This window comes from Myxocyprinus asiaticus, chromosome 6, assembly GCF_019703515.2.
Source record: "Myxocyprinus asiaticus isolate MX2 ecotype Aquarium Trade chromosome 6, UBuf_Myxa_2, whole genome shotgun sequence".
NCBI classification, from domain to species: Eukaryota; Metazoa; Chordata; class Actinopteri; order Cypriniformes; family Catostomidae; genus Myxocyprinus; species Myxocyprinus asiaticus.
In genome coordinates, this window is record NC_059349.1 from 50,017,745 (window position 1) to 50,161,923 (window position 144,179).

At 39.5% G+C, this 144,179-nt stretch overlaps 3 protein-coding genes and 2 pseudogenes across 9 annotated transcripts in view; 2 read left to right on the forward strand and 3 right to left on the reverse strand.

Annotated features, from left to right (window-relative positions):
• Window positions 1-215: 215 nt before the first annotated feature.
• LOC127443170 (chemokine XC receptor 1-like) lies at window positions 216-27,986 on the reverse strand. 3 transcript variants are annotated; one of them, XM_051701746.1, is made up of 4 exons: window positions 27,821-27,986; window positions 24,066-27,613; window positions 22,615-22,838; window positions 216-1,476 (listed from the first exon to the last, which is right to left on the reverse strand). In XM_051701746.1, the coding sequence occupies exon 2, from the start codon at window positions 27,595-27,597 to the stop codon at window positions 26,551-26,553; it is 1,047 nt and encodes a 348-aa protein (XP_051557706.1). In that variant the 5' UTR covers window positions 27,598-27,613; window positions 27,821-27,986; the 3' UTR covers window positions 216-1,476; window positions 22,615-22,838; window positions 24,066-26,550. The 3 variants fall into 3 exon arrangements, with proteins under 3 accessions (XP_051557706.1, XP_051557708.1, XP_051557707.1); XM_051701748.1 differs by lacking the exons at window positions 216-1,476; window positions 27,821-27,986 and adding an exon at window positions 20,871-22,245 and having other exon boundaries at window positions 22,615-22,934; window positions 24,066-26,553; XM_051701747.1 differs by lacking the exons at window positions 216-1,476; window positions 27,821-27,986 and having other exon boundaries at window positions 20,871-22,934; window positions 24,066-26,553.
• Window positions 27,987-35,667: 7,681 nt separating this feature from the next.
• On the reverse strand, window positions 35,668-38,525 carry LOC127442755 (chemokine XC receptor 1-like; annotated as a pseudogene).
• A 2,369-nt stretch (window positions 38,526-40,894) lies between these two features.
• On the forward strand, window positions 40,895-72,219 carry fyco1b (FYVE and coiled-coil domain autophagy adaptor 1b). 2 transcript variants are annotated; one of them, XM_051701672.1, is made up of 18 exons: window positions 40,895-40,995; window positions 41,555-41,655; window positions 42,144-42,250; window positions 44,083-44,208; window positions 46,305-46,411; window positions 49,840-49,983; window positions 50,276-50,369; window positions 51,254-53,452; window positions 53,543-53,635; window positions 56,457-56,575; window positions 56,686-56,853; window positions 57,196-57,339; window positions 63,587-63,786; window positions 64,167-64,293; window positions 64,645-64,740; window positions 69,471-69,681; window positions 70,507-70,616; window positions 70,916-72,219. In XM_051701672.1, exons 2-18 carry the CDS (start codon window positions 41,604-41,606, stop codon window positions 70,974-70,976), a joined length of 4,158 nt encoding a protein of 1,385 aa, XP_051557632.1. In that variant the 5' UTR covers window positions 40,895-40,995; window positions 41,555-41,603; the 3' UTR covers window positions 70,977-72,219. The 2 variants fall into 2 exon arrangements, with proteins under 2 accessions (XP_051557632.1, XP_051557633.1); XM_051701673.1 differs by having other exon boundaries at window positions 51,257-53,452.
• Window positions 72,220-93,936: 21,717 nt separating this feature from the next.
• LOC127442756 (uncharacterized) lies at window positions 93,937-97,132 on the reverse strand (annotated as a pseudogene).
• A 14,524-nt stretch (window positions 97,133-111,656) lies between these two features.
• Window positions 111,657-144,179, forward strand: part of adcyap1r1a (adenylate cyclase activating polypeptide 1a (pituitary) receptor type I) — a 62,081-nt gene continuing 29,558 nt past the window's right edge. For all 4 annotated transcript variants that reach the window (XM_051701707.1, XM_051701708.1, XM_051701709.1 and 1 more), the window contains exons 1-7: window positions 111,657-111,844; window positions 119,583-119,681; window positions 124,207-124,312; window positions 133,825-133,932; window positions 137,118-137,221; window positions 137,349-137,446; window positions 143,638-143,770. In XM_051701707.1, the coding sequence (XP_051557667.1) occupies window positions 119,625-119,681; window positions 124,207-124,312; window positions 133,825-133,932; window positions 137,118-137,221; window positions 137,349-137,446; window positions 143,638-143,770 (606 nt within the window). In that variant the 5' untranslated portion in view covers window positions 111,657-111,844; window positions 119,583-119,624. The remainder of the gene's footprint in view (window positions 111,845-119,582; window positions 119,682-124,206; window positions 124,313-133,824; window positions 133,933-137,117; window positions 137,222-137,348; window positions 137,447-143,637; window positions 143,771-144,179) is intronic.

A 144,179-nucleotide genomic window follows, 5' to 3' on the forward strand; every position in this document is an offset into this window, starting at 1 on the left:
ATCAAATCTACTGCAGTCTACTAGTCTAGGCCCACAGAGAAGAACATACACCTCTAATTATTAGTAGTGTTTGCCAACGCAAACATCACAATTACTATTGCTCATACTTAAGAGATTTGAACAAAAAAGTATTGCACTTTGGTGCGCAATTCGTCCCGTATTGTTTTGTGCTGTGGACATTGATATCAAATAATCTCAAATCATGTACTTGTTGAGGACAAATGGGTTATTACTGTATTTTTCTAAGTGATTGAACTTGCGATTTTTGCCTGGTGAATGTTAAAATAGGCATTGAGATTCCCAGACATTGAAGGAGAGACCTGAACCATATCTAGAGACCAAAATATAATAGAGACTTTTAATTATTAACAAAGTCTTCCTAGGATGTCAGTCCAATGTCGGTCTTTGGAAAGCTCTCGAGTTGCTATTTCCATTCATGACAGTGCACCTGCTCTCTGCATGAATGGGGAAACAACGAAATCTCATAAACGGTTGGTCAAGATTATGATCAAAGAAACTATTTTTCAAATCAGCAATAAAATCTGACAACACTGGAATCATAAAATGTCCTTCTTTACCTCAGATTACGCTAAAAAATACAAATAAATTCCCGGCTTGCATAACTAATGCACATGTGCATTCTCGAGCTGATTGAAAGGTGATATCTATATCTAAAAGATGATTGGCTCTTTTACCTGTAAGGCGGGACTTCCTTTCTACATCCGTTGACCTTTGGGCATTCCAATTTCTCCATTAATTTTAATAGAAGTGGCCCGTCTCTGCTAAATAGTCTCTGCTAGTAAGCAACCACCTAGCAACACACCAGAACAACCTATCCACCAACTAGCAACATGTTAAAATATTCAGAACACCTCAGCAACTGCATAACAATGCCATGGCAACTACCCACAACACACTAGCATCATGGCTGCCAGTTTTAGACCGGCAAGAACAACTCACATTTTCTTCTGAAAATGTAAAAATACCTCTAAATAGTGTGCTAGAGTTTAAAGAGGAGTCGATGTGGTCCAGTGTCTTTGTCACGAAAACACGAATCTGTTTAATTATTTATGCATTTTTAATGGCCTCTTTGTGCTTTGCAAACAAACTTATAGGCTAATGGAAGCATGGGCATATGGTTTACAGGAGCGAGTCATCTACATGCATAAAATACCAATCACATTTGCACATAAGAGTGCCCATCCATGCACATATGTGGCAGTGGTAATGTATAGATAGTTTGATGATCATGATAGTGGCGGTTGATCGGCACACAGCTCAGAGAGCGCTGCTATCCTCGGGCACCGCTGCCAAGCTGCCAGTCGGTACCGTCACACCTTACTGCTTTTAAAGATTGCCCTGCAGAGACAGCAGAGAACGTCGAACAGCCGGGCAGCCCTGGAGAGTTACGAGGTGGGAGCCATGCCAAGATGTGCCCACCAGAGAAAGGGGGGTGAGGGAGGCATCCATCCACAGCTATCATGAAGAACAGAGAGAGTGGGGATTTCAACAGAATCAACACGGATCTTACATGTTCCTGCACAGCCAATCAATTCTCAGCGTCTTTACGACAATGCTGCGTGAGATATATGCGCAAACATGCAGGCCTGCACCGCTGTAATCCACAGAAATGGCAATATAAGACAGAATGTAAATGAGGCTGTTATTACACTCTCGCGTTCATCAAACTGAGCTGGAGAGACTTCAATGGCCTTGATGAATATGCATGCAAATTTGTTAATTAAGTTAATTATTCCGCTGAAAATTCATTTGTCTTACCAAGGACATTTCTGCAATGATTTTAACATGTTTCTACCATTAGTCATGCACTGTGCAGTTTAAAATCACTTTGTCCACTCTATTTATTTATTTATTGTAAAACTTTTGCTCCCAGTAGGGGAGGTGGGCAAGGGTTATGCATATCTGTTTATGTATTTACAAAAATAGATAGGTGATAGCAAACATTTAAGAGGTCACGGTACGGCCACTGTAATTTTGAAACAAGTGTCAGAGAGAGAAAGTTGTACAAGTATCTACAAATAAGTTAGGCAACAAGTAGAAAATCTTGGCAAAAAAAGTCTAACATATACAGTGGCAAGAAAAAGTATGTGAACCCTTTGTAATTAGCTGGTTTTCTGCATTAATTGGTCATAAATTCTCATCAATTCTCACAAAATCTTCATCAAAGTCACAAGTATAGTCAGACATAATGTGCTTAAGCTAACAGTACACGAACAATAATAATCTTTGATGTCTTTATTGAACACATCCCATTAAACATTCACAGTAATGTGGAAAAAGTAAGTGAACCCTTGGATTTAATATCTGGTCTATCCACCTTTGACAGCAATAACCTCAACCAAGCATTTCCGGTAGCTGCGGAAAAGACCTGCACAACTTTCAGAAAGAATTTTGGACCATTCTTCCTTACAGAACTGCTTCTGCTCGGCCATATTGTTAGGATGTCTTGTGTGAACGGCTCTCTTGAGATCATTCCACAGCATCTCTATTGGGTTGAGGTCTGGGCTCTGACTGGTCCACTACACAAGGTGGATTTTCTTTTTTTGAAGCCATTCTGTAGTGGATTTACTTCAATGTTTAGGGTCATTGTCTTGTTGCATCACCCAACTTCTACTGAGCTTCAGCTGGCACACAGCCACCCTGACATTATCCTGTAGGATATCTTGATATCTTGGGAATTCATTTTTCCCTCAATGATGGCAAGCGGTCCAGACCCCGAAGCAGCAAAGCAGCCCCAAATTATGATGCTCCCTCCACCGTACTTCACCGTTGGGATGATGTTTTCATGTTGGTATGCAGTGCCCTTTTTACGCTATACGTTGTGCTACATGTTCTTCCCAAACAATTCAGCCTTAGTTTCATCAGTCCACAAAATATTTTCCCAGTAGCATTGTGGAGTGTCAAGGTGATCTTTTGCAAACTTCTGGTGTGCAGAAGCGGCTTCCTTCATGGTATCCTCAAAATGTCACCATGCCTGTTTAATATTTTCCGTATAGTAGACTCATGAACAGAGATGTTAATGAGTTTCAATAATTCCTTCAAGTCTTTAGCTGTCACTCCAGGGTTCTTTTTTACCTTTTCATTTTTCTTTAATTTTCTGTAATCGAAGTGGGGTGACACTATCAAGAGTGCTAAAGAGGACTGTATTCATATTTTCTGTTATTACATTTTTGGCTTACTGAGTATGTGAGACAAATCTGGAAGTTTATTAGTGAAGCTATCTTTAGTGGTCGAAAGAACAGTTCTACCTGAACAATAGTGTGGTGTAGGGTGAGTAACATTAGCTGATTTCAGTATACAAGAGATGAGGTAATGATCTAAGATGTCATCGCTCTGCGGCAGAATTTCTATAGTATCAACATCAAATCCATATGACAGAATTTAAATCTATCGTATGATTATGGTGATGAGTCGGTCCTGTCACATTTTGTCTGACTCCAAGAGAGTTGAGAATATCAATAAATGCTAATCCCATTGTGTCATTTTCATTATCTATGTGAATGTTGAAGTCACCAACAATTAAAGCTCTATCCACAGGAACTACTAGATCTGATAGAATATTTGCAAATTCACCAAGGAAATCAGAATACAGCCCAGGTGATCTGTATACTGTAGCAAGGGCAAAAGGTGACAGAGATTTTTTATTTATATCTGACGGTGTCACGTTAAGCATTATTAGTTCAAAAGACTTAAACTTATATCCTGTCCTCTGAGTAACACCAAAAACTTCACTGTAAATTGTAGCAACACCTCCTCCTCAACCCTTCAGATGAGGCTCATGTTTATAACAATAACCTGGAGGAGTAGACTCATTTACACTAATATTTTCATCCGGTTTAAGCCAGGTTTTAGTCAAACAGAGTGCATCCAAACTATGATCTGCAATAATTTCATTTACAATTAGTGCTTTGGTTGGAAGAGATCCAAATTATCCCTACCTTTATATTATATTTATCGTCATTTTTTTTAACACTTTTTTTAAAAAATGATTTAGTGAGGGGTTTGTGTTTGGTAGTTCGGGGAACAGACACAGTCTCTATGTGATATCTAGGTGATACAGTCTCTATCTGTTGTAGTTTATGTGATCTGTGTGATGTCTCAAGACAGCTAGCAGACGTTCGGGTTAGTCAGTTTGTCTGCTTCCTGACCTGGGCCCCAGTTAGTCAAATACTATCACTATTAAGACAATGAGACAAATTACTAGAGAGGAGAGCGGCATCTTCCCTGGAGGGATGGAGACCGTCTCTCTTTATCAGGTCAGATCTAGCCCAAAAACTCTTCCAATTGTCTATACGTCCTATGCTATTCTCCAGACACCACTCAGACATCCAGTCATTCAGTGACACTAATCTACTATAAACCTTGTCACCACGATAAGCAAGGAGGGGGCCAGAGCCTATTATAGTGTCTGACATCATTTTTTCAAGTTCACACACCTCTTTAACATTATCTCTAGTGCTCTCTGACTTGCGAAGCCGGACATCATTAGTGCCGACATGAATAACAATTTTAGAACATCTACTGTACATTTAGTATTAGCCAGCACTTGTAAATTTGATCTGATGTCAGATGCCCGAGCCCCCGAAATGCATTTAACAATGGTGGCTAGAGTCTCTATTTCCACATTCCTTACAATAGAATCAGGGCGCTTTCAACATGATTCTCAGTGGGTGCATCACTGAGTGGGGAGAATCGATTGGAAACCCTAACAGGAATGGGAGAGTGGTGTTGTTTTGCTGAATGAGTATGCCGCCAAGACGTCACCCAAACGCCCTGCTGCCGGGTCTCTACAGCTGGAACCAAAGTCTGTGTGTTGCTCACTGTTCTTCCTGCATCTGAAACAGTATTGACCAGCTTCTCTTTCTCACTTACTTCCACTAGCATTCGGATGCGTGCCTTTAACTCATGAACCCTCTCCATCAGTCTGACTAATTCCTTTGTCACATGTGAATCCCTCACTGCTGATGGAAGAAGCTATAGTAAACATGTGGCATGCAATGCATGAATTGATAATATGAGCGGATGCCATAACTTACCCCAATTGTTTGTTGTTGTTGTTGTTGTTATGGTTGTTCCCTATCTGTCACTCACTCGACATTGTGTCGATGTAGTGACACTAGGGGTCACTCTTTGGAGCCCAAACACATCTGTTTTTTTGAAAAAGGCCAATGAGAATTGGCGAGTGGAATTTGCATGCCACTCCCCCGGACATACGGGTATAAAAGGAGCTGGTATGCAACCACTCATTCAGATTTTCTCTTTGGAGCCAAGTGGTTCTATTCGTTGAAGCTGAATTCATCCGCAAAGTTCATTCACCTCATCTTCTGGATTCTACGGTGCATTTCAGCAGCTTCTCCCCCTTTGCACACATGGAGTGCAGAGAACGCCCCTGGGCGCTTCGGCAGAACAACTAAAAGAGTATATTCTAAAAAGAGTATATTTTCTTTCTAAAAGAGCAGCACACACGGAACGTCTTTTTTTAAGATGCCTTTCCATTTGTGTGTTATTCCTGGTTGCAGTCGTTATCTCTCCACTTCTGACAGCCACGATCGCTGTCTTACGTGTCTGGGCGCTGCCCACGCGGAGACATCATTCGTGGATGGGTCTTGTCCTCATTGCGAGAACATGACCATGGCAATGTTGTGGTCATGGCTTGCATTCATAAGAAAGCAAGCCACCCCAGCGGCTCCCTGAGCTCGGTCCTTCTACCTATGGGTATGAGGCCGTGCCGGTTAGCTCTGGGGGTGATTTGGGGACATCAATGGGACCACCTCCACAGGGTATCCCCCCACGGACCTCCCATTCCCCAGCACGCTCGTTTTCCCCGGTCGGGCACTCAGACAAGATCGCCGGCTCGTCTCAGGGCGAGTTCGACCTCTCGTTCGGAGCCCGGGAAGAAGACGAATTATCGAGCTCAGCATCGGAGAGCGGGCACGTCCAGTCGGACACAGAGGCTTTGACTGGACTTCCTCCTTTGGGAATGTTACCCAGTCCCAGGCCGAAGTGGAAATGACAGACATGCTTTCAGGGGCGGCCACGAGCATCGGGCTAGAGTGGAACCCTCCACTCTCCCCTGAACCCTCGCGGCTCGATGATTGGTTCCTGGGCTCGGGGCACCACCCATGGCCACGCCCCGCCCCCATTCCTTTCTACCCGGAAGTGCATGAGGAGCTGACAAGATCGTAGGAGGCACCTTTTACTGCCCGGTCCCGGTCTTTCAGCTCTCCCGCTCTCGCTACCCTCAATGGTGGAATGGCCAGGGGGTATTCGGTGATCCCTCAGGTGGATAAGGCGCTCGCAGTGCACTTGTGTCCGCAGAGTGCCGCCACCTGATGTGGGCGCCCGAAGCTCCTGTCCAGGTCCTGTAGGTTTACATCATCCCTGATGGCTAAGGCCTACACTGCCGCTGGACAAGCTGCCTCCACCCTGCATGCCATGGCTCTCCTGCAAGTACACCAAGCCAAGGTGCTAAAAGAACTGCACGAGGGTATTTCTGACCCGGAACTGATGCAGGATCTGCGCTCGGTGACCAACCTCGCTCTCCGGGCGACGAAGGTCACGGCGCGGTCTCTCGGGCAGGCGATGTCCACCCTGGTGGTCCAGGAGCGCCACCTTTGGCTCAACTTGGTTGAGATGCGAGAGGCTAACAAGGCACGGTTCCTTGGTGCCCCCATCTCCCAGGTTGGCCTATTCGGCGACACCGTCGAGGACTTTGCCCAGCAGTTCTCGGTGGTGAAGCAGCAGAGGGAGGCCATACAACACATCCTGCCCTGGTGTGGCTCAAGACCTCACACCCCATCTGCTCGTCGCCAAGGGTGTCCTCCTGCAACAACAACACTGGCTCCGCCGCAGCCCAGCCCCGGCGTGGAGCCCAACACAGGAATCGGACACCACCTGTCTCACGGCCGGACGCTAAGAACCCGAGGAAGGCTTTGAAGCGCCACTGAGACGGGCGACCCAGGGGCAAGGAGACCTGCTTCTCTGGAGCTGGTGAGCAGACCACTCCATCCCCCAGAGGAGAATCTTTTGTTTTGTTTCGTTTTCATTTAATTTTGGCACATGTCCAAGAGGCTGCGGTACCCAAAAATTCAACAAAAGAGCATTTTTTTTGTTCCCTGGGTCACATGTCCGGTGCGCACGGCCGTCATCTCAACCACCGTCCACAGTCCCATCTTTGCAGGTATGGCGCTCCAGCGGTGGTCCCCCTGCCCCTGTGCGCCCAGCTGTGGCACAAACACGCCCACAGCGGATTGGGTCCGTGGACTACGGGGATAAGACTCCTCCTCCTCCCTCCTCGGCCAATCTTATGGTGGGCAGCAGGAGCCAGGTAAGTGCTTCGATGTCCCTGGACTCAGCACGGCCACAGGGCTCAAATCTCCTTGATGTGGCACCTCGAGCTCCACCCCACTGTGAGGCCCCACCCGCCGGTAAGTCCGACATGATCATTCCCTTTGTGCCCCTCGCCCGGAGTTTGGGTGCGTGGTTTGCGCTTTCCAACCCGTCGTGATAGCTGACCCGGACCGTCCGACTCGGCTACACGATTCAGTTCGCCAGGCACCCGCCCAGGTTCAGCGGCATCCGCTTCACCTCGGTGAAGGGTGAGAACGCCGCTACCTTGCATGCAGATATCGCTACCCTTCTGCGCAAGGGTGAGATAGAGTCTGTCCCTCCAGGCGAGATGAAGAAAGGGTTCTACAGCCCTTACTTCATTGTTCCGAAGAAAGGTGGTGAGTCCCTTCGAAGGTTTGCCTTCAAAGGCCAGGCGTACCAGTACAAGGTCCACCCCTTCGGCCTGTCCTTGTCCCCTCACGTCTTCATGAAGGTCGCAGCGGCAGCCCTTTCCCCGTTAAGGGAAGTGGGCATCCACATCCTAAACTATCTCGACGACTGGCTAATCCTAGCTCACTCTTGAGAGTTGCTGTGCGCACACAGGGACCTCGTGCTCCGGTACCTCAGCCGACTGGGGCTTTGGGTCAACTGGGAAAAGAGCAAGCTCTCCCCGGTTCAGAGCATTTCTTTTCTCGGTTTGGAGTTGGACTCAGTCTCATGAACGAGCACGCACAGTTGGTGCTGAGCTGTCTGAATACATTCAGATGGAGGCCAGCGTTTCCACTGAAGCTTTTTCAGAGGCTTCTGGGGCATTTGGCATCCTCAGTGGCAGCCACACCGCTCGGATTGATGCATATGAGACAGCTTCAGCACTGGCTTCAGACTCGAATTCTGAGATGGGCATGGCACTGCAGGACACATCGTGTGACAATCACGCCGATCTGTAGCTGCCTCTTCAGCCCTTGGACCGACCTTGCATTTCTACGGGCAGGGGTTCCCTTAGAGCAGGTCTCCAGGCGATTCGTGGTTACAACAGATGCCTCCAAGATGGGCTGGGGCACCGTATGTAATGGGCACTCAGCCGCCAGCTCCTGGACTGGCCCGCGGCTGCGTTGGCACATCAACTGCCTAGAGTTGTTGGCAGTACTGCTCGCCCTGCGGAGGTTTCGGCCGTTGATCCAGGGCAAGCACGTGTTGGTCTGGATGGACAACACAGCGATGGTAGCGTACATCAACCATCAAGGCGGTCTACACTCCCGTTGCATGTCACAAAAACCATCTCCTCCTCTGGAGTCAGCAGTGCCTCAAGTCGCTACAAGCCACTCACATCCCAGGCGACCTCAACACCGCAGCGGACATGCTGTCACATCAGGTTACCCTCAGGGAAAGTGGAGACTCCAACCTCAGGTGATCCAGCTGATTTGGAGTCGATTTGGTCGAGCACAGGTAGACCTATTTGCTTCCCGGGAATCCTCCCACTGCCCAATTTTGGAACGCCCTGACCGAGGCACCCCAACTGCATCGGCTCATCATGATGCAGTAGATGGTAAGTACTTGGGGAAGCACAAGTTGATCATCAGGTTCCTGAGAGGTGCTAGGAGGTTGAATCCCTCCAGACCGCGCCTCGTCCCCTCATGGGACCTCTCTGTAGTCCTTCGGGGTCTACAGGGAGCTCCCTTTGAGCCCTTGGAGTCAGCTGAGCTTAAGGCACTCTCTTTGAAGACTGCCCTCCTGACTGCGCTCACTTCCATCAAAAGGGTGGGGACCTGCAGGCGTTCTCTGTCAGCAAATCATGCCTGGAGTTCGGTCCGGGTTACTCTCACGTGATCCTGAGACCCCGACCGGGCTATGTCCCCAAGGTTCCCACGACCCCTTTTAGGGATCAGATGGTGAGCCTGCAAGTGCTGCCCCAGGAGCAGCAGAAAGGAAGCGCTGTCTCCAAACAGAGGATCACCCACTGAGTCATTGACACCATCGCAATGGCATATCAGGCTCAGGATGTGCCACCCCCTGCGAGGTTACAAGCCCACTCCACCAGGAGTGTGGCAGCCTCCTAGGCCCTGGCCAGTGGTTCCTCTTTGGCAGACAACTGCAGAGCAGCAGGCTGGGCAACACCCAACACCTTTGTGAGGTTCTACAATCTCCGGGTTGAGCCGGTCTCATCCCGTGTATTGACAGGCACGAGCAGGTAAGTTCCGGGACAACTGGTCGGGTGTACCGCATGCGCATAGCGCCTTTCCCCTCCCTCGTGTTCACAGACTGTGATCCCTGGATGACTTTCCTCCTTAGCCCTCTGGCAGTTGAGTTTGCAGAGAAACTTGCTGACCGGCCCAGTACGTGCGCTAATGAGCCCCTGTACTGAGGAAGGTGCTCCACATGTGCTGGTTCCCCCGAAGGCGACCCCATGTGATATCTTCCGCAAAATCGTTTCCCTGTCGGCAAACTGCGTCTTCCTTGGGCAGAGGCCCCTCTGCCCCTGGTCGCCATGCTCTGTAGAAACTCCTCCCCCTTCAGGTAGGACCTACCATGGGACCTCTCCACATGACATACTTCCGACAAGACTCGGTAAGTCCATGTGACGTATTCCACTCAAAATACCCCCCCCTCCCCTTTTTGGGCAGGGTGTGGTCTTCGCGGTGTCTTCCCCTTGGGAGGGACACCCCCCGATGCAGACACTTATGGCTCTCAGTCAGTTAACAAATTCCACTCTTTTTTGGGGAGAAAAGAGAGGGAAAGAGGCCTCGGCTGGTCTAGCCTGTCCCTGTAGTTGGGCAGTCGACTTGTTCCTGATGGACCGTTCGACGCTCATAAAAGCGTTGGGGGAGGTTATGTGATGGCCTGTTGTGCTGGCTACGAGGCACACAGCGCTCTGCCCGTCACACACCGCCAGTTCACGTAACACAGTTCAGCTAGTTGTGCCATTTTGTATAGGGACCCCTAGTGTCACTACATTGACACAATGTCGAGTGAGTGACAGATAGGGAACGTCCTGGTTACTTTCAAAACCTCTGTTCCCTGATGGAGGGAATGAGATGTTGTGTCCCTCTTGCCACAATGCTGAACTACCCACTGAAATGGCCGGGACCTTGTCTCAGCTCCTCAGCACAAAACCTGAATGAGTGGTTGCATACCAGCTCCTTTTATACCCGTATGTCCGGGGGAGTGGCATGCAAATTCCACTCGCCAATTCTCATTGGCCTTTTTTGAAAAAGCAGAGGTGTTTGGGGCTCCCAAGAGAGACCCCTAGTGTCACTACATCGACACAATGTCTCATTCCCTCCATCAGGGAATGGAGGTTATGAAAGTAACCAGGACGTTTTGAGTGACGAGGGTTTGAGATCAATGTGAATCCCTCACATAATTGTTTGCTGTTGTTGTGTTGGTTCCTTGAGATTTATGCAATAATAACTCTAACAGGAACAGGAGAGTGGTGTCGCTTTGCTGAATTGAGTATGCTGCCAAGACGTCACCCAAACACCCTGCTGCCAGGACTCTACAGCCAGTACCAAAGTGTGTGTGTTGCACGCTGTTCTACCCACATCCGAAACAGTATTGACCAGCTTCTCTTTCTCACTGACCTCCACTAGCATTCGGATGCATGCCTCTAACCCATTAACTCTCTCCGTCAGCCTGACTAATTCCTTTATCACATGTGAATCCCTCACTGCTGATGGAAGAATCTATAGTAAACGTGGCATGCAATGCATGAAGCGACAATATGAGCGATGCCATGGCTTGTTGTTTTTGTTGTTGTTGTTGTTATGGTTGTTCTTGAGCGGCGAGGGTTTGAGATCAATGTGAATCCCTCACACAATTGTTTGCTGTTGTTGTGGTGGTTCCTTGAGATTGATGCAATAATCAGTTTAAAACACAGAGGAGAAAACGAATGCATGCGGTTGAAATGCGAAGTGTAGACAAGCAAGAAAAAAGAATGAAAAAGAAAAAAGGGTGCACGTGATAATATACAGTACATGCAGTTGATATGGTATAAAAACTAAGCACGCAGTAAAATGGCAAAGGATAAAACGATGAAGGTAGAGGAATAAGCTATTCCAATCAGGCTAGCAAGCTACAAACAAACACAGACTCGTGCAGTATGCCTGCAGGAACAGGAATCGGAAGCGAGCAGGCTGGATGGCCACTTCTAGGGAGGGTAGCCACAGTACTAAATATTTTGTCTAACAATTTGTCTAACTATGGACAGATGAATATCTAAGCTCTTCGAGATAAATTTGTAACCCTTTGCAACCCTTTTTTAATGGTTTGGGCCACTGCCTCTTAAAAGGTCTGTGCACGGTTTGGGTACCTCCTTCAAAGTAAACCTTTTTTCCCCCTGTTTTATTGTCTGCCAGTCAAAAGTCAGATCAAGTAAAAAATCAATAGAATTTGATTTAAGATATCATTCATGTTTGTAGCACAAATGGTGCAGTACGAGTTACGTGCCAATGTGTTAGGGATTTGTTTGAAACCCTAAGTTTGAGCAAAAGTAGTAGTGATGCTTGCATTAGCAAACACCACAAATAAAGCAGGCAGTCTAAACCTGAGGATTGCTCCTCTTCTATAATGAAGAGGAGATTAGGATTAAAATTCTTGATAGAACAGATGTCTATCGGCTTTAATCAATGCCACACCTGGTTATTAAAATGCATAATTTCATACAGCAGGACCTTTGAGTGAGCAGAGAATAATTCCTTTGATATTTAGAAGAGAAGACTCTTTGTTTTAGAATGATGAGGCAAGTTGAAATCACGTAAATAAGTCATTACTATTGTAGAACATCAGGTGTATAGGAAGTACAATGACAGGGTGAGAATGGATGGACTTTCCTATGAAAACATTAAAGGGATAGTTCAACCCAAAAATGAAAATTCTCTCATTATTTACCCACCCTCATGTCATCCCAGATACAGGTGCATCTCAATAAATTAGAATGTCATGGAAAAGTTCATTTATTTCAGTAATTCAACTCAAATTGTGAAACTCATGTATTAAATAAATTCAATGCACACAGACTGAAGTAGTTTAAGTCTTTGGTTCTTTTAATTGTGATGATTTTGGCTCACATTTAACAAAAACCCACCAATTCACTATCTCAAAAAATTAGAATATGGTGACATGCCAATCAGCTAATCAACTCAAAACACCTGCAAAGATTTCCTGAGCCTTCAAAATGGTCTCTCAGTTTGGTTCACTAGGCTACACAGTCATGGGGAAGACTGCTGATCTGACAGTTGTCCAGAAGACAATCATTGACACCCTTCACAAGGAGGGTAAGCCACAAACATTCATTGCCAAAGAAACTGGCTGTTCACAGAGTGCTGTATCCAAGCATGTTAACAGAAAGTTGAGTGGAAGGAAAAAGTGTGGAAGGAAAAAGATGCACAACCAACCGAGAGAACCGCAGCCTTATGAGGATTGTCAAGCAAAATCGATTCAAGAATTTGGGTGAACTTCACAAGGAATGGACTGAGGCTGGGGTCAAGGCATCAACCACACACAGACATGTCAAGGAATTTGGCTACAGTTGTTGTATTCCTCTTGTTAAGCCACTCCTGAACCACAGACAACATCAGAGGCGTCTTACCTGGGCTAAGGAGAAGAAGAACTGGACTGTTGCCCAGTGGTCCAAAGTCCTCTTTTCAGATAAGAGCAAGTTTTGTATTTCATTTGGAAACCAAGGTCCTAGAGTCTGGAGGAAGGGTGGAGAAGCTCATAGCCCAAGTTGCTTGAAGTCCAGTGTTAAGTTTCCACAGTCTGTGATGATTTGGGGTGCAATGTCATCTGCTGGTGTTGGTCCATTGTGTTTTTTGAAAACCAAAGTCACTGCACCCGTTTACCAAGAAATGTTGGAGCACTTCAGGCTTCCTTCTGCTGACCAGCTTTTTAAAGATGCTGATTTCATTTTCCAGCAGGAATTGGCACCTGCCCACACTGCCAAAAGCACCAAAAGTTGGTTAAATGACCATGGTGTTGGTGTGCTTGACTGGCCAGCAAACTCACCAGACCTGAACCCCATAGAGAATCTATGGGGTATTGTCAAGAGGAAAATGAGAAACAAGAGACCAAAAAATGCAGATGAGCTGAAGGCCACTGTCAAAGAAACCTGGGCTTCCATACCACCTCGGCAGTGCCACAAACTGATCACCTCCATGCCACGCCAACTGAGGCAGTAATTAAAGCAAAAGGAGCCCCTACCAAGTATTGAGTACATATACAGTAAATGAACATACTTTCCAGAAGGCCAACAATTCACTAAAAATGTTTTTCTTATGATGTATTCTAATTTTTTGAGATAGTGAATTGGTGGGTTTTTGTTAAATGTGAGCCAAAATCATCACAATTAAAAGAACCAAAGACTTAAACTACTTCAGTCTATGTGCATTGAATTTATTTAATACACGAGTTTCACAATTTGAGTTGAATTACTGAAATAAATGAACTTTTCCACGACATTCTAATTTATTGAGATGCACCTGTATGTATGACTTATTTTCTTCTTCTGAATACAAAGATTTTAAGAAGAATATCTCAGCTCTGTAGGTCTAAACAATGTATGTGAGCGATGGCTGGAAAATCTAAGCTCTAAAAAACACATAAAGGCAGCAAAAAAGTAATCCATAAGACTCCAGTGGGTTGATCCATATCTTCAGAAGTGATACGACAGATGTGGGTGAGAAACAAATCAATATTTATGTCCTTTTTTTTTTTTTTTACTATAAATCTCCACTTTCACCAGCCCTCTTATGCGCATTTAAGAGAGGACAAGTTCTTCTTCTGTTTTTAGTGACTCTCATTCTTTGTGTTTATCACCACCTACTGGGCAGGGAGGAGAAAGATAAAAAGGGTGGGATAAAGCCAAGGAAATGAAGAAATAAATCATAGTTGCACAACAGCCTAGTGGTTGGCAGTATGCACAAAGAATGCGACTCGGCAAAACACTGAAGAAGAACTCCCGTGAACGTGCATAGGAGGGCTGTTTGAAAGTAGATTTATAGTAAAAAACATTACATAAGTATTGATCTGTTTCTCACCCACACCTATCATATCGCTTCAGAAGAGCTGGCATGGTGTAAAATCACGAACTAATGTAACGTATGCTGGAACTGCTGACAATGATGACGATGACATGAAGATGAAGAACCCAAGTGCAGTTTATTTACAGAACGTGAACTCCAATAACCCTGACTACAAAACAAAACATGGACTTGACAAACACATACCATCACATACAATACTCGACCAATGCAAACATGAGGGCTTAAATACAAGACATGGGAGAACATAAACCAATGAACAAACAGAACTGATAACAAGATAATTAAACAATAAACCAATGAAAACATGACACATGAACATGGTGGGAAAACAGAAATCACATGACTAGGGAAACAGGAACACATGACATGAAACAGGAACTAGAATTTCAAAATAAGACATGAATCAACAGAATACACCTGACATATCCCTCCCACTAAGGGGTGGCTCCTGACACCCCAACACATAAACAAAACACGTAATACATGACATAATTCAAAGTTCTGTAGGGAGCGGGGGGGTGGGGGTGTCTTGAGGCGTGGGGCGTGGCGTGGCGAGAAAGGGCGAGGGGCATGGGACCAGGGCAAAGTCCGTGGGAGGTGAAGCCATGAGAGGCTTGAGGGGCGGAGCCATGGAAGGTGGAGCCATGAGAGGCTCGAGGGGCGGAGCCATGGAAGGTGGAGCCATGAGAGGCTCGAGGGGCGGAGCCATGGAACGTGGTGCCCGGAGAGTAGCCGAAGACTCGAAGGGCCAGGGTGGAGCCGATGGCAGGGAGGAACAAGGCGATGCTAGAGGCTCGGAGAGCCAAAGCGGAGCCAGGTGACTGACAGACCAAGGAGGAGCCAGAGGGATGAGAGACCCCGGCACAGCCGACAGGCTGAAGGACCGTAGTGGAGCCGAGGGAACCGAGCTGAGGCAATGTCGAGGGACCGACAGGCCAAAGCGAAGTCCAGGGCTCAGAGGGTCCAGGCGGGATCGGAGGACCGAAAGTTCCCCTTGCCTGCTCAGGAGAACTAAAGGTGGGTATAAGGGTGGGAACCATCTCCAGGTCCCACTGCTCAGGTGTGGCTGTGACATGGCATGGAGCAGGCTGAGGCGTCGCTGTGACGTGGCATGGAGCAGGCCGAGGCGTCGCTGTGACGTGGCATGGAGCAGGCCGAGGCGTCGCTGTGACGTGGCATGGAGCAGGCCGAGGCGTCGCTGTGACGTGGCATGGAGCAGGCCTCTGGCCTCTGGCTCGACGGCGGCCATGTCGTGGAACTCTGGCTTGGCGGCGGCCATGTCGTGGAACTCTGGCTTGGGATCCGCCTCCCCCACAGTGAACGGGGAACCGATGAATCGAAGGGCGAGGTCGATATATTGAGCCAGGCTGAGGGAACTGCGATCGCCAGGCATCAAAAAAGAAATGGACTCATTTAGTCCAAATCTAAAACAACCCTTGAGGGCAACCTCACTGAAGTCTACCTGGCTGGCTAGACCACAGAAGTCCTCAACATAGTCCTCCAGAGGACGATTCCCCTGACGTAAGTGCAGAAGTAAAACTGCTGGGTCCATGGGTGGTCGAGTATTCTGTAACGTATGCTGGAACTGCTGACAATGATGACGATGATGAGGACGTGAAGATGAAGAACCCAAGTGCAGTTTATTTACAGAACGTGAACTCCAATAACCCTGACTACAAAACAAAACATGGACTTGACTTGACTTGACTTGACAAACACATACCATCACATACAATACTCGACCAATGCAAACATGAGAGCTTAAATACAAGACATGGGAGAACATAAACCAATGAACAAACAGAACTGATAACAAGATAATTAAACAGTAAACCAATGAAAACATGACACATGAACATGGAGGGAAAACAGAAATCACATGACTAGGGAAACAGGAACACATGACATGAAACAGGAACTAGAATTTCAAAATAAGACATGAGTCAACAGAATACACCTGACAACTAACTAACTAACTAACTAACTAACTAACTAACGCTTCAGAAGAAATGGATTTAACCAGTGGAGTCATATAGATTACTTTTATGCTGCCTTTATGTGCTTTTTGAAAGTTCTGGCCACTTCAAAGTTCTGGCCACCATTCACTTGCATTGTATGAACCTACAGAGCTGAGATATTCTTCTAAAAATCTTTGTTTGTGTTCAGCAGAAGAAAAAAAGTCATATACATCTGGGATGGCATGAGAGTGAGTAAATGATAAGAGATTTTTCAATTTTGTGTGAACTATTCCTTTAACATAGTTTGAAACCAACATAATTTTGATAATTCCATGATTCCATAAACCTTTGACTCTGTAAAGAAGCAGCTGTACAGTGTGACTTTTGTTTTTGGTTTGATAAAGGATGATTTGAACACTTTGTTTCTCTACAGTCTGCTCTTAATTAACCCGGATGTCCTCAGAGGTTTGCCTGAGGCATACTTAACTCTTTCCCTTATTTTCAATGATCACTTTGTATCTGAAAATAGTTGGGTACTTTGTCACACTATACAGAGTTGTCATAAATGAAATATGAAAATGTTATAAAGTTACGAATCTTGCACAACAAAGTATATTTTTCTAAAATGTATTAAAGTTTAAGGTTTCAGTCAATATAAACAGTTAAACAATTTTTAAACACACACACAAAAAAAATAAATAAATAAATAAATAAAATAAAATAATTGTATTGGATAGCAGATTTGAATTGAAAAACATATAAACATATAAAAAACACGTGACAACTTGCCTCATTTACCCACATTAAGGAAAAAATACACTTGTCCTGAAAACACACTTGAACCTTTCTGTTAAAATCTACCTTCATTATACAGTAACATACAATAAAATGATGCCATTGCAATTTTAATTATGAAGATTCACAAAGCATTTATGCAATTTTTTTAGTTACTGAGATAAAGCCCATGTGACAACTAGCCCCTATAGCTATATAAAGTATAAGAAGAGTAAAGATTATTCCCATGTGTCAAACTTAAGATCTCCTTTCATATATTATACTTTTGCATGATTTAATATATATATAACAGTTCAAAAGGGTGGATACATGTCAAAGAAGATACTTTAGGAAATCAGGACGTTGTTTTTTTTACTTAAGATACCACCGATTTTCAGAAAACAAGGACAGCAAAAGAAAAGAAAAAACAGACCACGTTAAATAAAGACAGAAGGAAAGCAGGTAAGATCAGGAAGGTCTAATGAGACTCCATTGAGCAGAAAACAACATCTGTTTGGCTCCTGGCAATAATCTGAGCACACAGAAGAAGTACAGTACAGTATGGTAAAGGACCATGTCTTTCAAGAAACTTGTAGACAGATGCAGTGAGCAAGTTTGTCTGAGCTCAACTTTTCCAATAGAAATTTGTTACCACTCAAAGCTGAACAGATTTCAAAGGTTTTTTGAAGGAAATAACATTATTTTGCACTCTGGATTGGTGACATTGCAGATGTAAACTGATTTCCGTTCTATTTCTGATTCTCCGTTTTATCTGGGTGGAATTGCAGAGCATGATCAAGGACATTTAGAGAAGCATGAGAAGCATTTTAACACTGCATGTTAAAAACTGAATGTATACATCTTGTCTCATGAGATTCACAAACTTTATGGATTACGGTTGATGTTTAGCGTTCTGAGCGCAGATAATTTACATTAAGACACCATTTGTTGAAGGAAAAATATATTTTTTATTTTTTATGTTTTAACACATTATACAGTGACAGCAGTGGACATTTAAAGGGATAGTTCCCCATGTAAATAAAATTCTGGCAGGGGCATAGATTTCAGGGGGGATGTGGGGGAGGTAACCCCTCCAATAATCAAAACAAGCAAGTACAATCCCCCAAATATTTATACCATGATCAATGGAAACATGTAAATGCTTCACGTTGCAAAAATATAAAAGGAAATGTCCAAAAATATCAAGACATTTTTGGTCCAACACATATTGTAAATGTATAATATTTAAAACATGCATATTTGCTCTCACACGCAAAACCTTAAGAATGACCTTGACTTAAGAATCAAAACCTTAGAGTTACAGAGATTTTGCCATTGTGACAACTAATATTTTGTTGATGTTCTTGTTTTGCTACACATGATAAATCTCTGAAAGCCCTATTGATGCATGCTCTGTAAGAGAGATATAATTATTTTGTAATTGCATTTAATTTAATTTAATTTTTAGTATTTTGGAAAAGAAATGTGGGCATGTCTGCTCAAAGATAATACTTTTTGTTTAATATTATTTGAATAATTTATTATATTATTTTATAACCTGTCAGATGATCAATGCATCAATATGGATTTGGAAGCGTTTGATGCTCTTAGTTGGTTATGGTTTGTGATCAATTGTGAATCAGTTATGGAAAAAAGAATGAATTTCTCGTGAGCCCAAGAATTAATGTCTTGTGGTCTTGGCATCCAAACATAATTTCATACAAGTGAAATATACAGAATTTAATTCAAAGAGACAAAGGTGACACATTCCTCACTTTTTGAGCACTACTGCCACCTGCTGGATAGAAACATAAACTGGAACTTTCCATGAATACAGTCAGAGACTTTGATACAGTACACTTTAGTGTCTGGTGATTTTTGTTTTAAAACATTAGAGGCACAAATCCCTTTCGTGTGTGTGTGTGTGTGTGTGTGTGTGTGTGTGTGTATGTTGTTAGAACTATTAGATATGTGAAATCTAACATAAAACAGAAAGTAACCATTCATTTGGGCCCTTCAACAGCATTGTGGGAAGGCAAGTACATCATCTTTTTTTTTTTTTTTTTTCTCAGTTTTTACATTTTATTTTTATTTTACACTGCACAGCAGAAAATCTTTCACATCATTTTGTTAATACACCCTTAGTTTTCCATCTGTCTTTTTTTTAAACTCAGTTCCTCTTTCATAAATGTTGTGTCATCAGTTGCATGGATAAATACTTCTCCAAAATCTCCACAAACCAACACAAAAATATTGTTCACCCAATACATTATACAGTATTTACAAACACTACCAGTGAAAAGTTGACTGTGTTTATCTTTTTCTTGTTCATAAAATTCTTTTTAACTAAAGGCTTATTCTTAGATCCTTGAAATTAGTTTTGCAGAAAAATAGAAGTATGGATTGCTTTAAAAAAACTAAAATGTATTAATTTATAATACAGTATATATTGTATGGGTCATTGACAAATAAGGTTGTCCGGGGTGATAAAAATTAGAAATATTTAAAAAATCTAGTTTATAACACATGTGTCAAGATCATAGACATTTAATCTTTTTACAATTTAAAAAAAAAAAAACCTTTATAGTATTTTCTAGAATGATTTAACCCTTAAGTTGTGTTCCGGTCATTTTTTTTTTTGTTTTTGTTTTTTTTGCTTTATCTAATTACAATTAAATTCCTTGACTTTTTTCACATATGGTATCTGAAAACACACACACACACACACACACACACACAAAATTACCTTTTTTTGTATTTTTTTTTTTTTGTTTTTTGTTTTTTTACATTTTATTGGTTTTATATTCCACTTTATTTTTTATTTCACCTGTTGTGTTCCTGGTCAAAAATGACTGGCCATTGGAAGCGAATGACTACAAAATACAGAAATATTAAATGTTCAGGAAAATCCCGAGCTCATATGTGGATGTGTGTTTGACTTTGCACACACAAAGTCCTCTGACGTGCACACACACACACACACACACACACACACACACACACACACACACACAAGTGTGTTGAGTGCCCTTTTGTGCAACGTCATTCCACGTACCCTCTTTGAGGAATGTTTTATTATGTATACTTATCATAGTATGTTATGTTTGGGCTTGTTTGAATCGGGATAGTCTGCTGTAATTTACGGTATGTCATTGTCTATGTTATATGTATGTTTCAAGAAGTAATTAGGAAAAACGTTACAAAAAGTCACTCCTGTTTATTACATTTATTTGTGTCAGTGGGAATTTGATACTGCAGTTTGGCCTCTGAGTGAAACAATTTTTCTCATTACATTTTACTAATTGAGACCTTTCCAACGATATATAACACATGGCTATCTCATCTTTCTTTATATTTTTACCAACTCTGAATATAATTGTTGTGATGACAAATTAGCAAATTATGTTAACAGTTCTAATTTGTAAGCAAATTAAAAAGCAGTGTTTAAGATATATGCATAAATAATGCTATAAGCATATAAACAGCTACATGCATTGTAAAGTCCAGATTATAAGCTTTAAAATGGCACCTATTTTATTTAGATCAAGCAAGTGGTTATTCATTTATTACATAATTATTTTTATTTTTATTTTTTTCAGCAGGGAGTGCCCCCCACTAGCCCGGTATAATCTCAAATTCAATGAATCCTTCTATCCATAAAAATAATTTTATTTATTTATTTTTTTTTATTTTTTTTTAATATGTCATAATTACTCAAAAAGAAGTTGACAAAAAGATCTAATGCAATATCTTGGGATAATATATGCAATATGAGAGATTTATTGACAATCTTAGTGGGCCGGTCATTTTTGACCGGTAACACAAAAGGTGTCAGCACAAACAAACACAATACAAGGGTTAAAGACTTTAAAAATGTAATGTGGATTAACCATCAACTAAAAGGTATTAAAATAGTTTCCTTGCAGCTTGAAAACATGAGAGTGTACGCAAATGAATCATTAATTAAAAAAAAAAAATTCAAACATATGTTTCAAGGTGAATTTATATATATATATCATGAATTTTTAAGAATTTTAAGAAGTTTTCTCATGGTTACACCAGATGACCTGAACCAAATGTGCCTTTTCATACAAATGTCAAAATACTGATATTTAATGATATGACAAAATAATGATTTGTTTTTAAAACTTCACACACAGTCTTGCTGGTCTAAAGAAGTCTTCTCTGTTTTATGAGTTTTGTCACATGACAACAAAATTGCTACCTACATGTTGGTTTCACCACATGACTTTGATTTGGTGAACAAATGTTTTTCAAATATGAATCATATTTTAAACTAAAATGGTTTCACTGCTTATTTTCTTAAGACATAATAATTAAAGATTATTCAGAACAACTCATACCAACATTTATTTTTTCACGAATTTCAGCTTTAAATTAGACTTCTTTTTTTTTCCTTTTTTTTCTTTTTTTACAGTCTCAGGACAGTTACACCACACGACATTGACTTTGAACTCAGTAATTTATTAGACATAGACAAAAAAACTGAGTGACACGGTATTGACACATTTATAATATATATTATACACTGGAGTTCTACAGTTTAAAAGAGTTTGATATTTTAGTCATTACATAATTCCTGTACTTTGATTTTTAATGATATTTCTATTATTCTAACATGTGGAAAAATAGTAATAATAAAGAATTAGTAGGTGTGTACAAACTTTTGACAGGTAGTGTATTCTTTTCTCATTGCACTTTCATGCTAGACTTGAATGTTGATCAGTTAAAATTTAGATCCCAAAAGGTTATTATGATCAGAGATGAGTCTGCCCTGAGAAGCTGCTCTGGTTGCTAAAAGTATAACTGCTGTACCTCCGTGAGAACCGAGTGAAGCTTCTTAACCAGGTGAGATAGTTCCTGAACTTCCTCCCTCCAAAGATTTGTATGAGTGGGTTCAGACAGCAGTGTGAGTAAGCTAGAACATGAGTGACACAGTAAATGTTCTCATCCCACTCTGTCTGATTTAACACAGTGACACCTAAAATCCTCAAGGAGATGTGGAAGAGGAAGATGTTATAAGGTGCCCAGCAGATGAAGAAGCATGTGGCGATGCAGAAGATATTAAACACGGCGTGATGGTGGTTCCTGCTTGTGATGCGGCTCTGGTGGATGATGAATGCCATGCGGGTGTAGCAGAATGCAATAACCAGGAATGGCAGCAGAAAAAAGAGAATTATCTGAGTGAAATAGCCAAGCAACGTTAACACTGAGTTATAGACGAAAACACACACGACACCATAATGACTGTCCTCAAGTTCAGAAAAGAACAATTCCGGCAAACTGCAGCCTACGGAGATCAGCCACACCACAGCAGACAAGACCTGTGCATACAGTCTGCTACGATTCCATACAGACAATGCAAAAACTGGATACACAACAGCTACGTATCGATGAACTGTCATGACTGTGAGGAACATCATGTAGCTGTATAGTCCCAGGAAGAGACCCCAGGTGAACAGCTTGCAGCCTACCTGCCCAAAGATCCAGCCCTGGATCTGGTTGATGGTCCAGGGGACCAACGTTAAGGTGAAGATCAGGTCAGATGCTGTAAGATGAAGGAGGAAGCAGTCTGCAGAGCTGCTCAAACCCACTTGCTTCAAGAGCACCCAGAGCAGGAAAGTGTTTCCTGGTAGACTGATGCAGATGATGATGCTGTAGCATACAGCGATAATCACCCCAGCAGAATTCCCATCTTCTAATGTAATCAAAGGACAATCCACATATGTGTAGTTTATGTCATAATCATTGCTGAAATTAAAGTTCCCTTGTAAAGTTTCTTGATACATCATACCTGTACAACAACAACAACACAAGTTTATCTATGTACAGCAATATAATTAAGTGAACAAAAAATCATAAATTAGTTTGTTGTTAATCAGTTATGTCATTATTTCCATTCTAAACCCATATGCTGTTATTTTTTCTATGATTTATAAAAGGGGACATTTTTGGCAATCTTTATGCAACTTTTTTCCATACAACTTCATTTCAGAGTGACCGTTCCTGTTAAGCTCCAGAAAGGACACACACACTCACACACACACACACACACACACACACACACACACACACACACACACACACACACACACACACACATACATGTTGGTGCAGCTATCATTATGAGGACTCTCTATAGACATAATGATTTTTATACTGTACAAACTATAGATTCTGTCCCCTAACCCCAACCCTACCCCTAAACCTTACCCTCACAGAAACCTTTCTGCATTTGTACATTTTCAATAAAACATCGTTTAGTAAGTTTTTTAAGCGATTTGAATTATGGGGACACTAGAAATGTCCTCATGAACCACATTTATAGCATAATACCCTTGTAATAACCAGTTTGTAACCTAAAAAAAAGTCCTTGTAAACCATTTAAACCTGCCCACACAAACACACACACACACACACACACACACACACACAAACACACACACACACACACACACACACACACACACACATACACACAAACACAAACACCTTAAAAGTAGTCAGACACAGTATACTCCAAGTCAGATGTTAAATCATAGTTTCAACGAATTACAACAGAAATTTTGGCATGCTCCTCACACAAAGCTATTGTATTACTTCTGAAGATTTTGAATATATCGCTTAAGTCATATGGAGTAATTTTATGGTGCTATAATGGCATTTTTGTCCTTTTTGGAGCTTGACAGGCGTGGTCACTAACTGTTAGATTCTTAAGATTCTTAAAAAAATATATATTTGTGTTCAACAGAAGAAGAAAAGAATGCAAGAAACAATCAAAGAAACAAAAAGAAAGCAAGAAACAAACAAAACAGAAAGAAAAGAAAGAAACAAAGTAAAACAAAGAAAAAAGAAAGAAAGAAAGAAAGAAAAAAGAAAGAAAAGTTGTGAAAGTGAGAGAAAATTTATGTTGGACGATAAATACCTTGGTTATGGTGGTTTTTTCTTAAAATATCCGTCCTCTCTCGTACAGAGAAACTGAAATCAACCTTGATCTGCAAGTCTTCAGTCACATAAATGCCCAGCCCACTCACATCCCAATTTACCAGATGCCAATCAAATGGACTTCAAAGTTATATACACAACTCATATTTTTTTTTTTTTTTTTTTAATACACACACTCTTATCTTAAAGTAAATCTTTGAACACAGCAAGAACACAAATATTTTCTACTAAATACTTAATACAGAGAAAAACTATACTGTACATTACCAGCTGTCTGATCATAACCCATAGCAAAGAAAAAACAACAAGAAATAAGTTATCTTTAATATCTTAATTGTCTCTCGTAGACAACAATGAGATTAAAGGGATAGTTTCCCAAAAAATTGAAATTCTCTCATTATTTACTCACACTCATGCCATCCCGGATGTGAATGACTTTCTTTCTTCTGCAGAACACAAATGAAGATTTTTAGAAGAATATCTCTGCTCTTTAGATCCATACAATGCAAGTAAATTGGGTCCAAAACTTTGAAGCTCCAAAAGGGACATAAAGGCAGCACAAAAGTAATCCATAAAATCCAAAAAAATTCCACTGGTTTAATCCATGTCTTCTGAAGTGATCCAATTGGTTTTGGGTGAGAAACAGATCAACATATAACTCATTTTTCACTATAAATCTTGACATCAGCATTCTCCTTGGTGATCATGATTTCAAGCTTGATTACACCTCCTAGCGCAGTCTAGTGTGCTGTGCATGTGTCAAGCACTAGGAGGTGTAATCGAGCTAGAAATCATGATCGCCAACGAGAAGATTTTTACTGAAAAAGAAGTTACATTTTTGGTCTGTTCTCACCGAAACCCGATTGGATCGCTTCAGACGACAAGGATTTATCCACTGGAGTCTTATGGATTACTTTTATGCTTTTTGGAGCTTGAAAGTGTTGAACACCTATTCACTTGCATTGTAAAATCTTTGTGTTCAGCAGAAGAAAGAAAGTCATACACATCTGGGATGGCATGAGGGTGAGTAAATGATGAGAGAATTTTCATATTTGGGTGAACTATCCTTTTGAATGTAAATCAGTTGCAGACTTCTTTGGCTGAATCCTCCTGAGAAAAAGACCAACTCACATATGTCTCCTCTAGAGTTTATGAGATTTCAACACTGTCTTGAGCTGTGCTCCCATCAAAAGTCACAGTTCTCAATTGATTGAAATTCTTCCAATACCAAATGATCTAAACTCAATGGTACTCAACAGGTGGCCCACAAACCATCTTTTTGTGGCCCACATGATGTCATCACATAAAGTTTTTGAATGTGTAATAATTTAAGGTGTCAATTTTCTAGAGCCTTTACGGTAATTCTCAGTATGGATAAACTGCTGAACCGCTAGAGAGGAAAAGAAAAGGCAAACGGATAAAAATAATGAATTAAACAACAAATCTGCAAATATAAATCTGATTATAAGCCAGTTTATATAACATGCGTGCGGCATCAGTCTGTGCAACAGTTTGTGCGCGCTCTTGGTCACCTTAAAAATGCACGCGCTGAGTCTAAAAAAATATCAACATTTCTCAAAATTTACATTTTAATTGTACATTGTAATTTTTTAGAGTTGTGCATTCTACTGCAGTATATGGTCTACTTGTAAAAGTGCAGATCTTTAAAAAAACACATTGTCCTATATATGACCATTATAATAATAATATATCACAATTTTTTTTTTTTAAAGAACCACATTTTTACAAGAAATTTGCTATATATCCATATGTAATGTTTTATTTTACATATGTTAATTACATGTGTCCATGATGTATTAAATAGCATATAGCGTAGTCTGCTCACCTTATTATTATTAAATAGTAATTAAAATATGTTTTAATAAATAAATACATAAGAGTGCAGCCCTCAAGGCTAAAGGGATCCTGCTTTCTGGCCCCCTGGCTTTCTGAAGTTGAGTACCCCTGATCTAAACTATGCTCTCTACATTAATTTTATAGCTTGAAATTCTTACTAGATGCCAACAATTGTGTCATTGGTGTCTCATTTTTATGTGTCCTATGGAATTTTATGGGGATATTTTTTCTCTAATCCCAGCTTAATATGCAGAGACAACTACTGTTAAAGCAAAGGCTGATTTCACCGAAAAGTAAGACGAAAAGTAAAATGTGGCATTTTCAAAACATTACTTTGTTGGTTTGAGCAGCCCGACACAGCAGCATTTTCTCAACCAATGGTGTAAGTTTAAGGGAGGACTATCTGTTTTCATCCAATGGAAGACCGAGGGAGTGTTCGGGAAACCTGTTTGAAAACAGTCATGGTTTTTGCAATTCCATTTGTTGAATTTTGCGATTCCATTAAAGTCTCATGTGTTATGAAAGCGCAACCTTTGAGCAATAAAATTTCCTTTGGGAATAAATAAATTCAAATTAAAGTTTAAAATCACAGACATTTCATAAAGCTTTTACATTGAGTTCAGCTCTGTGGCATTTGTTTGTCCCACACCACCATTTTCCAGAACCCTTTCAGTCATGTACGGATGAATCCGGGAGTCGCTTGGATCCGTGCCTCCTCTGTACCGTCCCGAATGCCTGAGTTCAGGAGAGCAAAATAGCAAGCTGGACACAAGCCTTCTGAACTTTCCTCTGAGAAAATACATTGCTGGATTCATGCAGCAGTGTGAAAATGCCAGAATCCTGCAGAAGACAAACGCACCGTGCAACTGATAATGTTCACAGGGATCATAGATGGACAGCAACACTATGACAATATGATATGGTCCCCAGCATACAAAGAAAGCTATAACAATGCACAACACCAATATTACAGTCCTGTATTTTTGCCTAGTGGACATTGACATGAGCGTTAACAGGATTTTGGTATAGCAGAAAACAATAACCACAAACGGTACGAGGAAAAGCAGAATGAACTGCGTATAATATCCCACATTATCATCATCCGTAGGGGTGCTTTTACACGTGTAGGTGTCGATATGCTCGTTCTCTGCCTTCGAGGCCATCGAATCTCTCAGACAAGCCAACAAACTGATGATCCACGCACCAGCACAGGCAGCTCGTGAACATATGAGCCTTCGACCCCGTGTTAGCCAGTCACTTCTTACCACCACGACAATGAAACGATCAAGCGTCATGGCCGTCAGAAGAATGAGACTTCCGTAAATGCCTACAAAGTAGGACCCAGTCATGACCTTGCAGGCAATGTCGCCAAAGACCCAATGATTGAGAAGCTCCACACACCAAAAAGGCAATGTCAGGGTGAAGAGTAGATCAAACAGAGACAAGCAGAACATGAACAGGTTGGTGGCCCTCTTCAGGTCTTCATAGCACGTGAGGGCACACAGGAGGAGACCATTACCAAGTATGCTGAGGCAGAAGATAGTGGCGTAGCACACGGCTGTGATTTCTTTATAGTCATCAGTTTCACACATTGGAATTAATATATCATTGTATTCATAATAGGAGTCATTTTCAAAGCTGCTGTTGAGTATCATCTCTGTTTTTGCGTCTCTAGAAGAAACAAACATGGTTGGGACAGAGAAGTGTTGGTATTTTTTAACACTTTGCAAATGCTGATATTTGGCAATCAAGCTATATCATGTTGCAAACCAATGTCTAATTCAATACAACTTTTACAATCATGCTTAATCAGAATTTATGCCAGTTTCTTTAATCTATAGTTAATGAATAGTGTAAGAACATGAAATTTAAGCCTACCTCAATGTCTGTCGGACCGAAATGTGAATCTGCTGAAGAATAATTGTGTAAGTGACAATTGATGTTGCACTTTGGTCAATGTCATTTCCTTTTGCTAATGTTTGCAGTTTCACAATGAATAAACCAATGTTGCTTGGCAGTGTTTGTGTTGTGTACTGGGAAGACTATGCCGATGACTTGGTGCCTGCAGTAACAATTGTGAAAATATACAATTGTCATCTTAAAATGCTACAACAGTTCTGACCTTAGTAAAGTTACTTTTGTGGTGTCAACTGATGTAGTCAGGTTTATTCAACCATATTAAGTAGTTTTTTTTTAGATATTTTTATTGAACTAAGGAAGGTTTAATTACTCAGAGGTTGCTCTGGAGTTCACTGTTATGTTTATGTTTAAACTTATGATTTTTTTTATGAGTGGTTCTAATTTGTTTTGGCCACGCCTCTTTTGAAACTAGAAAAATTTTAGTGCCTCCTCACCCCCCATCCCATAATCTGATTTAAAAAACAATGTTTAATGATTTTCTTTAAAAAAATAAAAAAAATATATATATATATATATATATATATATATATATATATATATATATATATATACACTATATTGCCAAAAGTATTCGCTCATCTGCCTTCCAAAATCTCTTGGTATGCTGAAGCATTCAGAGTTCCTTTCACTGGAACTAAGGGGCCAAGCCCAGCTCCTGAAAAACAACCCCACACCATAATCCCCCCTCCACCAAACTTCACAGTTGGCACAATGCAGTCAGACAAGTACCGTTCTCCTGGCAACCGCCAAACCCAGACTCGTCCATCAGATTGCCAGATGGAGAAGCGTGATTCGTCTCTCCAGAGAACGCGTCTCCACTGCTCTAGAGTCCAGTGGCGGTGTGCTTTACACCACTGCATCCGACGCTTTGCATTGCACTTGGTGATGTATGGCTTGGATGCAGCTGCTCGGCCATGGAAACCCATTCCATGAAGCTCTCTACGCACTGTTCTTGAGCTAATCTGAAGGCCACATGAACTTTGGAGGTCTGTAGCGATTGACTCTGCAGAAAGTTGGTGACCTCTGCGCACTATGCGCCTCAGCATCCGCTGACCTCGCTCTGTCATATTACGTGGCCTACCACTTCATGGCTGAGTTGCTGTCATTCCCAATCGCTTCCACTTTGTTATAATACCACTGACAGTTGACTGTGGAATATTTAGTAGCGAGGAAATTTCACGACTGGACTTGTTGCACAGGTGGCATCCTATCACAGTACCACGCTGGAATTCACTGAGCTCCTGAGAGCGGCCCATTCTTTCACATATGTTTGTAGAAGCAGTCTGCATGCCTAGGTGCTTCATTTTATACACCTGTGGCCATGGAAGTGATTGGAACACCTGAATTCAATTATTTGGATGGGTGAGCGAATACTTTTGGCAAAATAGTGTATATATATATATATATATATATATATATATATATATATATATATATATATATATATATATATATAATTAAAGGGATAGTTCACCAACAAATTAAAATTCACTCATAATTTACTCACCCCATTGTTGTTATAAACCCATATGACTTTCTTTGTTTTCTTAACACAAAGGGAGAAATTCTGAAGTGACGTCATACAATGGCAGTGTATGGTGACCACCTCTTAAAGCATCAAAAGGATGCAAAAGTATAATTCAGAAGTCTAATGAATTATTGTGACTTATGCATTGTTCTGAAGGCATACAATAAGGTTTGGTGAGAGACAAACAGAAGCCTAATTTACTATTTAGTGAAAATCTTCACCGACCGTTGATTTCCTTTGTGCGTTAATGAGAGTGCACGAGAGCAGCAATTCACGCATCCCTTGCTCATGAGATGGGGGCGTTCAAGCAAAAAAAGCTTTTTTTTGGTATAACTGGACCACCAGAGATAATAAAAAAAGAGAACACAACACAGCTGCATACAAACCGAAGAGTTTGAAGTCGAAGGGCAGAGGAAATATCCTTACCCAGCATTATTTTTATGATCCGGAGGACTCTGAAATCAAACCGAGATAGATGGAGGAGGCTGTTAGCCAGGCGCAACATGGCACGTGATTAAAGTTATCTTTTTTTGTTAATCTGAGTTTTGTCCTACAGCTGTGACAAGCAACGAGATATTCTGTTGATCGTTTGTTTTTCTATTTGCAGTGACACGTTGGGTAGCTCCATCCTTTGAACTGGCACCAGTCCAAAATCATTCTGTTATAATTATATTGAAGCCAGCATCTCACTAGCCGGTTAAAAACGACTTTTGTTTTTTTTTTTTGGCTGAGAATGTTACACCTACTGACCATTTCGCTGAGGTCTTGCTCTCTTCAGTCGGAGTTTTGTCACACACATACACTGGTTCAGAATGGAGAACATGTGACAGACATTCCCGCTCTCTCCGCCTTTCTCTTTGGTTCTTCCAGTTCAGTTTGGGTAAGCGAAACATCCAAAACCTCCAAAACACTGCCATCTTCTGTACTCTCTGCCTGACTGTAGCTTCTGAATGTGTATGTGTGGCTGTATTAACCTTCTCCATCTCTCTGTTTTATTTCCGAATACTCCGGTTCATACAAATATCGCTGGGCATAGAAATGTGTCTGTTCTTTGACTTCAAACTCTTCAGACATGTTTTGTGAGTTCAATTCTCTCTCTCTCTCTCTCTCTCTCTCTCTCTCTCTCTCTCTCTCTCTCTCTCTCTCTCTATATATATATATATATATATATATATATATATATATATTATATTTTGATATTTTATTTCTCTGCCTTCAGAGAACAACATAGTGTTTAATCATTACATCTAAGGTAATATGAATCGCTTATATAGCTACCTCTTGTTGTTATTGTAAATTGTAGATTGTACTCGATAGCGCCGAGTATGGCTGCTGCGTTGCGAGCTCCGACACAACATAGCAATGTTTTGTTTGTTTTGTTCACAATTCTTATGTTTTTTGTCTTGGATGTTGTCTGCCTTATTGTCTACGACAGACAAACGCTTTTGGACATTGGTTCAGCGATCTCACACCGAAAACCGGACTTCACATTCCTCAATGCCAACCCGCTGTTTACAAACACGCAAGCAGAGCCCTTTGTCTGGGCAGCACGGCCGCGGAAACGCAGGAGGAAAAGGGGAAACAGAGCCGGCGTTCTCATCAGAGTAAGACGCCGCGCAAATCGACCCCCGCTACCCACTATTCTACTGGCAAATTTTCAGTCTCTGGATAACAAGCTTTGCGAGCTGAAAGCGTGGATCTCTTTCCAACGAGAGACTGCTGCATTATCTGCCTAACAGAAACTTGGATGTCTGCGGAGATTCCAGACTCAGCCATTGAACCCGCGGGGTTCTCCGTGCACCGAGCGGACAGAGCGAAAGACCTCTCAGGTAAAACTAGAGGAGGTGGTGTATGTTTTATGATCAACAAATCCTGGTGTGATCAGAGCTACCAGAGTACATTCCATCAAGTCTTTCTGTTCTCCTGATCTGGAATTTCTTATGCTTCTGTGTCGACCATTCTGGCTACCGAGGGATTTCACAGCGGTCTTTATCACAGCTGTGTACATTCCCCCACAAGCCGACACAGACCGGGCACTCAAGGATCTGTATGGGAGTATAAGTGAGCAGGAAACCGCGCACCCTGAGGCCGCGTTCATTGTGACCGGGGACTTTAATAAAGCCAGTTTAAAATCAGTTGCACCAAAATATCACCAGCACATTAGTTTCAACACACGAGGGGACCGGGTTTTGGATCATTGCTACTCTCCGTTCCGGGATGGCTACAAATCCCTCCCCCGCCCACCATTTGGCAAATTGGACCACTCTTCCATTCTGCTTCTGCCCACTTACAGGCAGAAATTGAAACAGGAAGCACCCACCCTCAGAACGATCCAGTGCTGGTCGGACCAATCAGACTCTATGCTACAAGACTGTTTTGATCACACGGACTGGGAGATGTTCCGGTCCGCCTCTGATGACGACATCGAGCTTTACGCTGATAGCGTAATGTGTTTCATCAGAACGTGCGTAGAGGAAGTGATTCCGACCAGAACTGTACGAATCTATCCGAATCAGAAGCCATGGATCAATAGCGATGTTCGCTCGGCACTTAATGTGCAGACCTCCGCTTTTAATTCCGAGAACACGGAGGAGCATAAACAAGCCAGTTGTGCCCTCCGAAAAACTATCAAAACAGCAAAACGCCAGTACAGGAGCAAGATTGAAGGACAGTTTAACACCACCAACTCTAGAAGCATGTGGCAGGGAATTAACATCATCACGGACTTTAAAGGGAATAAAAACTCCGCCATGAACACCGCTGCCTCTCTACCGGATGAGCTAAATACTTTTTATGCTCCTTTCGAGGGAAATAACACCGCCGTCGCGGAGAGAGCTCTCGCAGCTGAAGCTACAGAGGTTAGTTCACTCTCCGTCTCTGTAGCGGATGTAACCCGATCCTTCCGACGGGTGAATATCCGCAAAGCCGCGGGCCCAGACGGCATTCTGGGCCGCGTCATCAGAGCGTGCGCGAACCAGCTGGCTGGTGTTTTTACGGACATTTTCAACCTTTCCCTCTCTTTGTCTGTAGTCTCCACATGCTTTAAAACATCCACCATTGTGCCTGTACCAAAACAATCAAAAATAACTTGTTTAAATGACTGGCGTCCTGTTGCTCTGACCCCCATCATCAGCAAATGTTTTGAGAGACTAATCAGAGATTACATCTGCTCTGTGTTGCCACTCAGTCTTGACCCGCTGCAGTTTGCTTACCGCAACAACCGCTCCACTGATGATGCCATTGCATCTACAATACACACTGCTCTCTCCCACCTGGAAAAAAAGAACACTTATGTGAGAATGCTGTTTGTAGACTACAGCTCAGCATTCAACACCATAGTGCCCTCCAAGCTAGATGAGAAACTCCGGGCTCTGGGTTTAAACAGCTCGCTGTGCAGCTGGATCCTGGACTTCCTGTCAAGCAGACGCCAGGTGGTTAGAATAGGCAGCAACATCTCCTCATCACTAACCCTCAACACTGGAGCCCCGCAGGGCTGTGTTCTCAGCCCACTACTGTATTCCTTGTACACACATGACTGTGTGGCAACACATAGCTCCAATGCCATCATTAAGTTTGCTGATGATACGACGGTGGTAGGTCTGATCACTGACAATGATGAAACAGCCTACAGAGAGGAGGTGCACACTCTGACACACTGGTGTCAGGAGCACAACCTCTCCCTCAACGTCAGTAAGACAAAGGAGCTTGTGGTGGACTTCAGAAGAAAAGACAGAGAACACAGTCCAATCACCATCAATGGAGCACCAGTGGAGAGAGTCAGCAGCTTCAAGTTCCTGGGTGTCCACATCACTGAGGAACTCACATGGTCCGTCCACACTGAAGTTGTTGTGAAGAAGGCTCATCAGCGCCTCTTCTTCCTGAGACGGCTGAGGAAGTTTGGAATGAACCGCCACATCCTCACACGGTTCTACACCTGCACTGTGGAGAGCATCCTAACTGGCTGTATCTCCGCCTGGTACGGCAATAGCACCGCCCACAACCGCAAAGCACTGCAAAGGGTGGTGCGAACTGCCAGACACATCATCGGAGGTGACCTTCCCTCCCTCCAGGAAATATATACAAGGCGGTGTGTGAAAAAAGCTCGGAGGATCATCAGAGACTCCAGCCACCCGAGCCATGGGCTGTTCTCACTGCTACCATCAGGCAGGCGATATCGCAGCATCGGGACCCGCACCAGCCGACTCCATGACAGCTTCTTCCCCCAAGCAATCAGACTTTTGAACTCTTGATCTCCCACGATCAAAATACATCAGCACTGCACTTTATTACCCTTACTCTTATATCTCACACCGGACTGTCATAAATTATATTATTATTATTATATTATGTTCTCTCTTAACAACTGACTATCAACCGACAGCCTGAATGTCAATACAGTACAATACTGTACATTCTATATATATATAAAAAAAATTAAAAAAAAGCGTATTGAATACTGCACAGTGTATGTTATTATTTGCATATTGTTGAGTGTAATTATGTGTATAACAGATGTTTAAATTGTGTTGTGTTAATTTGATGTTATTGTAAATTGGTATATGTCTCATCACTGTCACAACTGCTATGTTGATCGGAACTGCACCCAAGAATTTCACACACCATTGCACTTGTGTACATGGCTGTGTGACAATAAAGTGATTTGATTTGATTTGATTTGAAATAAATGAAATAATACAGACCTATGGCTGACTGAAACAACAGCCGCCTTTACCTGTTTTGTAAGTGTGTGTTGCATGTCTTGGCTGTTTGATAATATTTATTATATTTATTATAATTATATTTCACTTTCTCTTGTACATTTGTACTAGTGCTGAATGAAAATATTGTGAACTTCAAATGTACAATACATATTCTTTTCCTAATTTTTTACATTACCAGTCTGGATTGCTTGAGTTAGCATGCCATCTCGCTTTTTAATATTTTTATCAAAATTCTGGATAGTCTAACCTCATGTGTATTACATATGTAGACTACTGATGATTTGTCAGTGTCTTATATATTATGTTTATTTTCAGGCAGACCACGTACCTTCATGATAATATAAATCTAGGTTCCATCTATATACTTTAGAGAAGTGTTCTGTAACATGTGCATTTGCATTGTACCCCTTACTAAAATTAGACAGCAGTATTCCATTATAGTTTCTTTTGTTTTGCATGTAATGCATGCATGAACAGTGTTGGGAGGGTTATTTTTGAAATGTATTCCACTACAGATTACAGAATACATGCTGTAAAATGTAATTTGTAAAGTATTCTGTAACGTATTCTGTTCGATTACTCAAGGTCAGTAACATATTCTAAATACTTTGGATTACTTCTTCAGCACTGGTAGATTTTTTCACTTGTTTTGACTATAAAAACTCTGCCAGTACAGTAAGACAAAATACACATGTTAAAAATACATTCTCTGAAAAACCTAAATATCTTATGTGACAAAAGCCAGCACATTTTTTGTTTCTATTTATAAATCTTGAAAGTGTTACTGCTGTTTACTTACCAAAGCCAACATTAAAAAAAAAAAAAAAAAAAAATTATTAAAGATTTATCTTTCAGGTGACATGGCTTAATTTCACCCAAGTCAAGCAGCGATGAAGGGGGAGAACAATAATAATAATAATAATAAAGCACTATAATGTCAATTTACAGTATATTTTTACATGTATATACTAATGTTGGTCAATAAACAACACATAAATTTATAAAGCACAGACTTTATTCACACCGCCAGACTACAATGTAAACATTAGTCTTAAACTCTGCCTCGGTTGCTTTCGCTTTCCGTGTGTTCTTCATGAGTTAAAAGCAGCTCTTACATTCATACAGATGTGATCATTACAGATGTTTTGTATTTTAATCAGACCACAAAACAACACAAAAACATTCTGAATGAGAGATTCAGTTCTAAAAAGAGAAGTTTCACTTTCACATCCTAAATTGAAAGTGGAGATTTAGAGTTAAAAAGGACTTAAATTTTGATCTGTTTCTCACCCACATTTATCATATTGTTTTGTGAAGATATGGATTAACCACTGGAGTCATTTGGATTACTTTTAAGTTTCCTTTATGTGATTTTTTGGAGCTACAAAGGTCTGATCACTATTTACTTGCATTGGACATACAGAGCTGATATATTCTTCTAAAAATCTTAATTTGTGTTCTGCTGAATAAAGAAAGTTATGTCCTTCACATTTGGGATTGCATGAGGGTGAGTAAATGATGAGAGAATTTTCATTTTTTTAGTGAACTAACAACACCACAATGCCTGCTCGAATCTTGACCTGTTTGGCAGACATCTCGGCCTGGATGAAGGAAAACCACCTGCAACTTAACCCAGTGAAGACTGAGCTCCTCGACACAACATCACCGTTCAGCTGGGTTCAACTACAATAACGCTTTCAAAAACTGTCAGAAATCTAGGGGTAACCATCGATAACCAACTCAGTTTCACAGACCACATCTCAAAGACCGCAAGATCATGTAGATTTACACTCTACAATATCAGGAAGATAAGACGCTTCCTCTCTGAACATGCCACACAACTTCTTGTTCAGTCACTTGTCATAACTAGACTGGACTACTGTAACGCTCTCATTGCAGGCTTCCCTGCAATTAGACCCCTGCAAATGATCCAGAATGCAGCAGCACGTCTCGTCTTCAACAAACCAAAGAGAGCACATGTTACACCACTCCTTGTCTCTCTTCACTGGCTGCCATTTAATGCACGTATAAAATTCAAGGCTCTGATGTTGGCATTCAGAACAGTTACTGGGTCTGCTCCAGTGTACCTATAATAATTTCAGCAGAGCTGTGCCTTGTTGTACCAACACAAAGAGGCACCAAAACACTTTCCCGGACTTTCGGTTTCACTGTCCCTCGTTGGTGGATTTACCTTCCCAACTCCACCCATGAAGCAGACTCACTCTTCAAAAAATGGCTAAAAACACATCTTTTCCATGAGCACTTAACCAGTCACTCATAAAAAATAAAAAAAATAACAAAAATAATAATGCTATTAATAATAATATATATTCTTGTTGCACTCTAATCTGTCTTGGATACTGCTATTCTGATGCTAGTGAAACTTTTGTAATGCAGCACTTTTTGTACGGCTGTCTCCTTAAGATGAATCGCTTATGATGTATTGTTCCTTTGGATAAAAGCGTCTGCCAAATGAATAAATGTAAATGTAACTATCCCTTTACAGTTAGAGTACAGTTACAAAATTAATATGGGCAAAGTAGAGAAACAAATGAGGTATTAAAAAATCTCATTTATTGGATGATTTTCTTTCTTACATCTAGAGTTATTAATCTGCATTCTGTGCATGCATGGTTCTACCAGAAACACAAATTAACAATGCTGATTGATCTAAGTTTTTCCATATTCGATCATATGCATTTATAGTCTCATGAGATTCAAAAGGCTGCACTCATTTGCAGTCATTGTTTATTCTGTTTTATGTGACCTTGTAGAACCAGTAACTAAAGGATGCTGAATCAGCTAACCACTCATGATTGCAAAGATGTGGTGAACTGCAGTATAACATAGACCACAGAACTGCTGTAGAGAAATTTGCAGTGATGAATATTTTTATTGTTTGTGGTTGATCTATGACAGAAGTGACAAAAACAACGCCTAGACATATTTTGCAGTGACATAAATCATGCACATATTTTCAAAAAGTATTGTTCACCTTATTACAAGCTATTATATTGTTATTACATTGTTCACATATGACAAATGTAAGCTATATTACAAATACAGTATGTACAGGTAAATATATTATGTTGATCAAATTTCACAAATAAAGATGCATGCAGAAAATGCACAGAAATGCATGAAACAAAGCAAATGTATAAAGCAAATAAAATTTACAAAATATGATGCCTATATAATAATGCAAACAAAAGTCATTCACATTTTACTTTAAAAAAGCATGCTTGAATTTGATTTTAAAAACTTTTTTTAAACATGCACTTTCAAAATAATCAGCTGGAGCATTTCTGAAGTTCTTTACATTAATTGTTGCAGAGAGGAGATATTACATGCAATATTTTAAAGCTATTGTTGATTGTTTCTTAGTTCTGTGATAAAATGTTTCAAGCACGGGGAGCTAATACATGGATATTTCTTCACCATTCAAGTAAATAATCCTGCTGTGTCAATTCTGAGTCTCTCTGCCCTTCTTACAGACACTCCATAACATTTTCTTCAGGTGGTTTCTGAATTTGATCCCTACAAAGACGTAAAACATGGGATTCAGGCAGCAGTGAGAGAAAGCCACCATCCGGGAGATGTACATCAAATAGTCTACAGAGATACTGACATTGCATTCATAGAAAGGATACATTTTCCATGAGATCAGAGAGTCCAGAAATATGGCCACATTGTACAGTCCCCATCCAAGGAAAAAAAACACCACAATGCAGAAGATTAACTGTACGGTCTTGTTGTGAGTGCGAGATGTCGGCCGAAGCAGTCATCCTAGGATCTCAGAGCAGCAAAAAGTAATGATAGCAAATGCGACAATGAAAAGGAATTTTGCAAGTATGTACCCATGAGCTTCCAATTAATATTGTCATTGAAATCACAGAGCTGGAATACAACCGTACTGTTGTGTTGGCTTTGCATTATTTTGTCATTGGAGTTGGAAACAACTGTGTTAAACTTGGCTTGTGGCATGGCAGCACAAAGACTGATGATCCAGATGACAGCAGATGTTACATAAGAGTGGTCCTTGATATGACCACTGACATGGGGTAAACCACGGCCACGTAGCGGTGCACAGTTAAAACCATCAGGAAGATGATGCTGCTGTAATATCCCGTGTAGAACACGAAGTTAACCACGTTCCAAATGTCCAGCCGTACATATAGTAGTAGGCCCAAAAGGGCAGGCCAAAGGTGAAGATCAAATCGAAGAGAGTCAGGTTAAACAGATATGTGTTGGTCAGGGATTTGAGATTTTCGTATTTCACAAGGACCCATAAGACCAATGTGTTCCCCACACAGCTGAACACGATGACTATGGTGAAAACGACTGGAGTGACAGCTGCGGCAAACTGGACCACATTTGTCTTGTTACAAACGTCGTCTGGATAGTCAATGGATTTTCAATGGTAGACATTGTCTGCTCACTTTCATTCATCAAATGTGTAAATGACGTGGTGATGGACTCTTCGGAAAGGTTGCAAAATGTGCACCTGAGGAACAAAAAATCTTTTATTTTTGTATTTCTTATGATATTAAAATCAGTGTACAGACTATTTGCAATAAGTGCAAATGTTAATGCAAATATAGATATTCTTACCTTTTTTTTCTAAAGTGCTCCGAAGAAAACGTTAATGGAATCAGATAAGAGTGTTGACGAACAACTGAAACCTTCCTCATGTGAGATTGTTCCTATGAGAGTGCAAACCTCCCAATAAATGATGCTCAGATCCCCCATTTTCAAACACAAAACCCATTACAGGCCCATTTTTGGTTTTCTGTTTCCTCATAACATCAATTTGTGTGCAAGATCAGGAGAGGCCTTTGCATTTGACAAAGCACTTGAAACAGAAAAGATACAACAGTCACATTTTGTGCATCATTCATATGCCAACTTTTGTTTAATCATATATGCACTCATTTAGCACTTTATTATGAACACCCGTACACCTACTCATTAATGCGATTATCGAATCAGCCAATCGTGTGACAGCAGTGCAATGCATAAAATCAGCAGATAGGAGGTCAGGAGCTTCAGTAAATGTTCACATCAACCATCAGAATGGGGAAAAATGTGATCTCAGTGATTTCAACCGTGGCATGATTGTTGGTGCCAGATGGGCTGGTTTGAGTATTTCCGTAACTTTCAGTGTATTTCCGAGTTTACTCAGAATGGTGCCAGAAACAAAATAACATCCAGTGAGTGGCAGTTCTGCAGATGGAAACGCCTTGTTGATGAGAGAGGTCAACGGAGAATGGCCAGACTGGTTCAAGCTGACAAAGTCTACAATAACTCAGATAACCACTCTGTACAATTGTGGTGAGCAGAATAACATCTCGGAATGCACAACATGTCGAACCTTGAGGTGGATGGGCTACAACAGCAGAAGACCACGTCGAGCACTTTATTATAAAATGCTCAGTGAGTGTATAATGCATCATATAATAGGGTACAATGGGGCTAAAGGCCCTGTGGGGTTAAAGGCACTTTTGATTTTATTTTCTCACAAAAACACTAAACAGCAACAAAAACAACCAAAGTACTTTCCTTAACACCTGTTTGTCACCGTACACTGCAAAATTTTCCTGATGTAGTTTGATGTAATATTTAATCATTTTTAAAATGTTGTACATTTATTTATCTAATGAGAATCTCTGAAATTATCACATTTATTTTTAGACAAAATATTTATATTTATAATTTTCAGTTTTGTTCAAGGTGAGTAAATCAAAAGTGTTTTTAATAACTGTCCAATAAGTGAAATTATAGTATTTTGGGTAAAAAGCCCCCTGTTGCAGAGGCTAAAGGCCCCTATAAAACACATCAAGTGCGCTGAAAAATTCGTAACCTGCAACTGTTACCTCACAGATCTACTTTTCCTTTAAAAAACTTTTGTTGGTGTAATTGAATTTGTTAGGTTGATTTATTCAGATTAATAGACAAATTTTTTTTTTTAATTTTTTTTTTTTACAGTGCATGGGGCAAATAGATTTGTTATGAAAAATGTTTAAAGTGGGCTCACATTGACTGATCCAGTTACAGTGGAGATTCATTTGTTTATAGAATACTTGAGATGTTATAAAATGTCAAATGCGACTGAAATGAACAGAAAATGGTAGTTATTTTGAACAAGCATACCCTAATCTTAATTTGCCACTCAGAAAAAGCATCTTTCTGTCTTAAAAGTATTTGCATGAGTTGAAAACTGTTATCCTATAACTATTATCCCTGTTTTTACACACACACACACACACGCACACGCACACGCACACGCACACACACACACACACACACACACACACACACACACACACACACAAAATAATTTAAATCAAAACAACCGTCTGTTAATATTTATTTTCACACAAATTATGTTGGTCCATAAAATATCTATTAAAAGGAAAAGTTTTTTTAAATTTTTTTTTTTTTTAATCTTGATACATTTATTGACTGTAAAAAAAGGACATAAGTGTCTCTTTCATAGAATACTATATTACATTATCAATAAATAAAATGCACAAAAATAATGCAACTGTTCGTTGAAGCCCCTCTAAATGTTAATGGTTACACGCAAACAAGGTTATTTATTATATTATTTGTATGTTATTTATTGTACATGTATGTTAACAGCTGTAATCTGTTTGTAATATAGCGTTCATACTGTTCACGTGATACTTTTGTTTGTTTACTGCGTTCTTACCGCGCAACCAAACTAGCTGCACCCCCGAACCAATCAGCCATCGCGTTCAACATCTGCCGCTTCTGATTGGGCCAGCATGCTGTCAGTCAAAGTTAGTAACCGCCCACCAAAATGGCAGCAGGGTTGTATTTACTGTAAATAATCGATGTGGAAGATCTTCTTTCTTAACGAAGTATGTATTTATTTACATATATTAATCACGATTTACACGACTTTATCTTGAATGCATTAATTGTTCCTGTTGAGAAGTTGATTTGGCTGAAATATGATGTTGATTTGTTTTGCTCCTCTAAAGTTGTGAAGTTCAGCAGGTGCTTACGTTTCCTCTCTCTGAGGCTCATTTAAATATTTATAGATTAAAAATATGTTTTTTAGTTTTAGTCGTTTTTGAGACAATTTATTCGTACTAAGTTAATCATTATATAAACATGTTTTTTTCTTTCACAGAATTTCCCAGCGTTAAAAAACAAACGAAAACTCTCTTATGTAATCGCTTTCATCAATAAATCCCATCAAAACTTAAGATTTAAACATTATTTTATTTGTTTTCTGTGGTTTTATGACATAAATAAGTTCAGAGTTAAATTCTAAAAGTAGGGGATTTTTTTTAATGATATCATAGATCAAAGAATAGTCTGAGTTGTCTTATTTTTCTGGTTTATTTACGTTTTTTTATTTATTTTTTTTTTTTATTCTTATATTACTTCTTGTTTATTCCTTTGATTCTACAGACTCATTGTTGACTTTATGAATCATCTCCACTAATATATTCATCCCACCATGAGTACAGTTGGAGAAAATCAGCTGCAGAGAATAATCAGAGATCTGCATGGTACAAATCTCCCTCTCTCTCTCTCTCTCTCTCTCTCTCTCTCTATATGTCTGTATATATATATATATATATATATATATATATATACAGCGATCAGCCTCAACATTAAAACCACCTGCCAGATGTTGTGTAGGTCCCTCTCGTGCCGCCAAAACTGTGCCAACCCACATCTCAGAATAACATTCTGAGATGCTATACTTCTCACCATAATTGTACAGAGATGCGGGTTCGCACTGTTTTGGCGGCACGAGGGGGACCTACACAATATTAGGCAAGTGGTTTTAATGTTGTGGCTGATTGGTGTAATATATATGTGGTATATACATATATCAGTTCTGGAGTTATTATGACCATGAGCGTATGATACTTAGTCATACAGCTCCAGCATATCTGAGTAATTCATTTTTACGGCATCCATTTTAACTATTGTAAACCAAAAAGGTTGAAACACTTTGCTTAGACTCAGATCCACATGTTTCTTTGTACAGATGCTGTTTCTGAGTTGAGCAAAGAACATTGTGAAACAGGAGAGCCCATCACAGATGACAGCTCCAGCCTTCACAAGTTCTGTTACAAACTGGAGTACCTACTGCAAGTACGACACAATCCTTAAAATCCCAAGAAGGGTATAGCTGCAGGCATTGCTCCAAAAAGAGGCGTGAGCTCCAAATTGCCATTAAAGATATAGGAAGCCCCTAACCTTAACTGTGAGTGGAAGTGACGCCCCCTTTTGGAGTTGGCACAACCCCATTTTGGAGTAACCCCCAACTTTTAGTGTGACCCTGCCCTGTTTTGGAGATCTCCGGTCTGCTGCTATACCAACTTGAAAATCCTTTTACCTTTAAAGGGATAGTTCACAATGTTTTTTTTTTTTTTAAACATTTACTCACCCACATGTTGTTCCAAACCTGTCAGGGTTTCTTTCTTATGCTATTCTTTTATTATGAAATATTCCTTTAATTATGTTTTATGCTTGCACTCAGCTCTGGTTCAGAAATGGTAAAATATTTAATAAATTTTCCCCTACAATAATACTACAATTATGAAAAAAGTGTGCAGATTTTGTGTGGCTCTGTTTTAACTTCACCAAAATTTCAATGTCTAGGCTCCACATAGTTATGGAAAACCTGTAAATATCAGGGATTTCAAACATTTTGATTTTCAGGCCTGGAAAAATAATAAAAAGAAATTGCTCTTTTTTTTAGTTCAGTGTCTTAATTATTTTTAAGCAGAAAAGTCATGGAAATTAATTGGTCAAAAAGCATGGGAAACCCTGAATGTCATGTGAAATCATATCACTTTATTGTCACGTCATTATGCAAGTGTAATGATGAGGGCTTAGTTGTTAGAACTAGTGCTGTCAGTCGATTACAATTTTTGTGCTTAAATTTGATACTATATATACTTCTTTTCCTGTCAAAATGCATTTATTTCCATTTTAGATATTATATTAGAAAAAGAAAATATGTAACAATATAATGCTTTATTAACATTTTCCAAACAAAGCCTACGACAGTATAAAGATAGAAGTGCACTAAAATAGCACCAATTCAAGTAACATTAATCGTTTTCCAAAGTCTAAGTGGGAGTTTGACTAATTGAAAGAACTAGTCTCTCCATAGGTTGCATATTCATTGCAACGGGCATTAAATCTCTTAAACTCTCATTCTTCACAATATTACTCAGCCGATAGTCTGTGGCTGTCTGCGTCATTCAAGTCAGGGTGTCAACGCCAGCTACAAATGCTGCTTTGAACTCCACATGAAAAGCGCTTGCATGCAAAAAAGTCTCATTCTGCATTTTGGTGATAGTAAAGACTTGACATGCTTCTGTGGTAATTAAATTGAGTCTTACATAGGCAGAAAAATACTTGATTTCAAGTCCCATCTGGGCTTGTTTTGTACATCAAATAACGTTAAGAGGACCTTTCCCCATCACTTTATCACTGACACGGAAGCGCTGTTGTGTGTGTGCTCTGAAGTGTGCATCAGTGTCATGTCAAGTCAAGTCATTTTTATTTGTGTAGCGCCTTTCACAACGCACACAATTTCAAAGTGGCTTTACAGAAAGTCATGCATTAACAGAAAATGAAACTGTAATATCTATAATATGTGCAATGACTCTGGGCGGACACATCGCAAAGGTTCCGCCCTTCCAACAAATGTTTATGCTTGTTTATGCTGTATTAACGGTAAATTGTTGTATCGTGATTAAGAAAAATGTACGCATTAAACTTTTTTAATTAATTGCATGCGTTAACCTGTTATTTCTGACAGCTCTAGTTATAACTAGTTGTTTGTTGGTCTTCAACATCATATTCTATGGTGACCTGGATGATTGTGAATCTCCACAGTCATATTTATCTAAAAGTCATGTTCATACAGAGTTGTTGTGCTGTGAGATTTAACTGTTGACTGTTTTGTCCAGTTTGACCAGAAAGAGAAGACCACATTTCTGGGCAGCAGGAAAGACTACTGGGATTATTTCTGTGACTGCTTGGCCAAGATTAAAGGAGCTAATGACGGCATTCGCTTTGTCAAATCAATCCCTGAGGTAATCCACCACACAAGCCCAAAACTCTGCGGGAAAACAGTCTCTTCAGCCAGTCCGTGAATGGCTCTGGCATACCTTCTCATTTCTCTTTTGCAGTTTTATGTCACTGGTTTTCTGACATTTTGATATCCGTTTTTTGTTGTACTCCTCTCCGGAGGGTTTGAAGCAGGAAATCAGAGTGCCGCTCAGCCTCAGGTTGGTCATGTGTAGTTAGACTAGCCATAGAGTCTCTCTCAAATAATATTTTACACTTCATAGACAAAAGACTTGTACATACTACACATACACATTTTATTCCTTTACCAAGACAGGTGATTTTTATATTTTGCTCTCTCACACTACTTCCAGCACCATTTTTTGAGACTATAACAAACTTTTGGTTTGTGTAGGAGAGATCGGGGGCAACTGGAAAACTAGTTGGAAATCTAGATTTCAGTTAAAAGTAAACATGAATGACATATGCTGTCACTGGCAGCTACCATACATTATATTATGTCTGTGAGTTTGGTTGCGGTTTTAACACTTATGCCATCCCGGATGTGTATGTCTTTCTTTCGTCTGCTGAACACAAACAAATATTTTTAGAAGAATATCTCAGCTCTGTAGGTCAATACAATGCAAGTGAATGGTGGTCAGATCTTTGAAGGTCCAAAAAGCACATAAAAGACTATAAAAGTAATCCATATGACTCCAGTGATTTAATCCATGTCTTCAGAAGTGATATGATAGGTGTGGGAGAGAAACAGATCGATATTTGTCATTTTTTCCTATAAATTCACCTCCCTGCCTAGTAGGTGGCGAAAAAGTGTGCGAATCACCAAAAACAAAAGAAGAAGAATGTGAAAGTGGAGATTTATAGTAAAAATTTATTTAAATATTGGATCTGTTTCTCAACCACACCTATCATATCACTTCTGAAGAAATGGATTTAACCACTGGAGACTTATGGATTACTTTTGTGCTGCCTTTATGTGCTTTTTTGAGCTTCAAAGTTTTAGTCACCATTAACTGGCATTGTATGGACCTACAGCGCTGAAATATTTTTCTAAAAATCTTCGATTGTGTTCAGCTGAAGAAAGAAAGTCATACACATCTGGGATGGCATGAGGGTGAGTAAATGATGAGAGTATTTTCATTATTGGGTGAATTATCCTTTTAAGAGATGCAATACTCTTACTGCAACTGGCTGATTGGAATTTCAACAAAATTCCTTTTATACACAAATGCATAGTTTTGAAAGAGACTTGACTCAAGAGCAAATCCAGAATTCCAGCATCAGCTGTAGTGTAACGTTTCCATCTGGTGTCCTTATGTTCTTTGGTCACCCACTATAATCCTCCATCTGCTCTCCTGACAATAGTGTACCAGAGACAGACGTGTGTTCAGAATAGCATACTACCATACTACTCATACTGTTGTTGTAGTACTACATGTTCATTGTGTATGGAATACCTACCTAGATGTGCTACTACATTTGCCAAAATGTGCAATATACAAGCAAAGCACACTGTTTGGAGTATTGTATCTCATAAAACACTGCACTCTTGAGTCTTGACTTTCTATTTACAGTGTGATGAATGTACCTGTTATACATTTTTTGACTGGTCTGCCAAAAGTGAAGGAATTATTACACAATACTGCATAAAAAAAAATTCCATATGTATTGCCAAAAGAATAACTGGAATAGAGAAGAGAATAACTTTCTGAATTAAACATGAAAACGACAGAAAAACTTTACAGCTCAATGAATACACAAGGTTTAACAGAATAATTAATGTATGTGCTTCTATAGAGTTATAAGCTTCACATTTCTGCCTTTAAACTCTCCAAACATTGGCCCCATTCACTTCCATTGTAAGTGCCAAACCTCTGTTTTTACCTTTTTTTAAAGTTTAAATGTTTTTTTTAGTTTTTTTTTTGGGGTGGTAATCAAAATAATGCCATAAATGCTTTATGATTGAGCTTAGCTTATTGATTGAGATTCCGTATTGAACCCGGAACATTCCTTGAACATGTCATTCTCAACTCTCGTTTGAAACATGCATATCTTGTTTATTCAGTGCCAGGCCTTTTTGTGTTTACTTTGTGTGGTTTAGCTGAAGACGTCATTAGGGAAGGGACGAGCATTCATTCGCTACTGTCTGGTGCACCAAAGACTGGCAGACACTCTTCAGCAATGCCTTATGAACTCCAAGATCACATGGTAATGTACTTACTGGATAGACCTGATATATTTATTTTATATATAAATAAAATCAGTAGTACATCATGTGATTTAAGTACAACAGAGACCTGCAATCAAACATGTAAACAACCACTTTTGTGAAAACCACAACCACTTCTAGTCTTTCAATTTCCAAAGTACGGTCAGAAATTCACATGAAAACAGATAATTAAAAGAGAAGTTGTCTCTACTAATAAATGTGAAATGTTTAGACTTTACATTTTAGTCTGTCATACAATAAAAAAATTATATGGATTTTCTTTTAGTGTATGACATAACATAGTCAATTGAATGTAGATTTTTAATACATTAGTGCATAAATTAATGCATGAATACATTCATAGTTGCCACTAAAATGGCAATGTTTTTTATAACTGCTGTTACGAAAGGTTACAAAAATGCTGAATCAGAGAGGACTGGTCCACTGGACCATTCATTTCTCTTCCTTAGCGTGTTTTCACTTCTCTTGAAACAAGAGATTTCACAATTAAGTTCCTTCCTCTTTCAAATTAAGCATGAAGATATGTAATGTCAGCTATTTTTTTTTTTTAATATTATAATAGTAACAACTAATCATAATAGTGACAGCACAGCTGTGACAAGCCGTCCAAAGGCCAGTGTTTTTCATAGTTACAACAAACAAATCAAATCAAATCAAATCCCTCTATTGTCACTCAACCATATACACATGTGCAACAGTGAGTGAAAGTCTTGGGTGCAGTTCCAAGGAACATAGCAGTATGACAATTACAATAAACATCTGATTTACACATAACACAGTTTACACATCATGTTACACAACACAATATACACCTAATAATATACAATACACAGTATACACAAAATAAGAAGACTGTATACAATAAAAATTCACTGTACCTGTGCTTTTCTTTATTATTTGGTCCAAGTCATCAATTTCAAAAGCGTATTTTTTTTTTTTTTTTTATTAAATTTTAATTTTATAATGAAATAAATAAATATGTTGGCACAATTACAGGTGCATCTCAATAAATTAGAATGTCGTGGAAAAGTTCATTTATTTCAGTAATTCAACTCAAATTGTGAAACTTGTGTATTAAATAAATTCAATGCACACAGACTGAAGTAGTTTAAGTCTTTGCTTCTTTTAATTGTGATGATTTTGGCTCACATTTAACAAAAACCCACCAATTCACTATCTCAAAAAATTTGAATATGGTGACATGCCAATCAGCTAATCAACTCAAAACACCTGCAAAGGTTTCCTGAGCCTTCAAAATAGTCTCTCAGTTTGGTTCACTAGGCTACACAATCATGGGGAAGACTGCTGATCTGACAGTTGTCCAGAAGACAATCATTGACACCCTTCACAAGGAGGGTAAGCCACAAACATTCATTGCCAAAGAAGCTGGCTGTTCACAGAGTGCTGTATCCAAGCATGTTAACAGAAAGTTGAGTGGAAGGAAAAAGTGTGGAAGAAAAAGATGCACAACCAACCGAGAGAACCGCAGCCTTATGATTGTCAAGCAAAATCGATTCAAGAATTTGGGTGAACTTCACAAGGAATGGACTGAGGCTGGGGTCAAGGCATCAAGAGCCACCACACACAGACGTGTCAAGGAATTTGGCTGCAGTTGTCGTATTCCTCTTGTTAAGCCACTCCTGAACCACAGACAACGTCAGAGGCGTCTTACCTGGGCTAAGGAGAAGAAGAACTGGACTGTTGCCCAGTGGTCCAAAGTCCTCTTTTCAGATGAGAGCAAGTTTTGTATTTCATTTGGAAACCAAGGTCCTAGAGTCTGGAGGAAGGGTGGAGAAGCTCATAGCCCAAGTTGCTTGAAGTCCAGTGTTAAGTTTCCACAGTCTGTGATGATTTGGGGTGCAATGTCATCTGCTGGTGTTGGTCCATTGTGTTTTTTGAAAACCAAAGTCACTGCACCCATTTACCAAGAAATTTTGGAGCACTTCATGCTTCCTTCTGCTGACCAGCTTTTAAAAGATGCTGATTTCATTTTCCAGCAGGATTTGGCACCTGCCCACACTGCCAAAAGCACCAAAAGTTGGTTAAATGACCATGGTGTTGGTGTGCTTGACTGGCCAGCAAACTCACCAGACCTGAACCCCATAGAGAATCTATGGGGTATTGTCAAGAGGAAAATGAGAAACAAGAGACCAAAAAATGCAGATGAGCTGAAGGCCACTGTCAAAGAAACCTGGGCTTCCATACCACCTCAGCAGTGCCACAAACTGATCACCTCCATGCCACGCCAAATTGAGGCAGTAATTAAAGCAAAAGGAGCCCCTACCAAGTATTGAGTACATACACAGTAAATGAACATACTTTCCGGAAGGCCAACAATTCACTAAAAATGTTTTTTTATTGGTCTTATGATGTATTCTAATTTTTTGAGATAGTGAATTGGTGGGTTTTTGTTAAATGTGAGCCAAAATCATCACAATTAAAAGAACCAAAGACTTAAACTACTTCAGTCTGTGTGCATTGAATTTATTTAATACACGAGTTTCACAATTTGAGTTGAATTACTGAAATAAATGAACTTTTCCACGACATTCTAATTTATTGAGATGCACCTGTATATTTTTGTCTACAAAACTAATTTCAAACATTTAATCTGATGCCTTCAGATCAAAAGATTTTTAAGATCATGAGAAACATTTCAGTCAAGTGTTTCAAAACTTTTGACCGGTAGTGTATGTATCGTGAGTGATCAAGAGTTCAAAAGTCTGATTGTTTGGGGGAAGAAGCTGTCATGAAGTCGGCTGGTGCGGGTCCTGATGCTGCGATACACCTGCCTGATGGTAGCAGTGAGAGCAGCCCATGGCTCGGGTGGCTGGAGTCTCTGATGATCCTCCGAGCTTTTTTCACACACCTGGAGGGAGGGAAGCTCATCTCGAACGATGTGTCTGGCAGTTCGCACCACACTTTGCAGGGCTTTGCGGTTGAGGGCGGTGCTGTTGCCATACCAGGCTGTGATGCAGCCAGTCTGGATGCTCTCTACAGTGCTGGTGTAGAACCGTGTGAGGATGTGTTGGTTCTTTCCAAGTTTCCTCAGCCATATCAGAAAGAAGAGGCGCTGATGAGCCTTCTTAACAACGGCCTCAGTGTGGACGGACCATGTGAGTTCCTCAGTGATGTGGACACCGAGGAACTTGAAGCTGCTGACTTTCTCCACTGGTGCTCCATTGATGGTGATGGGGCTCTGTTCTCTGTCTTTTCTCCTAAAGTCCACCACAAGCTCCTTGGTCTTACTGACACTGAGGGAGAGGTTGTGCTCCTGACACCAGCGTGTCAGAGTGTGCACCTCCTCTCTGTGTGATAAGACCTACCACCTACAGTAATGGACATTTTTAGACATCCCGAGAACTTTTCACTTGTTAATGTACTGTGTATGATTTATTATCCACAGTGAGTGGTATTATGAACGCAGTCCCTTCCTGAAGTCGCATCTGAACATTGATATCATCAACCACCTGTATGAACTCAATGAGGTCCAGTTTGATGTAGCATCCAGAGGTCATGACCTTGACTCTGACTGGCCCGCTTTTGCCAGGTAATTTACAGTATGATGGTTTGGCCGCGTAATAATTACTATACAATAAATTATTCTTCACATACTCAAAGGCTTATAAAGCTATTTGTAGGTTACTCATCTACTTTTCGATATTTTCATAGGAATCAGGCAACTCCCAAAATGATTTCTTAAAATGACTCCTACATAAATGACAACTAGCAGACTTTTTAAGCCCAGCCTATGTGTTTCATGGTTAAATAGTCATTAATAGTACTTTACTGAATCAAATAAAACAAAATACATACTTCTTATGTGAATTTTACTCATACAGAAAGACTCTGGGATCAGCTGTCTCACCCGCTCATGTGTGGAAACCACCCAGTCGCTGCTCTAGTGTCAACAGTTTGGTCAGCAGTTACTCACAGGTTTAGTAACACTTTAGAGATGTTATTATCACAGATGTCAACTATGTTCATATCCTTAAAATGATGTGCTTTACTTGGACAATACATAAACACAGAATGGCAGCTGTCTCAATTCAAAACAGTGTTCGGGAACATTACATTTATAAGTAACATGTTTTATTATTGTGTAACTAATTGCGTTACATACTATAGGTACTATTTACAGAAAGTAATGTCAGTTTTATGTAAATTTTTCTTGTTACATTTATTTAAAAACATAAAATTTTTACGTAACTAATTATGTTATGTAGTTACATTTTATAGAAAGTAGTGTGTTTGTTTTGTGTTAAATTTTCTTGTAAAGTTTTTCATTACAGAACTGATTATGTTACGTAGTTACTTTTTATACCATTTAGTAGTTACTTTTGTTTTAATTTTTCTGGCTACTTTTATAAATAGCACATTTCATTATTGCGTAACTAATTACGTTACTTGGCCACTTTATAGAAAGTAATGTGTTAGTTACTTTTGTCTTAATTTCTCTTCCAAACCAGTAATGTGCGTTACTTATTTTACAAAGTAACTCAAGTATTATGGTGTAATTTCAAAAAGTCATGTCTTTATTAACTTCTAAAATGTAATCAAATTATTTAATGCACATTACTTAACCCCCAACTCTGTTCATTTAAAATTTTATATGTGCCAAGTTTTCTTTATTTGTATCACTCAGACAGTGTTGCACAGGAATTGATTCTGCAATACTAATCATTTTGTAACACTCAATATCGACAATAAAACCAGTATGAGAGAATGCATTTTTATTTCTTTGTATTCTGTTAGATTTTGTTTACCTACTACAATACAGTCATATAGTCACTGATAATTGTGGCTCTTTTTCCCTAAAGCAGCCAAATCAGGAGTTTATTCCAGGGCAGGATTTCGGCTCTAGTCTCCTAGGAGATCTGGGGGAGTTGGGTGAGCTCTCTTGTAGTGCCTCTGAGGACCTGCGCATTGAGCTGGACCAATCAGAACTGAGACAACAGGAGCTTCAAGATAAGATTCAGCTGCTCAACAATGAAGCAGATGATCTGAGGGCCGTGGTCAAGGATCTACAAGACCAGCTATTGGCTGCTAAAATTCTTCATCGAGAGAAACAAGGAGACCAGTCCGCAGATTCAGCTGTGGCTGGACAGGAGGTGGTAAAGGCCGTCACAGAGTGCACCGATCGTCTCCATACCACCACACAGGAACTGGGAGCCCTACGAGTCCTTGAGGCATCAGAACGCAACTTAGAAGCCAAGCTGAGCATTGCCGAGAACAGGAACATGGAACTTATTTCAAAGCTTGATGGAGCTTTAAGTGAAAAAGGACAGCAGGCAGCCAGCTACTGTGATTCAGCCTGGAAGATCCAAGAACTCTTAACCAAGCTAAAGGAGGCTGAAGAGGAGAGAATTGAGTCCAAACGAGAGAGCGAAGACCGAGCCAGACTGGCTGAGAGACTTGCTCAGCAGCTAAAGCTACAGGAAGAAAAACTAAAAGAGACTGAAGGCAAACTGGATACATTTAAAACCTCAGCTGATGCGGAACGAACTGTTGCAATGCAACAGGCTGATGAGCTGCGAATGACCATCAACCGCCTTCAGGGGGGGCTGTCTCTGAAGGAGCGAGAAACTGGAAACCTCCGTACCCAGCTCCAGGACTTTCAAAGAACACAGGAGGCACAAGAGGGTGAATTGGAGGAGCTGAAGAGGAAAGCACAAGAGGAGATGCAACAGAAATTTGCACTTGAGGAACGACTTAAGGCGAAGGAGACAGAGCTGTCCAGCAGTACCAAGAAGATCCGGCAACTGGAGAGTTGCAACCAGCGGTTGACTGCGGAGAGTCAGAGTTTGCAAGCACAAGCCAAGAAACTGGAAGAGTACAAGAACCAGTGCACAAGTTTAATGGAGATCAATGCCAAGCTGATCCAGACTGTGAAAAGAAATGAGGAGAGCAGCAAGGAGCTGGCACAAATCAAGACGGCTCTAGAGAATGAGCTGATTACCGCACAGGCCTCGGAGAGGCAGCTGAGAAACAGGCTGGAGTCAGCTGGACTTGTAGTCGAAAACCTGCGACTAGAGGAGTGCCTACCGAATGGCCAGTTGAAGAATGAGGAAATGGAAGTGGTGTTTACGAATTTGGAAACTGAAAATGACCAACTCGGAGGTAAAGAGGACATTATATCAAAGCTGGAAGAGCTAGATGAGAGTGCTGCCATGCCTGAGGAGGTTAAGAGGAAGTCTTGTAGGCATCTCCAGGAGGCATCCAATGAATCCTTAAGATCAAATAATGGAGCCACCACTTCCAGGTTGGCTCTGGCTGAGGCCCAGTTGGAGCTCAACATGAAGGAGGTCTCTAGACTTCAGGAGGATGTTATGGAGCTCCGAGCACAGCTCTTGGTGAGCTCTGAGGAGAGGATGAAGATCCAGGCTCTGCAAGAGGTGACGGAAGCCTCCAGAGAAGACCTCCGGGCTCAGACAGAGCAACTTAAGGGACAGGTGGAAGAACTAAACCACAGACACGTGGTGGAACTACTTCATTGCAGAGAACGAGAAGACACCTTGGTCAAGGAGAGGGATATGGAGGCTCAGGCCAGAATGGAACTCCAAAAGGAGGTGAACGCCATGAGAGAAGAGCTTCACTTGTTGAAGAAACAGAACAACACGTTGGTGATGGAGAATGGAGAGGCCCGTGAGGCCTTGGACAGGGCCAACACGGAGACAGCTGAACTTGGGGTGCAAGTTTGCATGCTAACGGGGCAGAACGCTGAAGCTCAGCTGCGATGGGAGGATCTCTCGACCAAGCTGCAGGAGCTACAGGTGGAGGCACAGGAGGAGGTGCAAATTCTGAGCAATTCAATGGAAGTCATGAGGAAAGAAAACGCAAGACTACTAGAACAACTAAAGCATACTGAGGGAGTCCCAGAAGCTACACAGAAGTTGCAGGAGAGGCTAGAACAGGCTGAAGAAGAAGCCAGGAGCCTCCAGGAGATCCGGCAGAGAGAGGTGGACACTCTGAGATCCCAGCTGTGCGATGAAAATGCACACCACCAGAGCCAAGTGCAGGTAATGGTAGTAAATGCTGAAAATGGATGTTGTTTTTGGCCTGTATTGTTCAGTTTTATTGAACACTGTTTATGAATGTTTTTGTTGAAGGTTTTGAACGAGGAACTGGATGGATTGAGGAAGAGGTTGGACATCGAACTTGAGGAAATTACAAGGCTTGAGTCCAGAGTTTCTGAGCTGGAGGTATTATGATCATTATACACAGCTGAAAGTCTTTCATTTCTCAAGACATAAATAAGAGTAGTTAAAGTAAAGTATACTCTTTTTATTGCGAGCCCATAAGGACACGTTTAATGCATGCACACTTCGACTGCTTTGTGATTGTCTTTTAGCACAGTCAACTTCAGACGCATGTGCCGGTGGCACGCAAAGACGCAGATTGTCTGTGTGTCTAGAAAAACTAGGCTGCATGCATACCGTCCACATGTACTGTGCTGATGAAGAAATTTGCATCATGCTAAAAAACTAAATATTCCTTGGGCTTAAGTAGGTCTGGGAAAAAATCAGATTCATATTTCTTTGTGATTGTTACTTGAACGGTTCTGCATTGTATCACAAAAAGTCATGATCAAAACTTTAAATTAATTAGTAGTGCTTGCTAAACTGCGAAAGTATTTTTTTAATCTGTATTTTTGTCTAATTTTCCAGTAAAAATATCTAAACATGCTTAAATGTGAAGTATGTAATTTATGCGCTTCTTTTGGCACCAAACGGAATTACAGAAATAAAGTATAATTTGCCAACACCTCTTAGACTCATCACGCCCTTTCGCACTCTGATTCCTTATGCACAAATAGGCCATACTAAATAAAAGGTGATTAATGCTTAATGTCGTAATAAACATGACCACTAGAACATATATACACCGGACAGAAGGCTTGGCAGAGGAATTGGGTAATTTGATAACATCGCTGGATTGAACGGCAGGCGGATATGTCGGGGATCCAGCACATGAGGTAGGATGATTATTTTGGTAACTAGTAAGCATAATGATACATATTCCAAGTATCTTACGAATTTATCTGGAGCTCGACAGTAATTAGCTAACTTGTGTGGCAATACCTGTCAAGAAGCAACTCGGCAAGTTCGGCTTCTCCATCGAAACCCAAAAATTCCCTCAAAATCCTCCACCTTTTAAATGCGATGCCAGTGTTCACTCTGGTTTTACTCCATTCTCTGTTTCTGTGTGTTTTAGCAAGTCTTAGAATTTTGGCGAAGCTAAATTTCTTCTCCTCTGTACACGTCTCCCATGGATGTCCATATTCCCCCGGCTGAACAAGTAGCCATGCCCCAAATTCACATTATAGGTTGAGCTAGAAAGGGATCAGTGGAGCTGAGCAGTCTGCTCAAAATATAAACATCATTGTTTTGATAGTGACTGGGAAGCTCAGATATTATATTTTTGGGGGAGGTAATAATAATAATAAACACTGGTTTGAAGGGTAGAACCTTTGTAATGTGTCCGCCTGGAGTCATTACACTGACGCACACTTCTCAACACGCACACATAAGAGCCCTTCCACCAAGGTGAGTCTACAAGCCTAACATAAAATAGCATAACACGGTGGTCCCATAGACATTCTATGGTAACACGCTAGTTGACCGTTACACTCTCTCCTGTGATAGAACCGCGGAGGTTGTTATCTCAGTAAATAAAATAATCTCTGCACACACACAAACATACACACAACAGCGCTTCCGTGATAAACTGATGAAGAAAGGAGGTCCTAATGCTATTTGATGTACAAAACAAGCCCAGATGGGACTTGTGATAGAAATCAAGTATTTTCCACCTGTGTAAGGTGCATTTTAATAACCACAGAAGCACGTCAAATCTTAACTATCAACAAAACGCAGAATAAGACGTTTTTGTTTGCAAGTGCTCTTAATGTGGATTTCAAAGTGCCACTGGTGTTGCTGCCCTGACATGAATCATGAACGCAGCTTCATGATTGCTGTAACAAAGTGGATAGCCACTGTCTACCAACAGATTAATGTTGTGGAGGATTTGAGTTTAATGCACATTGCAGTAAATATGCAACCTATCTGGAGACTAGTTCTTTCAATTAGTCAAACTTCCACTTAGACTTTGGGAAATGTTTAATGTTACTTGAATTGGTGCTATTTTAGTGCATTTATATCTTTCTACTGTGGTAGGCTTTGTTTGGAAAATAAGCATTATATTGTTACATATTGTTTTGTTTATTTATTACATTTATTAAAGATGCAAAATGACACAAGATATCAAGTCTTGTTATCAGAGAAATCTAACACAATTTTGTGAGGTTTGTGCTTAAAACAAGAAAGAATTAAAAAAAAACTGTTTGCCAATAGTGTAAGAAAAATACACTTAATTAAAGGGGGAAAACAAGTTTTTTTTTTCTTACCCCATTGGCAAGTGGGATTGCATGGACAAGAGCCACTCAGATTTTCTCACATTTTTCAATCTAGTGTATATATGTTACTAGTATATTTTATTACAAAAGGATGAGCAAAACAAAACATACAAATAAGAGCCACGCGGTGCACAAAATCTGCACATATCACTTCATTGACATTTTTATTAATATTTTGAGAACATATTACCGTGGAGACGTAGTGCACGTGGAGGCTTCACCGAGAGCGAGAACCACATTATAGCGACCACAATGAGGTTAACCCAACGTGACTCTACCCACCCTAGCAACCAGGCCAGTTGGTTGCTTAGGAAGCCTGACTGGAGTCACTCAGCATGCCCCGGTTTCGAACTTGCGACTCCAGGTGTGGTAGTCAGCATCTTTACTTGCTGAGCTACCCAGGCCCCCTTAGATCTACTATTTTTTTTTTTAAAGATTATGTTTGCCATTGAGAAATTGAGTTGCATCAATAATTGTGTAAATCTCTGAGTTGAAATTTAATTATTAGGTGCCTAAAGATTCCCACCCTTAAAAATTTGATGAAGTCCGTCCTTAATATGAGGGAAAATTAACATGTTTGTGCTTCTATGTGTGTTTGTGTTTGAAAGTCTGTCAACAGCGACTATAGTCAGATGATCGAAATGAAAAACTCCTTTATTGGTGATTCTGAAACCGTAATTTATAAGAAAGAGGAACAGATAAAAAGCCTCACACTGGACTTATCGAGGTAAGAGATTTCTGTACTGATTTCAGGTAGTCCATAAATAAAAAAATTAAAAAAACAATAACAGAAGTCACACTGAATGGTTGCCTCCTTTTTCTCTGTGTTTCTGTTAGAGCTGAGGAGAAGTTGGCACTTGCTCAACAGACCTGTCATGATCTGAGGGTGAACTTAAGCAGAAGTACAGAGGAGAAGCAAGCCTGTGAGCTGAGGATGTCTGCTGAGATAGATGACCTTTTCCGCACAAAGAGGAACTTAGAGGAGAGACTTATTGAGCTCATAAGGTGATAAGTTTGGCCTGTATAGTTTTCAACCTACTTATGGTGTTTTCACTGATATTTTAATCGAAACAAATCAGGAGATACACTACACTGCTAAAAATACGTAGACACCCGAACACCACATCCATATGTGCTTGATGAACATTCAATTTCACAACCTTGAGCGTTAATAGGGAGTTTGGGTTCCCTTTGCTGCTATAACAGCTTCCATTCTTCTTGAAAGGCTTTGCACTGGAAATTGGAACATGTGGCACTAATGCTAAGTCTTCACATACTTTTGGCCCTGTAGTGTAGCTGCTAAATTGTTGTGAGCTGTTCTTCATAGAACTTTGATGCCCCCTGTAGGGAGAAAGATGCTTTGTGGCAGAAGTCGGATGCGCTGGAGTTTGAGCAGAAACTGAGAGCTGAAGAACAGACTGACAGAGATGTCACATACTGCCTGAGCTGCCGCAGCCAATTCAGCTGGATGCTGCGCAGATATAACTGCAGGTAAAGGGTGGAATTGGATCTTTTTGATGAATTTTATAAACTACAGTACATAGCATACTTAGTTATGTATTATATAGGACTCATTCTTTTGTTCAAAAACCAGAGTAGGACCCGAGTCTCAAGATGTTTTTTTTAACACTTGCTGTCAAAGACAGATATTTTGCTCCAATCTTTTTTTTTTTTTTTAAAACAGTTTGTGGTAGATTCTTGATGATATGTTGTACAACTTACACTGCATGAAAAGAGCTCCAGACCAGTAGATTCCTGTATAAATCACTGAATTTCAGACATATTCAGAAATCTACTGGCCCGAAGTCTCAAATTCCATAGGCCCGTTTACATCCGATTATATACCACTCGGATGTATAGTGACAGACGATTCCTTCTGTGTTATGGCCATTTGTTGTTCCCATGGTAAGTAATCCTCTTAAGTTGTCTGTCAGGGGACTTTTTCACACTTGAGTCACATTTGCATTTCTCACCTTCAAGATAAAATGGTCACCCCTATTGGCCATTTATCTCAAACTGGATTAGCTGCCCTTAAACTTAACCTACCCTTAAATCTTGACAACCATTGGGTCACTGCATACACTGGCTTTCATTTTATTGGTTAAACTTAAAATTTACCCCACCCAATCCCAAACAGTATTAAGCTTATGCCTCTTATTACAGCCCATTAATCAATGTTGACACAACATAAATGCTGAGACAATAATTGGGTTCAAATATCTTTGTTTAAAAATGTGAAATATACAAAAAATAACAATAATAAAATATACAAACATCTGAAACACATTGTGAAGCTTCAGTTAGAGTTCAGTACATGAACAGGCATCTGACTCTGAAGTATAGTGTGTGTCTGCATCAAGTCTCTTCTGTAGCTCCTGGAACAGATCTTCTCAAAGCTGCTGGTTTTACAATTCACACTGGCCTCCTATAGACAACACTATCTTCTTGATCAGACATCATGTCCACGGATTACACAATACACCTGTGTCTGTCAATGTTGACCTGGTCTCCAGCAACTGCAAAACATAACCACTGAAAACACCCAATAAAGAACTCCTAACAACATATGCATTAACAAAAAAGATACACCAACTGTATTATTGTTTTTAACTCATCTCTCTCTCTGCCACAATCTTGATTGAGTCTCTCAGCTCTGCCTTTTCCAGGATGAAACATGGTGTGGTGTGAGGTGGAGATGTTTGTGTGGGGATGGGGGGTGGGGTCAATCATGAATGGTCTACAATGGGGAAGACAGGGGCTAGTTGTTACGCTTGTTTCTCCAGTAAATATTTCTCAGAGCAGGTTTATTTTTAAAAAGTCTTTTTCTGTATAGACACACACCAGCTTATGTTGTGTTTTGGGTGCTGGTAAGCCAGCATGGGATTAGTGTGCTGGTGTCTGCACCAGGCTTTTAAACTAGCTTAACCAGCTTCATCAGAATGACCATGCTGGTCAGGCAGCTTTACCAGCTAGTTTTTGATAGTGAAAAGCATGTCTATGCTGGTCCACCAGCTAGACCAGCACCAAACCAGAATAACAAGCCTAGACCAGCATGGGAATTGCATGTTTAACTTTATTCTTCTGCTTTTGTTACTTTATTATTTTATTATTAACTTCTTAATTTAGATTTACATCTGTATTGTAGAGTAAACCTTTTTTAATTGGATGGATTCAATTGTTTGCATTCAATTTCTTTAGTACCCATACTTTGTAAAAAAGAAAAACAAAAGTATAATTATAAACTGTAATGCGATTTTCTGCAGTATAGTTTGGATCAGTGACGTGCACAGATCTCCATTTTTCCTTTATCACAAATAATAGCCTATTCCTTTATATTTCTCACAAAAAGCACCATGGTAATACACTTATTTATTTATTTATTTATTTTCAGACATGGTCTGTGATAACCCCATTTTTATGACATGTGTCATAGTAAAACCATGGTATTTTTCATGGTATCAAGTACCTTGGCGTACTGTGACGTTATCATGAAATACGAACATGATCAATCATTCAGTACCATGGCATTACCCTGGTAACGTGGTGCACGATGCGAAGGCGTGATGAGAAAGTGCGAGCGTTAGGGGATCGACTGTGTTCCACGAATGCTACAGGGTCTATAAATAGCGTATAACATGCGAGTAAGGGCAGCCGGTGGAGTTTCTGGTGCCCCTCTAGGGTATGATGGTGCCCTACGCAGACTGTGTAATACGTGTATAGGGAGCGGCACTGTGGTAGCCTAATGGTATTTTTCTGAAAGTGATTAGTCTAATGGCTTATTAGTTTCAACAAAACCAAACTGTCTTTGGCTGAACCTGACAGCTCCTTCAGTTTGTCAATATTCTATAAAAGACTAATTGAATTTATATCACTGAAAGCAACACGATTTCTCCCATTATAATTAATTAATCTATCGTAAATGCAGTAGCAATCGAGTATTATTCTTTTGATGAACTTACAACACAATACATGGAGTGGACTTTTTATCTGACCTGTTACTCGTCTGAGGTAATGGCACTTTGATGTCCCGGGGCAAATTCAAAACTGCATTTTTTTGCTTTCTCGAAGGGGACTGCAGGAGGGGATGCCACTAGAAAGCTCGTTCAAAACGAAAGTGAGAAAATGAATCTTTTCTCGGATGGCCCTTCCATAAGACTATTAGTGTAGGGTACATTCATACAGTAATGCCATGTTTCCTTCAGAGTACCCACTTCAGCGGCTCTGCAGTTCGGAGTGAGTTTAGGGCATAGGGAGGATCACTTGCGATCGGCTGTAGCACGCGCTCTTAAAGCACCTCCGCATAATTTTCTTTAATACACCCGCGATTTACAAAGAGATCTCATAATAACACATAATTTCTGTTATTGTGAGATTATGAAAAGATTTTAATTTTGTTTTATTTAACTATTCTAATTTAATTATTAAAATGTCTCCCCTTTTTCTGGACGACCAAAAGGGCACCTTTAGATTTGTGAAGGAAAGGGGCTTGCGCCCCTGCTGCCCCCGTTCTTGACCAAGTGATCATGGCTATTGAGCAAATGCTTAAGGCAGTTGTTATGAATGATCCATTAGCCATTTAAATGAACTGTTATATCAGCACAATGGTAACAGTGTATGTGTTGAAAATTTACATAACAAAAAAGTAAATAAATAAAGATACATTTCTTAATTTTAAAATCATAGTTTTATTCTGTAATGTTTGTCAAAAATGTCAAGTAAAATAAAATAGTTATTACTGAGTTAAATATCACCACTGTTTGGTTAACAATTTTTAATTTTCAGGGTGTTTATTTTAGCATGTTTGTGTGTACAGTAATGTAGTTCGCTGTAGCCTACAATAAGCCTAACTTTCAGTTATTTGATTTCCCCTGTACTGCATTAGGTATCATGAACTAACAATAAACTAGGGGTGCATGATTTGAACAAAATGTCATATTGAGATTATTTTGAAAAATATTCGATTTGAACTGATAAACACTCCAAAAAAAAAATTATTTAGCCTATTTTTAACATGGACACATTTCAATTTCAGAACATTTTTTACAAAAAAATTTTTTCATAAAACTTATATATATTGATGTTTTGTTTGTTTTTTTTAAAAAGATTACACAATTAAATTTTAAGGAATTTTGTTATGAAATTGAAATGCATAAATCCTTAAAAAAAAATTTAGTGTAGGTAGTAGCTAAGTGATACCTTTTGGCCAAAATTTGATGTTTTAGCCATGCTCTACTGCCAATGAAAACCTAAGAGTCCTCTTGAAACGAAGTAAACTCAGACCTTTTTCACTACAGCCAAAATAAACTAAATAAATAATAAATAAACTAATAAATAAAATTGTTCATATTTACATTGTACATGTCCACAGTGTACCTGTTTTTTTCCACTTTGTGATCTAAGCCAACTACTCATCATCATCATTTTTTTGGAACCTAGTTAACTTGAATAATATGTTATTGTTATTATTATTTTATGATAGTTATATATCAAACTTTCATTTTATAATATAATCAAGCTTTTATTGTGGCGGAATATGCAGGAACACCTTAAGAGTTTCTGGTTGTAGCAGAGTTCACGACATCTGTTTAATGTGCTCCTCATTTTAACATCTCCTCTTTCCACAAATACCAGGTGCCATGGGGTATTTTATTTGTATATTAACTTGTAGTGGCCAGACATATTTGGAATTATGCAAAAGGGAAATAAAAAGTGAATCTGGAGTGCTTTAAATATAATGCCCTCAGCGCACATAAGAAAGCGAAACAGAACTCGGAGCACACCTCTGAGCACAAGATGGAGTTGCGGAGCACAGAACTGCTCTGAAAACACTGTAATAATGCATTAACACAATACAGACCTGACAGAGCAGCACACATAAAACTTTGAAGAGTTCAATTGGTTTATTTATTGCACAAGGTCATATCACGATTTCTATCATATTTTGATTATTTGTGCAGCCCTACAATGAGCAATTACTTTTGACAGCATTTATTCATCTTCGATAATGTTAATAGTATTATTGTTGATTGTTTGTTCATGTTCATAATTAACATGTAAACATAACTAATGTTATCAAATACAACTTTTAATGTAAAAATTTATTAGTATATGTATCAATTAACATTAACCAAGATTAAGTATTTTAAAATGAACACAGCCTTATTGTGAAGTGTTACCAAAAACTATTTGAACTTGACACTCTTAAATTTGCTGTAAGCGATTTTGTTTATGAAAAGGTATGCAAAAAATGTTTGTACTTCCTGAGAGATATTACTGAAGTGTTGTAAGATATCTTACCTGTCTCTGTGACAGCTCTAGACTCTGTAAACAGCAAACAAAAATGTTTCTGCGGACAATGACGCTTTCGACCTGTCTGTTATTTTGCACGTTCTCAAATGTTGTAGTTGCAGCTAATTATTGAGACTTACTACCATTTTTAAGCCATGTTGTTCATAACAGTTGTCAGTTGAGTGCGCTATTTTGGTGCTGTTGTTTTTAACAACCGTTTCTGCATGAAGTCGGTCTCAATAAAGCTAATTTGGTATCTTTGGAGTGTGGGGTTTGGAAAGAGGGGGCGTGGCTAATCTAACGGCTCAGTCTTGTGGAAGTAGAACGGCTAAAATAGCTTACCGCACGTTTAATGCAATGCTCAAAGTGCAAACAACAATTTGAACCAGCAACCTCCATCAAGTCAAAAATGTCCATCTAACTAATAATATTGACAAATATCGAAACAAGAATTTGTTGCGGTCCATTTTATTTATTTAATTGTTGCTTTACTGTACAGTGGCAAGAAAAAAGTATGTGAACCCTTTGGAATTAACTGCATTTATGTATAAATTTGTCATAAAATCTGGTTTGATCGTCATATAAGTTACAATAATGAACAATTAATGAAACGAGATTGGAGGTGTGGGTAAGAGGTACTTTGACTTATAAAAAGCACTCAAACATTTTGAGTTTGCTATTCACAAGAAGCATTTGCTGACGTGGACCGTGCCTCTCAAAAAAGAGATCTCAGAAGATCTACGATCAAGAATTTTTGCTTTGCATAAAGCTGGAAAGGGTTACAAAGTTATCATGAAGAGCTAGATATTGTAGATAATAACTAGATATTCATCTGACCACAATTTGACATTATCTATAAATGAAGATGATGTAGTACTGTGGCTACTCTCCCTAGAAGTGGCCGTCCAGCCAAGATGACTCAAAGGACACACCACAGAATGATCAATGAGAAAAAAAATAGAACCATAGAGTGACAGCTAAAGACTTGAAGGAATCACTGGAACTAGTTAACATCTCTGTTCATGAGTCTTCTTTATGGAAAACATTAAAAAGGCATGGTGTCCATAGGCAGGACATCACGAAGGAAGCCACTGTTTTCCAACAAAAGCATTGCTGAGCACCTGGAGTTTGCCAAAGTCTACCTTGACACTCCACAACGCTACTGAGAAAATGTTTTGTGACAAAAATGTTTAAAGACATGAAATATTATAATTATGTGTTGCTAGCTTAATCACATTGTGTTTGTCTACAATTTTGACTTTGATGAAGATGAGATCACATTTTATGACCAATGGCTGCAAAAAACCAGTTAGTTCCAAAGGGTTCACATACTTTTTCTTGCCACTGTATGTACACATCAGACTGTAGGCTTCCCATTAGTCGACACTTTTTTCAGTATTTCATTCCTGTTAGTGGTACTATATTGTCAATTCTTCATATTTTGTGACAGGTTATGTGGTCGTCCCTTCTGTTACTACTGCTGCAGTTATGTTGCTAATGGCCAGCAGGGTGGTGGAAAGGAGCGTTGCTGTAAAGACTGTTACACTCGCTCACCAGAGCGGCACAAAAAGGCGGGTCTAAGTAGTCCTACACATCCACCCTACAGCCCACTATCAAGCCCCACCCAAACCAGCACACCTGCTCTAACAGGTGAGAGGTCACAGTACTAATTGAACCATCTTAGCAAACATTGAGAGGTTTACAACAGTAGATGTCATGGACTCTGTGAGCTGTCTATGAAGTGCCATTTCATTTAGGATGCTGCTAAAGTAGGTTTCGGTCTATGCAGACAGTAGCAAGGTAGCTCACTAGGGTTTGGATCAGAACCTGAACATTATCTGAGATCAGAAGGAAGAGACATACCTTGGTTAGCTGTCCCGGTGTCTACTGTAGTACTAAACTACCACTAGAAATGACTCGCTCACAAGCATGTTGAATAGTGAGCAGCTTGTTTGTTTTGCCCTAATCCGTTCTCCCTCTGTGGATAATGGCCTGTAATTCTGTGTGTAATGTGATTGTTGTCCACACAGAGGTGCTGAAGTCCTCTCGGCCAGACGATACAGCGTTTGACATCATCTCAGAGGAGGAAGTGAGCTGTGTCCATGACAGCAGCTCACTGTCCTACACCACTGCACTCTCTCCAGAGACACAACACCTGTGAGACACGCACACACCTGTCTTGTTAGCACAAATTATCTGCACATGTGTGGATGTAAACAACATAGGGAGATTGTTTGTGCTGAAATAACAGACTAGATTAAATTTGCTCCTGCTGAGCTGAATTTCAGTTTCATTATTGGATTTATTTTCATTTATCAAAATAAATTTGACAGGGCCGCATGGTGCCTGCAACTGTGTCCCAGTGTACTGCTAACTTCATCTAATGTTTCACTTTTTCTTGTCGATACTTACTGATTTTTTTTTCAGATTGATTCAGATCTTTTGCTAGAGTGTTTGTAAACCAAATAAAATTGCGAGAGTATGTATGTGTGCTTTTGATTCTGACAGTAGCAGCAGTGACATCACCACCACAGAAGATTCAGATGAGCTGATTGGCTCTGTTCAGGATGCCGAGATCTATCTGTTGAAATCTGGAGAGATGACGTGAGTAAAACACACAACCTTTACTATACATCTGCATTATCTTATACACTTGCTATGTGACTTTTGTCCATCATGGCAAAGGATTAACAAACAGATGTTTTTTGTCACAAGAAGTTCTGTTAGAACAACTGAACTTAGCTGTGTGGTTTTAAACACTTTATAAATAAATGAATACAATTTTGGAGCTTCTAATCACTTTACATTCCAAGAGAAAATGAGGAAGAACTTGTTAAAAAATGCTGCATTCTCCGTGGTGTGTAATGGACTCTTCACTAAAAGTCCCGCTGCTCTTTATAGTGTTGCTGATGCTGCCAAGCTTTCCTACCCACATCTTTACCTCCGCAAACACGGAAAGAAACACGATTGCACTGAGTAAATTCCCTCAGGAATTATTCAATAAATGACACCTTAGTCAACTGTGCATTTACAGTGCATCTGGAAAGTATTCACAGCGCTTCACTTTTTCCACATTTTGTTATGTTACAGCCTTATTCCAAAATGGATTAAATTCATTATTTTCCTCAAAATTCTACAAACAATACCCCATAATGACAACGTGAAAGAAGTTTGTTTGAAATCTTTGCAAATTTATTAAAAATAAAAAACGGAAAAAAAAAAATCACATTTTGTATCACATAAGTATTCACAGCCTTTGCCATGACACTCAAAATTGAGCTCAGGTGCATCCTGTTGCCACTGATCATCCTTGAGATGTTTCTACAACTTGATTGGAGTCCACCTGTGGTAAATTCAGTTGATTGGACATGATTTGGAAAGGCACACACCTGTCTATATAAGGTCCCACACTTAACAGTCCATGTCAGAGCACAAACCAAGCCATGAAGTCCAAGGAATTGACTGCAGACCTCCGAGACAGGATTGTATCGAGGCACAGATCTGGGTAAGGGTACAGAAAACTTTCTGCAGCATTGAAGGTCCCAATGAGCACAGTGGCCTCCATCATCCATAAATGGAAGAAGTTTGGAACCACCAGGACTCTTCCTAGAGCTGGCTGCCCGGCCAAACTGAGCGATCGGGGGAGAAGGGCCTTAGTCAGGGAGGTGACCAAGAACCCGATGGTCACTCTGACAGAGCTCCAGCGTTTCTCTGTGGAGAGAAGAGAACCTTCCAGAAGAACAACCATCTCTGCAGCACTCCACCAATCAGGCCTGTATGGTAGAGTGACCAGACAGAAGGTGGTGGTGTAGTGGACTAAAGCACTGAACTGGTAAGCGGAAGGTTGTTGGTTCGATCCCCACAGCCACCACCATTGTGTCCTTGAGCAAGGCACTTAACTCCAGGTTGCAGGTTAAAACAGATTTTAATAATTATTTATTGATTGAGAATTTTTTGTTTTCCATTGCAGTGGACGTGACAGGTGTACCATGAGGCTACTTTGGATATCATTTTAAATAAAAAATAATCTTTCATTATTTTTTCAGAAGCTTTGAAATCAGTTTTCATCAAAATAGATATAAATGTTCATGTAAATCTTTATCAACCAAAACTTTTAAGAATACCGATATCACCCACCCCATCACATGGATATTTAATCAAATGTTTTGTTGATTTTCCGAAAGAAAAACTATATTGTGAAATATAACGTTACCATGATATAAAATTACTTACTGTGATATAAAATTACTTAACGTAATCGCCCACCCCTATTGTGTAGTAACCCCATTTATTGGGTTGTTTTCAAGACATCTTCAAATAACAAAATAAATCACACCCTGCACTGAAAAGAGAATCTACAAGTCAAAAAGACATTTGTCTTCTCATTTTCCATGGGAACCATAATTATCATCAAAAAAATCATAGTTACTTCAGTTATTGCTACCAGGGTTGGGGAGTAACGGTGTACATGTAAAGGTGTTACATATTTAAAATACTAAATTTTAGTAACTGTATTCCACTACAATTAGAATTTAAATAGTTGGTAATCAGCATATAGTTACTTTCAAAAAGTATTTGAATTACTGAGGGGATTACTTTGCATCTTATTGTAATTTGTTTCATTTAATATTTACTGTATTCAGTTGGAAAACATCCATATAAATGATGCGATCTGAGGAGCGCTTGAACAGCGGTAAAACACTTTCTCCTGATATTTGTCATTCATACGTGCAGACAGAGAGAGCTTTCACACTGTTATGAGTGAAAAGGTGGATATGATGCTATTGAAGAAATTTCCCTTGAGAGAAATCACATACGATCAGAAAAAGATGTGCCCTCTTTGGGGTTTGGAGCAGCAAAAATAGTTAACCTTGTGTAAATTGTTATGTGAACATTTAGCTTTATTCCAAGCAAAAATGCTATTTCTAGCCCTTACATGGGCCTGCTAACAGGCGTGATTATATTTTATATTTAATTCTGTTTAGGAAATACAGGTAAGATCCACATCTAGATCCCCCCCCAGTAAGACCTTGGAGAAGATGTACTGCAAAAATCTTATTCTTAATAAAAAAAATAAAATAAAAATCATTAAAATAAATTTACTTGACAAGCAACACTGCATAAGATATTTAGTTTTTTTCATAGAATTAATTTTTTTTAAAGGTGTATTTTTCTCACCGCACTGGCACATTTTTTGCATGTTATTAACTTAAAAATCTGCCTGTGCCCGAGTAATCTAATGGAATACGTTACAAATTACATTAAACAGCATTTATTTTGTAATCTGTAGTGGGATACATTTTAAAAGTAAACCTCCCAACCATGATTGGTACTACCATAATATAGGATCTCTTGCAAACAGTCAGTACATTTACATGCGCATTTAGTCCAACAGAAAATTAACTTTTAACCTTCCTATTCAGTCCGGTCATTTTTACCAAAATAAATTTTTCCGATGTAATAAAACATTTTTTGTTTATCTGAGTGGTACAAACCTTAGTGACTTTTCCTCCACTTGCCCTCTGAACACACACACACACAAAAAATGGGATTTAATTCAATAAGTCTAAGTGGTCGTAAAAAAATCGACACCTTTGCTGTTCACAGTCAAAATTGACCGGCCATAGGAAATGAATGGGAAAGACTAAAAAAACAGATCACATTTTTTTTTTTATTTGTCAAACACAATATACAGTAATTTCTTAGAAAAAAAGAAAAGTTACACCTGTACTGTGTCCGTTCAAAAACACGAACAGCAATGTAAGCGGCACTGCTTGATCAGTATAGGAGGGTTAAAGTGTATGTAAACATACCGTGTAGAAATCTTTCTGTTATTCTTTTTTTTTTTTATTGCATTGGTGGCTAAAACCACAGTTTTACAGTAGTAACTACTGTATAACGATAGTAACTAGGGATGTGCCCGAAGCCGAATACCTTATTTGGAAAGGCACGAATAATGACTTCAAAACGAATAACGGATTCATCCGAATAATATAAAAAAATATTTGTATGACTGATTATCCAAAAAGCACAAGGATAAAGCGCCATTTTAAATAAACATATCTAAAATGACAACAAATGTATGAATCTGTGCAGCCAATATTTCGAAAGTGTAAACCTTATGAATGAAAATGCGCATGTTGTGATTTCAGATCGAATGGGCGCCGTCTTAACTCCATTTGCGGTCTCTGTTAGTTGTTCATGTCTGGAGCTTGTCAGGTGTAACATTAAATAAGATACGACCTCATATACACTTTCCACTTCTTGAAATGTCTATGTTAATGTATCACACGATTCACACACGCTTCTCATGTATTTATTTATAGTCTAAACCTGAGTGCGATGTTAAATTCCTGACCAGAAGTGGACTGGTTAAGACTTCATTCTGAAAAAAAGTTAAAATACTCCATAAAGGTTTAAATGCTTCACAGACTGTTCATCTATTAGGAATATTCCTCCTTATGTAAAATGAAGAAACTGAAACATGCTCTGTCTTTTTTTCTTCTTCTTCTTTAAACTGTGCTAATTTTGAAAGTGTTAAGTGTTCTTGAACTCTGTTAAGGTGCTATATTAATGTAACATTATTATTATTTAACTAAATAATGGTGTCCTTTCGTAAAAAATCCTGATAGATTTACGGGACTTTCGCCTGTTTGTAGGCTATATTGATTTTATTTTAATTTCTTTTAAAGTTTGAATTTGTATTTATTATTCACTGCAGAAATGTGTGCTTAACATTTCACATTTTGCTTGACACATCTTGCATCCAGAATAATGTTGTTATACATGCACAGACAAACGAAAATTTGGTTTCATGCAGATATTAATATCTGAAATACCAGGAGAAACCACAACAATTTCCACAGTTAATGTAGCCTACAAATTTAGCTTCAAATAATACTTTTTAAAATAATCATTGTATAATAATAATAATAATTATTATTTTTATTATTATTATTATTATTATTATTATTATTATTAGGTTATTATTTTGAAAAGGCATATACAAGGCATATTTCATTAATAGAAACTATACATTTCATTTTGTTTTGACGCACTTCCGGGTTAAGCCCCGCCCACACTTGGTTCTGTTTCAATACAGAGACAGATACAGATAATTTTATCATATGAGCAGATACAGATACAAATACAGATAATGGCTCCGCTGCACACCCCTAATAGTTACTATGGTATTTTCTATGGTTGCCATGGTAATTTTTTGTAAGGGTAGATCAAGCATAAGCTAAACAAGTGTACACAGACTGTAAGGAGCAAGATCAGATGTAAAATGAGCCCCTATGGAATGTTGACATCAGTCATTTTGTGTTCTTCAGGCACTCAGTGGCGTTCCGTGTGGAGGACCTGCTTCAGATTGGTGATGAGTCCAGAGAACTCTTTATTAAGTCTAGCTGTTACAGTGTCATTATCATAACTGCTGCTCATCCTGGTCAAACCATCAGCTGGATCTTCTCTTCTGAACCCAAGAGCATTTCCTTCAGTGTGGTGTACAGAGAGAACACAGATACACCGCTAGAACAGGCCAAGGTAACATATAATATACGTTTGCATTTCATAAGGTGCTTTCACATATACAGCCTTTGCCGAATAACAACATTTTCTCAGTTTAGATGTTTAAATGGTAGGGGTGTAATGATGCACTCGTTTTCTCAATGCATTGATTACTAATCTTGCTGATTTATATGCATGGATGTACAAATGTGATTTTGAATCGAGAATCGTTAGTGTTGGTAAATAATCGGTTTAAAATTCTAAAAATCAAATGAATCGCGATTCGGCAAAACAGTATACAATATTTTTATGTGTATAAATATTAAATTAGTTACATGTGCAGCGTGGTTCTGTAACACACCAAGGAGCGTGCACCCTAAAATGCTTTCACTGCAGGGAAACTTAGCCGTTATTCTCTATAAGATAAAATCTGCTGTCATTGTTTAGTTAGGGACTTGCCATGCACAAAAGTTGAAGTCATTTCATTTATAATGCTTTTCATTTGTCTTTGTTTGCATATGAGGCCTTGAGGAAACTGAATGAAGTCAGATAATGTTACTTTAATGTTGAAATATTCTTAACTCTTAATCAGAGTTCTTCTGCATGTAGCATTACATATTAAACAAGGGAAGCCTTTGCTTGTGTGAATTACAGATGCGGTACCTTACTGGAAACTTAATTAAGCAATTTTACTGCACTTTTACAACAGTTCGAAGGGGTTCATGTGTGATAGTGGCTAGATATACAGTATGTATCTGTCACACATATTGTTGTACTCGCCTCAGGCAATGACATCTGGACAGCTTTAGAAACCTTAGTTTAACAATGAATGAATCCTCAAACTTGGTTCTTCTCCCTCAGGTTCTGATCCCTCTGACAAGATGTAACTCTCACAAGGAGACGATTCAGGGTCAGCTGAAGGTCAGGAACCCTGGAGAATACACGCTCATCTTTGACAACTCCTTCTCCAGGTTTGCAATGTCATGAATACTCCACCAGATTTCTGTCATCTGCTCTTAAACTCTGTTTAATGGGATAGTTCACCCGAAAATAACAATTCTGTCATCGTTTATTCACCCTCATGTTTTTCCAAACCCATATTACTTTGTGGAACACAAAAGGAGATGTTAGGCAGAATGTTAGGAACTGACATGATCAGTCAGCTTTCACTTTCATTGTTTAAAAAAAAAGATGCAATGAAAGTAAATGGCAACTGAGGCTTTTTGTCAACTGTCCTTTTAAAAAAAAATATTTCCTACTTTGTTTGCAGGTTTCTCTCTAAGAAAGTCCTGTACAAACTGAGTATAGAGAAGCCAGAAGACTGCAATTGAAGTGATTCTCTATAAATAGGAAAGCAAAGGTCACACACACACACACACACACACACACACACACACGTCTATTTGTGCCTGGTCATGGGACTGCTTGTCGAGGATTCTGGAGATTCATAAAGAAAAGTCAAGCTTGCTTTCCACAGGATTTGTGTGGTCTTTTAGTGAGATTTACGGGCTGTATGATTCTTAAAAGCCACATTCCTTTTATGAATGATTCTAATATACTTTTGCTATATTACTGACACATAGGATTAATAAATAATGTTCTGCCATAAATGGAAATGGCAAACTGTAATAGCTGGAATGGCACAATATCTCTGAAGTACTTAACACTGGAACTGGATGGGAGGAACAGGGAAAGAAAATTAAGTGAGGTCAGTAGTAAAATAGATGTACTTTAGCTACATGAAGGCAGATTATGCACTACAGAAAAGCTTTATTACTGTATTTTTAATGAAATGAGTGAGTGTTGGGTAGATATAACTATAGAAACGTACTGATATGACATCAGCTCTCTCACATAAAGGGACATCAGTCTTTTACTTTAACATTCTTTTATGCCATCTGTCAAATATCCATCTAATTCACACAAAAGGGGATGCAGGAAATGGAATTTATGCAAAATGTTTGGACAAAGTCCTTCTATTGATTTAAATTATAAACAGTTTGAAAACTACTGCATGAATGTACTCTTTATGAAACGAAACTAGTTTTCTTATGAGAAATTAAATAATCTGTGTATTGCATTGCTCAGTTTTTGAAGGTTTCCAGTGCTACCCAAAAGCCATGATTTGTATGCAGATATAAAATCTGCATTCTGAAAGGACATGCACACTGTAATAAGAGGAAAACCCATTTTCTGGCAGCCTTATTTATGTTCAACCAAATAAATAAATAAATAAAACATTTTCATTCAGCTAATGCCAGACAAAAATGTATAAGCAATAACTCAGCTTACTGTGTTTTTGCATAAATAAGACTTCTGGGCGGTCACTGAGTGCAATAACCCTGATAACTCCAGCCTTGCTGTGAATATTGTAAATGAAACTTTTGTAATGGCTAAATCTGAAAAATAAGCATTGATCCTATACTTTTGCACTTTCTGTGTTCTAGAGGCTGATATAGTACTGATTGATTAGTGTTATTACTGTATGAAGCTTTAGTACAACAGTGATGTTACAGTACATTGAGGCTGGTTTGCAGTGGAGCTGTTGGAATAAAACTACCTGGTGGCATGATATCTGGTGTCTGTTGATTCCACTCAATATCCACACATGTAATTCATGTTTTTAGAATGAATATCTTTTATAAATGCAGTTCTGACTCTCTTGTTGAAGACGTTGCCGATAATACAGTGCAACCGGAAAGTATTCACAGCGCTTCACTTTTTCCACATTTTGTTATGTTACAGCCTTATTCCAAAATTGATTAAATTCATTATTTTCCTCTGATCATCCTTGAGATGTTTCTACAACTTGATTGGAGTCCACCTGTGATAAATTCAGTTGATTGGATGCGATTTGGAAAGGCACACACCTGTCTATATAAGGTCCCACAGTGAACAGTGCATGTCAGAGCACAAACCAAGCCATGAAGTCCAAGGAATTGTCTGTAGACCTCCGAGACAGGATTGTATCGAGGCACAGATCTGGGGAAGGGTACAGAAAAATTTCTGCAGCATTGAAGGTCCCAATGAGCACAGTGGCCGCCATCATCCATAAATGGAAGAAGTTTGGAACCATCAGGACTCTTCCTAGAGCTGGCCACCCGGCCAAACTGAGCGATCGGGGGAGAAGGGCCTTAGTCAGGGAGGTGACCAAGAACCCGATGGTCACTTTGACAGGGCTCCAGCGTTTCTCTGTGGAGAGAGGAGAACCTTCCAGAAGAACAACCATCTCTGCAGCACTCCACCAATCAGGCCTGTATGGTAGAGTGGCCAGATGGAAGCCACTCCTCAGTAAAAGGCACATGACAGCCCGCCTGGAGGACTCTCAGACCATGAGAAACAAAATTCTCTGGTCTGATGAAACAAAGATTGAACTCTTTGGCCTGAATGGCAAGCGTCATGTCTGGAGGAAACCAGGCACTGCTCATCACCTGGCCAATACCATCCCTACAGTGAAGCATGGTGGTGGCAGCATCATGCTGTGGGGATGTTTTTCAGCGGCAGGAACTGAGAGACTAGTCAGGATCGAGGGAAAGATGAATGCAGCAATGTACAGAGACATCCTTGATGAAAACCTGCTCCAGAGTGCTTTGGACCTCAGACTGGGTCGAAGGTTCATCTTCCAACAGGACAACGACCCTAAGCACACAGCCAAGATAACAAAGGAGTGGCTCCGTGACAGCTCTGTGAATGTCCTTGAGTGGCCCAGCCAGAGCCTAGACTTGAACCTGATTGAACATCTCTGGAGAGATCTGAAAATGGCTGTGCACCAACGCTCCCCATCCAACCTGATGGAGCTTGAGAGGTCCTGCAAAGAAGAATGGGAGAAACTGCCCAAAAATAGGTGTGCCAAGCTTGTAGCATCATACTCAAAAAGACTTGAGGCTGTAATTGGTGCCTAAGGTGCTTCAACAAAGTATTGAGCAAAGGCTGTAAATACTTATGTACATGTGATTTTTTTCGTTTTTTATTTTTAATAAATTTGCAAAGATTTCAAACAAACTTCTTTCACATTGTCATTATGGGGTATTGTTTGTAGAATTGAGGAAAATAATGAATTTAATCCATTTTGGAATAATACTTTCCGGATGCGCTGTAAATAGCCGATATACGCACATTTGTGAATGCACATCTGCTAAATTCTGTATTAATACATTTTATGAAATGACAATAATAAGTCTCTAAAGGCTGTTATTTTAGTTATTTATTTCACTTTACTCCCAAACTAAACTGATACAGCCAATGAGCGACTTAGAGATTTTGAATGTTATTCCAAATCATTTTAATTCTGTATTTATGTGCCAAGTAGTTATTATAGTTAAAATATATATATATATATATATATATATATATATATATATATATATATATATATATATATATATATATTCTGTTCTATTTTCAGTTAGTGCTTTCAATTTTGTTTACTTTCATAAGTTTTCACTCTTTGTTTTTTCTATGTTTTTCTAGTTTACATGTTTTCTTTTTTTTTTTTTTAATAATTAGTTTTAGTTTTAGTTTTAGTTGAGACCAAATTAGAAAATTTCCAAAGCCTAAACAGTATTATTCATGTTTAATGAAGGAGGGCTAAAAGATTTCAAATTTTATAATATTAATTGTTTCCTGAACGCAGAAGTGTTCCACGGTTTATAACAGAAGCCTGTTTTCGTTTTCCGGTCTCCAGTGTTTTAACTCGCATTGGCGTATGTTTTTAGCAGATAATTTGATATTTGGTGTATTAAATTGGCAAAAAAAAACAAAAACATGTGGCTCAGTAGTGCCGATAATTTACAAGGTCGTGATGCCTCACCCGAGTAGGTAGATGTTATGGAGCAATGATCCAAGGTTAGTTACGTTGATATCATTAACTACTTCGAGATGTTATGAGAGCTGACAACTGCACAATTTGAGTCTGACCTTATTTCACTCCAACTAACACTTAAAATAGTTGTTGTTGTCCATCTGAATCGCTCATTTCAGTAGTTTTTAACAGTACAGTGCTTCTTATGAAAGGGAAAGTTCACCCAAAAATGAAAATTCTCTTTCATTTCCTCACCCTCATGCCATCCCAGGTGTGTAGGACTTTCTTTCTTTTGCTTAACACAATCTAAGATTTTAATAGGAATATTTCAGCTCTGTAGGTCCATACAATGCAAGTCAACAGGGTCCAAAACTTTGAAGCTCAAAAAAGCACATACAGTCAGCATAAAAGTAATCCATACAACTCCAGTGGTTAAATCCATGTCTTCAGAAGTAATATGACAGGGGTGAGAAACAGATCAATATTTAAGTCCTATTTAAGTCATGGTACCGCACAGTGTTTAGTCTGGAAAACTGTTGATACTATATTAAAAATGAAAACCACAAATAATTTGTGATCATTTTATTTTAGTTATGTTTGGTGCCATAAAAAATGTACTTTAGAAATTATTATTATTATTATTATTATTCATATTTCAGTTAATGAAAATGTAATTTACGCTTACAATAGTAACAGTGGTGTCAAGTTGCATCAACACCCCTTGATATAAATAACTGGCCCACACAGCTTCTCATGGCAATAAGGTGTCTTCGTTCTCTTGCCTGCCATCTGCTCCAGGAAAATTCTTATGCTCGCCACAGTGATTAGTTCTTTATGCATGTATTCACTAAGGATATTGATTATTCCCTGTCATGGCTTCACCCAGGCAGTGCTCACATCACGGTTGCCCATGGTTACAGCATCCAGAGCTGCAGAGAGTGAGTGGCGTTGAGCTCACAATGAAGTTCATCTGAACGCAGTGTGTTTGTGGTGCAGAGTCCAGACCGTTTCCCAAGGTTAATGATCCCATTGTAAATCACATCACATCCTGTGACCGACCTGCAATGATCAGAGATTTACACACACACACACACACACACACACACATATACACACACAGAAATGGAGTGAGCTGGGGGAGGGTGTATAGAAAGATGTGAGTTGAATATCAATTACGTTTTAAGACAGCAACACACACACATAAACACCAAGGCTGCAGCCATATATTTATGATTGAGGGGACCAAATGTAAAATCGCCCATAGAAAATTGGTTATGCTGGCGTAGATTGATTGAGAAGTAATCCAAACAGTAGCTACAGTATGTCCTATTTGTGTTATTTCATATTTTCGATGACTTTATTTGTAAAATTTGGAAAACATTCACAACAACAAATGGTATAATAAAGAGAGTGATCCAATGTTTGGAATAGCATACTACTCATATTACTTTTGAAGAATATATTTTAGTATGTTTACTGTGCATAGTTCCTGTGAATTTTCTGTATGCTTACAATACAAGAATAACTTATAATGTTTGCCAAAATGTGCAGTATAGGCCTACTACAGAGCACACTGCAATGCACAACTATAATGCGCAATTTTTTCAATACACACACATATATATATATATATATATAAAAAGTTCATTCCTATTTCTGAACAACTAACATGATGTCACTTGCAAAATTAAACATGAGGTCATGTGATAATGTAGCATACTACAGTTTGGAATGGTTATCATTGCACAGGGTTGGGAGGGTTACTTTTGAAATTTATTCCACTACAGATTACAGAATACATGCTGTAAAATGTAATTTGTAACGTATTCCGTTAGATTACTCAAGGTCAGTAATGTATTCTAAATACTTTGGATTACTTCTTCAGCACTGTTTGTAGAAACTCCTCCCCCTCGGGTAGGACCTACCATGCGACTTCTCCACATGGCATACTTCCGACAAGACTCGGTAAGACCATGTGACGTATTTCCACTCAAAATTCTCTGGGCGGAGTGTGGTCTCCGCGATGTCTTCCCCTTGGGACGTAGACATTTATGGTCCCCAGTCGGTTAACAAATTCCACTCTTTTTGGGGAGAAAAAAGAGGAAAAGAGGCCACAGCTGGGCTAGCCTGTCCCTATTTGTTGCGACTTGTTCCCGAAGGACCGTTCGAAACTCATAAGAGCGTTGGGGGAGGTTACGTGACAGCCTGGTGCGCTGGCTACGACTTGCACCGCCAGTCCACGTAACACAGTTCAGCTAGTTGTGGCATTTTGTATAGGGACCCCTAGTGTCACTACATCGACACATATTGAGTGAGGGAAAGTCCTGTTTACTTTCGTAACCGCCGTTCCCTGATGGAGGAAACGAGACATTGTGTCCCTCTTGCCACAACACTGAACTACCTGCTGAAATGGCCGGGACCTTGTCTCGTCTCCTTAGCACAAAACCTGAATGAGTGGTTGCATACCAGCATCCTTTTATACCCATATGTCCGGGGGAGTGGCATGCAAATTCCATTCGCCAATTCCCATTGGCCTTTTTTCAAAAGCAGAGGTGTTTGAGGCTCCCAAGAGTGACCCTTAGTGTCACTACATCAACACAAGGTCTCATACCCTCCATCAGGGAACGGAGGTTACGAAAGTAACCAGGACGTTTCTAAAACAAGCTAAATCTAACTGATCTTGTTTTGAGGAATTTTAGGTATTTTTACAGGAAAACAGTACAAAAATTATTATCAAGAATAAGATTTTTGCCCTAATATCAAAGGTCTTACTAGAAAAAAAGAAATTATGATCCAACGTGAATTTTCTTGATAAGAAAATATGATCGTGCCTGGTAACGTGCATGTAAAATGGCTCGAAATTGCATTTTAGCTTAGCGTAAAGCTGACAGTTTACACAAGGTTTATTTCTATTTCTTCTGCTCCAAATTTACTTCAAACTTACTTCTCTGTTTGCTCGTATGAATGTAACACATCATAAGAAAGTGTTTCACTGCTGTTCAAATGCACTTTGGATCGCATCATTTATATGTATAAATGTTTTCCATCTGAAAGGAATAAATATGAAATGAAACAAATGACAATAAAATGCAAAGTAATCTCTTCAGTGATCAAAATACTTTTTGAATGTAACTGTATTCTAATTACCAATTATTTATATTGTAACTGTAGTGGAATACAGTTACTTATATTTTGTATTTTAAATACGTAATCTCATTACATGTATTCCGTTACTCCCCAACCCTGTCGTTGCATAATGCATACTGTCCTACGAAGTATTTTTTTTTTTTTTATATAGTAGCCAGTATTAATATTCCATTTGTACTGCTGCAGGCTACTGCTGTAAACATGTTGTAGCCATTGGTTGGCTAAAGTAGTGTCCATTCAGGCTCATTTGAAGAGTGCCATTTATCTTTGCTCATTCCACTCAAATGTGTTTAATACAAAGCTGCTTTTCTGAAAGAAGATGAGGTCAGAGGTCACAGACCTAGCGCTGATATATAACAAAAACCATCAAATATCACACTTCAATATATATCAATGTTGTTTATGTTTGTCTTGGAAGATTTATTTAAGATAGGCTGCATCAGAATTTGTATACTTTCAGAGTATGTAGCCTACAGCATTTGATGACGAACGTAGGTATGCAGGTGACATATTTCATACGGGAACATGGCATTGTCCTGTATAAGTAAGCTCGAGTTCCGCGCACGAGGTGTTAAGTACATACTTATATTATGTCCTTACTCAAACCCCTTATCTAAATTTAACCAATTAGTAGAGTGTGTAAACATGATAGAAAGCTGTTGTGTGTGACAGAAGCAAGCAACTGTCGCGTATTAGATGGAAACGATTTCCAGCGACTTCATTGGCTGTAGTGAAAGTTGTAGGAAGTCAAACGAGTGCAGTCGCATGATATCATACGAATTAGCCAAATTTAGAAAAGTCGTACGAATCCTGATGATTTCGCCGTGAGAGTGTGTTGAATTTAACAATAAGGAACACCTTTTTTGGTGTGTATAGCCTACTGTAGCATCTACTGTTGAAATTATCCCCCGAATCGTGGTTTTCAGAATTTGTTATTTTTTTATACAGCATTTTAAATGTGACGTCATCTAAGCTCTCATGGGATAATGGGATAGTAATCTAATTTGATTCATTTATTCTAGTCTAGTCTAGTCTACTATAAACTCAAATGCTGGTTTGTGGATTCTTTCAGGCTGTTATTGTTGTGTTGTAGGCGTGATGAGCACAAGGTGGCAGTCTCACCCATAACAAGCATTACTGCTTGACTGCAGGTATGTCAAATGACACCCATCATTGAGACTGATTTGATCAATATTTCTCATACCTGAAACTGCTTTCTTTAAAACAATCAAAGGTTTCCAAAACAATTATATAAAGAGAATACTTATCAAATGTGTCTGAAAGGCGACTGAGGAAACAGATCCAAACAATCTAAAAGAAGGTTTTCAGGAGAATAAAATTATTTTGTTATATAGGTCTTGGGATCTGGTCATATTACCCTCATATTATAGTTTCTGCATCATAATTATTTTCTTAGATAATTAATTTCTTTATTTGTATTTTTTTAATTTTTTTTATTAACCCGTCAGATTTCAGCTTTCACACCCCAGCTCCAGTTATGTAGTAAGTTGCACATGCAATTTTGGAAGCCACTTTTGTAATCTGATTTGCATTTTTTGCTGGGCAGATGATAAAATGTGTGAAAAAAATAATCCCATCGAAGGAGGGCCCGAGCCGTATCTAGACCAGAATATCATATAGACACTTTGCATGGGCAAACACCATTCACATTTTTTTCAGAAAACACATGGATTTCCCCCGTGAGAGCACCTGGCAAACAATGTTATACTGCTTATTCGTAATAACCTCTGGAACAGAGCGTGGCCCCTGAAATCTGTTTATGTTCCAGTGTGTGAATTTTATTACCATAATAAATAACAGTGCGGTACACCATTGTTTATTTATTTGAGTACTGTGTAGAGAAGACACTTATAGACTTTTTTCAAATTCTTATTCTTATTCTAATGTGTATTTGTGTGTGTGTGTGTCTCTCTCTCTGTGTGTGTGTGTGTGTGTGTGTGTGTGTGTGTGTGTGTGTGTGCATATGCATACTTGGCTACAAGTCTCATTCACACTAATACAATTTCGTTTGAAAACACATTGATTTCTCTACATTTACGCCTCACATCCACACTGGAATGGTGTTTTCCTTCACCGAAAACAGAGCCTTTTGAAAACACTCTCCATTAGGGCATACTTTGGAAAACGATGACATTAGTAAACTAAAAAAAGGTTTCAAACTGATTAGTGTGGATGTGGCCATAGTCTGGGGACATATTTGTCCCCATAAAGGGATGTTAATCTGACAAAACATTCCTTTGGGTAAATTTTGTCTGTCCTTATTTGTAAAAATCAGTGCTGTCAGTCCATTAAAATTTGTAATCACGATTAATCATATCATTTTCGTACTTAATCCGCAATTAATTGCAGATTTCAAAAGTTCTGAAATTTGACTTTATATATACTTCTTTACCTGTCAAAATGTATTTATTTCCATCTTAGAAAAGAAAAGAAAACAATATGTAACAATATAATGCTTTATTAACATTTTCCAAACAAAGCCTTCCACAGTATAAAGATACACTAAAATAGCACCATTTCATGTAATATTAAACATTTCCCAAAACCTAAGTGGGAGTTTGACTAATTGCAAGAACTAATCCCCATATAGGTTGCATTTTCAGTGCAATGGGCATTAAATCTCTTAAAATCTCATTCTCCATATTAATCAGCCATTAGACTGTTGCTATCCACTTTGTTACAGCAATCATGAAAGTGTATTCATGATTCCCGTCAGGTCGTCAGCACCAGCGCCGCTTTGAACTCCACATGAAAAGCGCTTGCAGACAAAAGCATCTCATTCTGCATTTTGGTGATAGTTAAGACTTGGCGTGCTTCTGTGGTAATTAAAATGCGCCTTATTTAGACTAAAAATACTTGATATCTGTCACAAGTCCCATCTGGGATTGTTTTGTACAGCAAATAGCATTAAGAGCTCCTTTCCCCATCACTTTATCACTGACACTGAATCACTGCTGTGTGTTTTTGTGGAGTGTGCATCAGTGTAATGACTCCGGTTAGACACATAGCAAAGGTTCCGCCCTTCCAACAACTGTTTATGCTGGTTTTTACTGTATTAATGGTAAAGTGTTAATTGTGATTAAGAAAAATTAATGCATTCAACTTTTTTTATTAATTGAATGTTAACACATTCATTTTGAGGGCCATATTAAAAATGCAAAAAAATATTTTAAATGGTAAGCACAATTTTAAATAATATAATAATAATAATAATAATAATAAAATATTATTATTATCTTAATGGGGACATACATAGACATCTATTATTTTTTATATAAAGCTTATTTATTTTTATTTTATATGTATTAACTATAATTATATATTATAGACTAACTCACACCCTTACCCTAAAATAAATTTTTTGCATTTTTATAATAGCCAAAAGAGAGAGTGTGTGTGTGTGTGTGTGTGACTCCCAGCTGATGTTTAGTTAATGCAGTTGTGTCCCATTTCTCTGAGTGTTTGCTTGTGTCAAACACAATTTCATCAGAGCGTTTTCTTAAGTTGTCCACGGAGGCCGTTCATCACAAACCATCAATAGAGACCTCCCGGCTCATTTTAATTCTCTGTGTCTCATCAAATCTCTATTCGTCTTGCATATTACTCTTCCTTGGATGCACATTTTCATCACTGTATTGTTAGTTTGAACTCTTTCTGTGCCCGTCGCTACATATCCGATGCAAAACTATATTTGTACATTTTATAAAGAAAATGTGAGTGTTCTGGGTGGTTGTCAAGGCATTGCTGTGGGGTTGCTATTGTGTTCTGGGTGGTTGTGAGGTGGTTACTTACCAGCACAAGTCAAGGTGCCCACCCCTCAAGTCTCTGTTATATTCTGGTGCCTAGATATGATTCGGGTCACTCCTTCAATGTAAGTTTATGGGATTTTTCACTCGTTTTATTGTCTGTCAGGCATGAATTCATCTGATCACAAAGAAAAGGAATTGCACACCTCAGTTTATCAAGCCACATGATTCGAGGTATCATTCATGTCCGTGGCACAAACGGTGAAGGATAATTTACACTGAAGAGATTAATACTTAGGGTTTGGGGTTTGTTCAAATCCTTAAACCACTAACTATTACTAATATTTCAATATTAGTATTTTCTCATCCATTTTGTTGGCTGATTTTTACTGGAAAACAAATGGACTGAGAGGCTCTCAAACGCAGCTCATATTTGGACATGTTATTGAGAGAATTTGAGCTGCTGCATGTTGTCATGGGAACAGTAGATAAAAAAGGCTATCAATTGGAAAGCTAAATGAACCGAGAATTTAAAAAAAGGAAAAAGGAGAATATGAAAAAACAAAACAATGAATCAATAAATGAATGAATATTTTTCTTACATTTTACTAACAAAAGGAGCTGATATCATTGATAATTCTGCATATTTAAACAGGTCATATTCTGTTTTTCACGGTCAAAACACTTTGAAAATGTTTCTTCTCATTAGGTCTGTGCATGAATCCATCATTACAGCAGAAAAACACTGTAAAAATGTTTTTCTTTTTTTTTTCTTTTTGTTTTTTGTCTTATTTACAGGTAAAAAAAAAAAAAATCTAACCTTCCCTAAAATAAGGGTAAAATAAGGAACTTGCTTGAATGAGAAGCAGAATAACACAATATAAGCATAAACTTTACTAAAGTGTGTTAGATATGTCTGAAAACAAGACAAAAAATATGTCATTTTGCTCTAGTAAATTCATCTTGTTTCAAGTTAGATATTTTATGGAAAACAAGACAAAAATTCTCAGCAAGATTTTTATTCTTTTGCAGTGATATGACACGATGTCTGTGACACCAATTTAAACTCTGGAAGTCTCAGGGGTGAACATGATAAATCACAGGAACTAGAATGTGACCAAAACATGACCACAAAACCACTGCTAAACCACACGGTGCAGAAGAGAAACTTCATTTCAAGAAAAAACCTCATCTAACTGTATATTCCTTTGTTAAAGTTTCTAGTGGTTCTTGCTTATGTGGGCATCACTATTAATATTACTTATACTTGGGATTTAAGTATTAAAATATATTTGTGCTACTGACATTAATGATACCTCAAATCATGCAGCTTATTGAGGAGAGGTGTGCTATTTCTTTTCTAAATGATCAGACATCGTCACCTGGCAGACAATAAAATGGGTGAAAAAATCCCATGTATATTAACGGAGGGACCTGAGCCATATCTAGGGATCAGAATGTCATAGATAGGCTTGTTTGACCATGGCCAGTTAGCATCGACCTAGCAACCACCCAGAGTACTCTAGCAAATGTATAGCAACATATGAAAAACCACTCAGAAACCCTTTGCAACCACATAGCAATACCCTGCAAAAACCACCCTTTGTGGTGGTGAGTTTTGCACAAGCAGGCTCCAAACACAAAAATCTAGCCATGTTATATTGCTGCAATAAAGAATTAGTATTGACCAGTATGATTCAATATGTTACGCTTTAAGGAACATTTTGGGTTCAATACAGGTTAAGCTCAATCGACAGCATTTGTGGCATAATATTGATTACCACAAAAATTTATTTAGACTTGTCCATCCTTTTCTTAATAATAAAAAAGCAAAAATCTGGGTTACTGTGAAGCCCTTTTACAATGGAAGTGAATGGGGCCAAACTGTTAAACTGTTTCATAAGCATTGCCACATGACCTAAAAATGTATTTTTAACATGATTTTAGTGCGATAAAATCACTTGCTAACCATTTCTGTTTAAAGTTATATCCTGATGATGATCATGATGATGTACGGCGTAAACCCTTAAACCCTAAAAAAACTATAAAAAACAACGATTTAAACAACTTTACTGCTCAAATAATACAAGTTTTCACAGAAGAATTAATGTAAGTGCTTTTATAAAATTCTAAAAATAAATTGGTCCCATTCACTTCCATTTGTAAGTGCCTCACTGTAACCTCGATTTTTGCTTTTTTTTAAAGAACACAAGGTACGAGTCAAATTTTGTTTTTTTGTTTTTTTTGTGGTAATCAACATTATGCCACAAATACTGTCGATTGAGCTTAACTTGTATTTAAGCCGGAATATTCCTTTAAAGAGATAGTCATTGCATATTTTTCCATCACAATGAAAGTGAATGGTGACTGAGGCTCTGAGTTCTTAACATTCTGACTGACATCTCGTTTTGTGCTCTATGGAAAGTTGGTTTGAAACAACATGAGGGTGAGTAAATGATGACAGCATTTTCATTAGTGGGTGAACTATAGCTTTAAAAGGTTTAGTGATAAATAAAGAGACACATATAATAGAGCAGAGAGAGAGAGACGAAGCGAAACATTTGATCTGCTTAAACAGAGGTTGCAGCCTCGCATGTACTGCCATGTAGCATGACAGTACACATGATATCATGTGTCATTTCACAGAAGAGATGTTCTCACAGGCCAGCAGGACTTGATTGAATTGGAATTTTAATCAGGTCATGCGTAGGCAGCTGTACTTACATCCAGATCCTTCAGATGGCCGTGATTACGACCATCACTGAAGGTTTTATTTTTTTTGGCTCTGTACTTACAATATATTGCTGCAGGCAATGGGAGGAACACCCTCTCCAGCGCAAGTTTCCATGGATACTCCGTCTGTTCTAGAACCTTTATAATGCGAGTCATTGACTTCCATTAGACAACCAAGCGTCAGCCGGTGAGAGTGCTTCAACAGAGCTGCAGCTTAGAACATACCTGTCTGAATCATTGTGTATATACATGCATAACTGGACATCAAAACATTCCCCTTTAAAGTGTGTGAAATTTTTACTATGTGAAACTATTTGTATTCTAGCTTAAATTGCAAAGACAAAGTAAGCTATTTGTCAGTCGATTTCCCTGAAAAGTGTAAAAACACTGTGACTCTGTAACACTATCAAAACATTGCTCTGTTTGTTTGAGTGATCTTAGCGGGACCAGCCCAACACAGCAACGTTGTCTCAAGCAATGGCTTAAGTTTGGGACAGCACTGTGTTTGTCCGATCAATGTCAAATGGGGGATTTTTCAAGAAACCTGTTTGGAATAATTTGTATTATTAAATGATAATTTAATGTTTGGTGATCCTAGTAGCATAGAACTTAAAACCTGGTCTCATAGAATCATGTTAATATACCTACATTCTGGCGAAATTATTTTTACGTGGCTCGTTGTGTGTATCACAGCAATTTCCAGGTGAAATGACTCTAAAGACTCTAGAGTGCAAGAACAACAATTACCTTTTATTCACGTTCATACAAATCACGAGTAAAAAGTCTGATTTTACGTTCATAAACACTTTTCGCCCTGTTCCTCATGCAGTGCTATCTTATGATGTCTAAACACATTTTCTGTAGACTTGTAAGCCGATACATTTTACGTTTGCATTACATAATCAACTAGCAATTGCATTTTCCTCGTCACATTTGCTTTATATGACACTATCAGTTTAAGGTTTAAGGTAGGGAGGTTGGTTTTGTTGATTTAAAACTCAGTAGAGCATTAACCTCTTCTGTTTGTGAGAACTCACTTTTAGCGCCACACAGTGGACATTTCACCTTAGAATTGTTGCCACAGTCATGTCATTTTCATGAAATAAGGCTGAAAATAACACGCTGCACTTTTTTTTACCTCGTGCTACATCCTCCTACGTGGACATAATGTATTGTCTTCGCTAAACGCTATGCATAATTTAATTTAATTTAAACTAACTGATCTCAGTTCAGGACACTCTGGACTGTCAGTAAAGGGTTAAACTTTTGATGCACCGAGTCATGTGACAAAACAACATGGCGCCGATCTCAGTGGAGTTTGTCTTTGGAAAAAACACCAACAAAACTACATCTGTTAAGAAACCTCATAAAGTTTTTACATTAACACCAGGTTGAGTCAAAAGTCTTTAGTTTCATCCGATATGCCATTTTAATCATTTTAACGATTTATTGCGAAACGGCAAGCTGTTAAACACACTGACCACTATAGTGGACTATAGTGCTATTTTCCCCTAAGAAATGCTATATTTACTGCACATTATCACATTGAGAATCAGTGGGTTTATCCAAAAGTTGAAACATTTTGCTTTCAGAGGCTTTATATGGAGTTAGGATGAAAATAAGATTCATTTCAAATTGTTTCGAACCAGTGTAGACAGACAGCACACTGGAGGTTAAGTCATTCAGTAAATAGGGAGCAAGGGAGCATCCTATAGCTCTCTTTGCAGCTAAGTGCATTCACTGCTAAAATCCGACCAAAAGTTCAGTTTCAGGCTGCAGATGATGTTTGGACCACTCAACATGTTTGGCAGACACAGGACAATGTCAGTACATAGATTAAGAATTTATACTGTATAATGAAAGTGATTGGATGATACTGGCCATTACTTTGAATCAATATTAGTTATGCTAATTTCTGATGTAATGTTTGTAACGTCTCAAAAACATGAATAACCAACTCTCCTGGAAACATAAGCAGTTTGATTATGCAGGGGGGCCTGGGTAGCTCAGTGAGTATTGACGCTGACTACCACCCCTGGAGTCGCGAGTTCAAATCCAGGGTGTGCAGCGTGACTCCAGCCATGTCTGCTAAGCAAACAAATTGGCCCGGTTGCTAGGGAGGGTAGAGTCACATGGGGTAACCACATCGTGGTCGTGATTAGTGGTTCTCGCTCTCAATGGGGTGCGTGGTAAGTTGTGCGTGGATCGCGAAGAGTAGCATGAGCCTCCACATGCGGAGTCTCCGCGGTGTCATGCACAACAAGACACGTGATAAGATGCGCAGATTGACGGTCTCAGAAGTGAAGGCAACTGAGACTTGTCCTCCGCCACCCGGATTGAGGTGAGTAACCGCGCCACCACGAGGACCTACTAAGTAGTGGGAATTGGGCTTTCCAAATTGGGAGAAAAGATGATTAAAAAGACTTAAAAAAACAATTTGATTTAAAAAATCTGACTTTCTATAGCTTGGTATTACTTTAAATTTCACAACTTAGTCCCACTTTTCACATACTGTATGAGGACATTTTTGTTTTGCATTTTTATTAGGTGCTACTAGTTACAAATCAAAAAGTGAAATGAAAAATGCACACAGCAGAAACATTCGGGTCTCAGGAGGTTAAGAAAGACAGCACAAGCACACAACAATTTCACAAAGAAGTTTATGTTTTAAATGAAAAAATACAAGTGAAGTTAGTTCTGATAAAAGATCTAGTATTATTTGTTTTAAACATTTGTTTGACATCAATACATTTTTAATGGCGAAATACTTTTTCGGGACAATGTGTATATCCTGATTATCTGTTACTAGAAACGATATATTACAAACTTGATTTTGGTTCCTCCTCCTCCATCTTGTTTGTTTGCCTAACCATCCATAATGTCAAATCTCTGGCTGGCTGCCATTCCTTTGATTTAAAGTTTCCTCCCCTTTTGCTCTCCAGCACTCAATTAGTGTAACAGGTGTCTCTCTCTCCACCTGCTCTCAATGGAGTAAAAATATCTAATTGAGAAATTACAGCAGACATTAACCCTGCTAATTACTGGGGTATAAACCTTACAGATGTGGTGCACGTTATAATAATTTCATTTGTCAGACATACTGACTAAAAAGTAAAGCCTTTTTTTACTTTCCTGTAAAACTGTCACCAGTTTTACAATGATTTAATGCATGGTGTTTTGTGTTTGATTATGAATAAGGGTTCTTACAAACACAACTGGTGTTTCAAAGGTGTTTCAAAGAGTTGGCACTGTGATTTTCTCAAAGGGTCTCCTTCATTCTTTCATGCAGTCTAGTCAAGATGTTCTCATTCGATTTGTACTGAAGACTGGAATAGAACTGTGTTGTTGTTCTGTTTCATGTGGTCAATTAAAAATGATACTCAGGTCACCTCCTAGAAATACTATTTATTGTATGTTGCATTGCACACTGACAGCATTAAGGAATAGTTTGAAAAAATGCGTGGAACACAAAAGGAGATGTTATGCTGAATGTCCTGGCTGCTCTTTCCATACGATGAAAGTGAAGGTGGACTTGGACTGTAAAGCTCCAAAAATGACGAAAGAGCACCATTAAAATAGTCAAAATGGCTACTGTCTTGTTCATAAGACTATAGAGAGAACATACAAGGAATCCGCCACAATCATTTTGGTTTAATTAAATTCCTAATTGGCTTAGTAATTTCCAATACATCTAATACTATAAATAGCCTGAAAATCAATAGGCTCTTTTATGCTATTTTTTGCCCGTTTTGATGTTAAGTTCCATTGTAAAATGTAATGCTGTTCTGTTCATAATAGGGATGCACCGATAAAAAAAATTTTGGGGTACACTTTATTTTACGGTGTCCTTGTTACAGTGTAATTACACAAGTAAGTACTGAGTAATATTAAGTAACAATATGTACTTATTGGTTTAAGGTTTGGTTTAGGGTTAGTTGCTTGTAATTATGCATAATTTACTGTTATTACAATAGTAAATAAATGTAATATTTATAACAAGGACACTGAAAAATAAAGTGTTATCAAATGTTGTGCTGATACCGATATCCAATCGTTTAGAAAGACCTGTGCTTGTACCGATACCGATAGTTTGGTGGTTCTGCATTTTTATGCTACTTTGTTCCAAAATCAGCTGATCCAAATCACTGATAATTAATGACAAATCTTTGAAAGACATTTCTAATAATAACTTTAACAATAATTTTGATTGTTTTTATTTGCCGATTACCGATGTTTGGCGGATACATCAGTGCATCTGTAGTTCATGCATATTAAATTTTTAAATAATCCTGTCTTTTTGAATTTCATTATTACTCCATGGTCCAGTATATAAAATACAGCAAATACTGCATTTTTTGTCCTTATTTTGCACAAAAAGCAGCTCTGTGAAGCCACTGCTAGAGTTTGGCTGAGAATATTTTTACACAGACAGGTGTGTTTTGGACGAAGGGTCTGAATGAAGGGTCTTTCACACTTTTCTGGTGTGAAGGGTCCTTATATAGATGTTACAATCACTGCGGGATAATGTCCAATGCTGTTCTCCGCCTGTACAAACTAAACAAGACAGTCACAGTTGTCTTTATTTTTGTGCAGTACAAAAGAGTTTGTCATTAAAGAACTCAAAGCAGATAGAACATGTTCTCTATCTTTTCATTGATGTTCAGTAAATAGCCTTTTTTTTTTTTTTTTTTTTTTTTTTTTTTGATGCGTCACTTACAGTTTTGTGTTATGTGTGCAGGAACATCGTATTCATGCTTTAAATGACCTGACCTGATTTTCTTTCTGTTTATTTATTTATTTATTTATTTATTTTCAGTTTTTTTCTGTTTGAGCTTTTTGTTCTTTAAAATTTCTTAAAAACTTTGTTTTTTAACCCGAGCCTTCCATGGCTCCGCCATCTGAGCCGCTCCCTCCTGTCCCTGCCCTGTGGTCACCCCCCAAGCCACCGGACCCTGCTCCCTTCTGGAGCCACCATCCAAACCTCTGGACCCCGCTCCCTTCCTGGAGCCACTTCTCTGGCCACTGGCTCCGCCCTGGTCTCCTACTCCACGCCCTGTTTCGCCAGGCCATGCTCCATGCTCTGTCTTGCCAGGCCATGCCTCACCAAGCCCACTGCAGGCTCAGCTTTGGTCTCTGATTCGCCCTGGTGTCTGGGTCCTTCACCGTCTCCGCCCTCTGCTCCGCCATGGTTTCCAGCGCCCTCTGGCCCCCTGTGGTCTCTAGCCCCTTCTGGTTCCCTGGTTTCCCTGCCACACAGCCCATGTCTGCCCCTGCCCCAAGGTCCAGTTCCACCACTGCCTCCAGACCCGCCTTGGCTGATAGCTCATGTGTGTTAGTCATGAAGTTTTCCTGTTCCCCTCATGTTTTATGTGTCTTGTCTGTCGAGTATTGTGATTGTATTATCCTGTAATGTTGTGTCATAGTCTTTGTTTTCATTAGTCAAGTTCAGTCAAGTCATAGTCTATTACTGTTTGGTTCATATTTAGGTTCTGTTTTGTTTCTTTCACACTTTATTTTTTCTTCAAACTGAGTCAAACTGCACTTGGGTTCTCACTACATCATCGTCTTTGATTGCTCCTGTCTGCCTGTCCTGCTCTGCCTGCCCCAACGTTACACATGTCTGCTTTATATTTGCCTTGTGCATTCAGGTTAAGATTGTTGTCTTTGGTCAGATTAGTTCATTGCTGCTGTTCATTCCAGCGGTTTTCAGCTGTGGGAAGAATGACGTGTGAGGCCTATGATGTTGAAACTGGTAACTGGCAATCTTTACTTTTTCTTTTTTTTATGTCAAAACAAGCTCTTCTGGCATTATGGCTCATTGTATGATTTAATGGACACAATTATTTCCTTTGACTGGTGGGTTCTTAGGCAACAATTTACATCTATAACATTTCCTTGACATTACACTCACCCGTATAATGCATTTTTGACACAGCATTTAATAATATGTATTAAAAATCTTTGATGCTTGCTTAGTCTCAAAGGCCATGGCACATGTCTGGTGTATTGGTGCATGCAAATTATATTTATTATATTATAAATTAAATACCATTCTTCCTTTTGTTCATTTAGTGACATTTTTATTTTTATTTTATTAAACATTTTGAATCTACTTGGCTACAAGTAGGCTGTTAGGATGATTAAAAAAATTAATATTTAAAATCACTTATGTAATTTCTGAGTAAATAAACAATTATCAAGATATGGTTTGAATATCATCAAGAGCTGAAAAATATTGAGGTATAATGTTTTTGGAAATCGTAACCCTGGACTTTTTTATTCTGTGGGAGAATGTTGACTCTGCTCTTTTCTCCATTCAATTTGCATTTTCAATATGAGTGCGATCCGGAGGTTGCATTTTTTACTTCTAACATAAAATTTTTATTCCACTAATCGTAAGGTTTGGGTTTGGGTTGGGTTGTTCAGTTTAAAAACTATTCATTCCTCTTGGTTGTATCCTGTACAGCTGAGAAAAAAAACAACAACCATGCTTTAAAACTCGCTTTTGGCATCCCTCCTTGGACATTGCACCTGGAAAATGGAGCTCGTGCCCATATGCCCAACAACACTTATCACTTTGGCCATTGGGGGCAGTGTTTCGAATTTAGGTAAACGCAGAGCAATTCTGAAAGTCTGATACATCGAAATGTCCAATTTAAAGTGGCAGCTCAAGGATTTCTTCAGATATTAATCTACTGTTTTCTTGTTGCTGATATCTGAATTGAGAAAAGAGCTCTGTAAAGCATGCAGCATGTCTTAATGTTGTCATGGTTATGCTGCACTGAAGAGCATTAGTCACATGATGAGTACATGTTTGTTTCATATTTATGAGTGCAAAAAACACTGTCCTTGGCTTGTTGCCGGGAAGATCTTTGAGTCAATTGGGCATTCTGTGTGTACCCTGTAATTTCCTGGCAAGAGAGCGACTCAGAGGGGGAGGTGATAAAGGGAAGATTGCTCTAAAGAAATTGGAAAATACTGTATATCCACACAACCAATAATACAATTGGAAAGCCTTTTTCATAGAGTATGGTCATGTAAGGCAGGGATTTGCAAACTTTTTGATGCCAAGGACCCCCAAATATTATGACCCTTTTGAAGGATCCCCTTCCTTAACCCTCTATAGCACAGCATTGCCCTCAGGCAACGGAAAGTTTTCTTAAGCCCCATGTTCAGTACATGTTTCTTTAAATGATTGCAACCAATTAAAATGGTCAAAAAAAAGTATCAAAGAACAGTCCAATAAGGTGTGGGAGTCACTATCAAGCACCATTTGAAGGCCCATAATCTTACCTTCTCACACCATGTGCTCCTGTGACCATGTGTCAGAAAAGGAAGTCTCTGTCTGTCTGAAGATGTCAGTAGTTTTTCCAAGACCCCTCGATGGAAAAAGTGTCACACCACTGCCTCTCCAGTACACCCTGAATGGTTACTCATCCCTCCATCAGCCGATGAAATTCTGTCTCCGTACCAATATTTTAAAAGTCTTCTCTCTCCGACGACCTCTTTGAGCTTATTGTTAATGAGTCAAACCTGTACAGCATCCAGTGCAATCCTGCCAAGCCGCTTAACCTTACTCTTCAAGAACTTGAACAGTTCTTTGGCACTGTGCTCCACATGTCGTTATTTGGTCTTCCAGCCACCCGCATGTTTTGGCGTCAAAGTAGCCATATTGCACATGTTGCTGATGTGATGCCTCTTGCACGATGGGAGGCTATCAAAATATTTCTCCATTTCAGTGACAACAGTTGTCAGCCCACGAGAGATATGGCTGACTATGATGAGTTATACAAGATTCAGCCTCTCCTAAATCACATCCTTACCAAGCTGAAACAACTTCCTATGCATGGGACGTTAAGTGTGGATGAACAAATGGTGCCATTTAAAGGCAAGAGCAAAATCAAGCAGTACCTACCCAATAAACCAAGAAAATGGGGTTACAAAATACTGGTCCTTGCTGGATCAGATGGCGTTCCACACAATTTTGAAGTTTATACTGGGAAAGCTGTCCATCCACCTGAGCTTCCAGAAATAGGGGCAAGTGGGTACGTAGTACTGCGCCTGGCAGAACCAGTACAGAAGAATAGGAATTTCAAGCTGTTCTTTGACAACTGGTTTAGCTCAGTCCCACTGATGCTCATGCTGTCCCAGCAAGGCATCCACTGTCTAGGTATGGTGCGCTCTAATCGCTTGCCAGGAAGTTCCATGATGCCAGATGCTGATCTGAAAAGATTTGGCCGTGGGTCCTTACAGGAAAAAACAGCCTGTGTTCGAGATACCCAGCTGCATGCAGTCAAATGGTATGACAACAGGCCAGTCACCCTCCTCAGTAGCTACGTAGGTGCTCACCCTGTATCCCATGTCGACAGATGGGACAAAGGCCAAAAGAAAACCATCAAGGTTCCATGCCCTGCAGCAGTATCCACATACAATCAGCACATGGGAGGTGTCGACTTGTTGGATTCACTGATTGCTTTATATCGCACCAACATCAGGTCAAAGAAATGGTACCACTGCCTTGTCTTTCATTTCATAGATATGGCAGTAGTGACTTGTTGGCTCATCTACAGACGGGATTGTGCTGACAATGGAATGGCGAGAAGTGACCACATGCGCCTTTATGCCTTCAAGTCCCTAATTGCACACAGTCTGTGCAAATCCAAAAAAGATGCCAGGAAGAGAGGGCGAACCAGTGGTGGGATTTCCCAACAGTATGAGGAGAAGAGGAGGAAGCAGGGGCCCACAGCTCCCATCCCTAACCAGGATGTCCGCTTGGACAATACCTCACACAGGCAAATAATGTGTGACAAGAAGGGAAGATGCAGGGTTCCTGGGTGCACAGGAACACACAAAGTGATGTGCAAAAAATGTAACATACACCTCTGTTTCACAGCAGAGAAAACTGCTTTTTGATGTTTCACACGGAGTGAAATCTCATTACATGAAGTACATGATATGACACGACACACTACATGATACAAACCTATGCCTGTATCAAATCCAATATATCAATGTGTTTCAAGTGTTTTTACCTTTTTACTTAATGATTTCTTGACATTTTTGAAAAAGATTTGTGATTTTGTACTGCTCTCTGACCATTGTCTTATGATATGTGAATTAATAATTTTCTCTATGGTTCTGTACCATTGTTGCACAACGTTGCCCTAAGGCAACGAAAAAATACGAAAAAAATGTCAGCACGTTGATAAAGATTATGTACACATGTGGATTTTGGGACATTATTCCCACAAAAGTTGAAAAAACACATTAGTTATTTGAATAACTTTTCACATTAACAAATCTGTGGGTTGTTTCACTTCATTTTAATATAAAGTTTGTTATATATAAAGTACATATTTTTTTTATTTATTTATTTTTTGCTGTCATTGTACAATATGATTCTATTCATTAACATTAGTAAATGCATTCACTGTGCATTTTCACGTTAAGAATCAATGGGTTCATCCAAAAGCTGAAAAATATTGCTTTCAGAGGCTTTATATGGACTTAGGATGAAAATAACATGCATTTCAAACTGTTCTGGGACCAGTGCAGACAGACAGCACACTGGAGGTTAAGTTATGCACTAAATAGGGAGCAGGGTAGCAAGGGGACATCCTATAGCTCTCTATGCAGCTAAGTGCATGCACTCCTAAAATCTGACCAAAAGTTCAGTTTCAGGCTGCAGATGATGTTTGGACAACTCAACATGTTTGGCAGACATTGGACAGTGGTAATCAGTACATAGATTCTGTGTACATACATCTACTGATGCCTCTGGACACATCTTCAATGATGTGCCTGGAATCATCGGGTGTTTCGGGTCTTTCAACATCATACACACTACTCCAGGTGAGCCAGATCTTCCCATGAGTCTTTCAGCTCCAGCAGCACAGCTTGCTTGGTGGACTCTGACACAAGGACAATGTCCGGTCTTAGGGTAGTGGCTGCAACATGATTAAGGAACTTCAGCTGCCGTTCGTCACCCACCAGCAGCTGCCAGTCCCTTGCAGAGGTCAGGATGCCTGCAGATGTTCCTTTAGAGGTTATTGGCTGCTCCCCGGCTCTGACAAAGGCGATTGTCTGTCTGGAGGGTCTGGACCGCTTTGCCCACTCAACTCCTGCACTGATGGCTTCAGCAATGGTCTTCAGGACCTGATCATGCCTCCATCTGTACCGTCCTTCTCCAAGTGCCTTTATGCAGCAGCAGAGGATGTGCACCAGGGTTCCTCACTTGGAGCACAGTGGGCATGCTGGTGACTCTTCTTTGCCCCATATGTGCAGATTTGATGGGTTTGGAAGCACATCATACAATACCTGGATGAGAAATTTTATGCGGGTCATACCCAGGTCACTTTCCTCTCGACTGCATTCTCCCATCTTGTCCAAGCTCCCTGTTGCTTCATTCCCACGCCTTGCAGGTTCTTGTCTCCTCCACTGCTGCTCTCACATCCTCCTGGACTAGGCGGGGCCTTTCCTCTGCTGGTGTTCATTTGGGGAGTCGGAAAATATCCTAGCCCAGCTCGGCCTCGTGTGACCACTCCCACCAGCCTCCTGTGCTGCAGCCTTGCCTCTGCTTCCTGAAAGGCCTCCTCAGCCCTCCACTTCCTGCCAGTCCTCACTTGGATCCCTGCTTTAGCCACCTTCAGATCACTTGAGTCCCTGTACTGTACCACTTCTCTGGCTCTTGTTACCTTGAATTCATTCTCCAAGGATTTGAAAGGTAGTTTCTGTTTGTTGTGGCATCCATAAAGTGTGATGCTGCTCAGGCTCTTTGGCAGCCCCAGCCATCTCCTGAGGTGGTTGCTGACCCTCCTCTCCAAGGCTTCGACTGTCAAGATCAGAACTGCATAGATGAGGAGGGGCCACATGATTCTGGAAAGAATGCCATGCTGATGCACCCAGGCTTTGAACTTCCCATGTAGGCCAGACTTTTCCATGGATTCCAGCCAGCCATCCAACTCTGGGCAGGTTGCCTTGATTGAGGTCATGTCCCTTAGAGAGCTGTCAAAAACCTTGCCTAAACTTTTGACTGGCTTTTCTGTGTTGGTTGGGTTGGGTGTGCCTGCGATGTTAAACCGGAACTTGTCTTCCACCTTCCCTTTCCTCAGCACCATCGATCTTGATTTGGCTAGTTTGAAATGCATCTGAGCCCACTCCACCAACTTTTTGAACCCCTGCAGAATCCACCGGCAGTCTGGGACTGATTTTGTGGTGACTGTAAGGTCATCCATGAATGCCCTGATGGGTGGTTGCCATTGGGCAGAATTCATTATGGGCCCTCTACACTCCAGTTCAGCAGAATTTGTGAGCATGTTCATGGCTAAGGAGAACAGTGTTACAGTGATAGTTCATCCTGTGATGATGCCAGTCTCCACCTTGTGCCAGCTTGATGTAATTACTCCTGAAGAGACCCTCATCCTGAAGTTGCTGTAGTTACCAGCGATGAGGTCTCTGATTCTGCTGGGAACGTGGTATTTGGTCAGTGTGAGCTGCACCAGCTTGTGTAGAATGGAGCCATATGCATTTGCCAGGTCAAGCCACAAAACTGACAGGTTGCCCTTGTTTTCTCTGGCCTCCCTGATGAGCAGTGTCACCACACTGGTGTGCTCCAAACAGCCTGGCATCCCTTCTGGACTGATGTGTCAATATCGGTGTTCTTTGCCAGGTAGGTGCACAGCCAATTAGAAACGACACTAAAGAAGACCTTCGCCTCGACACTCAGAAGGGAGATGATGTGGAACTGGTCTATCTGGGTGGAGTTCTCCTCCTTTGGGATCCACATCCCTTCAGCCACTCTCCACTCTTCTGGGATCTTCTCCCTTTTCCAGAAGACTCGCAGGATCTTCCACAGACGCAGCAGGAGTTTAGGACTGTTCTTGTACACTTTGTATGAGGTGCTGCTTGGTCCTGGAGCCGAGCTTGCCCTTGCTTTGCAGATGACCTTTCTGACTTCCTTTAGCTGCAGCTCTGACATGTCGAACTGCACACCTGGTTCAGGGGGGTCAATTAGAATGTTACATTCTCCTAACTCCTGCTCTCTTTCAGGGTCGCTATCTTTTTCAGATGATGGTCTATGTCATCCTGTGAACAGTTCAGTTTCCTTCTGCGCGTTTGCCCCAGCAACTCCTTAGTGAACTTAAAGGGGTTGTCGATGAAGGCAGCACACTTTCGGGCCCTTTCACGATGCCACCTCTGATGCCACTCTGCCCGGCTGAGGACCCTGATCTTCTTTCATAGAATGCACATCAGCTGGGTCAAGCCAATGCGTTTCTTCTGCCTCCGTGTACTGGGAATTTCTCCTGCCTCCTTGTACTGGGATGTTATGGATCCTCACCCCTCTTTGGTTTTTCGAGTAAGGTGTTTTGACGCCTTTCATCACCTCTTCTCCGAACCGTTCAGTTGCGATGCTGACAATGATTGTTGTCATGGCTTGCAGCTTCCTGTCAGCCTCACCCTTCCCCATTGCCTCTAGAATCTGGTTGACTTCTTCGTCAAACTGCTTCCACAGTGAAGTCAAGTTAGCTGCCGGCCATCTGATCCACCTCCTGGTAGACTTGATGTTAGGGGGATTCGTTTGCAATACCTGGAGGCTCCTGGCACTATGGGGTGACTCTGGGCCTGGCTCCTCCTGCGCCTCACCAGGTTGAACACCTGTGCATTGTGCTACTCCTGCTCCCGCCAGACACTTCATCCTTGCTTGGTGGATTTTCAAGCCGCACTCGTTCTTGCAGATTTTTCCACATGCACACTGCTTACTCATAGTCATTTGTTCATTGCATGGGTCTAATGCTGTTCTGTCCATCTGACTGGGGTGCTCACCCCCCCCCCCCCCAGCACCCCTGGGGTACCTTTCCATTAGATTCATTATAGATTTTGTAGGAGTCCTCCTCAGATTGGGTTGCCAGCCCATTCTGCTCCGGTCGCCATCTCTCTGCGCTGTCACTGCCTCTCCAGTTGTCACCACACTTTCATGGTTGTCACCCAGTCTTTCCTGGCTCTCACTGATACACTCAGGGTGTAAGCTGTGTACATACATTCAGAATTTATAATGCTACATTTTTTATTTTAACCTGGTTGGCAGTGATTGGTTGATGTTGGCCATTACTTTGAATCAGAATTATTCATTCAACTTTACAGAAAATCAGTTGTAATGTCTGTAACATCTCAAAAGCATGAATAACCAACACTCCTGGAAACATCATAAACAAATGATGAAAAAAAAATCTTACTTTCTATAGCTTGGTATTATTTAAAACTTCACAACTTAGTCCCGCTGTCCACATATGTGCACATACATTTTTAGAAAAACATTTTTTTTATTTATTTGCTTGTTTATAATTTGTTACTAGTTACAAATCGAAAAAGGAAAATGGAAAATGCACACAGAAGTCACAATGTGCATTTTTAGATGCTGTCACATTTCTTTAAAGTTTTTCACTATTTTTTTATCAACTCTTTGCTTTCACATGTTCATTGCGGTGCTTGCAAGGCAGCACTCTATTGATATTTCTCAAAAAATATGGTTGGAGTGTGTTCTAAACCCCTAACCCTAAATATTACAATTTAAAAATTTTAGTCTTAGGTGTGTTATGTATTTTTGAACACTTTATAGTTTACTAGTAAAAACATTTTTAAGAAATTAAAGATTAAATTTTGAAAATACCCCTTTGATTTACATTGACAGAATGTTCAGCATTCAAAATATAACTGACAACAATGACGTCATTGTTAAATGTTTTTTTTTTTTTTTTTTTTTACATGTATTTGCACACTGAATTGTGATCGGTCATCATTTCTCATCTTTTTTTTTTTTTTTTTTTACCACATTGCTGCCTTTCCAGTGCAAAGATGCTTGCATAATGTATTGATTCTCTTAAACAGCTTTATGAACTGTCGTTGTATGAAAAAGAGCTGTGTGTAGATTCTTCAAAAATTCTCATTTTGTTTTCAGCAGAAAAAACAACAGCACACAGGTTTGTAGTGATATGGATGTGAGTAAATAATAGCATATTTTTTTCAGTTTAGGTTAACTATTCCTTTAATTGTGCTAGCAGGGAAGCATTGCAGTAATCTGGTCTTGAGCAGCCAGTAAGTAGCCACGGAGCAACCACCCAGACACTGCCTAACAATGCTGATTTGTGTTTTTCCTATTAGTCTTTCATGGTGAAATTTTGGACAGACACAAACACGCAAGCGATGTAATCAGTAAACCCAACATTCTGTTTTTAGCTCTGATCGGCTATTAACCTTCACAACTGAAGTCTTCCAAGAGGTTAATAGTGTGGTGTCTCATGTTTATTCTGAGAACAGTTCACTGCATACTCAATCACTCCCATATGTTCTAACTTTTGACAAACATGTACACGAAGCCACATCTGTCCTGATGGAGATCTGACCTTGATTACCCTCCCAAAAACATTTCTTAGGAACTCTGCCAGACTGCAATATGAGAGAGACGTCAGCTGCTTTAGCTTGGGAGATAAATATCAACATCATTTTTGTGTTTTACGTTCACATGAGAACAACTTTTTACATGCCTGGTATTTTTGGAGGAATTATGCATGGAATTAAAGACAAATCTTTTTTGCAGAAGAGATTCAGAGTTTTGGAAGCACTCAGAATCTCACAAACATCTTAGCTAGACACTTAAAAAAAAAAAAAAAAGCCCTACCCACATAAAACTATTAACTTTAACTTTAAAGGAATATTCTGGGTTCAATACAAGTTAAGCTCAATCGACAGCATTTGTGGCATAATGTAAATTTCCACAAAAAAAATAAAATAAAATTTTGACCCCAAAATGTTTGGCCCCCATTCATTTCCACTGTAAGTTCCTCACTCTAACCTTGATATTTTTTTATTTATTTATTTTTTTAAATGGAGAGTCAAGTCAAAATTTTTGTGTTAATCAACATTATGCCACAAATGCTGTTGTTTGAGCTTAACTTGTATTGAACTGGAATATTCCTTTAAACTATCATATGTCTTCTGAAGACCTGGAAAATCACACCCAAGTTGTATGGACTATTTTCATGATACTTTAATGCCACTTTTGTAACTTCACTTTCATTGTAATGAAAAGAGCAGCTTTGATATTCTTTTAAACTTTTATGTTTGTGTGCCATGAAAAAAGTAATACGGGTAGACCTATAATTTTTAAGTGAACTATCTCTTAAAACCTCCAAAGTCTCTCTTTTTTAGTTAATAAAGTTTTCAACCTTTCTCCATCTTTTCGTTTCTCTCAAACACAAAATGAAACATCCACACACACTTATACAACCCTGCTGACACTATTTTGATGTAAAATGATTTATCCCTTTGAGCATAGAAAAAGAGTAAAAAACACAATGGCACATGTCAATCATGTGACTTTATATGTCACTTGTTTTGGCAGCCTGTAATTACACAAGAAAAGCTTTTTGCAAAGACATTCATCTATGTGCGACCGACGACTCACTCTTCCAGACAGCTGTGGAATGCACCTGTCAAAGACAAATGGAACAGAATGAATTTGCTGCGAACCTGAATAAAAAAAATAAAAAATTAAAGAAATCAGCCTAGACATGAGAGAGGCTGCAGCTTCATGTGTAAGGCTCCAATGCAAACCCTAATGAGCTGCCTCACAGTCCACAAAGGCAGCTATCTTCTAAGTCAGCATCCAAATTGTCATGTATAAAAAACAAAACCATCTTAGATTAAATTTCTCTCTAAGTTTGTTGCATTCTGAGATTGCTTTATCTGTGAAGCATACTTGCAATGCTGTTCTTTTTGTTGTATCAATTTAGTCTGAAATGTCTGAAATGACTCTCTCCCAGTTTCAAAGTGTAGTATTGTCCAAAATGTAACACTTAATGGATTTTTACTACACGGAAGCATTCGCCATTTAACAACTGACGGAAGTGACCTTACAAATGCAGAACATTGACATTCAAAAAGGGAACAATGAAGGCTTGAATCCGAGCACTGACATCGCCTGCCAGCCCTTGGCACAGGTATGTGCAGAACAATATCAAAACGCTTCTCTTTAAAGTATAACAAAGTTTATTGATGCAGTAATATCAGTTAATAATCAATACAATGCAGTCGATGAACTTCTGACTTCCAACTACAAACTAAGCAGTAACATGATTAGATATGGTAACAGAAAAGCCTATAATACATGAGAGGAGGGTAGAGGTGTGCGTGTGTAAGGAGAGAAGGAGTGCACAAAATGGCGGGCATGGCTCTCCTGGAGAGTGTGTCACGCGAGGTTTCCGGCCAGAGAATGTGGCCGCGAATGTGGGCGGAGAGACTGGTTAATGGCGTATGCCCATTTAACACGTGTCTCTGCTGGTATGATAACTTAGGGACAAAGCTGGGCTCTATCACCAAGTTATCTGATTGTCAAATGTGTGTGTGGATATGTCTGTGAGGGGTTGTGTGTGTGTGGTTAGTACGAGAGAGAGAGAAAAGGGTGACGGCACCAAAGCCAGTTTAGCGATCGTGGGAGAGACGGCAACCATTAGTTTTATCACTCAGAGATGTGGCGAACGGCTCGCAATCCGTCCGTCGCGGTCGTTGGTTCTTTAATGGATAAACTCAGTGTGCTGGTCTCACCCGCGATGGTGGAAATGCACAAACAGCCCATCGTGGTTGGACGACAACACAGCAAATCTCATTCGTGGTAACAGTAAGTTACAGTAATACCTTGAGTATTATTAGCAGCAATGAGTGGACTCAACGGTCCGTAAACTGTACAAGCAATAACCTTGATACACAAGAATAACACACTATAAAAATCTATCTCTGCCCAGACGTAAACCTCTTACATGAGTCACATGAGGATGCGGGTAGAATGTGTGTTCGTCCGTTGTTTGACTCCGACTCGGTGCCTCGAAGCTCGGGTGATGATAGGAGGCCTCAGCCAGGCTTTATGGCCTGTCTTTGTCTCCTATCTGAGCACATGAGGCCCAACAGCGCATTAGCCAACCTCAGTTCAAGACTTGTATCTCAAACAGCGTACATATAACCACATATAACCATGGTAAAGCATTCAACTCACATTTGTAAGGTGCTGTCTTCTGAAGTTTAGCTAGTTGCTACATTCTCCATTATTTACAATTGTTTTGTCAGACCAGCAAATCCACCAGGTAACTCCGCCTCTTCCGCTACATATGGCAAGCCAGTTGTGCTGAGCAAGGTTCTGAGGGTTACTTTAAAATGTATTCCACTACAGATTACAGAAAACATACTGTAAAATGTAATTTGCAAAGGATTCTGTCAGATTACTCATCGTCAGTAACATAATCTAAATACTTTGGATTACTTATTTAGCACTGGTAGATTTTTTTCACTTGTTTTGAGTATAAAAAATCTGCCAGTACAGTAAGTTAAAAATACATTCTATGAAAAAGGTCTAAATATATTATTCAGTGTTGCCTCTAAAACAAGATAAAGCAAATGTATCTTGTTTTAAGAATTTTTTGATATTTTGACTCCAGCCAGGTCTCCTAAGCAACCAAATTGGCCCGGTTGCTAGGGAGAGTAGAGTCACATGGGGTAACCTCCTCGTGATCGCTATAATGTGGTTCGTTCTCGGTGGGGTGCGTAGTGAGTTGAGCGTGGTTGCCGCGGTGGATGGTGTGAAGCCTCCACACGCGCTATGTCTCCGTGGCAATGCGCTCAACAAGCCATGTGATAAGATGCGCGGGTTGACGATCTCAGACGCGGAGGCAACTGGGATTTGTCCTCCACCACCCGGACTGAGGCGAATCACTACGCGACCATGAGGACTTAAAAGCACATTGGGAATTAGGCATTCCAAATTGGGGAGAAAAGGGGGAGGAAAGAAAAGAATAAAATTTTTGCTCTAATATCAAAGGTCTTAATAGAGAAAATAAAATTATGATCTTACGTGGATTTTCTTGATATAATATATATGATCGTGCCTGGTAACTGGTGCATGTAAAATGGCTAGAAATAGCATTTTAGCTTAGCATGAAGCTAAATGTTCACATGACAATTTACACCTGGTTTATTTCTATTTCTGCTTCTCCAAACATACTTCAAACTTACTTCTCTGTCTGCTCGTCTAAAGGTAAAACATCTTAATAAAGTGTTTCACCGCTGTTAAAACGTTTTTAGGATCGCACTATTTATATGGATAAATGTTTTCCAACTGAATAGACTAAATATTAAATGGAATAAATGACAATAAAATGCAAAGTAATCTCATCAGTAGTAAAAATAACTTTTTGAATGTAACTGTATTCTGATTATTTTTTTGCATGTTCAGTGCTAACATACTTTTAGCACACTTCAAAAAAACACTTCAAAAAAGTGCAGAAATGTGTAATTTGGAATGCACCTCTACTTTTGCTGCCTACTGTTTGGAACAGCCTTCATGTCCAGAACACGCCAATGATGTCTTAAAGACCCCATGAAATCAGAATTAAAGTTTTGCTGCTTTTAGTCCATATCTATTAGCATATCTATTATCTCACCTGAGCTGATGATGCCCTTGCAGGGCACTTAGAAGGAAGCACGATCCATGCTGTAGAGTCATTCCAAACAGAATCACTTAAAAAGTGAGTTCCAACCATTCAGCCCTCTAAAGCTCTCACACTGGAGGGTAATTGTCTTCAAAGGGATTAGGGCATAGGGATTATCACTTCTGAATGGTTTGTGGGAGCTGTATGCAAGGAAAGTGGCTGGAGTTTATATTTTTAATGCAGCCATTGTTCATGGAATGAAAGCACGAGTAAGTATTCTTTATTCTTTATGTTTAATGTATTGTGATTCAAAACATTGATATATTGGCATCTTTTACTCACTTGCTTCTCATTCATCTGTGTTGGACTTGCACAACGGCTCCAGTTTTATCATAAGCAAAGACCGTGATGTGCTTTGTTTGTTTGTGGGCGTATTATGTAGTAACATGGTCAGTTAGATCATTGTTCGTTTCTCAAGTCAGTGGAAAAACGGTCGGACTCCGTATTGCTCCTCAAAGGTGAAATTTGCCATTTTTGCACCAGTAGTGTCACCAAACAGAATTATAAAGATAATGTCTATTTACAAACAGGTTTTTCGAACAGATTGTCCTACCCAAAACTCCCGACATTGGTTTAACCACTGTTCCGCCAACTACAAACTTCATCTTTAACTCTTTGAACTCATAATTATTTTTTGGAGGAGACTGGCAAACTTTGATGCAGTTTTCTTCCATTTTCAGCATCAGTGTTCTCCTCCTCTTAATGAGAGTGGAGGTTGATGGCTGTTATCGAGTTCTTCCGCTCACCACCCCCCAACGGCGCACTCTTCACGGGGGGCCGCAGGAGTTCAGCGCTCAACGCTTCAAGTATCTATCTGGCATGCGTCACTGCCAAATCACCATGGCAATAGCGGGCACTCAGGGCACCAGCTCTGCTAGAGACATCTGCTGAGCAGAGAGAATGAGGATCATTTGCGCTGCGAGGAGCCTGTGGAACAATGGAAGAAAATGAGACATTTAAAAAACCCTTTAATTTAAAATTCTGATTCATTGTTCGAAATAATTAGAGTGCTGTTTTGATGCTGATGAGCAGAGGCTTTATAAGATGTGCTCTGAAGTTGAAGGACATCTGATTTTGGTAAGGTTTTCGGTGAAGAGACGTCTCTTTCTGCCTGCTGATACACAAGAATGGCTGGAAATAGAATTCTTTGTTTTGTCCTCCTTGCCATGAAAATACTTCAGCAGCCATTGAATTATTTTCCCCATCTGTTGAGCACATTGTGATATAAAAATAGATTCAGGTCTGTTTACTGACATGGAAAAAATCCTCTAAGCTTAAAATTGTAAATGCCTCATCATGAATAGGCTTCATTACGGTTTCACATTACTTTTTTTAGACATTAATTTGAAAAAAAATAAAATAAAAAATGGTTTTGTAGAAGCATCTTTATGCAAGTTTACTGTTAAACGAAGACTAATTCAACCCAGCGTCCTGTTTCATTAAGAAATACTTTCACACAGGAAAGAAAACTGCACTTTTCAAGCCAATTCCTGGGAACTTAAAAGCATGACAAATAATTGTAAAGATATGTTGGATAAACTATTATCTAACATAAAATTTAATGGTGAGTTTGGGCTGCCTAACCTCAGAGGTCTTGACCTTCTCGCCTGTATCCAACAATTAAAATCATACAACAGTGGTCATAATTTTTTAATTCATTGTAGTAAATTGAATTACCAAAAACATAATGTTAGCTGTGTGTAGCTACTTCTGACATCCTGCACTCAACTAGAAACATGGCACTTTTCCTGTTTAGCAGTGTCTTCTCTGTACATTACAGTGTGCATATATTCACCTTCAGATGCTGTGCAGATATTCTGTTTTTGTTTTTGAGACTTTGTGTGCTCTCCCTCCCCTCATTACAGAGAGTATAAATGATGAAGAACAGATCCCAGCAGGACTTTGGGTTGGAGGGGTGAATACTCCTACAGGGAGCTCCAAATGCACTGTCATCTCCAGCATTGTGTAATATTGCACAGGTCATGAGACTGGGGTGGAAGCTTTGGGCTTATGTTACAAACAGCAGAAGGGAAATGTATCATGTATTTATTCTATTCGTTTTGCTGATTACGAGAATAAAATCAGTATTTACAGAGAGAACAGGAAGGCTACCTAGAAACTCTCAGATACATTCAGAGATTTTAATCTTTTATTTAAAACCACAAAAACAAACTAAGTTAAAGGTGATGTGGTATTTTTTATGTTAAAATCTTTTCTCGTAGTACTGCATAATATGTAAAGATAGTATTGTGTTCATGTCATGTCAGAATTTTGGAACAGTAAAAACATTCCATCATGATAATTAATTGATGGTTCTGTGATGGTGAGTGATAATTTATAAATAATTGGTGGTTCAGTTTGTTCGTTTAGTGATGATGAGTGATAATATAGCAATGGTTCAATGCTGGTTCAGTAATGGTAAGTGATAATTCTGTAATGTTCAGTGCTGGTTCAATGATGGTGAGTGATCGTTCAGTGATGGTTCAATGTTGGTTCATTGATGGTAAGTGTTGGTTCAATGTTGGTTCAGTGGCAGTGAAAGATGGTTCAGTGATGGTAAGTGATCATGCAGTGATGATTAAATGTTGATTCAGTGTTGGTGGGTGATCATTCATTGATGTTCCGTGTTGGTTCAGTTCCCCTTCTGTCACTCACTCGACGTTGTGTCGATGTAGTGACATTAGGGGTCGCTCTTGAGAGCCCCGAACACCTCAGATCTTTGAGAAAAGGCCAATGAGAATTGGCGAGTGGAATTTGCATACCACTCTCCCGGACAAACGGGTATAAAAGGAGCTGGCTCGCAACCACTCATTCAGATTTTTTGTTCGGAGACAAGCGGTTGTACTATCAGCGAGCTGAATACTACTGCTGTTCCATTCACCTCTTAAGAAGCGTGTGCTGTTGGATATACGGCACATTTCCAGCGGCTTTCTCTCCTTCTGCATGACGAGTGCAGATTTCGCCGCTGGGCGCTTCGACAGCGCTAAAAGAGTGTATTTTCTCTATTAGAGCACACACATTGATGTTGAACGTCTTTTTAAAGACGTGTCTTTATAAAGATGCCTTTCTGTCTTTGTGTGATTCCTGGATGTAGTCACTATCTCTCTGCTTCCGACGGCCACGGGTGCTGCCTCATGTGTCTGGGCAGCGATCACACTGAGGCAGCGTACGTGGATGGTTCATCTTCTCATTGTGAGAATATGACCATGGCGACATTGCGGTCGCGGCTTTCCTTCTTCCGGGGGAAAGCCACTCTAGCCGTCCCCCGCACCTTGACTTTTACCTCCAGGTACGAGGCCGGCCCGGCTGGCGCTGGAGGCGATTTGGGGGCTTCAATGGGCGTGGCTCTGCCGGGTAAATCCCTGCGGACCTCCCATTCCCCAGAACGCTCCTTTGCCCCCGGCGATTTCCGAGAGGAGACCAGCTCACCCCAGGGCCAGCTTAGTGTCCCTTTCGGAGCTCCGGAGCGGGATGAGTGCTCGATCGCTGCATCGGAGAGCGTACTGGCGGTGTCAGACGCCGAGGACTCGACTGGGCTGCCACCTTCAGGTCGTCCTGCCCAATCTGAGGCTAACGGCGAGATGACTGCCATGCTTGCCCGGGCTGCCGCGTGTGTCGGGTTGGAGTGGAACCTTGCACCCTCCCCTGAGCCCTCACGGCTAGATGATCGGTTCCTGGGCACGCCCCCCCCCCACCCCCCCCCGGTCCCTTTGTTCCCAGAAGTGCACGATGAGCTGATGAGGTCATGGAGGGCACCTTTTTCTGCAACGAAACCGACTTACCGGCTCGTCCGCTCTCACTACCCTCGATGGCGGGGTGGCCCACGGGTATACGGAGGTCCCTCAGGTGGATAAAGCAGTTGCGGTGCACCTGTGCCCGCAAAGCGCAGCCATCTGGTGGGATCACCCGGCACTCCCTTCCAAGGCCTGTAGGACGACGTCGTCTCTGGCGGCCAAAGCCTACAGCGCCGCTGGTCAGGCCGCCTCTGCCGTGCATGCCATGGCCCTCCTGCAAGTACACCAGGCCAAGGCACTAAAGGAACTGTACGTGGGTAGTCCTGATCCCGATGTAATGCAGGAGCTGTGCTCGGCGACCGGCGCGAGCACTCAGGCAGGCGATGTCCACCCTCGTGGTCCAGGAAAGCCACCTGTGGCTGAATTTGGTCGAGATGAGGGACGCGGACAAGGTTCGCTTTCTCAACACCCCCATCTCCCAGATCGGCATATTCGGTGACACCATTGAGGACTTTGCCCAGCAGTTCTCAGTGGTGAGGAAGCAGACGGAGGTTATACAACACATCTTGCCCCGGCGCGGCTCAAGATCCCTTATCCTGTCCGCTCACCAAGGGCGTCCCCCTACGGCGGCAAAAGTCCAGGCGGCTCCGCCTCAGCCCGAGCCCAGTTCTCAGCCCCATCGTAGAGCCCCCGCAGGAAGCTGACACCCCCCACCTCACGGGCTGGCACGAGGACCCGGGAGGCTCCTAAGCGCCCCTGAGACGGACGACCCCAAACGGGCTGCGGTACCCACATTCTCAAAAGAGCACCTGCAACTTAGACACTGCGAACGCGGGCCCCCCGCCTTCGCGCATCCGGTCGCACTACACTCACACCCATGGCCAGGTGGTTGTGACGTATATGAGGTTCCTCCTCCCCCGTCGCCGACCCCCCCAATGCCGGGTGCATGGAGCAAGGTAAGCGCTTCAAGGGACCCCTCAGCACAGCCACGAGGTCGAGACGAAGTGAGGCTCCTTGACGTGGCATCCCCTGCTCCCTCCCACCGCAAGGCCCCACCCACAGGTACGTTAAACGCGATCGTCCCCTTAGTGCCCCTCGCCCGGAGTTTGGACACGTGGCTAGCGCTTTCCAACCCGTCGTGGTGGTTGGCCAGGACCATCCGACTCGGCTACGTGATTCAGTTTGCCAGGCACCCGCCCCGGTTCAGCAGCGTCCACTTCAATTTGGTGAGGGTGAGAATGCTGCCACCTTGCGTGCGGAGATTGCCCTTACTTCATCGATCCGAAGAAAGGAGGTGGGTTGCGGCCAATCTTGGACCTGCGAGTTCTGAACCGGGCCTTGCATAGACTCCCGTTCAAGATACTGACGCCAAAGCACATTTTGGCGTGTGTCTGGCATCAAGATTGGTTTGCGGCGGTAGACCTGAAGGACGCGTACTTTCACGTCTCGGTTCTACCTCGACACAGACCCTTCCTATGGTTTACTTTCGATGGCCGGGCGAATCAGTACAAGGTCCTCCCCTTCGGACTGTCTGCTTGCCACATGTTACCTCCCCTCCGGGCAGGATGTGGTCTCTGCGGGGTCTTTTCCCCCTGAAAGAATAGGATAGGAAAAGAACACCTTCCCCGGTGCATATATTGAGCATTAAAATGGCCCCAGCCGAATAACTGAATACAGGCGGCTGGCTGCTTTCATACTAGATACGTTTCTCCCTGCCCCTAGGGATGTGGGGAACTATACAAAGTTTTTTGGGGTGTTAGGGGAGGCTACGGGCAGACCGGTGCACCTGCTACTACGCACACAGCAGCTTGCTTGCACCGGCACCGGCAGTCCACGTAACACGGTTCAGCTAGTTGTGGCATTTCGTATAGGACCCCTAGTGTCACTACATCGACACAACGTCGAGTGAGTGACAGAAGGGGAACGTCTCGGTTACTGTCGTAACCTCCGTTCCCTGATGGAGGGAACAAGATGTTGTGTCCCCCCTGCCACAACGCTGTACTACCCGCTGAAATGGCCGGGACCCTGTCTCTGCTCCTCAGCACAAAACCTGAATGAGTGGTTGATAGCCAGCTCCTTTTATACCCGTATGTCCGTGGGAGTGGTATACGAATTCCACTCGCCAATTCTCATTGGCCTTTTCTCAAAGATCTGAGGTGTTCGGGGCTCTCAAGAGCAACCCCTAGTGTTGACACAACGTCTCGTTCCCTCCATCAGGGAATGAAGGTTACGACAGTAACAAAGATGTTATTGTGAATGATGGTTCATTAATGGTGAGGGATCATTCAGTGACGGTTCAGTGTTGGTACAGTGATGGTGAGTAATCATTCAGTGATGGTTCAGTGTTGGTTTAGTGATGGTTCCGTGTTGGTTCAGTGATTATGAGTGATCATTCAGTGATGGTTCAATGTTGCTGAGTGATCATTTAGTGATGGTTCAATGTTGGTTCATTGATGGTGAGTGATAATTCAGTGATGTTCAGTGATAGTGAATGATGGTTAATTGATGGTGAGGGATCATTCAGTAATGGTTCAGTGTTGGTACAGTGATGGTGAGTGATCATTCAGTGATCATTCAGTAATGATTCAATGTTGGTTCATTGATGGTAAGTGATAATTCAGTGATGTTCACTGTTGGTTCAGTGATGGTGAATGCTGGTTCAGTGATGGTGAGGGATTATTCAGTGATGGTTCAATGTTGAACCAGTGATGGTAAGTGATCATTCAGTGATGTTTCAGTGTTGGTTCAGTGATGATGAGTGATCATTCAGTGATGTTCAATGTTGGTTCAGTGATGGTGAGTGATCATTCAGTGGTGGTTCAATGTTGGTTCACTGATGATGAGTGATCATTCAGTAATGGTTCAGTGTTGGTTTAGTGATGGTGAGTGATCATTCAGTGGTGGTTCAGTGTTTGTGAGTAATAATTCAGTGATGGTTTAATGTTGGTTAATTGAAGGTGAGTGATTATTCAATGATGTTCAGTGTTGGTTTAGTGATGGTGAATGATGGTTCTGTGATGGTGAGGGATCATCCAGTGATGGTTCAGTATAAGTTCAGTGATGGTGAGGGATCATTCAGTGATGGTTCAGTGTTGGTTCAGTGATGTTCAGTCTTGGTTCAGTGATGGTGAGTGATAATTCCTTGATGTTTAATGTTGTTCAGTGATGGTGAATGATGGTTCAATGATGGTGATGGATCATTCAGTGATGGTTCAATATTGGTTCATTGATGGTTCATTGTTGGTTCAGTGATGGTGAGTGATTCAGTGATGGTTCAGTGTTTGTTCAGTGGTGGTTGGTGATGATTCAGTGATGGTTAAATATTGGTTCGGTGATAGTAGGGAATGATTCAGTGTTGGTTCAGTGATTATGAGTGATGGTGAATACTCAAACCAGTCTGAGACTGAGCTTGTAATAATTGTATAAGTCAATCAGTTGGCAAAATTATAAGATATGATGTGTGTGATAAACTTAAAACCAGGGCTGAGAAATTTAACACGTTAATTAATCCAATTAATAGTTGAATGTTAAACGCATGAATAAAATAATGCAATTGATGCAGTATCCGTTTTGTTTTGTTTTTTGTTTTTGTTTTTTTACTTCCTGAAACTTCACTAATATTTTTTCCTACTTCCTGTGGCTAAAATTAAAAAATTAATACATTTCCAGGAGGTACACGTTTGACTCAGCTGCACATCCTAGCACAGAAACGTATTATGTGAAGCAGTGCATGCTTATTCATTGCCTGTCACCAATGTCCCGGGCATAATAAACACGTGAACGAATTTACTGCACTTAAGCGGTGAGCCAGGTGTGGGAGAAATATGGGCAAGCTGCCGTATCTTTTTGCATTGCCCAAAAACGCTAACTTACTGTCATCTGAACCAGTGTCAAAGACGAAACCTTGTGGGAGAGACCCAGCATGTGCTCAATAAAGACTGAACAACAGCCAGAGAAATAATAGTTTTGAGATTTTAAACTTCAGCAAATTAAACCTACGTATATGATATGTTTTGTATCTGTATAGTGTCTTATAATGCATTGGCAATGTACACTTATCTTGCCAATAAATCTTGGTATAAATTGAATCTGCCCATTTGATCCTCCACTGGAAAACTCCAGAAAACTTTGCCCAACTTTTAATTACAACATGTCCACTGATTTTATGGCATGTAAACATATTCTTGTATCAAAAATGTATACCTATAAAAATGTGTCTAATTAAGGCTATCTGCAATATTTAAATAAAATAAATGATCACTAACCGATTTCCTTCAAGTTCTTTAAGACAAAGTATAAAGTAAATACAGTATATTTATGAATATATTTTAATGTTTGTGTTAATGTACCATGATTAATTGCGATTAATCAAAGAAAACTTAAATTAATTAGTTTTTTAATCAATTCACAGCCCTACTTAACGGTGCACTCAGTAGCTTTTGTCTTTGTGTCATCTTGGATTTACACTGACACCTAGCGGCTTGGATGCAGCATAATTTAAAATCAATAGTTTTCAGTTTCAGATTCAGTTGTAGAAATTTTGTATTCACAGTCAGCCATGATTACTTTAATCAATGAGTGAAAGTGTGAAATAACAGGATGGTTACTGAGATTAAATGAGTAGTATTTAGCTGGTCATGTGATTCTAACATGGCCGCCCCCATGTGCAGACCCTCTCCATGTAGAATAAAACAGCTTTTATAAGGTTACTGATATGACTGGAGTCTTTATTTTAATGTGAGTGGTCATGATTTCCTACATATATTGCAAAATTACAATTCATGTCCTTAGGAGTTAAACTTTTTTAATGAGGAAAAAATTACTGAGTTCACCTTTAAAACCTATGACTTTTACTCCAATTAAAGAGATGGTTCCCCCAAAAAAGAAAATTCTGTCATCATTTACTCAACCACATGCTGCTCCAAGCAAACCTGTATGGCTTTCTATATTCTGTAGAACACACAAGCAGAATGTTAGTCTCAGTCACCATTGACTTTCATTGCATGGAAAAAAGATGCAATGAAAGTGAATGGTGACTGAGGCTAAAATGCTGCCTAACATCTCATTTGGTGTTCCACAAAATAAAGAAGGTCATACTGGTTTGGAACAACATTAGGGTGAGTATGTGATGACATTTAAGATAAATCAGTCAAACATCAGTCAGCTGGTGAGTGATGTTCAAAGATAATTGTGATGTAATTATGAATAAAGTTGAGTGATCATGGTATGATGGTGAGCTGGTGTTTGACTAAGTGCAGGTGATTGTCAGCAGCACCACCAGAGGCTGTGAGGGAATCACAGCAAACACGATCTCTTCAGTCTCCTCAGAGCTCTAGTGCAATACACATTCTTCTCCCAGCTTTGTCCCTCAATGTGAGTCGCGGATGAGAAAGTTGAAATCGCAGGTGCATGAAGCGCATCGTTCATTTTAAGACGCTATAAACGTGAAGAGAGGGAATATATATTGCGTCTTATTCTGTGATGGTGAGTTTGCGCTCGGATTTCCTTCACATCTCTTCATTCATTGATCATATTCTAACGCTACTGCAATACATGTTAAACGTGGGCGACCCATTCATTGCAAAACAACATATACAAGCACCTTACGATTTTAAACGGTGTGTTTCTAATGCGCTTCTCGTACGTTTTGTATAGATGGATTAATTATTCTTAGGATAAGTGAATATTCACAAAGAGACCGCATAGATTATATTGGTCTTAATGTTCAGTTATGTTGGTATCACAGTGTTATATAATTTCAAGATGATATATGGGCTTTAATGTGCCATTTCTTAAAAAATAAATAAATAAATAAATATAATTTAAAAAAAACATCCACACCATCACTTTAAAAAGAAGCATTTTCATCCTAAAGGCGTTTGTCGCAAGCATCATTGATTCATATGAGCAATGTCAAAAATATGTCCGTGTCTTATAAATAATAAGAACTGATGTGTGCATTATAAAAAATAATTTACATTAAAAATGTTGCACTGTGACAGTATATTTATGACAGTTCAGCACCATTCTCATTACTGTAATGTGAAAAACAACGATATATTATTTACATTGTTTAGTATTTATACATAATGGTAGTATTTGTTGTACTGCATTAAATTGTGCTGATTTGAATTAAAGGAAAATTCAGTGTGTCAGGACAGGAGAATTCTCATTATTACAGTAATGAGAATCTAATCAGAATAATGAGAATTCAAAAGTTTAACATCTGGACACATTACAGTAATGACTGTTGAAGAGAGAAATATGCTTTATTTTCATGAAAGAAATGTCGCAATGCAAATACAACCTTAATAGTCCTAAAATAGGCCTTTTATTATATATGCAAAATAAAATGTCTTATGTTTTTCTTTAAATTTTTGGGTGAAATGTGACCTAGACATGTTTTTTGTTAGCAAACGCATCAATAGAGGAAAACACACTTTTGATATGAACATGTTATGATACATTATATGAACCAAACTCATTTCTGTCTGGGGAATGTTACCAGTGCATGTTACAGCAAAGAACCCGTGTAAAGCCAATAATCAGCCAACTGCTCTTGCTTTAGAGCTGTTTTCTCTCTTTCAATTGCTTCGCACATTACCATTGATGAATCAGTCCAGATTTCTGCAGTGAATTTGAAGGCATGCAGTGACTCACAGCACAGAATAATGTTGCTTTTACATTCATGCAAAATAAATCCAACCACTTCTGTTTTCCCTTTCAAAATTAGCATCATATACATTTCTGTTGATTTGCTCATTACTCATTACTTTAATTTGCCTCTTTTAAGGTCATAATGTATAATGACTTTCATTTTGCTGAGCAGCCTTTACAAACTTCACATTTGACCTTGAAAATTCCAAATATTTTGACATTATAAACCATGTTAAGTTGATATATCACAGTGTTCTGTGAATTCCATTCATAATTCTTTGATTCGATGATGAAAATGTGCATGTTTTTACTTGTAATTTATGTGTGTGTGTTTGTGTGTGTGGGTCAGGTTTTGCTTAAATTGAACTGGCCATATATCCCCATGATGATAAAAATGGCTTAATAAACATACTATAATGTCTTAATGAAAATCTAAAATGCAAAAAGGTTTAGTGGTTAGAAAATATCATTAACTCAAGAAAAAGCCATAGAAGTCAAAGGAAAGTCCCACCATGATAGAAAAACTAGTGTGTGTGTGTGTGTGTGTGTGTGTGTGTGTGCGTGCGTGTGTGTGTGTTTGTGTGTGTGTGTGTGTGTGTGCTGGATGTATATGTCTCAGTGTAAAAGAAAATAATACAGCAATATCATTACAGCAGTAACATAAAAGAAAAAAACATACTAGGTTATATGATAGTCATTATTATTGCCAGATGCTCTTTTTCCTCTGCATCAAGAGCACAGACCTACTTTCAGCAACAGAGCTGTGTTCCCTGCACTTTTCATTATGATGGTTATCAGAGCCCCAGTGTGTGTTTTGCATCCATAAAAAAAACCCCATGTCTGTTATTTGATTGACAGTCAACTATCTGTCTCTCCTTGAAGTGCCTCTCTTGCTTGTCCATGGGGGTTACAATAATGGCACAGAGTAAAAAGAGAGAATTTTTCAAAGAAAGACTGTATAAATCTACATTTCAGAGAGTGTGAAAGTGAAATCGTCAGAATCTCTAGAGATTTGGGCTCAGTGAAAGTAAACCATGCGCATACATACATATTTTAGGGAAATCCAGCTGAAGTTTCAGGCATTTGGCACTTTTTGACTTTGAGTTGCTAATATGTGGGCTGGACTCACACATTTTGTTAAGATATATAGCAGGACCATTGCTGTTTACCTAACAGAACAAGCATTTGGTCTGTCAAAGGAAAACAACAACTGTAGTTTTGTTAGCTGTGTTCTTACTGTGACATTGGACTGGGTAGCTGTGTTAGCCAGAATATTTTTCTGCACTTCAGTGACAATTAAGGCAAATCTTTGACTATTAGTGAATATTTTAGGGCAATCCAGCTGAAGTTTCAGGCATTTGACACTTTTTGACTTTGAGTTGCTAATTTGTGGTCTGGACTCAGCTGTATAGCTATTAGTACTTAAGTAGAGAGAGAAATGTAGCGGCAGTGGATGTGGCAGCCCTGGTGTGTAGCCCTCTTCATGTGAAGAACTATCTCGGGTGAAGACCTGCGAGTCTACCTGCGCAATACCTATCTTGGGTATAGACCTGCGAGGTTACCTGCACATGTCCACCGAGCAAGGACACCGGCAATGTGCCAGCCACTATGCTAAGTTTTGTCCTTCTTTTCTCTTCCTTTTCCACATAGTACTTCTATTTCTTTATTATAGTTACAGTATATTATGTGTTTCCAGTACATTCCTGTTGTTTCATGTAGGCGAAAATCTACACGCACACGCTATAGACTATGCACTTCAAAGCACCTAAGGTCACTTAGCACTGCCTCTCCACAGCCCCTCTCCATATCTGTTGGACTGTGGAACTGCCAGTCAGCTGTCAATAAAGCTGACTTCATTCCGGCCTTTGCCAGTCAGTCAAAACTCAATGTTTTGGCTCTGACTGAGACCTGGATCTGCACAAACAACACTACAACTCCCTCAGCTCTCTCTACTGACTTCACTTTCACCCACACCCCTCGTCTAACTGGGCTGGGTGGGGAAATGGTTTGCTCATTTCCAACTCATGGAAATTCACTCCGCTCTCATCTCTTTGCAATAATGCAACTTTTGAATATCATGCCATTACTGCCACTAATCCTGTGAAAATTAACTTTTTCTATCGTCCCCCAGATCAACTAGGCAACTTTACTGAAGAGCTAGATGTATTGCTGTCCTCATTCCCTGAGGATGGCACTCCACAAGTCAAATGACCCTGCAGACCTGAGCAAGTATCAATCACTTTGATCGTTTCTAGTGCTAAAATGGATTAATACCAGAATAAGATCAGTAACACTTCAGATTCACATAAATTATTTTCAGCTTTCTCATCTCTTCTCTATCCTCTTCCACTACATCCTACTTCTTCTCTGACTGCTGATGACTTTGCCACGTTTTTTACTGACAAAGTAGTGAGCATCAGCAGCCAGTTCTCTACACCTAACACCCACAGCCACTCTTTTCCAACATCCCATCCTCTGTTCTCTTCTTTCTCCTCTCTCTCCTAGACTGAGGTCTCCAAAGTGCTTCATTCTAACCGTCCTACCACCTGTCCACTTGAACCTGTCCCCTCACATCTTATGCAAGCTGTCTCTCCATCAATCTTACGCTCACACATATAATCGTATAATCTCTCACAACAGGAAACTTTCCCAATACATTAAAGCAGGCTCAAGTAATCCCACTACTCAAAAAACCAACACATAACCTGAAAGTAGTCGACAACTAAAAGCCAGTCTTTCTCCTACCTTTCCTGTCTAAAACTATTTGGAGGGTCGTATTCAACCAGTTGTCAGCTTTTCACACACAGAATAACCTATTCGACGGACATCAGTCTGGCTTCAAAAGAGGACATTCAACAGAGAATGCCCTCTTGTCAGTACCTGAAACACTGCGACTGGCAAGAGTTAACTCCAAATCATCCATCCTCATCCTCTGTGATTTGTCTGCTACTTTCAACACAGTGAACCACAATATTCTTCTGTCCACCCTCTCTGACCTGGGCATCACAGGAACTGCACTTGGATGGGTTGAATCATAGTTGAATCGTAGAGATGGTCTTCAATCAGCCAAAAAGGGCTCATGTCACCCCACACTTGATTTCACTTCACTGGCTACCTCTAGCTGCCCGTACCAATTCAAGGCTTTGAGTCTGGTCCTCAGGACAGCCCATGGAACTGCACCATCTTACTTCAATTCACTTCTCCAGGTTTATGCTCCAACTCGCTCTCTGCGATCTATGAATGAGCGGCGCCTGGTGGTCCCATCACAAAGAGGCTCAAAGTCTATTTCACAGTATTTCACTTTCTCTGTTCCACTGGGATGGAATGAGCTTCCAGCATCCACATGATCTGCTGATACCTTCTCAACATTCAAGAACCAGCTGAAAACACATCTGTTCCTCAAGCACTTAACCAATCCACACTGATTGCACTTACTATTGAACTTAACTTGCACTTACTGTACAAAAAAAAATAAATACTTCTGTCTCTTTCTTCTGCGCTAGTACCTATACTACTCCAGCCACCTTGAGAGCTTGGCAGTACAACATTGTAGAAGTTGTTGAACTTTGTATAACAAATTGCTTGCTATGTTCCTCATTTGTAAGTCGCTTTGGATAAAAGCGTCTGCTAATGACTAACTGTAAATGTAATACACACACCAATCCTATCTCAGATTCCACCAAAAATATCTGTAATATTGATTAGGGTGAACGATCCTCTCTGCCCATATTTGGATGACTTCCACCTCCAGTTGCAGTGATCTGAATCCTGATACGGTTGGTTAAGAGTTTCATGGTGCTGAACAATATACTAAATCATTTAATTTTTTTCTCTGGTGGGCCCATCCAATCTTAAAGTGTTAAGGCATAATCTGGCTTGCAGGGTTGGGCGAATTTCAGAATTTAAAGGTGAAGTGTGTATTATTTATTACTTTTTTTAATGTTAAAATACTTTCTCCTGTAGCTGCTTAATACGCAGAGACAAATGTAAGTAGGGCTGGCTACTGATACAGATTTCCTGACTTGTTTTTATTCCAATTTGAATCCAATTTAGATTTAATTTGATTCGATTCTGATTAAATTGGGTTATATTTCAGTTATAATATGTAATTTCCTTACATATGAAAGCAATTTATAATTCTTAATATCAATTTAAATACCAAAATATTTACAAAATGAGTAATTATTCAAGACAAGTATAAACAGTCAGTAGTAAAGTAATAACAAAGAAACATATTACAAGCAATAGAACAAATAAAAACAAAAGAACAAAACCTAACCCATGATTGAGAGGGGGATTGTGGGATTGGCAAAGGTGCAGAGAAAGCGTTGAGGTTGGTTGAGAGCGTAAAAAAGTTGAGAAAAGCTCGGCTTTATGCCAATGACAAGCAAAGAACGCTGGGCAGCAGCCAATCACTATGAGCTGAATCGGTGATGTCTGTCATAAGCGCTTTAAATTCTGCTTTTAATGCTGGAGTTTCTGCTGTTCTATTCAGACTTCAGTGCCACTTTTTATTAGGTGTCTTTAACTACTATATACTAACATTAAAGTACATACAGTACACTTATTGTACTTATTGTTTAACTACATGTTGTTCTGAAAAATTCTCACAAGATTTACATTTGCTGCTACTGAGGTTGGGGTACGGGTAGGTTTAAGAGTAGGGTTTGGGTTTAGATGGTACCATGATAAAATGCCATTTTATTCCTTACCCACAATCTTCCCTTTTTACACATTTTTCACTATTTATACATGATGCTATTTGTACTCTAATGGTCACCAGCCATTTACACATCTCTGTACAATGCACCATATCTATTTATATTCCTTGTCATTTGCACTGAGCTGGTCTCTACTTCTGTGCCGCATAACCTCTGCACTATTATATATATATATATATATATATATATATATATATATATATATATATATATATATATATATATACAGTATATATTGCTGATTGCACATCTGGTAAGATGCTAACTACATTTCATTGGCTCTGTACTGTACACTGCACAATTACAATAAAATTGAATCTAATCTAATCTAATCTGATCTAGATTAGGGTTGAGTTAAGGGTAATGGTTGTGGTAGGGTTAGGTTTAGGATAAGGTTAACAGTGTAACTACACATGTAATTAAATGCAGAATCTTTAAATGTAATTATAATGCAACAACACGTATGTACATAATAAGTTAATTGTATCAAATGCTTAATTAAACAGTAGTTAAAAAAACCTAAAATAATAAAGCTGGTCCCAGACTTCAAATAATGATAGCACACATTCATTGTGGCAATACTGTGGCTGGGTAATAAAAATGGTAATAAATCAACACTGTTTGTATACTTTGGGCATTTGGAAATTTCCAACTGTAATCGCACATATATAGAATATTATTGCTCATGTATTGAAACCAGTCATTGACAATACTGACTGGCTTTGCATATTACAAACACGCCCCAAAACGGTAGCTGTCTAACGTGGTGAGGGGGCCGAACGGATTTTTCCACAACATTGGACATGTTGATTTTCTACCTCCTTCAATTGGATAGTACAGTATATATAGAATTATACAGGTGATTTAGTGTGTGTTTAGTTCTGCCGTTGTGCATCCAAACTAAACAATAAACAGACTGATCTCACACCGAAATTGGAAAGAATAGGTTGACTTTTCTTTAGTTTAAATGGGTCTGTGATTACTGAAATGTGAAACACTGCCCCCAGTGGCCAAAGCGGAAACTGTTGTTGAGCGTATGGGTATGTGTGAGCTCCATTTTCTGGGTAAAATGTCCACAGAGGGGCGCCAAAAGCAAGTTCTGAAGCAAGTTGTTTTCAGCTGTACAGGCTGTAATACAGTAAAGAGGAATGCATATTTTATAAACCGTACCCTGCAAACTAAACACCAAGCCTAAACCTAACCATCAGTGGAGTGAAGATATAATGTTAGAGGGAAAAATGCAACCTCCGAATCATGATCGTCACTGATGTGACGATCACTGACGTGATTACTTCCTGGTTTCAACGCGGGATCCAAACTGGGGTCTCCCATGCTGCTGAATTAACACGCTTCCGGTCGCGCCACAGGAAGTCTAGTTCTCTGCATAACAATAATGGCCGTTTCCCAATCTCTGGCCGTTTTTTAAACTGGGATGGGCATTTTTCAACTATCCAATGAAAGTAGGGATGTACAATGTAGTAGGCAAATCAAGTAAAGTGGTTGAAAAATGCCAATCCTGGATTAAAAACGGCCATTGACTGGGAAACGACCGTTTTTGTTCTGCCGAGACACAAGTCTCTGCCACAGGGAAAGGTAAACACACTTGAGCTGATACAAAAATGTCTGATAGGAAATTATGCTTGTCATTGACTCAGCATAATGTGGCCAATCCTAGGGTACCGGAACTCTTGGAAACAACATGCCGACTTCTTGTGTGACCATGTTGCAATAGCCACGGTGGTGCATTGTATCATGATGTGGACAATAGCAGAAAAGATATTGCAGTTTATAGAAGCAGCTCTCTACAGTATGTGTGTTTTAAAACATTGTGCTGTTTCTTTCAGGCTTTATAAGGTGTACAATCTCTGAAAACTACAGTGAGCAGAATGTATAGACACACGGCACGAGAGGTCTTTCTCATCCTCTTCCTCATCATCAGTCTGGTAAGAGCACAGACAGCTGTGTATTTGTATGTGGTCATGTATTCTCATGAAAAAACACAACCTGGTCTCATAGAATCATGTTATTATGCCTACTTTTTTGCAGAATTATTATCACGTGGCTTGTTGTACTTATCGCTTATGTTTCCTGCTGAACACTAGAGGCGCTACAACAACAATTACTTTTATTCCCTTTTACACAAATCATGAGTAAATTGGCAGATTATCAGTTCATAAACATTTTATGCATTTGGCAGACACTTTTATCCAAAGCGACTTACAGTGTACTCATTGCAGGGACAATACCCCCAGAGCAACCTGGAGTTAAGTGCCTTGCTCAAGGACACAATGGTGGTGGCTGTGGGGATCGAACCTGATTACCAGTTATGTGCTTTAGCCCACTATGCCACCACCACTCACATCTACTATTCACCCTGTTCCTCACATAATGTTATCTTAGAACATCTAAACACTTTTACTATAGCGCATGACTTGTAATGCGAAACAATTGAACGTTTGCATTACATAACCAACTACATTTACAAGCTTGTTTGATTGCGATCAAATTGCGCGGTAGCTCAACTGATAGAGCATTGCACTTGTGTTGCAGAGGACCGGGGTATGAGTCCTGAAGAGCACGTGAGTTGATAAGTGAGCTGAAAGTGTCATAGAAGCACCACAAAATGATATGATTGCTTCAGTAATTGCGTTTTTCATGACAAATGAGCTTTTATGACACTATCGGTTAGGTTTAGGTTTAAGGTAGGGAGGTAGGTTTTGCTTGATTTAAAACTCGATAGATCATTAATCTTAAAAACCTCATCTCTTTGGGGGAACATTTAACCCGCTTTTAGCATCAGACGGTGGACATTTCACCTCGGAACTGCCGCGATACATGTGCTAAACCACATAAAATCCTTTTGCGAAAATGTCGCCACAGTCACATAATTTTCATGAGATCAGGCCACTAGCAACACACCCTAGTAAAAATCCAGTTCTGTTTTAATGCCACTGCCAGTTTGAGAACATGTAATAGAGGTTGACCTTTTAAAAAGAAAGAAAAGAATAAAATACATCCTGTGTTTTTAAGATATCAACAGTTAAAGTTTTGTCTTACTTGTTTTGTTATTTCTTGGTAATTTCCCTGCAGTGAGGTTACAGACATCTGACATTACAAACATAATAAGATAAAAATCTTATCTTTTATCTTACAAAAAAGAGAAATAAAGATGCTTGAATTGTTCTATTAATGTGTACTTTAACTATAAATCTTGTAATGTTATTGCTAAGAGGTCACTCTTTTCATTTCAGCAGACTTTATAGAAGTCCTCAATTTATTCATAGAAAATATACACTTTGACTCAGATGTTTCTCCTGAAATTAGTTTTTTTTTTAGGAATAGTTACAGAGACAATTGTTGACATGCAATGTAAGACTATAGAGCTATACAATAATGTGGATAGCAAAGCTCAGCTAATTAGATCTTGAAAGAATTTGATGAGAAATTTTCATACAGAGTTTATACGGAGATCTCTGACTTTTGAATGCAGAATTTAGTATCTTGGCAAATCTGAGCACAGTCTGAGACATTGTTGAAAGATTACAGGGTTTTTTTCTCAGGAGAAACACCTGAGAAGCAGGAGGTTTCCATGTGCACTCTTTAATGTTACTGCTGTTTTTTTCGTTCCTATGGGTCAAAGAGTGTGTATATGTCTGCAGAATGAGTCGTATTCTGAATGGTGGAAGCTCAGTTAGTATCAATACACTCAAATGCATGCAGTTACTGATATACATAGTGGACACGCATATGACACACAAAATTGCACTCAGACTCTTACCTGCTTTATTTGATCTTGATTTTCACAAATTTTCTTGGAATCTGTTTGGGAATAGAGTGCAACAGTCTGGATCTGGAAGTAAAAATCTCATTCATTTTCTCCATAGGTGAACAGATTTTTATGATAACTTATAAACTTTAAAGACCGGCCACTCCCTTGACACACTGTGAATGACACAATCAAGTCAGTCTCCCTACACTCTCAAAATACATATATATTTGCATATATATGAATATTTTGCAGTGGAATTTAAACATACTGTTTATATACTCATAATCATTTTAAAAGAATATTGTTATATTATTCCATTTTTAATTCGGTGTCATTCGCAGTGCTTCATGGGATTGTAGTTAATGTCCTCATTAAAGACGAAAAGTACACAGTCTTGTACCTTTGTCTTTTTTGTCCAAATTTCAAATACTTTTTTGTTTTAAATTAAAGTTTGCAATGTTGTGATTCACCTCGGATTCACCTAATGAAGGATTTTATGAAATCCCTATATGGAAAAAAAATGAATGGGAAAAATACTTCTAGACAGCTGAAAATTTGGCAGGCATGCGCAGGCACTCTGTTGTACAAAGCAAAACAACAAAAGCATATTTATCTAATGAAAATCCACTGTGTAAAATTAAAATCTAATGCTTGAGTCTATAAATAGGTTCCTTGGCTCCAAATTGCCCAGTGTGGTCAGCAGCAATGATGACGCAGCATCGTTCATCAAATTATTTGTGTTTCTGGGAAGATTTTATTTTCTCTGGAATCTGTCCTCTCTCTTACAGACTGTAGGCAGGATCTATTTGGGTCAGGGGTTTTGGGTCTAGCCCCTCAATTAAGTTTTGAATTGTCCCAAAGGAAGTAAAAAAATAAAAGGTTGGGGTTCTAAAGAGAACATACTCTATACCAAAATGATTTAATATACACTCACTGTGGACTTTATTAGGAACACTTGTTCTCCTACATATTCATATGATTATCTAATCAGCCAATCGTGTGGCAGCAGTGCAATGCATAAAATCATGCAGAAATGGGTTAGGAGCTTCAGTTAATATTCTCATCAACCATTAGAATGGGAAAAAATGTGATCTCAGTGATTTCGACCATGGCATGATTGTTGGTGCCGGATGGGCTGGTTTGAGTATTTCTGTAACTGCTGATCTCCTGGGATGTTCAGGCACAACAGTCTCTACAATTTACTCAGAATGGTGCCAAAAGCAAAAAAACATCCAGAGAGCGGCAGTTCTGTGGATGGAAACACCTTGTTGATGAGAGAGGTCAACAGAGAATGGCCAGACTGGTTAGAGCTGACATAAAGGCTACAATAACTCAGAAAACCACTCTGTACAATTGTAGTGAGAAGAATAGCATCTCAGAATGCACAACACGTCGAACCTTGAGGCGTATGGGCTACAACAGCAGAAGACCACGTCGGGCACTTTATTAGGACCATAGTGTTCCAATAAAGTGCTCAGTGAGTGTATATGCATACATATCACTTAAGCAATGTTTTGATAGCACTTTCAAACAATTTTTCAGTAACCAAAAAAGTAAAAATATATATATGTATATATTAAAAAAAAAGATAAAAAATTTCTCAAAGTGCATGTACTATATTTTCAGCGGGTGCCAAATAGACACTCGCGAACAGAAGCTGCACGTATGCTTTTCGTTATCATCAGTATCAGACGATACATAGACGAAACATAAGTACTGTCATAATTTAACACTTCATTATAGATTTACCAACCTGGTCTCGTATCAAGTCGTAATAATAGTAAGAAATCATAAGAAACCGACTTTCACTCCCACAAAGAAAAATAAACGAACCAACAAACAATGTTAATACAATTTTACTTAAATGTAACCCCTAATCTAAGCCTTAAATGCCTTACCCAAACCCTGAACCTAAACCATGAACCTTTACCACAGAAAAAAGACAACATCGGGGTTCAGAACAAGAAAAGGTTTGCACATTACAGGTTATTGATGAAGATCAGTCATTGTTTTGCTTAAATAAATATGGAATGATTAACCAAAATTGTTCACAGACAATTCCTTTCTTAAATGAAATGTTGGAAATGAGGCTATAAATGTGATGCTTGTATTGGTTCGATTTGAAATTCATTATGTAGACTGGTTGGTCTTGATGGAAATAAAAGTCGTACCTTATCACATGAGCTAAGTCGTACAATATCTTACAATTTTGCCATCTCATATGAGTTGTCACGAGACTATGTTGGTTTACATATTACATATACATTATTTATTTCATTTTTTGGCTTACGTTCAGTTGAACGCAACCAACTTCAAATGATTGCGCCCTAAAAATACCTAGATTCCCCAGAAGCTAGTTTTAGCTCGATTTTCAGGGATGGTACATAGAGGGACGTTCAATCAAACACTGGAAAAAACCCTACAGATGGCAGAGGCAGACAAAACACTACCTCTGTAAAGGACAACATCTATAAAAGGTTTTTATTTAACCCCCAGAGGGGTAAATAGACAGAATCACAACAAACCTTTTAGTTTTTAGTTCAGGTTTAGTTTTCAGATATGTGTTTTTGTGCAGGCACATTATTTGTGGCAGCATTTTATGGTTTTTATAGTGTAAATTCATCCTGTGCTGCTGCTGTTTATTCATGTTGCTTATATGTGGTTCTAGTTGATTTATTTTTATCTTCGTATTGTCTCAGATGTGGCCCATACATTCAGAGATCTCCAACTGTGTCATTAAACGCGAGGAGGAAAGATGCATGGAGCGAATCGCTCTGCATGACCCCAAAGATGACGAAAAGTTTGGTGAGAGACTTTTTATTGTTGCATACTGCATACTACACATACTATTCTTAAAAACAAAAGGCAATATACTTATACTGTGCAATACACTAGTATTCCATATTTAACATAGCCTTCCTTTCTTGTCTTTTCAGTTTATATTGTAAACATGAAATCAAAATTGACCCTTTATTGATTTACTTTCTGGTCTTTCTGTGCAAGATTCATCAGTACATGTAATTCACTGACGAATCGTGCAAAAGATTACAAAATTGTCTTTGTAATCTTTCATCAAAATTTTATAATTTGCACTGCCTCTGAAATGTCTTTCCTTTGCAGCTGATGTCACTTGGGCTGCTTATGTTTCAAAAGGCTTATTTAATCTCATGATCTAAAACTCTGAAACAGCCAGAGTCTCAACAGTAGCACTAACTTGCATTCATTGGGTTCATTTCAACAATCCTGTAATGAATGTGTCATTCATCTCATGCGTGTGTTGCTCTATAGAGGTGTTCAGGTATTGTGGTGAACAGAAAAGTGGGGCTGTGACAGCTGTCAGCAATTACAGAGGAGAGCAGTTATATTTGAGAGAGCTGGAGGACTCATACAGCGAGATGTGGATTAATGAGAGAGGAAGAGAGAGAAAGAGAACATTTTGACTGTGACTCATATGTTTTGAGCTTCAAGAACACTCCAGTTCTGACTGTTTGGTGCAGAAAATAAGGGGCAAAACAGTTTGAGTTGTTATAATGACACACGATTTCCTGCCTATTGCTCAATATATGTAGCTATATGCCAATCTGCATACTTTCTGCATTAAATAGCATGCATGATTAATACATTCCAAATCAAATAGTAAACTGTTTCTGATGGACTTTCAAAGTATGTGTTTATTTACGCCTTTCAGTTGGACAAAAGTGGTGAGGAATGTGAGGCCAAATGTATTAACCTAAAAGTTAAGTATTAATGATGACTGCCCACTTTTTTAGCAATAATGACGTGCTTCTTTGGGTGTCTATAGGAGCTTTTGGGCTTTATTTGCATTGAATCTGAATCTATTGCCAATTGGAAATTGGGCTTTTAATCAATGTGTTTTTGTCCTGCCTGGAAGCCCGGCTCCTCTATATGAAGAGCTCTCAAATAGGCAAGACTTTGGAACAAACAGCCGATAATTGAAACAGTGATTGAAAGCGTATGAAATGTAGAAACAAGGCTGTCGCACGCAGACCATTTGGCAGCTCAGAGATATACGTGCAGGTATTTTCAGTCTGACGTAACACATTTATTCTAGCTTTCATAATCGGATAATTTGACAACTTTGTTGCAAAAACAGTTTTGCGTTTAGTTCATTATTGTCGTTTAGAAATTTCACCGTTTGAGTAGTCTGTGCTTCCCCACTTTTGAAAAGCACCAGCCGTCACTTATTACTACATATGCAAAAGTATGTACTTTCCCATAATTCGCAAAGTACATACTTTTAGTGTTTAGTATATGTACCGTACACTAACTGAGACACAGTGTTTATTGGTTATAGTCAACGCTGAGAAATAAGATGGCTAAATGTCTCATAATGTGTAATACATTTCTTAAATGTGTTCTTTTCAATATTTAGCATGGCACTAACAATGCCAAGGTCATGGGTTTGATTCCCAGGGAACATACTGCATACTTATATATGTATTAAAACTGCACCGATATAAATATTGTGTGCCGATACAGATATCCGATTATTAAGAACAACATCTACCGGTACCGATAGTCACAGATTACAATACAGATAGTTTGGTGGTTCTTCTATTCTACCATGTTTCAAATTAACTGATAATTAATTACAGAACTTCGAAAGAAATTTAAATAATAACTTTATTTTTCTTTCTCTACATGTCTTCCATGTTTCAGAGTAACTTGTCTCAGTTATGAACAAAGAACTGAAACAAAAGCATATTATTATCTCAAATTAAAATTATTAAATTAGATTAACTGAATTCTGAATAGCCTCTTGTTAGGCTCAGATCATATTGATACGATTTCTTAACCTACATTAACTGAATTCTGAATGATGAAGCTGTCCCTTTTGTGCTGAAACAGCTTCCGCTTTAGCTTTTACAAACTCATCATATTCCTTGCTGTGTCGAGCTTTAAGGTGAGTAATCAAAGTAGTTGAGTTATGTAGCTCCACCTCATGAAATTCTAGCAGTGCAAATCTTACAAATTGCAACTCTTCTGTTATTGTCATTCGGTCAAAACTGACCGATTATGGTTTTTTTTTTTCTAGAATAAAATTCTAAATTTTCATAAAATTGTATAGGTTTTATTTCACTTTGTTACACCGTTGTGTTCCCAGTCTAAAGTGACTGGCCATTGGAAATGAATGGATTAGACTATCCTGGGGAAAATATATCTAATGCAATATCTTGGGAAAATATAGGCAATATGAGAGATTTTTTAACAATCTTAGTGGGCCGGCCATTTTTGACCAGGAACACAAAAGGTTTTAGCACAAAAGAACACAACACAAGGGTTAAAGTCATTGCACACAAGCAAAATTCTTTTTTCACACACAGCACATGTTGTAGGCTAATTGCCCACCAAATTTTCCGTCGTCTTTTTATTCACAGGAAATAATCGGCCCGGGTCATCAACAACTGGCCAGTGTCTGCTAGTGCAGATAATTGCTTTTATTGGCTGATACCAATGATTGGCCGATACATCGGTTCATCACTAAAATGTATACTTTGAATGCACTGTAAGTCGATAAAAACTTCTTCCAAATTGAACTCTTAAAAAGAGCTTGAGATTCTTTATTAGATGTGCAAGGAGGTAAAATATTTGGGTTTGAATGTTCAGAAACATCTAGTGAGCATTCACCTTGTTTAATCTGGCTTTACTGAACTCTGAGTAAAAGTATCCTCTGGGGGATGGTTAAACTAATTAGACAACAGCAGAACCATTGACCACAACAAAGGGAAATGGTTAACAGCAGATAATTTAGTATTTCATCACATCTGAAAACCATTAATAACAACAGTAATTGAAGCCCTCATAACTGAACGTTTTATTAGCTGTAAATGAAATCTTACAGCTGCAAAACAATTATGATCATTTTTCACTGACTTAAATGGTTTAGTACACTCAAGGTGATTTTGAATCCACAGAGCTGAACGGAATGAATAATTTGTCTGGATGTTCCAAGAAATTTGTAGATCCATGTGGAATTTAAACCTTCGAATGCACTTGATTGATTACTTTGTCATTAATTATTGTGCAGGTCCAATAAAACTCTAGAAATGCCACATTGTGGGGGCCTGTGAAGGCTGCTAGTATTGATGCTGACTACCACCCCTGGAGTTGCGAGTTCGAATCCAGGGTGTGCTGAGTGATTCCAGCCAGGTCTCCTAAGAAATCAAATTGGCCCGGTTGCTAGGGAGGGCAGTCACATGGTGTAACCTCCTCGTGGTCGCGATTAGTGGTTCTTGCTCTCAATAGGGCACCTGGTAAGTTGTGCGTGGATCACGGAGAGTAGCATGAGTCTCCACATGCTGTGAGTCTCTGCGGTGTCATGCACAACGAGCCATGTGATAAGATGCGCGGATTGACTGTCTCAGAAGAGGAGGCAACTGAGACTTGTCCTCCACCACCTGGATTGAGGTGAGTAACAGCGCCACCATGAGGACCTACTAAATAGTGGGAACTGGGCATTCCATATTGGGGAGAAAAGGGGATAAAAAAAAGAAATAATAATAATAAAAGAAATGCCACATTGTTGCAATTGAAACTTTTGCTGTTGACTCAAATCTGACATAAATATGGCAGCTGCTTCACATTTTAGTAAACAATATAGTGATCCCTTTCGTTTGTGTTTTTTACATTATAAGATCAGTTGCACCATATTAATGATATTAATAATATACTAGTGTGCTGATAAGCATGGTGGTGTGGTTGCTTTGAAAATGTCATACAAATGTATTTCACAGTAACATGACATTTTGGGCTCTCAAAGTGATATACAGTGGCTGAAAAAAGTATTCGGACACAGAAGCCATATATCATTGCATTAGAAAACAAAATAACAGAACAAGAGGCATCTGCAAACAAATGATGCTAGAGCAATGACATTCATACATTTTTAGCAAAAACCGTACTTTTTATTACCATGTCTTTGCATGTAGGAATTGAGAGTAGGCCTATTCTGCAGCAGTGACGTTTGTTTTCTGGCTGTTTACATCTGCTTCATTGATCCTCATCCTTCTATTCCTTAAACCACAGCAGACTCATCAGTGCGCAGACAGAAAATCATTTAGCCGGAAATTAAACAGCCACGTTTGCATGAGGGGGAGAGAAACAGATTGACAGATGCAGATAGAAAGACAAAATGAGACAAAGAGGAAACAAAAGAGAAAACAAGTGAGAGAGAGAGAGAGAGAGAGAGAGAGAGAGAGAGAGAGAGAGAGAGAGAGAGATACATGAGCTTCAAGAACAAAGATCTTTAGAATAATATCTCAGCTCTGTAGGTCCATACAATGCAAGTGAATGAGTACCAAACATTTGAAGCTCCAAAAGCACATAAAGGCAGCATAAAAGCAATCCATACAACTCCAGTGGTTTAATTCATATCAGAAGCAATATGATAGGTGTGTGTGAGAAACAGATCAATATTTAAGTCCTTTTTTTACTATCGATCTCCACTTTCACATTCTTCTAATTTTGTTTTGGGCAATTCGCATGCTTTGTGCATATCGTCACCTACTAGGCAGTGAGGATATATACTTAAAAAAGACTTAAATATTGTTCTGTTTCTCACCCGCACCTATCATATCACTTCTGAAGATATAGATTTAACCACTGGAGTCTTATGAATTACTTTTATGCTGCCTTTATGTGCTTTTTGGAGCCTCAAAATTTTGGTACCCATTCACTTGCATTGTGAAGACTTACAGAGCTGTGATATTCTTCTAAAAATCTTCGTTTGTGTTCAGCAGAAGAAATAAAGTCATACACATCTGGGATGGCATGAGGGTGAGTAAATTATGAGATACATTTTCATTCAACTATTCCTTTAAAATGGTTTGACCCACATAATTTCAATGCAGATACATTTGTGAAGGCTTTGGCTTTGTTTAAATGAAAAGATCAAAATTAAAGTTCTGTGGATTTTGGTCCATGTTAGCTTTAAGTCCATTTATACTATTTTACTCCTAAAAGTTTACGTAATTTATTCATTCTCTTCTGGAAGAATTAACCAAAAATAAATTGTTGTCCAATAAAATTCTCTAGAATGAGAATACCAGGTGCCACAACTGCAACAAAAAGGGCCAGTGCAGACCAAACTCATTACTGCATGAAAAAAGCTAGGCACAGTGAAACAAATTGAACAGAATGCAATGTGACTCAAGACGCTTTTATAAAAGTTTAAGTTAAACTTTTTAACTTGACACGGCATCTTAAAAACACGGCAATCCTGTGCAATTCTCTGAAAAAACTGCAAGAAGCAGCACAATGGTTAAAGACATCTGTCTAGTGGATGTTTACATAGAAAAACCATTAATAAACTGTGCAGACAGACAGACAGACAAAATGTTTGGTGTGAACGGCCCTTAAAAGAGTAAACATGTAGTACCTCAGATGCAAAATTGTAAGCAAATAATTTGACATTATTTGTCTTCATTGTTCTGGTCCATGGCTGTCAAGGGTAGTCTTGTAAGGCTATGATGTTAGCTAAACACTATTGGCTATTTAAAAAAAAAAAAAAAAAAAAAAAAAGGAAAAGCTCTTAAATATTTTCTGATGCAGTTGCCAATTGGAAATGCATCAACTCAGGAAGAAAACATTTCAAATAATTTCTTGTGGTCTTTAAAGCATCTTTTAAGGTGAATGAAGCTTTTAACAATTTTTATAAAGGAAAAACCAAAAGCCTTTTGGGCTTGTGACTCATCAGTGACATCATACTGTACATTGATCTATCTTTGGTGGGTGCAATCACAAAGTCACACCAATCAATTTTATTACTATCTAGCATTGACCTTTACAACAGTGAGTCAGCCTCAGATCAAAGCAGATGTCTTCATGTATGTCAGTGGTTCTCTAATGGTCTTGCTTCTGGACCTATATTTTACATTGAACATCTAGTGGTGACCCAGCACAGTAACAAAACTGTTTAGCATACGAAAGTAACACAAAAATTATTGCATAGACCCAACAAAATGATAATTTTTTTAATGCATAAATGTCAGCAGAAGTGAGATGTACCAGAATAACACATGGATCAAACACTGGGACAACTATTGTATTAATTTACATTTATGCATTTGGCAGATGCTTTTATCCAAAGTGACATACAGTGCCCTTATTACAGGGACAACCCCCTGGAGCAACCTGGACTTAAGTGCCTTGCTCAAGGACACAATGGTGGTGGCTGTGGGGATCAAACCAACAACTTTCTGCTTACCAGTTCAGTGCTTTAGTCCACTACACCACCACCACTCCATAGTAATATGGTAATATGGCTAATTAATATTAGCCATATTACCAAGTGACAGGCTATGACGCCAAAATACTGTAGAGTCTGATTGACTACACAACCCTTGACGTCAACAACAAAAGATAACAATAGAGAGAGTTACTATTCCACTCTGTTCTACTTAGTTCATGATTCCTTTGTCTTCCCCCCTCACGTCTGTCCTGCTGGTTTAAAGATCTCTCCTTTGGACTTTAGCAGATAATTGGCTTTTGTTAGAAGCTAATTGAAGTCAAGAGTTGGGAAACCTGGCCTTCCAATTAATGAAACAAGATTGGAGGTGTGGGTTAGAGCTACTTTGACTTATAAAAAGTACTCAAACATTTTAAGTTTGCTATTCACAAGAAGCATCCGCTGATGTGGACCATGACTCACAAAAAAGAGATCTCAGAAGACCTACGATCAAGAATTGTTGCTTTGCATAAAACTGGGAAAGGCTTACAAAGTTATCTCAAAGAGCTAAGATATTCATCTGTCCACAGTTAGACAAACTGTCTACAAATGGAGACAATTTAGTACTGTGGCTACTCTCCCTGAGTGGCCGACCAGCTATGATTTGAGATCTGTGAGAAAGAACATGTGCAACCAGACAGACAAAAGCCATCTAGTGCTTTCTACCTTCACTTCACACATTCACTCACAGCTGGAAAGAACTAAAGACATGAATGAAAGAGAAAGAGAGAGAGAGAGAGAGAAGAGAGAGGCTATCTACCAACCCAAGAAAGCAGAGAAACGGAAAATCGCTCCAGAGACTCCAGAGGGAGTTTAATCAAAGTAAACTTACAATGAAGTTAATTAGGCACTTGGCCAAAATAATCATGACTTTTCATTTCTTCCAGCGCATAACAACATGATTCATGTCTCTCTTCTGAAATTAGTTATGAGAACATTTAAAAGATTACATGTTCTTGAAATGTGTTGCTTCTTTTAAACTATTCCTTGAAGTTATTAAAGGTGTTGTAAGTGATTTGGTGACTTCAGCCAACCCCATGTCAAAAAATGCAAGCTCACAAAATGATTGACAGGCAAAGAGCATTTCTGATTGGCTAGAAAATAAATTAAGGTATTTCAGTAATTACATTTGCACAAATAAAACCAATATTTTTTGTTATCAGAAATGATGCCATTGAATTTCAATGATTCAAAAATGCTAATGATAATTTGGTTTTCACAAGTGGCAATGGTGATTTCAGATATGTGTAATGTAATTGTAAGAAAGCCTTTAAATATATAATTACTCTTCAATTTATTGATATCTGAAATGTATTTCCAGATATCTGAAATACCAAAACTAACATTATGAATAAAGATACCATACAGATACTAATACAGATAGCATTTTCACTCATTATAATTCAATTGCTGATATCAGAAATACAGTTTTGCACTAGTAAGAATGTAATTGTTGAAATAAAAAATGATCATTTTTACTAGTAGGGAGTTCATTGCTGATATTTGAAACTGGAATAACAACTAATAAGAAATTAATTATAGATATTTGTTATTGCATTTTGAACAGGAGTGAATGACAGATATCGATATCAGTTACAGATATCAGCAGTTACTGATATCAGTAATTATGTTTTTTACTATTTATTTTTTATATCAAGAATGGGCATTTCCGCAAGTAATGGCGTTATTTTTTATATCAAGAATTAACATTTTTACTAGTGCAAATGTAATTACTTATATCAAGAATAAGCATTTTCACTGGTTGTAATTCCAGTTCTGATATCAAGAATTAGCATTTTTGGGAAAATTGAGTTGTTGATATCAATAATTCACAACCTGCTTGTGATGTGATTACATTTCGAAAGGGTTTGCGATTTGTTACACCATGTGAATGCGTATAAATTCTGCCTGTAACATTTAATTTCAAAGCTCATACACGTTTCTGTACCCTGAGCTCATATCGAACAGTAGAGGCTGGAGTTCTGACAGTATCAAGTGGCTCTACATTCTTTAATTAGTCTTTGGCATCTGTTCATGGCCACCAGGCTGATTGGGAGGAATTTCTGTAATCAATGTTCTAGAATCGTGTATGTAATGAGCAAAGGGAAACAATTCTGGGAAACACAAAGTCAAATTCTATTCTGAATGTGATGGATTCTTATCCGTACTGTTTAATGATCATACACATGCCCTCAGGGTGGTGATGAGACAGTGGAATCAGTGCTGATACCCCCTTCTGGTTAGATTCATGTTCTGCAACCTGCAATGATTCACCTCTCTCAAGGGCTAACCTAAGAATATTACGGTATAACTGAGAATTAAACGAACACATCCGTTATCATGTCAGGAGTCCAGATGTTTTCTGGGTTTGTTTTTTTGGAAAGGCTTTGTTTTCATGCAAAAGGTGCAAAAGATAGTATTACCATGGTATACTATGGGATTGAATGATTACCATATGTATTCACCTTGGTACTTTCAGTACATGTTACTCCAAGGTACTTCAAAGAATACCATGGTATTACCATGATAAATGTCCATAAATGTCCCGGATAGCACAAAAACATCACCAAAATGTTTGTTTAAGAGCGTTTCATCTGGAAAGCAACTGATAGACATCTTAAAAAAAAAATCTGATTTACATACATTCTAAATCATAATCGTCTCAAAGGCATCTGCTAAATGTGCTTTTGACATCTGAGAAAAAAACAAATAAACTTTTTGCAGATGAGGAAACAACCTAAAAAATATATCTTCTAGATGTAAGCACACACATCAAATAGACATCCAAGTGATGTATGTGTGCTATCAGGGATTGTTTTAATGTGGTAAATATCCATAAAAACATGGTATTTTCACAGTACCATGTCAAAAAACATTGCAATACCGTGTAATTGTTAGCAAGAGATTTATGTAATCTATGAGTTTCATTTTTTATTTTAGCCTATTTCTATCTCAAAGAGAAAAACATATGTCAAATCTGTGGTAAAGAAAAGAATGCATCAGTCAACAGTAAAAGATCCTCTGAGATGGGAGGTGTAGTAATGTGATAATTGTTTTATTGTCCGTTCAGGCTGTCCGTGGGAGTGGGATAACCTGACCTGCTGGCAGGCGGCAAGTGTTGGAGAGGTCTTGGAGGTCAACTGTCCTGAACTCTTTGAATTTATGAGTCCAGAGGAGGGTGAGAGACATTTATAAATGATAACAAAAACAGATGGCATTTTAACATATTGTATAGCTGTGCATTTGGATGTTTTATATCATTAATTTTGTTTAATGTACTTAATTCTCCTGAGACTTCTTTGTGCATTTTCCAGTTCCTTTTTTTTATTATTTATTTATAACTAGTATCACCTAATAAAAAATGTAATATATGTTTTATTTTTTATTTATTTTTTATTATGTAGCAAATAGTTTTCCAAAAAAATTGATGGACAGCGGGACGAAGTTGTGAAATTTTAAATAATACCAAGCTATAGAAAGCCAGATTTTTTTTATTTTTTCTCCCCTTTTTCTCCCCAATTTTGAATGCCCAATTCCCACTACTTAGTAGGTCCTCGTGGTGGTGCAGTTACTCACCTCAATCCAGGTGGCGGAGGATAAGTCTCAGTTGCCTCTGCGACAGTCAATCCGTACATCTTATCACATGGCTCATTGTGCATGACACCGCAGAGACTCACAGCATGTGGAGGCTTGTGCTACTCTCCCTGATCCATGCACAACTTACCATGCCTCATTGAGAGTGAGAACCAGTCATCACGACCACGAGAAGGTTATCCCATGTGACTCTATCCTCCCTAGCAACCGGGCCAATTTGGTTGCTTAGGAGACCTGGCTGGAGTCACTCAGCTCACCCTGGATTCGAACACGCGACTCCAGGGGTGGTAGTCAGCGTCAGTACTCGCTGAGCTACCCAGGCCCCCCAGAAAGTCCAATTTTTAAAATCAAATTGTTTATTATGTTTCCAGAAGTGTTGGTTATTCATGTTTTTGAGACATTACAGACATTACATCAGGATTTTTTTTTTATTTAAAGTAATGGCCAGCATCATTCAATCACTGCCAATCATGTTAAAATAAAATTATGCATTATACCACTCAATGTACTGATTGTGTACTGATAAACATTGTCCCATGTCTGCCAGACATCTTGAGTGGTCGAAACATCATCTGCAGCCTGAAACTGAACTTTTGTTTGGATTTTAGGAGTGAATGCACTTAGTGTAGCTGCACAGAGAGCTATAGGATGCACCCTTGCTCCCTTTTAGTAAATGACTAAACCTCCAGTGTGTTATCTGTATACCCTGGTCTCAGAATTGTTCGAAATGCACCTTATTTTCATACTAACTCCATATAAAGCCTCTGAATGCAAATTTTTCAGCTTTTGGATGAACCCATTGATTCTCAAATATAACACAATGTATATTAAAATGAAACGAAATGACCCACAGATGTGTTAACGTTGAAAGTTATTCAAAATAACTAACATGTTTTTTCAACTTTTGAGGGAATAATGTTGCAGAATTCACATATGTTGACATCATGTTTATCAGTGCACTGACACGCAAAAAAGGAATAATATTTAAAAAATCTGCATATCAAACTAAACTAGAGATGCTACTCTTCACATCCAAAGAGGTTTCAATGAAAAAATTAGAGGTTTCTTATCAGAGGCACTTTTGTTGGCTCTGCACCTGTAAAAGCGCTTCACGGAAATTGACGTCATGTTGTTGTGTCACGTGACTCGGTGCGCCAGAAGTTTAACCCTTAAATGACAGTCTGCATTCTTGTGAACAGTATCCAGTCAGTTTAAATGAATTAAAATTATGCCTTGCATATAGCGAAGCCAAAATACAACGTCCACACATGTGGACGCGGGGTTGCACGAGATTAAAATATTTTATTGCTTAACAGTAAAATAATTGATCGAAAATGACCACTACAATAAAGTACTGTGGTGGTACTATGGCACAGATAGTAATACCATGGTAATGAATAATTACTGTATTCTTGTACCATGCTATTTACAAGGTACTTCTAGTTACTTCAAAGAATAACATGGTACATTTTCAAAAAAAATAAAATAGAGGTATTGCCATTGTAAGCTATAAGTAAGAGTATGTTTAAGTTTAGATGTCTTTTATAGTCAAACTTGAATGCTTAAGTCTGTTTTTATGGAATACTGTAAAATCTAACTAGTTGACCTTTCATAGATTTTTTTTTTTTTTTTTAAGGCAATCAGTTTGCAAGCTTTTTTTTAAGTAAACTTACTTATTTGACTCAAATAAATTGAACTTAATTTTTTTAAGTAACATTAACTAGTTACAAGTTAACTTAACTGGTAACACTTTATAATAAGGCTCCATTCGTTAACATTAGGTAATGCATTTGGTATCATGAACAAACAATTAACAATATATTTCTTACAACATTTATTAATCTTTGTTAATGTTAGTTAATAAAAATACAGTTGTTCATTGTAAGCTCATGTAAGTTCATAGTGTTAACTAATATAACTTTTAAAAATGTATTAGTGTATGTTGAAATGAACATTATCTAAGATTAATAAATGCTGTAAAAGGACTGTTCATTGTTTATTCATGTTAACTAAGTGTTACCACTTAACAAATCTATGATTAAAGTATCATTGTTTTTAATTAATTATTTAAACTGAGTTATAGCAAGTCGTATACATTATAAGGGAAATTATGACTGGAATCTATGTTAATCATTTGGATTCTTCTCAGTATTTCTTAGTACATATACGTAAATCTGCACTTTTGTGAAGTACAACTGAGTAAAGAAGAATGGTTTAAATTGAACAGACTCCAAGTTCACCAGATGTACAGTAACACTAATCACCCTAATCATGACTAGACACAAATCACAACTATCAACCAGCTACAACAAAACAACAATAGTCATACAAATTTCAACTATATACATTTTTAAATTACAATTACCACTTAAATGTTTTTATTAATGACAACTTTAGGATTTAGAGAGTAACAGTAACTAGTAAGAATAGTGAAACATTAAGCTTAAGTTAAGTAAACTATTTATTTATTTATTTATTTTACAATTTGAGATAACTATTAGTATTTACAGTGTTTAATCTGGTTTCAAAAACAACATTGAACCAGGAATAACTTCAAAAACAGATTTTTGTCCATGAGAATCTGCAGAAGTGGTCAAAATAAGACTATTGTGGGATAGATGCTGTCAATGTACAGTATGGTAATGTTGTTGCTCGAAATGTTTTGTTATTGGAGTTCTGTTGACAGCAGCAAATTCACAGTGAGTGTTAAATGTGGGAAATATCTGTGATTTATTGTTTGGTTCTGGCTGTTGCCTGGCTCTATTTCAGGTCTCGGCAAGATCAGCAGAAACTGTACGGAGTTTGGCTGGTCTGAACCATATCCTCATTATGTTGATGCCTGTATGATAGACGTACACAACACAACCAAACCTGTGAGTATCTCCTCTGACTGTTTTCTGTAAAAACTCCTAATGAAATACTGTAGATCCAAGCTCAAAAGTCTCCACAAAGAACTGTTTTATAACCACTGTAAGAGTAATTTTATTTTCTCTTCTCAAGGACATGTACTATGCGTCTGTGAAGGCTCTCTATACAGTGGGCTACAGCACGTCTCTGGTGTCTCTGACCACAGCTATGGTCATTCTCTGCAGATTCAGGTCAGTTTAAAAGTAGTGTCATCACACAACATTGCAGAGCGAAAATAAGAGAGTATATTCTAAAAGAGTATATTTTAATTCACAAAAAGAGCGGCACACACACAGAACGTCTTTTTAAAGATGCCTTTCCGTTTGTGTGTTATTCCTGGTTACAGTCGTTATCTCTCCACTTCTGACGGCCATGATCGCTGTCTTACGTGTCTGGGCGCTGCCCACGCGGAGACATCGTGCATGGATGAATCATATCCTTATTGATTCGTAAGAAAGCAAGCCACCCCAGTGGCTCCCCGCACCGGTCCTTCTACTTACGGGTTTGAGGCTGCGTCGGTTAGCACTGGGGGCGATTTGGGGACATCAATGGGACCACCTCCACTGGGTATCCCCCCACGGACCTCCCATTCCCCAGCACGCTCGCTTGCCCTGATCGGGCTCTCGCACGAGACCGACGGCTCGTCTCAGCGCGAGTTCGACTTCTCGTTCGGAGCTCGGAAAGACGATGAGTTATCGATCGCAGTATCAGAGAGTGGGCTCGTCCAGTCTGATGCAGAGGCTTTGGCTGGGCTTCCTCCTTCGGGAACGGTCACCTAGTCTCACGCCAACGCGGAAATGACAGACATGCTTTCCCGGGTGGCCACAAGCATCGGGCTAGAGTGGAACCCTCCACTCTCCCCTAAACCCTCGTGGCTCGATGATTGGTTCCTGGGCTCGGGGCGCTGCCCACAGGCACGTCCCGCCCCTGTTCCTTTCTTCCTGGAAGTGCATGAGGAGCTGACTAGATCGTGGGAGGCACCTTTTACTGCCCAGTCCCAGTCTTTCAGCTCCCCCGCTCTCACTACCCTCGATGGTGGAGTGGCCAGGGGGTATTCGGTGATCCCCCAGGTGGATAAGGCGCACTTGTGTCCGCAGAGCGCCGCCAACTGGCATGGGCGCCCGAAGCTCCCATCCAAGGCCTGTAGGTTTACATCATCCCTGACGACTGTGGCCTGCGGTGCCGCTGGACAAGCCACCTCCACCCTGCACACCATGGCTCTCCTGCAAGTACACCAAGCCAAGGTGCTAAAAGAACTGCATGAGGGTAGTTCTGACCCGGGATTGATGCAGGAACTGCGCTTGGCGACCGACCTCGCTCTCCGAGCGATGAAGGTCACAGCGCGGTCTCTCGGACAGGCGATGTCCACCCTGGTGGTCCAGGAGCGCCACCTTTGGCTCAACTTGGTCGAGATGGGAGAGGCGGACAAGGCACGGTTCCTTGACGCCCCATTTCCCAGGTTGGCCTGTTTGGCGATGCTGTTGAGGACTTTGCCCAGCAGTTCTCAGCAGTGAAGAAGCAGACGGAGGCCTTACAACATATCCTGCCCTGGCGCGGCTTAAGACCCCACACCCTGTCTGCTCATCACCAAGGGTGTCCTCCTGCAGCAACAACACTGGCTCTGCCGCAGCCCGCTCCCATGGCCCGGCTCCGGCATGGAGCCCTCTGCAGGAAGCAGATGCCACCTGTCTCATGGCCGGCCGCTAAGAACCCGAGGAAGGCTTCGAAGCACCCCCAAGATGGGCGACCCAGGGGTGAGGAGACCCACTCCTCTGGGGCTGGTAGACAGACCACTCCATCCCCAGGTGGAGGGCCGGGAGGAGAATCTTTTGTCGCCACATGCCCAGGAGGCTACAGCACCCAAAAACCTGAAAAAAGAATGGTTCCCTCGTCTCCTGGGTCACATATCCGGTGCGTATGGCCGTCATCACGACCACCGTTCACCGTCCCATTTTGGCAGGTATGGCACTCCAGCGGCAGACCCCCATCGCGATGGCATATCAGGCTCAGGACGTGCCACCCCCTGCGGGGTTACGAGCCCACTCTACCAGGAGTGTGGCGGCCTCCTGGGCCTTGGCCAGTGGCACCTCTTTGGCAGACATCTGCAGAGCAGCGGGCTGCGCAACACCCAACACCTTTGCGAGGTTCTACAATCTCTGGGTTGAGCCGGTCTCGTCCTGTGTATTGGCAGGCACGAGCAGGTAAGTTCTGGGACAGCTGGCCAGGTGTACCGCTTGCGCATAGCGCCTTTCCCCTCCCTTGAGGTGAAGATGTGTGCTCTTGACTCCCAGTCATGTTCACAGACTGTGATCCCTGGATGACTTTCCTCCGTAGCTCTCTGGCAGTTGAGTTTGCAGAGAAACTTGCTGACCGGCCCAGTACTTGTGCTAATGAGCCCCTGTACTGAGGTAGGTGCTCCACATGTGCTGGTTCTCCGAAGGCGACCCCATGTGATATTTTCCACAAAATCGTTTCCCTGTCGGCAAACTGCGCTTCCTTGGGCAGAGGCCTATGCTCTGTAGAAACTCCTCCCCCTTCGGGTAGGACCTACCATGGGACCTCTCCACATGACATACTTCCGACAAGTCTCGGTAAGACCATGTGACGTATTCCACTCAAAATACCCCCCCCCTTTTTGGGCGGGGTGTGGTCACCGCGGTGTCTTCCCCTTGGTAGGGACACCCCCCGATGCAGACACTTATAGCTCCCAGTTTGTTAACAAATTCCACTCTTTTTGGGGAGAAAAGAGAGGGAAAGAGGCCTCGGCTGGGCTAGCCTGTCCCTATCGTTGGGCAGTCAACTTGTTCCTGATGGACGGTTCGATGCTCATAAGAGCAGTGGGGGAGGTTACGTGATGGCCTGGTGTGCTGGCTACGACGCACACGGCGGTCTGCCCGTCACACACCACCAGTTCATGTAACACAGTTCAGATAGTTGTGGCATTTTGTATAGGGACCCCTAGTGTCACTACATCGACACAACGTTGAGTGAGTGACAGATAGGGAATGTCCTGGTTACCTTTCGTAACCTCCGTTCCCTGATGGAGGGAACAAGACGCTGTGTCCCTCTTGCCACAATGCTGAACTACCCGCTGAAATGGCCGGGACCTTGTCTCAGCTCCTCAGCACAAAACCTGAATGAGTGGTTGCATACCAGCTCCTTTTATACCCGTATGTCCGGGGGAGTGGCATGCAAATTCCACTCGCCAATTTTCATTGGCCTTTTTTAAAAAAAAGCAGAGGTGTTTGGGGCTCCCAAGAGTGACCCCTAGTGTCACTACATCGACACAACGTCTCGTTCCCTCCATCAGGGAACGGAGGTTATGAAAGTAACCAGGACGTTTTCAACTGAAAACACAAGTGTCGATGTGGCTTAAATTACATTAAATTACATGACTCTTGAGAATTTAAGTGGTTTCCTTTTCACAATACGCCATTGTTTCTTTAACCTCATGAGAGTCGAGTGTGACTGCTTTGTGAATTTTCCATTTTTCCTTTTTTAATTTTCAACTAGTAGCACCTAATAAACATGCAAAAATAAAAAAGAGCAAATAGTTTTCTAAAAATTGATGTCCACATACGTGGACAGTGGGATTAAGGTTTAAATATATTTTAAATTAATAAATTAAGTACATTTTAAATAATACCAAGCTATAGAAAGTCAGATTTTTTTAAAATCAAATTGTTTATGTTTCTAGGAGTGTTGGTTATTCATGTTTTAGAGATGTTACAGACATTACAGCTGATATTCTGTAAAGCTTTGAAACAATGTGTATTTGGAAAAGCACAGATAAAAACTATACAAAAAAAATTTATTTGACTTTTGTTACAATGTTGTTTTCTACTTTTGGCAACAAAATCTCAATGTTCTCCCTTTGTACTGTCAAACAAAGTGATAGCCAGTGCTGAAGCATTTTACCAATCAGAAATTAGCATAATTAATTCTGATTCAAAGTTATGGCCAGCATCATCCAATCATTGCCAACCATGTTAAAATAAAATTATATAGTATAAATTCTGAATCTATGTACTGATTACCATTGTCCCATGTCTGCCAACCATGTTGACGGGTTCTAACATCATCTGCAGCCTGAAACTGAACTTTTGGTAAATGCACTTAGCTGCATAGAGAGCTCCCTTGCTCCCTATTTAGTGAATGACTTAACCTCCAGTGTGCTGTCTGTTTGCACTGGTCTCAGTTCGAAATGCACTTTATTTTCATTCAAACTCCATATAAAGCCTCTGAAAGCAAAAATAAAAATAAAAAATAAAAATAATAATAATAAAAATTCTCAATGTGAAAATACACAGTAAATATAGGATTTCTAATGAAAAACAGGGCTGTTTTGCAATAAATCGCTAACATTTTTAAAATGGCATATCGGATGAAACTAGAGACTCTAATATTTAAACTCAAACAGGTTTCAAAGTAAAAACTTAATTACGTTTCTTACCAGATGTAGTTTTGTTGCCGTTTCCCCCAAAGACAAACTCCGCTGTGATCTGCGCCATGTTGTTTTGTCACTCTGTACGTCAAAAGTTTAAAAGTTTTCTGAACTGAGATCAGTCAGTTTAAATACATTTTAATTATGCGTTGCATATAGCAAAGCCAATACACAATGTCCACGCAGAAGGACGCGGGGTCGCACGATGCTAAGAATGATTGTTTTTTTGTCCTGATCACTGTATTGCTGAAGATGGAATAGAAAGTTATGCTGTAAAAAAATGTAACCTGCAATTGTTACCTCAAGGAGCTATTTCTATCTGATGGAACCTTTAAAAATGTATTTTGTATGTGTAACCTAATGTTTTAAGGTTGATTCATTTAAATATTTTTGAAGGCTCTTAACTCTAAAAAATAAAGGTGACCATTTAAAGATAATGTTTTTTTTAGCCTGATGTCATAGTAGATTATTTTTCTCTAGTTTAAAAAAAATATCTATGCACTAGTGCACTATAAATCCCATAAAATCGGAGGATCCTATAATTTAGGATTCCTCAGGCAGCTGAGGAAGTTTGGAATGAACCGCCACATCCTCACACGGTTCTACACCAGCACTGTAGAGAGCATCCTGACTGGCTACATCTCCGCCTGTTACGGCAATAGCACCGCCCACAACCGCAAAGCCCTGCAAAGGGTGGTGCGAACAGCCAGACACATCATCGGAGGTGAGCTTCCCTCCCTCCAGGAAATATATACCAGGCGGTGTGTGAAAAAAGCTCGGAGGATCATCAGAGACTCCAGCCACCCGAGCCATGTGCTGCTCTCACTGCTACCACTGGTATTGCAGCATCAGGACTCGCACCAGCCGAGTTCATGACAGCTTCTTCCCCCAAGCAATCAGACTTTTGAACTCTTGATCTCTCACGATCAATATACATTAGCACTGCGCTTTTTTAATCTTATTATCTCACACTGGACTGTCATAATTATATCTCTCTTAACAACACACTGGCAACTGACTATCAACCGACAGCCTGAATGTCAATACAGTACAATACAACCTACTGTACATTTTATATATATTATATATACTATTTTTTATTGTATAATGTGTATTCTATATTGTGTGTATTGTATAATGTACATTGTATGTTATTATTTGTATATTGTGTTGTGTGTAATTATGTGTATTTTAAATTGTGTTGTGTAAATCTGAAGTTTATTGTAAATTGGTACATGTCTCATCACTGTCATGACTGCTATGTTGCTCGGAACTGCACCCAAGAATTTCACACACTATTGCACTTGTGTATATGGTTGTGTGACAATAAAATTGATTTGATTTGATTTGATTTATAACATTAAAGGAATAGTTCACCCAAATATGAACATTTTCTCATAATTTACTCACCCTTAGGTCGTCCTAAACTTGTATGTCTTTCTTTCTTCTGCAGAATTCAAACAAAGATGTTTTTAAGAATGTATGATGTGTTTTTGTCCATACGATGTAAGTCAATGGGATCCAGAAGTTTGAGAGGTTTAATCCATGTCTTCAGAAGCGATATGACCACTTTGTGTAAGAAACAGACCAAAATTTAAGTCCTTAGTCACAATAAATCTTGACATCCGGCCCAATTGGCATGTATCATCGGGATGGGATGTATGAAAGACAGTAATATGTGTTTGGGATGCCATCAGGGTGAGTAAATGATGAGAGAATTTTCATTTTTGGGTGAACTAGTCTTAATCTCCAAAGAACAACCTCAAGAACCCTATCTGAAAAATTCTGGATAAGAAGAGAGTTCTATGTTGAACCTAAAATTCTGCAAAGAACCATGGAAGAACCTTTATTCTTCAGGGTGGCCATTTGCACAGCCAACCTCACTCTGACAGAAATGTTCTATAAAATACTTTTTTCCTTTGAACATTTGTCAAACAGGAAGCTTCACTGTACCAGGAACTTCATCCACATGAATTTGTTTGTGTCGTTCATCCTGAGAGCCATCTCTGTGTTCATTAAAGACGGTGTTCTGTATGCAGAGGAGGACAGTGACCACTGCTTCGTCCATACTGTGAGTAGTGCACTTTCTCAATGACAGAAGTACTGTAAATTATGTCCATTTTTCATTTTTGGGAGAACTATCCCTTTAAATACACACTCTTCAGACTTTGCTTTTATAGTAAACCCACAAACTGAGCCATATGGATGTGAGACGCTGTTTGTGGGGCCCAAATTTGCCTGGATTCCTTTTGCATGGGAAAGCCACAGGCTAATAATAACTCAATTGGTTTATGTTCACTAACAGCACATTAGTTTCCCCCATCTGTGTCTGAAAAAACAGCCATGAAGCAGAGTTCAACAAGCTCGGGGAAATATTCCATTATTTCTGTATTAGCATATGAATAGCTTATAAAACCTGCATGCTCTCATTACGCACCTGAATGAGGGCTCTGAGCTCTCTCACCCAGCCAATCAGAGGC

What these genes read in the sequence shown, in the direction of transcription:
- LOC127443170 (XM_051701746.1), bottom strand. Translation starts at nt 27,597, where the DNA reads ATGATACTCAACAGCAGCTTTGAAAATGACTCCTATTATGAATACAAT.
- fyco1b (XM_051701672.1), top strand. Translation starts at nt 41,604, where the DNA reads ATGAGTACAGTTGGAGAAAATCAGCTGCAGAGAATAATCAGAGATCTG. An exon ending in AACTGGAGTACCTACTGCAA is followed by an intron (nt 42,251 to 44,082) that starts GTACGACACAAT and finishes TGTTTTGTCCAG; the next exon opens with TTTGACCAGAAAGAGAAGAC. An exon ending in TCTCCAGAGACACAACACCT is followed by an intron (nt 64,294 to 64,644) that starts GTGAGACACGCA and finishes TGATTCTGACAG; the next exon opens with TAGCAGCAGTGACATCACCA.